Raw genomic sequence first — 128,568 nt, forward strand, 5'->3', positions numbered from 1 at the left:
AAAGTGGCCTAAGTTCACCCACAAAACAATTTTTATCATGGCCCTGCAGTTATCACCCAGGCATGAGATATCGGGGTCTGTGACAGCATTTACAGCTATCAATTAAACGTCAACGTAAGACGGAGTGGGTGAGGGATCGATGTGTGAGGGATCGATGTAGGCCTCCTTTGATGGGAGCCCTGATAACACATGCAACACCTCTACCTGCATTCATGCTGAGCTACTCTCAGGTGGCACAAATATCAGTTTTGTAGACTACCATTGTCAGAAAAATTTAATGACAGTAATACGGGTAGTTGAGTCCAAGGAAGTGGAGGCCTTGCGGTCTCTGAGGCCTACTGCAAGAGGCAACAGAATGAAGGAGACTAAACCGGGAGTGTTCACATTTCCAAAAATTACTGGCAGACACCACCAAAGTGGCATCAATTTCACCACATTAGAAATATTATAATGGAGACGGACAGTTCTTCCACTACACCTAATCCAGCAGATGGACACCCAACCAGGAGTGTTCACATTTAAACAAATGAGGGCCATACACTACAGAAGTGGCATCAATTTCACCACAGTAGAGATAGTATAATGACTGACAGGTCTTCCACTACGCCCAATCCAGCAGATGGACACCTAATCAGGAGTTTTCACATTTCCAAAAATTATTGGCAGGCACCACCAAAGTCGCATCAATTTCACCACAGAATAGATAGTATTATAGTGACTGACAGGTCTTCCACTACACCCAATCCAGGATATGGACACCTAACCAGGAGTGTTCACATTTAAGCAAATGAGGGCCTTACATCACAGAAGTGTTATCAATTTAACCACAGTAGAAATAGTATAATAGGGACCAACAGGTCTTCCACTGCACCCAATCCAGGAAATGGACACCCAACTAGGAGTGTACACATTTCCAAAAATTATTGGCAGACACAACAAAAGTGGCAACAATTTCACCACAGTATAGATAGTATAATAGGGACCGACAGGTCTTCCACTATGCTCAATCCAGCAGATGAATACCCAACCAGGAGTGTTCACATTTAAACAAATGAGGGCCTAACACCACAGAAGTGTTATTAATTTCACCACAGTAGAAATAGTATAATAGGGACCGACAGGTCTTCCACTATGCCCAATCTAGCAGGTGGACACGCAACCTGGAGTTTTGACGTGCCGGAGGTTGGAAGTCTAGAGCTGCGATACGAACTGTGTGCTTCACTGCTGTCTTGGGGAAAAGCTCTCTTAAGGTTGTGTAAAAGCATGCTTCGATACACCAGAATTCGCGGGTCCCTTTTCAGGATGGGAAGCATGTGGCCAAATTTGGTTTTATAACGTGAATCTAACAGAGTGCCAACCCAGTAGTCAGCAGTATTCCTAATCATAACTGTATGGGGATCATGTTGCAGATAGTGCAGCAAAAAGGCACTCATATGTCGGGCTCTACCATGAGGTCCAAGCCCATGCTGTGTTGGTAGCTGGGAAACAATGAGGCTCGTTTCCTCTGTCCCCTCCTGCCAACCACGAACAAAAGAGAGGCTATGATTGTCCTCTTCTTCTGACAGTTGCTAGGCCATCACCTCTTCCTCCTCCATTTGTTCATCAGACCTTGCACCTTTGATAGCAGTTTGTCTTTTATCACCAATAAATAATACAAAAGTCTCGCACTCAACTTAAATCTTATTGATTGATAGATTTTATTGGTACTAGGGTAGCACTGGAAACGTTTCAGCCCTTATCGAGCTTTCATCAGTCACTACAATGTTTGAAGAAAAAATATACACAAAAAACAGTGTGTAAACAAAAATAAAAACAACCAAATATATGAAACAAAGTATATACAAATTCTCACAAAGTTTTACAATAGCCAAGGAAATATTTAATAAATTCATTAAACGTGTCACGTAGCAGTAAGAACACGCATATAAATTCTCGCTCGATAGAATTTATGGTGGATAGAGGAAACACACATACCGTGCTGTGCCTTAAAATGTGTATCGATTGTATCCTAAATTGGGATGCAGATCGTGCCTGATGCCTAGTATAGCATAAGAAAAGGATTTTATAGCAGTATAGCATGGACTAAAGGTACCTTCACACATAACGATATTGTTAACGATATCGTTGCTTTTTGTGACGCAGCAACGATATCGTTAATAAAATCGTTATGTGTGACAGCGACCAACGATCAGGCCCCTGCTGGGAGATCGTTGGTCGCTGAAGAAAGTCCAGAACTTTATTTCGTCGCTGGACTCCCTGCTGACATCGCTGGATCGGCGTGTGTGACACCGATCCAGCGATGTCTTCACTGGTAACCAGGGTAAATATCGGGTAACTAAGCGCAGGGCCGCGCTTAGTAACCCGATGTTTACCCTGGTTACCATCCAAAAAGTAAAAAAAACAAACAGTACATACTTACCTAACGCTGTCTGTCCTCCAGCGCTGTGCTCTGCACTCCTCCTGTACTGGCTGTGAGCGTCGGTCAGCCGGAAAGCAGAGCGGTGACGTCACCGCTCTGCTTTCCGGCCGCTGTGCTCACAGCCAGTACAGGAGGAGTGCAGAGCACAGCGCTGGAGGACAGACAGCGTTAGGTAAGTATGTACTGTTTGTTTTTTTTACTTTTAGGATGGTAACTAGGGTAAACATCGGGTTACTAAGCGCGGCCCTGCGCTTAGTTACCCGATGTTTACCCTGGTTACCGGCATCGTTGGTCGCTGGAGAGCGGTCTGTGTGACAGCTCTCCAGCGACCAAACAGCGACGCTGCAGCGATCCGGATCGTTGTCGGTATCGCTGCAGCGTCACTTAATGTGAAGGGGCCTTAAGAACAATGAAGCCCTGATAAAAAGAAGTCATACTCACAGTCAAATGACTGCTAAGGGATAAGGTGGTGATTTTGTGTAGTACACAGAAATTAGAGACTAGAAGAGCTGTGAACAAAGGTAGGGGAGAGAAAAGGTTCATAACCATGTATAATGGGGCTGCATACTGTGGTAACATCCTAATGTGTGATTTACCTTGTATAGGTAATGTAAACGGTAGGAGGTAATAACCTCAAGGGCGGCCAGCATAAGAGCAGGGGCTAGAAGGAATATAATAGAAATCAGGGAATAACAAGTCCATATGGATCCACTTAGAAGGGCTGTGTCAGGGTGCGATACGACATACCTGGAGGGAAAACCGCCTGGATGCGTGTGATGTCCTCTGAGACGCGGAGTCCACCGCTAGTCTAGGGTATGTGTGGAGAACCGCGCTTTTTAAACCCAGCACTAACCCAGTGATGGAGCGCCGAGACCGGAAGTGACGTCAGAAGTCCCGGTGAGGGCGGAAGTTAATGGCCGTGCGTTTCACTGTGTGGACATGCGTTCCACCAGTAAAGTGCTATGATGGATATGCCTAGAATCAACATACAAAGCTAACAGGCCGTGCTATCATGAAAAAACATTAGCGGGGATACGTCATAGATGTATGTTTGATATAGGATGATTATAGTGTATTGGGTGGGAGGGATATGAAGAAAGGAGGGGTAATGGGAGGAGAATGGATATAATGATAGGGAGTATAGCAGAGGTAGAAACTATGGGATAAAAGGGCTACGTAGAGGGAATAGGACGTGCATATTATATGATCTATGATACCATAGTGTAGCACAAAGTGTGTGCGTGCTATGCTGTGTCTGATGATCTATATCGATGGACATACAAAGATGAAGCAAGACAGTGGCAGCAGTGTCATTCATACACAGATACGTTTCTGTGGTGAATAGTGGCACAGAGAGTGGTGCTTCAGGTGGTGATTCGTGATGTGCCACTCATCGTTAATATAGACGGCTCTAAAAGACAAAATTCAAAGTCAGTACATAAACCAACAACATTCAAATCCATGATATATAGACATGGCAAGAACTTTATACAGTATCCTCATATAAATGCAGACAGCTCATAATCCCTATTAAGACCTTTGGGTGATAATGTGTCTAAAGTATGGATCCAGTATGCTTCACGTCTCTTAAGCATAAGTGTTCTATCTCCCCCCCTACGTTGTTTAGGGACTTGCTCTAGGACTTGAAATTTCAATTGTGCAATACTATGTTTCAATGCATGAAAATGATGGGGTAATGGTAGTAAACGGTTGTTACAGCGAATGGTGGATTTGTGTTTAGACACTCTGTCCCTAATTGATTGTGACGTCTCCCCTACATACAGCAAGCCACACGGGCATTTTATCACATATATCACGTATGTAGAGTCACATGTGAAATACCCTCTGATTTTAAATTCTTTTCCAGAATGTGGGTGTCTGACTGCATTGCCTTTTTGAACGTTGTTGCACTGGACACAACGTAAACAGGGGAAAGTCTTTTATCACCAGCCCCCCTCGATCGCAGTAATCCACCCTCCATTGACACCCGCCTGTGTGACGATAGTCTGAAAGACAAAGTTATCCCTTCCGCATCCTCCTCTGCTTCCTCCTCTTATTTTGGGACCGCCATCTACTCCTGCAGGCTATTCAAAGTCTGCTCCAGCATATAGATGACCGCAATAATGATGCTGATAATGGCGTCGTCAGCGCTAACCAATTTATTAGCCATTTTGAAACTGTGCAGAAGGTTGCAAAGGTCCTTATTCTGTGCCCACTTTGTAAACATGATATGCGCCAAGTCCGTACTGCATTGGCCCAAGCTATACGACATGACATGCTGCATCAGGGCTTGTTCCTGCTGCCACAGTCACTGCAACATGTGCAGAGTGGAATTCCACTGTGTCCATACATCGCATATCAACCTGTTAATTGGCATAGACAACGACCTCTGTATCGATGCAAGTAGATGATCTGAGGTGTTCGAACTGCTGAAATGAGCAGACAGCTTATGTGCTTTCTGGAGCAGCTCACCCAGGCCAGGATAGTGGTGGAGAAAATGCTGTACCACCAGGTTGAGAACGTGAGGCATGCAAGGCACATGTGTGGGCTTGCCTCACCGTAGGGCCGCCACCAGGTTTGCATTGTTATTGGACATGAACTTCCCTGGATGCAGGTTGAGCAGAGACAGCCATTGATCCAACTCAGCCTGGAGAGCTGTCCACAACTTTTCAGCTGTATGACTGTGATCTCCAAGGCATATCAATTTTAATACTGCCTGATTGCGGTGATCCCTAGTAGCGCAGTATGGAGGTGGTGGGGATTCACTCTGCACTGTTGGAACGCGTGTCTCATTAAAGCAAAGGTTGAGGGTGCACGTGGAGGCCCTAGAGGAAATAGAGGAGGCAGAAGCAGTGGAGAAAGTGTTAAATGTAGAGGTTTGTACTGCAAGCATTGGGGATTCCAAGACCTGCCCCCACAGAGACCAGAGTCATCCAGTGCCCAGGCAGCGAGTTGTAACGTCGTTGGCCATACTTAGGCTGGAGTCACAAACAACGTATAAAAATACGGTCCATTTTTTACAGACCAAATATGCAGAAATGTTCCCTGAACAGTGATCTGTATGTCATCTGTAGGCCAGGTGTGGCAGCGTATTTTACGCATGTAAAATTCCGCATGGCATCCGTATGGAATCCGTTTGGGCGAGATTTTCTCGCCGGCTTGCAAAATGGACATAGAATGGATCCATGGGCTCAAATATTCATGAAAACATATATACAGTCTATATATATATATATATATATATATGTATATATGCGCATATATATATATATATGTGTGTGTGTGTGTCAGTGAGGCACATATATATATTTATATATTTTTTTATTTTTTTTTTATTTTTTTTATTTTCAAATTTTCAAAATACATGAACCAAAAAACTAGGACACATGAATCTGAGACATACTGTTACAGACTGCTGAATAGGATAAATTGTACCAAACAGATGAATCAAACTGAGCATATTGTTCACCGGAGATGTCCATTGCTTTGGGTATTTGCATAAAATTCCGGCGGCGAAGTTAGGTCACAAAGTCCGAGTCATGCAACCCAAAAAAACTCAATAGAAAAAAAAAGAAAAAAAAAACATACAAAAACACAAGAACAGAGAACAACAAAAAACCATAAGAGGGGAGAAGGGGGGGGGGGGGAGGGGGATGGGATATACCGGAGGGGATGAAGTGGTCAAGTAGAACTTCCTGAATAACAATCTTTCGTCTGAGGAGGATGGGTATAAGAAGTCCATAAATCAGCAAGAAATAATCAGGTAGTTTCGACCAACTGGGAAAGAGTGCTAGAGAGAATATCAAATAATACTAATACTAAGACAACCAGGTGAATGAGCAGTGCCCGGGTCCATCACAGTGCAATGTTAATAAACATGGTGAAATCGCGGAAGAACAAGCTTGTGTAGCTAGGAAGAATAGCTAGTGGAAGGCAATGAAGTAGAGTTAGATGACATTTGCCATGGCAACCATGTCCTAAAGAATATATCGTGTGAATGAGAATCCCAGCTGGACAACTCCTCCATCCTACAGATGTCCTGGACTTTTTTGGTCCATTCATCAATATGAGGGGGGGTCGTTTGTCTCCAATGTAAGGAGATCAAGTGTTTGGCTGCGGCTATTAGGAGAGGGAGAAGGTCATGTTTTTTCCGCTTGTATGACTTCGTGGGAAGCGACAGTAGTGCTTCTTGGGGTGTTAGGTTTTGTGTTATTAAGCCAATTTGGCGGAGTCGGTCGAAGACATCTTTCCAGAATTTAGTGATAATTGGGCATGACCAGAATATGTGTGATAACGAGCCCTTTGACCTCATACATCTCCAACAAAGAGGAGAGTCTGAGAGGCCCAGGTTATAGAGCAACTCGGGGGTTCTATACCATCTGGAAAGAACTTTAAAAGCATTCTCCTGTAGCAGGAAACATCTTGAGAACCCATGTGAGTGTCCTAGTACTTGATCTGTTTCCCTATTGGAGAGAGATATGTTCAACTCAGACTCCCAAGAGGATATGTATAAGGGTTTAAATTTAGTATTGGGGGAGATTAAGTTATGGTATAGTTTAGATATTAATTTAGGGGGTGTGGGATTGAGTTTGAGTTCCAACCAAAGCCAGTCTGGGTTGTTTTGGATGTTTGACTTGAGTTTAGGCATAATGTGTTGTACATGGTGTACTTGTATGAAGTCTCGGGGTCGCTTCCTGGCGTCATGAGGCCAACTATTTGTACAGATGATTTGATTAGAAAGTAAGTGAGAAATTGGGAGGTTCGGCAAGGAATCCCAGAGGTCAAATGCATCTATGTATTTTGGTTCAATGAGCCAAGGCACGACCCCCAGAGGCATGTTATCCAAAAAGAGACAATGTGGCCAATTGTTTGGGATCAGCTTCCTCCTAATGGACAGTGTGTTGCTAGTTATTCCTTCTAGGGAATTTTGCGGGTGGACAGCTGAGGTCCAGAGGTATTTTCCAGCCCCACCTCCCAGTAATAAGAGTTCAAGGTTAGGGATTTTTTGGGAAAGTCTAGGTTTGACCAGATACAGTGGGGCAAAAAAGTATTTAGTCAGTCAGCAATAGTGCAAGTTCCACCACTTAAAAAGATGAGAGGCGTCTGTAATTTACATCATAGGTAGACCTCAACTATGGGAGACAAACTGAGAAAAAAAAATCCAGAAAATCACATTGTCTGTTTTTTTAACATTTTATTTGCATATTATGGTGGAAAATAAGTATTTTTGGTCAGAAACAAAATTTCATCTCAATACTTTGTAATATATCCTTTGTTGGCAATGACAGAGGTCAAACGTTTTCTGTAAGTCTTCACAAGGTTGCCACACACTGTTGTTGGTATGTTGGCCCATTCCTCCATGCAGATCTCCTCTAGAGCAGTGATGTTTTTGGCTTTTCGCTTGGCAACACGGACTTTCAACTCCCTCCAAAGGTTTTCTATAGGGTTGAGATCTGGAGACTGGCTAGGCCACTCCAGGACCTTGAAATGCTTCTTACGAAGCCACTCCTTCGTTGCCCTGGCAGTGTGCTTTGGATCATTGTCATGTTGAAAGACCCAGCCACGTTTCATCTTCAATGCCCTTGCTGATGGAAGGAGGTTTGCACTCAAAATCTCACAATACATGGCCCCATTCATTCTTTCATGTACCCGGATCAGTCGTCCTGGCCACTTTGCAGAGAAACAGCCCCAAAGCATGATGTTTCCACCACCATGCTTTACAGTAGGTATGGTGTTTGATGGATGCAACTCAGTATTCTTTTTCCTCCAAACACGACAAGTTGGGTTTCTACCAAACAGTTCCAGTTTGGTTTCATCAGACCATAGGACATTCTCCCAAAACTCCTCTGGATCATCCAAATGCTCTCTAGCAAACTTCAGACGGGCCCGGACATGTACTGGCTTAAGCAGTGGGGCACGTCTGGCACTGCAGGATCTGAGTCCATGGTGGCATAGTGTGTTACTTATGGTAGGCCTTGTTACATTGGTCCCAGCTCTCTGCAGTTCATTCACTAGGTCCCCCCGCGTGGTTCTGGGATTTTTGCTCACCGTTCTTGTGATCATTCTGACCCCACGGGGTGGGATTTTGCGTGGAGCCCCAGATCGAGGGAGATTATCAGTGGTCTTGTATGTCTTCCATTTTCTAATTATTGCTCCCACTGTTGATTTCTTCACTCCAAGCTGGTTGGCTATTGCAGATTCAGTCTTCCCAGCCTGGTGCAGGGCTACAATTTTGTTTCTGGTGTCCTTTGACAGCTCTTTGGTCTTCACCATAGTGGAGTTTGGAGTCAGACTGTTTGAGGGTGTGCACAGGTGTCTTTTTATACTGATAACAAGTTTAAACAGGTGCCATTACTACAGGTAATGAGTGGAGGAAAGAGGAGACTCTTAAAGAAGAAGTTACAGGTCTGTGAGAGCCAGAAATCTTGATTGTTTTTTTCTGACCAAATACTTATTTTCCACCATAATATGCAAAAAAAATGATAAAAAAACAGACAATGTGATTTTCTGGATTTTTTTTTCTCAGTTTGTCTCCCATAGTTGAGGTCTACCTATGATGTAAATTACAGACGCCTCTCATCTTTTTAAGTGGTGGAACTTGCACTATTGCTGACTGACTAAATACTTTTTTGCCCCACTGTATATCCACCTGGCCAAATGGATTGCCCGGTAGTAAGTCTCAAAATGAGGGAGTCCAAGGCCTCCTTTCTTTTTCGGGAGTGAGAGGATTTTGAATGGGAGTCTAGGTCTTTTCCCCCTCCAGACATACCCTTTAACTATTTTATTGATTGAGGTTAAAAAGGTCTTGGGAAGAGATATAGGAATCATGTTCATATGATAGAATATTTTTGGTAGGATGTATGATTTGATTATGTTTATCCTCCCAATCCATGAAATGTATGGTAAGTCATAGGCTTTAAGGAGTGTATGGAGATTGTCCATAAGGGGTTCAAAATTGTGTTTATAAAGGGTAGAGGGGTTTGCAGTAAGAAAGACACCTAGGTATTTCAATTTATCTGTGAGCCATTTGAAGGGGATAGACTTTTTGAGACCCAGGACTACCCCATCTGGCAATGAAACGTTCATGACTTCTGATTTGTGCATATTTACTTTGAAGTTGGAGATGACCCAAAACTCGTCAAGAAGTTTCGAAATAGAGGGGAATGCAGTCTTAGGGTTTGAGATCAAGATCATAAGATCGTCTGCGAAAGCAGCTGTTTTAAATTCTGTGTGTTCCACGGTTAATCCCCTTATTGACTCTTCCTGTCTCATTCTCTGTATTAACGTCTCCATAACTAACACAAAAAGAGTTGGGGAGAGAGGGCAGCCTTGCCTGGTCCCATTTCCTATCCCAAAAGGATCTGAAAGCAGCCCGTTGACTCTAACTCTAGCAGTTGGAGCTGAATACAGAGTCATGATGGCATCAATAAGAGGTTGTGGGAAGTCAAACTTCGGTAGAGTGCATACCATGTAGTGCCAACTGACTCTGTCAAAGGCCTTCTCGGCGTCAGTTGATAAGAGAGCCAACGGGGTTCCGGAGCGTCTCGCATGTGAGATGGCTAAAAGAATTTTTAATGTGTTGTCCTTCCCTTCACGACCTCTGACAAAACCCACCTGGTCAGGGTGTATCAGGGATTCAAGAACACTGTTAATCCTAGATGCAAGGATTTTAGCCCAAAGTTTTAGATCAGAGTTCAGTAAAGATATTGGGCAATAGTTGTTGCATTGGCTACCATCTCTCCCGTCTTTGGGTATAACCGATATGGGTGCTTCGAAGGTCTGTTTGGTTGGGGGATTTCCTGTAAGAAAGGAGTTAAACAGGGAAGTCAGATGTGGGAGGAGTAGGTCCGAAAATTTTTTATAATATGACACTGGGAAGCCGTCTGGACCAGGAGTTTTATTGGTTGCCATATTTTGTAAAGTGTCGCTAATTTCTTGGCTGGTGACTTGAGACAATAGGGTCGCATGGTCTTTGGGTTGAACCTTTGGGAGGGAAAGGGGGGCTAGGAATTCCTGGATCCTGTCTGTCGCCGCCACAGTCTTTCATTGGTTCGGGGGGTTCTAAATTATATAAGGATTGATAGTAGCGTCTGAACGCCTCAGCAATATCTTCGAATCTGTCGACCTTCGTGTTTGGATCCTTGTATACATGCTTTATAAATTTACTGTCCTTCTGTTTTTTGAGAAGGTGGGAGGTTAGCTTGCTATTTTTGTTCCCGTGCATATAGAATCGATGTCTACAATGCATGAAGATCTTAGCAGATTTGACATTAAGCAAGTCCTTTAACCTGACGCGAAGGTCGACTAGTTCCCGTTGGAGATTTTGCGTGCCAGTTTTTTATGGAGACGTTCTGTGATTGCGATTTGATGTAAAAGAGACATCATCTCTTTATCTCTCTGTTTTTTTGTGTGTGCTCCGATTGAAATGAGTTCTCCCCGGAGTACCGCTTTGTGAGCCTCCCATATGTTGGGTGTTAGTGATCCATCTGTAACATTTTCTATAAAATATCGCGAAAGCGCGTATTTTATTTTCTCTAGGTTTTGTGGGTTATCCAATAGGGATTCGTTTAGTCTCCAAGATGTTGCTGGCCAGGTCAAGGTGTCAATAGCAATGTCTATGAAAATCGGTGCGTGGTCTGAGATTGTGAATGAGCCGATGCTGGCAGATTTAATTAGATTTAAGAATCGCGATTGTGTCAAAAGAAGGTCAATGCAATGGTAGGATGAGTGAGGGGGGGAGAAAAAGGTGAAATCTTTAGTGGTAGGATGGATAATACGCCATGGGTCGATGAGATGTAGGGTGGATAGTTTGTTCAGGAGGTTACGCCTTAATTTTTGAGAAACGAAGGACAGACCACTTGAGGAGTCAATCTCGGGATTTAAGTTGATGTTAAAATCCCCTCCTACAATTAATAATCCCTCGGTGAAAAGTTGTAGTACCTCTAGTGTTTTCGTTATCCACTGAACCTGGTGTATATTGGGTGCATAGAGGTTGGCGAATGTGACCAGGGTATTGGCTAAATGCCCCTTAACAAAAATATATCTCCCCTCGTGGTCACTCAGTATATCCTTGGGCGAGAACGGTACACCTTTTTTTAGTGCTATACTAACACCCTTGGACGCAGAAGAGTTGCAGCTATTGAACCACGTTGGATATGGGGAGAAGGAGGTGTTAGGTACCCTACTGTTGTGAATTCTGTGGCTGAATTCACTCCTGTGGTCACAAGTGGTACTGCAGCTTCTGAGCTTCCTCCCTCAGGTGTTCTGGTGAGCTCGTTAACTGCTTCATTACTTAACTCCGCCTGATGCTGCTATCCTTGCTCCTTGTCAATGTTTCAGTGTTGGATCTGAGTTTCTCCTGATTGTTCCTGTGACCTGCTGCTCTGTATAGCTAAGTGCTTTTTGCTTTTTTGTTGCTTTTTTTCTGTCCAGCTTGTCTTTTGTTTTGCTGGAAGCTCTGAGACGCAAAGGGTGTACCGCCGTGCCGTTAGTTCGGCACGGTGGGTTTTTTTGCCCCCTTTGCGTGGTTTTGCTTTAGGGTTTTTTGTAGACTGCAAAGTTCGCTTTACTGTCCTCGCTCTGTCCTAGAATATCGGGCCCCACTTTGCTGAATCTATTTCATCCCTACGTTTTGTCTTTTCATCTTACTCACAGTCATTATATGTGGGGGGCTGCCTTTTCCTTTGGGGAATTTCTCTGGGGCAAGTCAGGCCTATTTTTCTATCTTCAGGCTAGCTAGTTTCTTAGGCTGTGCCGAGTTGCCTAGGTAGTTGTTAGGCGCAATCCACAGCCGCTTTTAGTTGTGTTTAGGATAGGATCAGGTGTGCAGTCTACAGAGTTTCCACGTCTCAGAGCTCGTTCTTGTATTTTTGGGTATTTGTCAGATCACTGTGTGCGCTCTGATCGCTAAGCACACTGTGTTTCTGGATTGCCTTCATAACACCTGTCATTAGCAAACATAACAGTACAAGGAGCCAAACTAATGATTCTCAATAGAGGGAAAGAAAAAGTTCTGACATCATTTTTTTTTTTTCCCTGCTCTGTGTTCACTTTTTTTTTTCCCCCTAGACATTTGGGTGATTCTGGACACAGGTGTGGACATGGATATTCAGGGTCTGTGCTCTTCAATGGATAATCTCGTTATAAATGTACAAAAAATTCAAGATACTATTGATCAGAAATCTATGTTAGAACCAAGAATTCCTATTCCTGATTTGTTTTTTGGAGATAGAACTAAGTTTCTAAGTTTCAAAAATAATTGTAAGCTATTTCTGGCCTTGAAACCTCATTCTTCTGGTAATCCTATTCAACAGGTTTTGATTATTATTTCTTTTTTGCGCGGCGACCCTCAAGACTGGGCATTTTCTCTTGCGCCAGGAGACCCTGCATTGAGTAGTGTCGATGCGTTTTTCCTGGCGCTCGGATTGCTGTACGATGAGCCTAATTCAGTGGATCAGGCTGAGAAAAATTTGCTGGCTTTGTGCCAGGGTCAGGATGATATAGAAGTATATTGTCAGAAATTTAGGAAATGGTCAGTACTCACTCAGTGGAATGAATCTGCACTGGCAGCTTTGTTCAGAAAGGGTCTCTCTGAGGCTCTTAAGGATGTCATGGTGGGATTTCCTATGCCTGCTGGTTTGAATGAGTCTTTGTCTTTGGCCATTCAGATCGGTCGACGCTTGCGCGAGCGTAAATCTGTGCACCATTTGGCGGTACTGCCTGAGGTTAAACCTGAGCCTATGCAGTGCGATAGGACTATGACTAGAGTTGAACAGCAGGAATACAGACGTCTGAATGGTCTGTGTTTCTACTGTGGTGATTCCACTCATGCTATTTCTGATTGTCCTAAGCGCACTAAGCGGTCCGCTAGGTCTGCCGTCATTGGTACTATACAGTCCAAATTCCTTCTGTCCATTACCTTGATATGCTCTTTGTCGTCGTTTTCTGTCATGGCGTTTGTGGATTCGGGCGCTGCCCTGAATCTGATGGATTTGGATTATGCTAAACGTTGTGGGTTTTTCTTGGAGCCTTTGCGGTGTCCTATTCCATTGAGAGGAATTGATGCTACACCTTTGGCCAAGAATAAACCTCAATACTGAGCCCAGCTGACCATGTGCATGGCTCCTGCACATCAGGAAGTTATTCGCTTTCTGGTGTTGCATAATCTGCATGATGTGGTCGTGTTGGGGTTGCCATGGCTACAAACCCATAATCCAGTATTGGATTGGAATTCCATGTCGGTATCCAGCTGGGGTTGTCAGGGGGTACATGGTGATGTTCCATTTTTGTCAATTTCGTCATCCACCCCTTCTGAGGTCCCAGAGTTCTTGTCTGATTATCAGGATGTATTTGAAGAGCCCAAGTCCGATGCTCTACCTCCGCACAGGGATTGTGATTGTGCTATCAATTTGATTCCTGGTAGTAAATTCCCTAAAGGTCGATTATTTAATTTATCCGTGCCCGAACACGCCGCTATGCGCAGTTATGTGAAGGAATCCCTGGAGAAGGGACATATTCGCCCATCGTCATCACCACTGGGAGCAGGGTTCTTCTTTGTAGCCAAGAAGGATGGTTCGCTGAGACCGTGTATTGATTACCGCCTTCTTAATAAGATCACTGTTAAATTTCAGTATCCCTTGCCATTGTTATCTGACTTGTTTGCTCGGATTAAGGGGGCTAGTTGGTTCACTAAGATAGATCTTCGTGGTGCGTATAATCTGGTGAGAATCAGGCAAGGAGATGAATGGAAAACTGCATTCAATACGCCCGAGGGTCATTTTGAGTATCTAGTGATGCCGTTCAGACTTGCCAATGCTCCATCTGTGTTTCAGTCTTTTATGCATGACATCTTCCGTGAGTATCTGGATAAATTCCTGATTGTTTACTTGGATGACATTTTGATCTTCTCAGATGATTGGGAGTCTCATGTGAAGCAGGTCAGAATGGTTTTTCAGGTCCTGCGTGCTAACTCTTTGTTTGTGAAGGGATCAAAGTGTCTCTTCGGTGTGCAGAAAGTTTCATTTTTGGGGTTCATCTTTACCCCTTCTACTATCGAGATGGATCCAGTTAAGGTCCAAGCCATCCAGGATTGGATTCAGCCGACATCTCTGAAAAGTCTGCAAAAGTTCCTGGGCTTTGCTAATTTTTATCGTCGCTTCATCTGTAATTTTTCTAGCATTGCCAAACCATTGACCGATTTGACCAAGAAGGGTGCTGATTTGGTTAATTGGTCTTCTGCTGCTGTGGAAGCTTTTCAGGAGTTGAAGCGTCGTTTTTGTTCTGCCCCTGTGTTGTGTCAGCCAGATGTTTCTCTTCCGTTCCAGGTCAAGGTTGATGCTTCTGAGATTGGAGCAGGGGCGGTTTTGTCACAGAGAGGTTCTGATTGCTCAGTGATGAAACCATGTGCTTTCTTTTCCAGGAAGTTTTCGCCCGCTGAGCGTAATTATGATGTGGGCAATCGAGAGTTGCTGGCCATGAAGTGGGCATTCGAGGAGTGGCGTCATTGGCTTGAAGGAGCTAAGCATCGCGTGGTGGTATTGACTGATCATAAGAACTTGATTTATCTCGAGTCTGCCAAGCGCTTGAATCCTAGACAGGCCCGTTGGTCGTTATTTTTTGCCCGCTTCGACTTTGTGATTTCGTACCTTCCGGGCTCTAAAAATGTGAAGGCGGATGCTCTGTCTAGGAGTTTTGTGCCCGACTCTCCGGGTTTATCTGAGCCAGCGGGTATCCTCAAGGAAGGAGTCATTGTGTCTGCCATCTCCCCTGATTTGCGGCGGGTGCTGCAAAAATTTCAGGCGAATAAACCTGATCGTTGTCCAGCAGAGAAACTGTTCGTCCCTGATAGGTGGACTAATAAACTTATCTCTGAACTTCATTGTTCGGTGTTGGCTGGTCATCCTGGAATCTTTGGTACCAGAGAGTTAGTGGCTAGATCCTTCTGGTGGCCATCTCTGTCACGGGATGTACGTACTTTTGTGCAGTCCTGTGGGATTTGTGCTAGGGCTAAGCCCTGCTGTTCTCGTGCCAGTGGGTTGCTTTTGCCCTTGCCGGTCCCAAAGAGGCCTTGGACACATATTTCGATGGATTTCATTTCTGACCTTCCCGTTTCTCGAAAGATGTCAGTCATTTGGGTGGTCTGTGATCGCTTTTCTAAAATGGTCCATCTGGTGCCCTTGGCTAAATTGCCTTCCTCCTCTGATTTGGTTCCTTTGTTCTTTCAGCATGTGGTTCGGTTGCATGGCATTCCTGAGAATATTGTTTCTGACAGAGGTTCCCAGTTTGTTTCAAGGTTTTGGCGAGCCTTTTGTGGTAGGATGGGCATTGACCTATCCTTTTCCTCGGCTTTCCATCCTCAGACTAATGGCCAGACCGATCGAACCAATCAGACCTTGGAAACATATCTGAGATGTTTTGTTTCTGCAGACCAGGATGATTGGGTGTCCTTTTTGCCGTTGGCTGAGTTCGCCCTTAATAATCGGGCCAGCTCGGCTACCTTGGTTTCTCCATTTTTTTGCAATTCTGGGTTCCATCCTCGTTTCTCTTCAGGACAGGTTGAGTCTTCGGACTGTCCTGGTGTGGATTCTGTGGTGGATAGGTTGCAGCAGATCTGGACTCAGGTAGTGGACAATTTGATCTTGTCCCAGGAGAAAGCTCAACTTTTCGCTAATCGCAGACGCCGTGTGGGTCCCCGACTTCGTGTTGGGGATCTGGTTTGGTTATCTTCTCGTCATATTCCTATGAAGGTTTCCTCTCCTAAATTTAAACCTCGTTTTATTGGTCCGTATAGGATTTCTGAGGTTCTCAATCCTGTGTCTTTTCGTTTGACCCTCCCAGACTCCTTTTCCATACATAATGTATTCCATAGGTCGTTGTTGCGGAGATACGTGGCACCTATGGTTCCATCTGTTGAGCCTCCTGCCCCGGTTTTGGTGGAGGGGGAATTGGAGTATATTGTGGAGAAGATTTTGGATTCTCGTGTTTCTAGACGGAAACTCCAGTATCTGGTTAAATGGAAGGGTTATGCTCAGGAAGATAATTCCTGGGTTTTTGCCTCTGATGTTCATGCTTCCGATCTTGTTCGTGCCTTTCATGCGGCTCATCCTGGTCGGCCTGGGGGCTCTGGTGAGGGTTCGGTGACCCCTCCTCAAGGGGGGGGTACTGTTGTGAATTCTGTGGCTGAATTCACTCCTGTGGTCACAAGTGGTACTGCAGCTTCTGAGCTTCCTCCCTCAGGTGTTCTGGTGAGCTCGTTAACTGCTTCATTACTTAACTCCGCCTGATGCTGCTATCCTTGCTCCTTGTCAATGTTTCAGTGTTGGATCTGAGCTTCTCCTGATTGTTCCTGTGACCTGCTGCTCTGTATAGCTAAGTGCTTTTTGCTTTTTTGTTGCTTTTTTTCTGTCCAGCTTGTCTTTTGTTTTGCTGGAAGCTCTGAGACGCAAAGGGTGTACCGCCGTGCCGTTAGTTCGGCACGGTGGGGTTTTTTTTGCCCCCTTTGCGTGGTTTTGCTTTAGGGTTTTTTGTAGACTGCAAAGTTCGCTTTACTGTCCTCGCTCTGTCCTAGAATATCGGGCCCCACTTTGCTGAATCTATTTCATCCCTACGTTTTGTCTTTTCATCTTACTCACAGTCATTATATGTGGGGGGCTGCCTTTTCCTTTGGGGAATTTCTCTGGGGCAAGTCAGGCCTATTTTTCTATCTTCAGGCTAGCTAGTTTCTTAGGCTGTGCCGAGTTGCCTAGGTAGTTGTTAGGCGCAATCCACAGCCGCTTTTAGTTGTGTTTAGGATAGGATCAGGTGTGCAGTCTACAGAGTTTCCACGTCTCAGAGCTCGTTCTTGTATTTTTGGGTATTTGTCAGATCACTGTGTGCGCTCTGATCGCTAAGCACACTGTGTTTCTGGATTGCCTTCATAACACCTGTCATTAGCAAACATAACACCCTACCACTTTTAAAGTGTGTTTCCTGGAGAAAGGCTACTTGAGTTTTTTGTTTTTTCAGGAGATTGAGAATTTGGTTTCTTTTTGCGGGCGTGTTAAGGCCTTTTACGTTAACGGAGGCAACTGCGATGGACCCGGAGCTCACCTTACTATTCGCACTCATCACGTCCTGAAGAGAAGATTATCCCATCTTGGTACCTGGGAGAAGAGGGGAAAAACGTGAACAACAAAATATATACATTTAAATTCTCGCCCATCGCGGGGGGGGGGGGAAGAGTACCCAAACATAGGCGAAGGGTAGTCCAAGTTGTGATCTGGTCTATAGAAATGAAAAATACATTATAGTGATTTAAAGATAAGAACTTTAGAAAAGCAGAGGTAGTTATCTGAAAAACAAAACAGTCCAAACAACTACTCTATTTTACCAAGTAAAGGGCATGAGGAGGAATAGGGTTTTCATGGTGGGTGTTTCTTAGGATCTTGTTCCTTGACTTTAGGAGAATTGTGTTTCTTCCTTTGCGACCATTCCAAGGGCTTCTTCATTGGAGGCAGGCTCCAGTTGGAGTCAATAGGCATCCAGGAGGGTATATTTATTGGTGAAATGTCCAAAGTTTCCCAGGCCTTTTGAAGGTCCTCTGGGGTACGGATCGTAATTTGACGACTAGCGATGTTCACTGCAAGGCCAAATGGGAAAAGCCATTTATATGTCAAGTTCTTGGCCTTCAGGGCGGCAAGGAGGGGTTTGAGGATTCGTCTTTTTGTTAAAGTGGAAGGGGCTAAGTCCTGGAAAAGCTGTATTTGCGAGTTTTCATGTAGAATTTTGTCTTGTTCTCTAGCGCTTGCTCTCTTGCGGCTGTATCTACAAAGCTAAGAAGTCCACAGATAATATCTCTGGGTGGTTCCTCAGGCTTTGGTTTAGGCCTTAGAGCACGATGGACCCTTTCAATTATAACTTTGGAGGCTTTCTCTGGTCCTAAAAGATTAGTGAAAATTTCTTTAGTTACCTTGTCTAGCGCCTCTCGGGCGAAGGATTCCGGGACTCCTCTAATCCGAATATTCTTCCTCCTGCTCCTGTTTTCTTGGTCTTCAACGGCTAGCAGTGTTGCGTTCAGATGTTGTTGCTGCTTAAGAGCTTGTTCATTCAGGCAGGTGACAGCCTCTGCCATGTCGACATTTGCGGACTCAAGGGACTCGACTCTGTGGCCTAGATGCTGAAGGTCAGAGCGCATAACTGAGACTTCCTCTATGAGTGGCTTCATGTTTTGGGCCATCAATTTTCTCATGAAGGCTCTAAAGATAGGGGCAATGTCTCCTGTAGTGGAATCGCTGTCAGAGTCTGCCTCACTGGGGTCTGATTCATCTATGTTTTCGGATGAGATCGCTTTTTTGAGGGATCGTCTAGTAGGGGTTTGAGAAACATCTTTTTTTTTTTCAGATATGAGTCAAGAGCACCATGAGCACCTTTTTTCTGGTCGTCTGCCATGGTTTTAATTGCTGATTTTTCACACTCTTTCTGTGATTTAACCATTTTGAGGATGCTTGTTAACGTGAAGTGCTGCGATCACAACCTGGACGTGAAGGAAGAAACCTATTTACATATTGTAATGGATTTGAAGCATATTTTCAGAGTGGGCCCTAAGAGAAAAAACTAAATAAAATTGTAAAAAGGAACAATAAGAAACTTAATAAAAATAAAGTAAAAATATGGTTGAAGTAGCAGTTCCTATAAGTCCCCAGAAGATGGCAGTGGGGAGCTGTGACTTTTTCTTATTAGCACTCTGTCTGTTGATAAGTAAGATGTAGCAAATAGGGTTGAGCGACCTTTACTTTTATAGGATCGGGTCGGGTTTCACGAAACCCGACTTTTTCAAAAGTCGGGTCGAGTGAAATCGGCCGATCCTATAAAAAAGTTGGGGTCGGCCGAAACCCGAAACCCAATGCAGTGCATTGGGTTTCCATGGTTCCCAGGGTCTGAAGGAGCGGAAACTCTCCTTCAGGCCCTGCGATCCATAGTTTAGTGTAAAATAAAGAATTAAAATAAAAAATATCGCAATACTTACCCTCTGACGCGCCCTGGTACTAAACGGGAACCTTCCTCCTTCGAATCAGTGCTTCCAGGACCTTGCGGTGACGTCGCGGCTTGTGATTGGTCGCACGGCCGCCCATGTGACCGCTCGCGCGACCAATCACAAGCCGCGACGTTACCGCGACGTCACCACAAGGTCCTGGAAGCGCTGATTCGAAGGAGGAAGGTTCCCGGTTAGTACCAGGGCGCATCAGAGGGTAAGTATTGCGATATTTTTTATTTTAATTCTTTATTTTACACTTAAATCTGAATTCCGATACCAATTCCCGATATCTTAAACATATCGGGAATCGGTATCGGAATTCCGATTCCAGATTCAAAAGATCACCGACTTCATGGCCGACCCCACACAGGGGTCGGGTCGGGTTTCATGAAACCCGACCTTGCCAAAAGTCGGCGACTTTTGAAAATTTTCGACCCGTTTCGCTCAACCCTAGTAGCAAAGTTGTAAAGAAATTTGTGTTTTATGAACATAAAGAAGTTGTCATCCAGATGATTTAAAAGTGTGAGAGCTGGAGATATTTTGTGCCACAGTGCAGGGGAGGGAAGGGGCAGGAGGGAGCCCCAGCGCAGAGGACAGCGTTTTCTCAGACCGTCCTGACACTGATCATCAGCTGGGGTTAATACCACCTCCAGTTGCTTCAATAGTCTCCGGTGTTCAAAGGAGCTTTGTGGGTGAAGTGGAATTACAATCAATGTGGGCGCACTGCCCTGCTGTTAGTCTCTGGTGTTTAAGGCAGGCTTTCACCCCCCTACCTTCCAGTAGTAATGGGCCTCTTCACCGCAACTGACACTTCTCCAATATGGCGCTGGCGTGAAGATTCCCGCGCTTCTCTAAGGGCACCCACTCCGGTAAGTACCGCCGGGACAGAGGAACCTCAGACCGCCGGCTACACTGTGCTCTCTCCTCTCACGTCCCCGCGTCCAGGAGTCGGGGTCGAGAGCCAACAGGGGGCCCAGGCACAGAACCCGCAGGCTTCCAGGCACAGCCCGCGGCAACAGGAGGCAGGTGAGCGCGATCGCGGGGGTCGGCAGCAACACCCAGCAGAGCTACTCTCGTGGGACAAACTTCTCAGGTGCAGGCTGGAGTCCAGTGCGGCCTCGCGTCTCCTCCTCGATTGATCCACTCTGCCCGACTATAGCGGAGCCGCGTTGGTCCAGCGGCTGGGGGGGAGGAGCGACGGGGCCGTGGGGCACTCTTCTCTCTCAGTCCTCCTACCTTCTCCCGGTAACACAATCCGGACCCGGCGTCTCCGGTCTGTATTCCAGACGCTCAGCTGTGCGTAGGCTCCAGACACAGGGGGAGGTGGAGAGACTCTCACCGCAGAGAGACGGCCAGTTCACCGCGTCGGGAGCACCGCTCGACCCGCACACAGTGGGAGGTGGTTCACCCAGCAGGTCTCAGGCCCGCATGTAGGCCTCGGGGCCTAATCCCGAAATACAGTCACTTTGCTGAACCAAAGGGGCCCAAAAGTCTCCCCGGTCGTTGAGAAACTGAACCGGGTTTAAAAAACAGCAGATGGGCTGTGGATGAGTGTGGATTAAGCACGAATAAGAACGGCCAGCAGAGGAGCTTAATGGAAGCACGTCCTGCTCCTTCAGCTGCTGGCCACGCCCCCATATATATTTATATTTAATACAGAGCTAGATAGCAGAAAAGCCGGTAATTCAATTGCCGGCTTTTGCTATCTCCTTATCAAACCAGACAGGATATGAGACATGGTTTACATACAGTAAACCATTTCATATCCCTTATTTTTTTACATATTGCTCACTAGTAATGTAAGAAGTGTCTCTGTGCAAAATTTGGGAGCTCTAGGTGTTAAATTAAAGGGTTAAATCACGGAAAAAACTGGCGTGGGCTCCCGCTCAATTTTCTCCGCCATAGTGGGAAAGCCAGTGACTGAGGGCAGATATTAATAGCCTAGAGAGGGACCATGGTTATTGCCCCCCCTGGCTAAAAACATCTGCCCCCAGCCACCCCAGAAAAGGCACATCTGTAAGATGCGTCTATTCTGGCACTTAGCCTCTCTCTTCCCACTCCCCTGTAGCGGTGGGATATTGGGTTATAAAGGGTTAATGTCACCTTGCTAAAGTAAGGTGACATTAAGCCTGGTTAATAATGGAGAATTGTCAATAATACACCTATCCATTATTTATCCAATAGTAATAAAGAGTTAAAAAAACACACATTATGAGTAAAATGTTTTAATGAAATAAAGACACATGGGGTTTTAACATCTTTATTGTACGCTCAATCCAAATGATGACTCTTGTTTTCTGAAAAAAAGGGAAAATAAAAAAACAACAATATCCCATACCTGTCCGCCGTACAGTCATGTCCCACGATGTAAATCCATCTGAAAGGGTTAAATGATTTTACAACCAGGAGCCTGCTAATGCAGCCACTGGCTGTAAAAACTGGGGAATGAATGGAATGCAGGGGAACGTAGCTTTGTAGACTTGCGGTGATGTGACCCCTGGTGGCATAAACTCATATGAACTCTAGCATGGGAATTTTTAGGAATATTTTCCCACACTAGAGTTCATATGAGTTTATGCCACCAGGGGGCGCATCACTGCAAGTCTACGAAGCTACATTCCATTTATTCCAAAGTTTTTACAGCCAGGGGCAGCTGCATTAGCAGGCTCCTGGTTGTAAAATTATTTAACCCTTTCAGATGGATTTACATCATGGGACATGACTGTATGGCAGACAGGTATGGGATATTCATAATGTGTATTTTTTAACCCTTTATTACCATTGGATTAATAATGGATAGGTGTCTTATTGACATCTCTCAATTATTAACCAGGCTTAATGTCACCTTACATTAGCAAGGTGAAAAAAACCCTTTATTACCCCATATCCCACAGCTGCTCGAGAGTGTGAAGAGAGAGGCTAAGTGCCAGAATAGGCGCATCTTACAGATGTGCCTTTTCTGGGGTGGCTGGGGCAGATGTTTTTAGCCGGGGGGGCCAATAACCATGGTCCCTCTCTAGGCTATTAATATCTGCCCTCAGTCACTGGCTTTCCCACTCTGGCGGAGAAAATTGCGCAGGAGCCCACAACAGTTTTTTCCGTGATTTAACCCTTTATTTTAACACCTAGAGCTCCCATATTTTGCACACAGACACTTCTTACATTATTAGTGAGGAATATGTACAAAAAATAAGGGATATGAAATGGGTTACTGTATGTAAACCATGTCTCATATCCTGTCTGGTTTGATAAGGAGATAGCAAAAGCCGGCAATTGAATTACCGGCTTTTCTGCTATCTAGCTCTGTATTAAATATATATATGTGTGTGTGTCACTGACATATATATATATATATATATATATATATGCATATATACATATATATATATATATACAGTTAGGTCCATATATATTTGGACAGAGACAACATTTTTTTAATTTTGGTTACAGACATTACCACAATGAATTTTAAACAAAACAAATCAGATGCAGTTGAAGTTCAGACTTTCAGCTTTCATTTGAGGGTATCCACATTAAAATTCGATGAAGGGTTTAGAAGTTTCAGCTCCTTAACATGTGCCACCCTGTTTTTAAATGGACCAAAAGTAATTGGACAATTGACTCCAAGGCTATTTCATGGACAGGTGTGGGCAATCCCTTCGTTATGTCATTCTCAATTAAGCAGATAAAAGGCCTGGAGTTGATTTGAGGTGTGGTGCTTGCATTTGGAAGGTTTTGCTGTGAAGTAAACATGCGGTCAAAGGAGCTCTCCATGCAGGTGAAACAAGCCATCCTTAAGCTGTGAAAACAGAAAAAACCCATCCGAGAAATTGCTACAATATTAGGAGTGGCAAAATCTACAATTTGGTACATCCTGAGAAAGAAAGAAAGCACTGGTGAACTCATCAATGCAAAAAGACCTGGGCGCCCACGGAAGACAACAGTGGTGGATGATCACAGAATAATCTCCATGGTGAAGAGAAACCCCTTCACAACAGCCGACCAAGTGAACAACACTCTCCAGGAGGTCGGCGTATCAATATCCAAATCTATCATAAAGAGAAGACTGCATGAAAGTAAATACAGAGGGTTCACTGCACGGTGCAAGCCACTCATAAGCATCAAGAATAAAAAGGCTAGACTGGACTTTGCTAAAAAACATCTAAAAAAGCCAGCACAGTTCTGGAAGAACATTCTTTGGACAGATGAAACCAAGATCAACCTCTACTAGAATGATGAAAAGAGAAAAGCATGGTGAAGGCGTGGTACAGCTCATGATCCAAAGCATAGCACATCATCTGTAAAACACGGCGGAGGCAGTGTGATGGCTTGGGCATGCATGGCTGCCAGTGGCACTGGGTCACTAGTGTTTATTGATGATGTGACACAGGACAGAAGCAGCCAAATGAATTCTGAGGTATTCAGAGCCATACTGTGTGCTCAGATCCAGCCAAATGCAGCCAAACTGATTGGTCGTCGTTTCATACTACAGACGGACAATGACCCAAAACATAAAGTCAAAGCAACCCAGGAGTTTATTAAAGCAAAGAAGTGGAATATTCTTCATTGGCCAAGTCAGTCACCTGATCTCAACCCAATTGAGCAGCATTTCACTTGTTAAAGACTAAACTTCAGACAGAAAGGCCACAAACAAACAGCAACTGAAAACCACCGCAGTGAAGGCCTGGCCGAGCATCAAAAAGGAGGAAACACAGCGTCTGGTGATGTCCATGAGTTCAAGACTTCAGGCAGTCATTGCCAACAAAAGGTTTTCAACCAAGTACTAAAAATTAACATTTTATTTAAAATTATTGAATCTGTCCAATTACTTTTGATCCCTTTAAAAACAGGGTGGCACATGTTAAGGAGCTGAAACTCCTAAACACTTCATCCAATTTTAATGTGGATACCCTCAAATGAAAGCTGAAAGTCTAAACTTCAACTGCATCTGAATGGTTTTGTTTAAAATTCATTGTGGTAATGTCTATAACCAAAATTAGAAAAATTTTGTCTCTGTCCAAATATATATGGACCTAACTGTATATATATACATATATACTGTATATACCTATTCTATGTGGAGACATTTATTTTAGCTATTCTATTCTAACCTGTCAGTGTGATTTTACTGTACACCGTACTGAATTACCGGCTTTTCTATAGAACACCCGGCGTATTTCTCACAAGTCACATGCATGGTCCGTGTGTAATCTGTATTTTTCTCACCCCATATACTTTCATTGGCAGATTTTTTGCGCAATACGCAGACAAATGCAGCATGCTGTGATTTTCTCAGCCCGTAAAATACGGCCGAGAAATATACGGCAGATAGGAGCTGCCCCATAGAGAAAAATTGGTCCGTGTGCAATGCGTAGTTTTTGCACCTCTCATACGTCTGTATTCCTCTCTAGTGTGACCTTAGCCTATCTCGTCCAAGTGTCTGTGGTGAAATGCACACTGGCAGACAGATTTAGTCAAGGAATGGGTGATGTCTGCGACATGCTGGTGAAGCGCAGGCACAGCTTTCTTAGAAACGTAATGGCAACTGGGCAATTGGTACAGCTTTCGGAAACCGTCTGTATTTATCAGGCAGAAAGGCAGAATTTCTGTGGCCAAAAGATTGGAGATGGTGGAATTAAACCTCTTAGCTTTGTCATGCGTAGGAGGAAACAATCTTTTACATGACCACAACTGCGGAACCGTGGGCTGGCTGCAGTGCTGAGAGAGTATGGTGATCCGGACAAACTGGTGGACCATGAGAGAGGTGCAGGCAGAGATATTACGGTGGATTGAGAAACTTGTGGTATGTTCGTTCTCTGAGATCAATCAAAAACAGCAGGCATGTCCGCTTCCGCTACAGCTGACGAGGGGCTCTCAGTCAGCATGACTGGAGCGGGTAAAGAACCTGACGTTCTGTGGTCGAAGACCTGCATCTCAATAGTTGGCACGGTAACAGAGGAGGAGGAAGAAGCAGCAGATGCGATTGATGGGGCAGCTGATAGTTGTAAAGGTCTGCTTTTCAGCCTTTTTGCACAGTGGGATTCCCACAGTAAAGCATGTTGATTGTGTGATGCCCACCAGGGCCGTGGGGTACTCGGACACGGGTCAGACAGTTCTTTGGGGAAATCATGGGGCCGTGACCCAACTCCGTGGCCCTGAGCATGCAATAGTTAACTGGTTCATGCAGCTTTACATGAACATCTGAGCCTTACACTATGGCTGATCCGACTAACTAAAGTAATTGTTACCATCTACCTCTCGTGTCTCCCCTTTTCCTCATAGTTTGTAAGCTTGCGAGCAGGGCCCTCATTCCTCTTGGTATCTATTTTGAACTGTGATTTCTGTTATGCTGTAATGTCTATTGTCTGTACAAGTCCCCTCTATAATTTGTAAAGCGCTGCGGAATATGTTTGCGCTATATAAATAAAATTATTATTATTATTATTATTATTAAAATGATGCAAGGGGGAAAAGTTTATAGGGGAATTGATTTGTGACGCCACTCGTGGTATTTGGCCAGGGATGGCCGACGCTGCAGTTCAGATCCGCTGGGGCTGATGGTGATGCAGCAAGGATGGTACAGCTCCCCACGTATAGAGTGGGGCCCCAGGGCAGAAATGTGGTAAATTTGATGATGGTGATGGTTGCAGTACTGGGCAGGTGATGCAGTAAATAATTCTGAGGACACAACAGGGTGCAGTCTTCACACTTTTACTCACAGTCTGTTGGTTACAATCACCAGCCGGGTGCTGTGTCCTCCGGGTCAGTGTTCCAGCCAGCTCTCGTGTAATTTGGTTGCACTTTCCCAGGACCCCCTTCTTGTGTACCTTTCCAGGTCGTCTCATTGCACTGGCCCTTGTCTTCCTGCCCTACACTTTACATACAGTGTCCCAAGCCAGCAGCCTCAGGTCCTGATGGGCGATGTCCTCCTGGTGCCCTTGACCCTACGTGGCTACCTTTTTAGCAAATATGTGTAGGTTTGGCTGTGGCACATACAGATACCACAGCCTTCAGTTGCTATCTGGGTCCTACATTCTCTCCACTAGACTGGGGCAAGACCCCTACTGACCTGGTCCCTCCACCCGACAACGGTCGGTGTGGATTCGGGCACCACGGGTGGATTCTTCACTTTCCTGGTCTCTAGGACCCCTTTTCCATGGAGCTGCTCTCAGACTCCTCTGTACTCCTCTCTTTCACTAACTAACTGCCTTCCAGATTTTTCCTGACTCCTCCTCCCGTTTCCATGACAACACATCACTCCCAACTGTCAATCTACCTACAGGTCTCCTGCCTCCACCCACACCCTCTACCTATTTCCCCCTCTAGCCTGAGATGGGGCCCTCTCTCAATAGGGTCCGCCCAGATCCCCTGACCTGGAGTGGTGTGGTGTTGGATGCTAGTGTGTGGGTACCTGGTAGTTCCCCCTCATTATCTGAGAGTGGGGTACCACACCACTGGCTGAGATGTAGTACCTCTGTGGCGACTGGACCCTCAGGGGCACCACAATTGCACATGTGAAGGTTCATACATGTAGTAGTCAAGTTATTGCACTTTTTACCTCAACTCAGTTTCTTTTGCAAAATTTGCAGATTGTGTGAGTTGGCTCCGCCTTTGCAGAGTCAAAAAGGCCCACTCTAGGCAACCCCTGCCACCCCTGCGAGCTTTAGACCCGCAGATGCTGCTGATCACAGCCATAGTTGTGCATTGCTCGTCATGGCTGCATCACTACGGGTCTGTGACGTATGGTGCAAAATAACCTCCTCGTCTTCCTCCTCAGATGACCTATTCAGCTGTGTGCCTCTACGTTCACTCTAACTGGGATCTAACACCTCATCAGCATCATCCTATGTGTTATCACATCCCTCGCCCTCGGAGTCACCCTCCTCCTCTTCCTGCCTTGCCAGCACAGTACAGTCCATGTGAGCCTCAGATATCTGATTCTCATCAGGATCACCTCCCCAGGGGTTAACATCTAATGATGAGGGTCAGGATACTGTTCGGACCCAACTTCATCCTGCCCCAGATCCAAGCTAAAAAAATGTTGTACATCATTGCAGATTTCCTCATCTTGACTCTCTGAAACTATTGAGTACACTTCTGATGATCATGGACAGAATGTGTGAACAGCTCTTCAGACCCACCATCTGTGGTTCCGTACAGTCAGTTGTATGGTTAGAGAGACACGGGGGGAAGTAAGGGGAATTTGGGTGCCACCTCTGTGGACTGTATTGCATGTGATTTTGAGGTGAAGGAAGAGGAGGAGAGGCCACTTGAAGCTGTGCTTGCCTTCCACTCAAGCACATGCTCTTTCTGGGTCTCATCAACAAGGCGTACCGATGTGCGTCTCCCAAAGAAAGGTAGTGAAGTGGCCCATCCAGTAACATAACTTGTCAGTTGGTTCACTAGTGGTTTCACAAACATTACCACTTTTTCCCAATCATGTTGCTCTGATAGTGTGGTAGGAGCACAGTATTAGCAACAAAAAATTAGATTTTAAACTCTGCACTGCTGAATTTCAGTGACAGTAAATTCCAAGGTGAAATATGGTGTGCTTTATTGTATTAGTCACGAAAGAAAGAATTGTTTGAGTGTGGATGAGGCCTGTATGACAAAGAATATATGCTACAAACAATTTGAAAGTCAGATGTCCCCTACTGTATGACATTAGGAACACAAAAATGTTTTGTGACCTCTGGATCAGGCCTCCATAATACACTAGATTCTACAAACTATGTGAAAGTCAGGTCTCCTACTGTATGACACTAGTAACAGAAGATTTTTTTGGACTCTGGATCAGGCCCAGTGGCGTATCTAAGGGGGGCAGCCAGGGCATGTGCCCTGGGCGCAGCTGGCAGGGGGCTCAGTCGGGCCGGCTAATGCCGCGGTCCATGGTGTCTCCCCTGGCAGCTGCAGTCTGCCACCCCCCAGACTGGGAGTCAGCTGTTCTCTGTGCTGACTGTCAAGCTGACAGCCGGCCCAGAGAAGCTGCAGGGCTCCCAGTATTCAATTGTACTCATATCTTATACAGACACAAGTACAATTGAAGATCTGACTGCAGGGTAGCATCTAGATTAGAGTTGATTTCTTGAGGGGGAGGAGTGATTCCTTGAGATCATGATGTCACCGGAAGGGGCAGTGGCTCCTTCATGGCAATGGAGAACCAATAGCAGGAAGCTGCATTTTTGAGGCTGCTGGTGGAGAAGAGAAGCGGGAAATGAGGAGCCATGCGGAGAGAGGAGCTGCACCATGGACCCTTGTACGAGGGAATGAGGAGGCAGGACTCAGTTTGAGGCTCTCAGGATGTAATTTGGAAAGGGGGTGATGTTATTTGAGTGGGGCTGCATAGGGAAGATGATGATGATGATGATGAGACGCTGTGTGGGGAATGGGGGGATGATGAGATGCTGTGTGGGGAATAGGGGATGATGAGGAGCTGTGTGGGCAATGGGGGATGATGAGAAGCTGTGTGGGGAATGGGGGATGATGAGATGCTGTGTGGGGAATGGGCGGATGATGAAGAGCTGTGTGGGGAATAGGGGGATGATGAGCTGTGTGGGGAATGAGGGATGATGAAACACTGTGTGGGGAATGGTGGGATGATGAGATGCTGTGTGGGGAATAGGGGATGATGAGGAGCTGTGTGGGGAATAAGGGGATGATGAGGAGCTGTGTTGAGAATGAGGGGATGATGAGACGCTGTGTGGTGAATGAGAGGAATGATGAGGCGCTGTGTGGGAATAGGGGAATGATGAGGGGCTGTGTGGGGAATGGGGGAATGATGAGGAGCTGTGTGGATTCCCCACAGTGGGATGATGAGACACTGTGTGGGAAATGGGGGATGATGAGGAGCTGTATGGGGAATGGGGGAATGATGAGACGCTGTGTGGGGAATGAAGGGAATGATGAGACGCTGTGTGGGGAATGAGGGGAATGATGAGGAGATGTGTGGGAAATAAGGGGATGATGAGGGGCTGTGTGGGGAATGGAGGGAATGATGAAGAGCTGTGTGGGGAATATGGGATAATGAGATGCTCTGTGAGGAATAGGGGATGATGAGGGGCTGTGTGGGGAATGGGGGGATGATGAGACGCTGTGTGGAGAATGGGGGGATGATGAGATGCTGTGTGGGGAATGGGGGATGATGAGATGCTGTGTGGGGAATGAGGAGAATGATGAGACGCTGTGTGGGGAATAGGGGGATGATGAGGAGCTGTGTGGGGAATGAGGAGAATGATGAGGGGCTGTGTGGAAAATAGGGCAATGATGAAGGGCTGTGTTGGGACTGAGGGGAATGATGAGACGCTGTGTGGGGAATAGGAGAATAATGAGGGGCTGTGTGGGGAATGAGGGGAATGATGAGATGCTGTGTGGGGAATAGGGGGATGATGAGGGGCTGTGTGGGGAATGAGGGGTATGATGAGACGCTGTGTGGGGAATAGGGGGATGATGAGGAGCTGTGTGGGGAATGAGGGGATTTATTGTATGGGGAGAATTGGAGTGGGGAGATTTAATGTGTGGGGGAGATTTGAGGACACAAAATGAAGAGCAAAGGGGGAGATGGGGCATATATAAGGAAACAGTATGAGGGAATGAAGGCATGTATGAGGAAACATGTATGAGGGTGATGGTATGTGTGCAGACACAATATGGGGAGTCAGGTGAGCAGGCAGTATAGAAAGTGAGGGGGTAAATATATTAGGAGACAGTATGGTGAACAGGAGGGATGTGAGAGGAGACAGTATGAGGAGGGAGGGGAATAGTGCATGGAGACAGTATGGGGGGAGAAAAGTGGGAACAGAATAGAAACTGAGTAGTGGGTTTGTAGCATGGGGGACAGTGTAAGGGCACAGCCAGGAGGGGACAGTATACCAGGAAGGCGGAGTGTGATGAGAGAGCACAGTATAAATACTGGGCCCTATAGGGGGGACACAGTATGAGAGGACAGTGTGAAGAGGGGGCCGGTATGAAAAGGAGAGGTCAGTGTGAAGAGCATGTACCATAAGAGGGACAGTGTGGGGGTCATATTTTGTGCAGACAATAATAGTGAGGGTTAACCAAGAAATATTTTGGCCTAATAGAAGGCACTTCCAATTATACTACTCCTACAAACACAACGGAAGTAAATGCCATAGTAGAAAATTAAAATGTCTTTTTATTAAACATATACGTACAATACAAAGGTAAAAAGGGATGCAATACAAAATAGCTGCTAACACAGTGCATTGCACTCCAAAACACTAAGAAGTACCCATTCAAAAATTATATGCAATCATAAAGTTTATTCAGCCCTCTCAAATTATCAGTTAAATGTAGAACATTAATACACCCCAGTGTATAGCTCCAGGGCTGGGTAGAACAGTAATACATAATACACATTAATTAGTAAGATAGTTCAATCAAGCCAAGAAACAAAACACAGGCCTGCCCTAAATCCATACAGGGCAATAATACTGCACACTAATCAATGATAATTAGATTGAAGACATGTTGTTATATAAAAGTGAAAAGTCTATAGTCCTCAAGTTGGTAGCACAATGCCCTACAAATAGTGTTTAAACTATATAATATAGAAATACAAGATTCATAAATTCAGAGTAAAGTTCCAAGTTACAAAAGATGTAATAATAAGCAAGGGCCAGCAGTTAGTGCAATTCATGAAACAAAGATAAAATGCCAAGTGACAGAAGTATAGCAAATAGCCGATATTAGCAGTTAATGCACAGTGCTGATGTAGATGTAGATAAAGGAAGGCTGGAAAAGGAGGCAATGCATGACCTGTGAGAGCAGCACAGACCCCGACGTGCGTTTCACGTTCAGCTTCTTCGTTGGGGGAATGTAATATGAGTGGGAGATAGAAACAGGTCCTTATATATACCTTAAAAATCAGTGGTGGTCTGTAACTGGACGTGACGTCCACATAGACCGGCGTCTCACGTCACCTGTCCACATCCCCCTCCGACACGTCAAAGAGGGAGGCGGCACACGCGACGAACAGGATGCATCGCCATGGAGACACACAGACCAGCGATTCGGGAAGCGCACACCGCTGAAGGGAGGAAGGAAAGAGGCTTGGCCGTAAGTAACCTAATAAGTCCGCAAAGAGGCAGAATAAGGAATTCATATATGTGAACTAGATATTAAATGCCCCAATTATAGCGCAAATACATTAATTTAAGAGAGGTGCAAAATTAGTGATATACTGTAGATAAAGAGGGGGAAAAATACATGTGAGCAAAAAAAATAAATATATAAGCTCACTGCTGTGAAAAAGGAAAAAGTGAACTAAGTCGTAAATAACCTAATAGACCTGCAAATTGCAGAATAAAACACTTAATATAAGTGAAATAAATATAATATATATATTATTATTATTATTATTATTATTATTATTATTTATTATTATAGCGCCATTTATTCCATGGCGCTTTACATGTGAGGAGGGGTATGCATAATAAAACAAGTACAATAATCTTTAACAATACAAGTCACAACTGGTACAGGAGGAGAGAGGACCCTGCCCGCGAGGGCTCACAATCTACAAGGGATGGGTGAGGATACAGTAGGTGAGGGTAGAGCTGGCTGTGCAGCGGTTTGGTCAATCGGTGGTTACTGCAGGTTGTAGGCTTGTCGGAAGAGGTGGGTCTTCAGGTTCTTTTTGAAGGTTTCGATGGTAGGCGAGAGTCTGATATGTTGTGGTAGAGCATTCCAGAGTAGGGGGGATGCACGAGAGAAATCTTGTATGCGATTGTGGGAAGAGGAGATAATAGGGGAGTAGAGAAGGAGATCTTGTGAGGATCGGAGGTTGCGTGCAGGAAAGTACCGGGAGACGAGGTCGCAGATGTATGGAGGAGACAGGTTGTGGATGGCTTTGTATGTCATGGTTAGGTTTTTGTACTGGAGTCTCTGGGTAATGGGGAGCCAGTGCAGGGATTGACAGAGGGGAGAGGCCGGGGAATAGCGGGGGGACAGGTGGATTAGTCGGGCAGCAGAGTTTAGAATAGATTGGAGGGGTGCAAGAGTGTTAGAGGGGAGGCCACAGAGCAGGAGGTATATATATATATATATATATGCCTAATTCAAGTAGCAAAGCATCCCAGAGAGAATTAGTGAATCAATGATAAGAGGAAAGAGATATCCAGCATTCATTATACATAAAGAAAGAAAAGAAAAAAAAAAAGAACGAGGTGATATAGTGTAACTTAAACCTCATATGTACCCAATCAGCTGGGTCAATTTGTCAAAAATGAGAAAAGGATGTGTAGAAAATAAAAAAAATATATTAATACACAATTAAAATACATATATACAAGTCAGTGTAAATAAAGTGCAGTGCTTAATTTCTTCTGTTCCAAGTAGATGGAATCCTCTTTGACACTCCTGATTAATCCCAGGACGTCGTTCACAATCTCTTCAAGGAACGGATCACCACAGACTGAGAAAAGCCAGCCAAACCGCTTCTCAACGATTCCCATAAGCCAACCATACTCAATGGTAAGTATAGCAGAAATGTATATGAATAAACAGCAGTAAACTGAAAAAGAAACTGAGACAAATGACAAATATTAGAATATGGAATAAAAACAATTAAAAATAACTAAGGACAAACACACATAAAACAATTGAGAAAAATTAAAATAGTTAAATTGTTTAGAGAAAATGAGCAAAACTTAGGATCTCATTAAGCCCATGTGGATGAACAGAGTTTACTTTAGAGATCCATCTTGCCTCTAGTTGAGCTAGAATCTTACGCCAGTTGCCACCCCTCTGATCTATATAGACCTTATCGATGCCAGTCCCCTTTAGGAGTTGTGCGTTACACTCATGATTTAACCTAAAGTGTCTAGGTATAGGTTTTAAAGATGAGACATCCTCAACATCAATTGAATTTACAATGTCTCTGTAGTGTCCCCTTACACGTATCTTTAAAGGTCTTGACATTAGGCCTATGTATATCTTTTTACAGGGACAAGTGGCATAGTAGACCACACCATCGCTGTTACACGTAATGTGTTGGGTGATTGTGTAAGTATGATTACCATCACTGTACAAGAAATCGCTGGCTCGAGACATATTAGGGCAGGCTATACAGTCATTGCAGGGAAAAAATCCCCATTTAGGGCCTTTGCATCCAAAGGCTTTCTCCGGGGTTTGTCCCGAGTGGTAGCTGTGGACCAGTATATCTCTCAGATTTTTTGCTCTTCTGTATGTAATCGAAGGCTGATAATTAAGATATTTAGACAGTGTTTTGTCAATTTTCAACATTGGCCAGTATTTCTCCAGCGCTTGTCTCATAGCCAAACATTTATCACTGTATGTAGAAATAAACCTCACCGTTTGATCTAATGGGGGTTTTACTTTGGTTTGTAATAAATCTTCTCTCTTTGCCTGGATTGCCTTCTTCAGTCCTCTCTTAATGCTGCGTTTGGAATAGCCTCTGTTCCCAAACCTTACAAACAGAGCATCAGCTTGTTCATTGAAAGATTCTTCACAGGAGCATATCCTTTTAATTCTCAGAAACTGTCCTGCTGGTATACTATTTATTAATTGCCTAGGATGTGCTGATGATGCATGCAGTAAGGAGTTCACGGCTGTATCCTTCCGGAATACATTCGTCTCAATACGGTCAGTGACTCCTTTTAACACCATGACGTCCAAAAATTCCAGATTGCTTTGACTGTACTTGCACGTACGTTTTACATTTATCCTGTTGTTATTTAGGATTCCCAGGAATGATAGAAGGTCCTGTTCCGTGCCCTGCCAAATCAGAAAAATATCATCAATAAACTGTACCCAGAACAGGACCTTCTCAATAAAATAGATCTCTCCCATAGACCTAAAAATAAATTAGCGTATGAAGGGGCAAAGGATGCCCCCATCGCCGTACCCTGGTTTTGCAAGTAGATGGTTTCTTTAAAAATAAAAAAATTATTTGTCAACGCAAATTCAAGGAGAGTAATCAAAAAATGGACAAATTCTGTATTATAATAAATCATGGATAGAAATGTCTTAACTGTTTGAATCCCATCTTTGTGTTGGATGGAGGTGTACAGTGACTCTACGTCAAAAGTTACAAGCCACATGTCACCCTCCATTGGTATGCCTTTAATTTTTGCTAGAAAGTCTCCAGTGTCTCTAATGTAGGATGTAGGATGGCAAAGTATGTACCAAAGGTTTAAGATGGAATTCAAGGTACTTACCAACTACTTCACAGAGACTGCCATTGCCTGACACAATTGGGCGCCCAGGTGGGTTATTCAGATTCTTGTGAATTTTGGGCAGAAAGTAAATGCATGCCATCTTTGGATAGATTGGTGTTATATTGTCTCTAGTTTGTTTCGTGATGATTCCACTCATAAATGCTTCTTCAAGGATTTCCTGCAAATCACCCAGAAATTTAGAAGTTGGATTAAAGGAAAGTCTCTTATAATGAACTGAATCCCTCAGTTGTCTCAGCGCTTCTTTTTCATATAGTCCAACAGGCCACACTACCACATTTCCCCCTTTGTCCGCTGGTTTTATTATTTTTTCCCTCAACTCTCTTTGTTCTTTAAGAGCCTTCCTTTGACACCAGGAGAGATTATCATTATTCTTCTTTGGTGATATTTTACGAAATTCATTCGTTACCATTTTTACAAAAAGCTCAATATTGGGGTAAAGATTCATAGGGGGAAATTTTGGGGGGGGTTGGAGGTACAAATTTACTCATACTTACTGCCGGTTCCTGTTCATTACTCAATTCTTCAAGAGTGGAAATAGCTTTTAATTCCCTCTCTGTCCAAGCTTCTCCCAAATTTGGTTTTTCATGTAGTTTCTTGAGGACCAGTTTCCGTGCAAATAAGTTTAAGTCCTTTAATGCTGAGAAGAAATCAAACGAAGCAGTAGGTCAGAAACTTAGGCCTTGGCTCAGTACTTCCACCTGTGTTTCTGTTAGTTTTATATCAGATAAATTGATCACCTGTAGCCTGGATGTCGATGAGTCATCCCTTCGTTTCTCCTTCCTTTTATAGTTGTACTTGGCACTTTACTCTGAATTTATGAATCTTGTATTTCTATATTATATAGTTTAAACACTATTTGTAGGGCATTGTGCTACCAACTTGAGTTCTATAGACTTTTCACTTTTATATGACAACATGTCTTCAATCTAATTATCATTGATTAGTGTGCAGTATTATTGCCCTGTATGGATTTAGGGCAGGCTTGTGTTTTGTTTCTTGGCTTGGGTGAATTATCTTACTAATTAATGTGTATTATTTATTACTGTTCTACCCAGCCCTGGAGCTATACACTGGGGTGTATTAATGTTCTACACTTAACTGATAATTTGAGAGGGCTGAAAAAACTTTATGATTGCATATAATTATTGAATGGGTATTTCTTAGTGTTTTGGAGTGCAATACACTGTGTTAGCAGCTATTTTGTATTGTATCCCTTTTTACCTTTGTATGGTACGTATATGTTTAATAAAAAGACATTTTAATTTAATAATAGTGAGGGGCAATTTTTTATTCAGGAGCATTATAATGACACTTGTATCTTTAAGGACATCATGTGGAGACTTTCTGCAAAAGAGCGGAGAAGATGGAGGTCTGCAGAGACGGCTGTGGATGAGAAAACTCATCATGGGGTCTGGACAAGATGAAGAAAAGAAGGAGATCGGCTCCAGAGACGACGTCATCTATAAGGTACCTGGATATACAGTAAATGTTATTTGTGATACTAACTAATTATCATGTTTTTATTTAGGCTAGGAGCATTAAAGGGAATGTCCAGGTTTGTGATGAGTCTGCAGTCATTCTATGTGACTGCAGACTTCTAAATTCTCACAGTGCACCCTGCATGGACCTCAGTAATGGCCCTAAAAAAGTGCTGGAAGGTAAATTTAACAGCCACAGTGGACACTAGCTAGTTACACTAACTGACTGATATAGAACCGCCTAGCTAAATAGCTAACATCTTGCTGCTAGCAGTGCGAGCATCAAGAGCAGCCTCACTGTGTTGTTACCATTAGTGTTGAGCATTCTGATACCGCAAGTATCGGGTATCGGCCGATATTTGCGGTATCTGAATTCCGATACCCGATACTTGCGGTATCGGAATGCTCAACACTAGTGATGAAGTCATAGCAAAGGAGTGGATACCAGGAGGATTTCTGCCCTACACAGGCTGCCTCCTTCTGAGGCGCAGGATCCCGGTAGCTGGAACACTGAGGGAGCAACAGTCCTTTATGCCTTGCCCCAGAGACCGCCAGGACAGTTAATTTCACGTTACACCCTACACCCAGGAGACAAGGTGGCACCGCTTAGAGGCTGGGGCATGATAGAGTCCCTGTAAAACGCCTCAAGCCACCGGTAATACGGGTTTGTCCTATCCATCTGGGGGACAGAGAGAGAGACATAACACCAATAGCATCTACAACATCTGTGAGGACCTTATGAGAGGCTTAGCAGTAATGTACTACAACACTACAGCGGTAGAGGAAGGCTACTGATTTCTACCTGGATAATGGAACTCTGGACTTGCTTCCAAACCAGCTGGACTCTGCCTGCTCTGTGATCTGGTGACCTGGACTGTGGATGCTGAAACCTTCAGTAAAAGGTAAAGAGACTGCAACCTTGTGTCCTCGTTCTTCACTGCGCCTCTCACCATCCACCATCTACACAGTGGGAAGCCCTTGGGATACACTTCACCTGTGGGAAGGTATACCATCTAGCTGCCATAACATCACCCCAGCGGACTCCTAAAAGCAGCGTCTGTCACTCTGACCAAATACCACAGGTGGTGTCATGAACATATCCCTTTAAAGACCTTTCTCTTTTACACGGACGTCCCAAGGGCCATGGACCGGGTCAGCCACCGTGACATCCCCCTTGAGAACCGAAGGACCCGGTACCAAGTACCCCGCTGTCCTTGGGGGCGCTCCACATTCAGCCAACAATGCTAACCCTAGCCCCAACCCTAACCCTAACCCAACTCTAACAATAGTTCTAGCCCAAACCCTAACCCTAGTCCAAATCCTAACCCTAGCCCCAACCCTAACCCTAGCTCTAGCCCCAAACCAAACCCTAGCCCAACCCTAATCCTAGCCCAACCCTAATCCTAAACCTAACCCTAATGGAAAAATGGAAATACTTTTTTTTATTTTATTATTTTTAGCTAACTAAGGGGGTGATAAAAGGGGGTTTGATTTGCTATATTTTAATTTTGATCACTGTGATAGGGTCTATCACAGTGATCAAAATGAACTAATATGAAAAGTTTCCTATTATTGCCGGGTGCCGGCCTGCAGACCTCGGCGGGCGCATTGCGAGTGCGCCCACCATTTTCTTCCCGGAAGAAAATGCTGGCAGCCGGGGTACAGGACTGAGGGATGCAGGAAGGTCCAGGGACACTGGAGGTACCATGGGGCCTCGGGGGACCCCATTTCTCTCTCCTCCTATGTGCTAGATCATATCAGAGGAGAGAGAAATTAAATGGGAAATCTGTGTTTTTTGCGCTGTTGACGTTATTCTGTGAATAACGGTGATCGCAACACTGGGGTCGGTAAAAACTGACCCAAATCATGTTCTCCCCTGGTAGCTGAGACCCCGGGGAATTTCCGTCGCTGGGGGGCACTATAACCTTATTTCTCAGTGCCGTTAAAAAGCGGCGCTGAAGAATAAGTACCCTTAACTGCCGCCATTAAAAAGCATATGCGCGGTCGTTAAGGGGTTAAATAAAATTAATAAATGCACATTATACATTGTATCATGCTACAGTGCAATAGTATATTCAGTATGTAGAATAGAGGGCAGGTCACTGAAGGATCAGTGACCTGTCATAAGCCCATAGGGATAAATATCTAAGAAGAGCACCACATAAAGCCCCCCACAGCCCCATCCACAGCCCCGCCCACAGTCAATCAGTATAATGGCACCAAACTGACAGGGTCTGTAGGTTACTGAGCAAAATCTTGCTGACAAATTCACTTTAACCACTTTTTTGGTCAAAATGTCCCCAAATGATAATTTAATCTCATCACTGTTGAGCTTGTAGAGATCAGCTGCAATCCGTGATGGAAGGCAGAAAAAGGTTTTCAATTTCAAGATTCAATTGAAAAAAAAAAATTTACTATCCAAAACATGCATGAACTTGATTGGTCCTCCTGAATGAACTATAGCTAATACTGTAGGTGAGGAAGAACCATCTACTAATATTGGGCTTATTCTGCAGGTGATGTCCTACATGGCAAAACCAGGCACATTTTTTCGATGATGTTCCCTTTCTTCAATGTAGACCAATGTTGGAGTCGCAACTTCTAGGCTCCCAGAGATGTATTTGTCAGACATCTCTAAAACTGGAAAATCTTTTCAATCTTAGGTCCAAAAATTCAGTTTAGCTGATTATATTGGTAATTTATTAAAACCTTTAATGCACTAAATCTAATACATAAAGAGCATAAGAGATGTAAAGTTCATCCTGCTATAACTGCAAATAGATTAATTTGTGTCCCCAAACGTTAGTATGTGAACTTTACACCTTGGCGCTGGTACAGTTGTAGAACAGATAAGATAAAAAAAAAATTGCAAATCATATTCCTTTATCCCACTGGACACATCACGTTATAACACACCTTGGCCAACATTCATTTGGATGAAATATATAATGCTATGCATGTAAAAACAAGATTGTGCAACCTAAGCCAAGATTTTCTGACGAAGGTAAATGGCAATGGGCCAATCAGTTTATTATAGGTTATTTGTGCCCTAGTAAAGATTAACACATGTAGGAAAAATAAGCCCAAGTGCATAAATATAAGGACAGCAGCACAATCAGAACAAACTCTTACCAGTACTTCGTTATGGCTTTTGTTGCCTACTTTTTGGCTAGAGCCGATGTGTTGGTATACTTTTCAATTTTTATTGCACTATTCATCTATTGGATAAATGGAATTAAGAAGAGCACAGCAAAGATGCCCCCTGGACCTATGCCTCTGCCGGTCATTGGAAATCTCCACATACTGGACCTGAACAGGCCCTACGAATCTCTGATGCAGGTAGGATACTGCACTTACTGTATGGTCAAGGAGGGTGCAACATTATTTAGCTGGAGGCAAAGGAATTGGGGTGGGGGTGATCTCTGAATAAGACTGGTGTAAATGGATTCATGGTGGGCATTAACTAAGTTAGTGCCTCGTTCCTTTATTGAAACATTAGAAGAAGAAAAAATGGATGAATTAAAATACCATAGCATTTACTGTATGACCAATTGTAACTCCAATACCATTTACAAGGGCATTTATAATTTCATTTGTAAACTTTGGCCAATGTTATATTATGGGGTTGATTGTCTCTCCTGGTGCTATAACAGTTTCCAACATCCTGGGAGCATTTCTACCAAATATTACAATGGATTTAGAGATTTATGTCCTTTGAAGCACATGAGCATTAGTAAAGTTGGGCATTGCTGTTTGGACTTTCTTTGAGATTAACAGTTGATCACCATGGATCAGAAAAAACAAATCTGCTCTACTAAATTGATCACTGCACCGGATTATTTTTGGTGATCATTCTCTTTAATAATATTCGTTGATAGGATCACAATTTTGTTGGGTTCTTTTCCACGGCAGTTTACAAAAAAAACATTTTTATCAGTTCCTAGAAGCTGTGGGAAATATAATTTGTATAGATGGCGGAGGTCTTCATTGGTTGCAGGTCCCTGCCTTCTGCACAGGTGGTATGTCTTCTGCTACTGGCAGGGAATTAACGTTCAGCATTCTGAGTGGTTATATGTTATTAGAGGCTATGCAAGGTATATTTTAATGGTTAATACATGAAAAAGGGCAAAATATGTGAACATACGAAAATATTGAAGAACTAAACTTTTATGCATTTTTTATATTTTGCAGGCACTATTCATGCCTCTAGATTGGTGGGTGGTTACAGAAATGAAGCCCTCAAAAATCACTAAAAATTTGCAGAGAAGTGTGCAGAGAGGGAAGCAGGAATGGAAAGCTCTCGTCTGAGTGAACACACAGAACGGAGTACTGTGCCTCCCGTACTGCACACTTCTCTGCCGTATTTTGAGCGATTGGTGAGGGTCTTGGGAGTCAGGATCCGGACTCCCACCATAAAGTGTCTGCAAAATATAAAGAAATGCATAAAGATTATGTTACTCTTTAAACAGTTGATTGTCAGGATTCCTGTTTATAGTTATTATGACCCCAACTGAGTTCCAAAGAAATTGTTCTAAGCTCAAAAGTCAATGAATGAGTTAATTAATTAATCATAAACTGCTAAACTGAGTTTCATCAGATGCGCTTTTGAAATCTCCTCAATGAAGTGTGGTTTGGCCCTTATCAAAGAATAAATACGGTATGTAAGTCAGCCAGCAGTTGTGGGCGTCTTTGTCCTTTAGCACGACTCCCGGGACGGTGCATTTAAGGACATTGCAGGGTAAACTTACAAATTACTCAGTATGAGGCCGGCCAGTGTAGCACTTACAGTTCCTGAGTGCAGGAGCTAAATGGATAAAACACAATACGGCTATTGAGAGTGCTTTGTTTGACCTATCCTGTCTTGTTCACTTGGCACAATATTGGATATTTAAACCACAAACCAAAGGTTATATTTTAATGGAAGTGGGGAATTCTTTTGATTAGTCAGACCTTGTAAAGTAATGGGAATACATATTTTATTCAAGCATCTTCCTCTAGATACACACACTGTCTGTTTGCTTAGTTCTCCTAATGCAGGCCACAATTTTTTCACCACTGTCCCAAGTCATAGACCAGTGGTCCCCAACTCCAGGCCTCGAGGGCTGCCAACAGTTCAGGTTTTCAGGATTTCCTTAGTATTGCACAGGGGTTGGAATAATCACCTGTGCAGATGATCACATTACTACCAATGCAATACTAAAGAAATCCTGAAAACCTGCACTGTTGGCGGCCCTCGAGGCCTGGAGTTGGGGACCCCTGTCATAGACTCCCAGTTCAGGTGACAACTCACCTCCTGCCACAGCTCCTCAAACTGTCTTAGGCTACAGTACCATTTAGTGTTCAGGACAGGAATTGAGGCGCTAAACTTGGTGGTTACACTTTGAAATTGAGGCAGAGAGCTTAGTGGTTGTAGAGTAACAGGAAAGTTCTTTTTCACTCTAACATCAGATCACTTACAATCACAGGCAGACTACTCTGGGGTTCCAGGCAACTATTACAGCATGCCTTGCACTATCTTACCTATGCAGGGTGGGTGCAACTGCTTCTAGAGACACACACTGTCTCTTTGGTCACAACTCACATCCAGCCACAGTTCCTCTCACTGTCTCTAACTATAGTACCACTTAGCGTCCAGGCCAAGACTCCTCTTATTGTCCCAGTATCTGTGTGACCATTTCAAGGCAGGCAGATTGATGCAGAAAATCTCTCAAGGTCACTAGTGATGAGCGAATATACTCGTTGCTCAGGTTTTCCAGAGCACGCTCGGGTCATCTCCGAGTATTTATGACTGTTCGATGATTTAGTTTTCCTTGCCTCAGCTGGATGATTTACGGCTGTTAGCGAGCCTGAGTACATGTGGGGGTTGCCTGGTTGCTAGGGAATCCCCACCTGTAATCAAGCTGTCTAGTAGCCGCAAATCATCTAGCTGCGGCAAGGAAAACTAAATCTCCGAGCAGTCATAAATACTTGGAGACCACCCGAGCGTGCTCTGGAAAACCCGAGCAACAAGTATACTCGCTCATCACTAAAGGTCACCACTGAGCTTCTATGTCCAGGTTCCTTCTTTAGTTCAGGGCATCACTCCAGTTAGCTTAGATCCTTCATATACTAGCTGTCTCCAACTCTCTCCTGTCAGGCTTATTTTTCAGCTGTTCCTATCAGGCCTTTAGGCCTCTTGTTCTCTGAGTTTAGTGTTAAGGCAACATACTGTACCTTGATCATGTGAAGATTTTTGCATATTTCCCCAGCTTCATGGTCTCAATAACAGCTATGTCTTGTTGGAAATTAATCTTTATTTGCTCTGTTTGAGTGACATTGTGGTTTGAGAATACAATTTTTGTCTTTAAAGAAAAACTATTCAAATTAATGTTTTATATGACTAAAAAATATGATATTTTGCAGCTTTCTGAGAAGTATGGGGAAATATTTACTTTACATTTTGGACCCCAAAAAATGGTGATACTTGCTGGATATAAGATTGTGAAAGAAGCACTTGTTACGCGAGCTGATGATTTTGGAGAACGGTCGATTGCTCCAGTCTTCAAAGCTGCCTTCAAAGGACATGGTATTTATATATTCATTTTGCTCTTTTCTTTGATTTCATCTTCCTTCTGTATTTTTTTTTTATTTAATTACTCATTTACTTCATCATTTTCTTCATTTTTTATCTTATGTTCACCTTATATCCTTCCTGGCTTAATTTCCAGTTCCTTCATAATCATTATCATTATAATAACCATCATCTTAATTATTCTTCCTTCTCCTTTTTCATCTCCATCTTTACCTTTATCATCTTTATTCTACTTTTCTTCTTCTTCTTCCTCATCCATCGTCTTCTTCAACTTTCTTCTCCAACTTTATTATTATTTTCTTAATTCTTTCTTTCTTACTTTCCTGTTTTTTTTCCTTATTTTTCACTATTTCTTTTTGTCCTCGCTTTTTCCATCTTTTCTCCAACCATCATCTTTTTCTTTTCTGTTTCTTCTCTTCTTCTTTTCTCTTACTTTTGCATCATTTTTTCTTTTCTTCTTTCTTGTTATTAGTAGAATTATGAGTGATTGCATGCCCTTTGGGCGCGCGCTGTGATTACAGACCACACAATGGGGTGTAACCACGCAGCAGATTGACCTCTCAATGGGGTGTACCCACGCACCAGACTGGCGTATGTGCAGACTAATAGCAAGCATAAATACCTGGTGTACCTCTCCTGCCACTCCTACCTTGTGTATGAAAAAGCACTCTAGTTAATACTGTTTGGGTAGAGCTATCCGATAGCGCTATCCATGAACAAAGTGAACGGGTAGAGCTATCCCATAGCCCTATTCCTAAAGGAACTGATCGGGTAGCGCTATCCGATAGCACTACTCATCAATGTTCCTGAGCGTACACTATTTCACATGGTTGTGCGCACTTGGGATCTGCCCCCAAGGCCCTGCCCATGCCGAATGTTTGGTCCGTAGACCGCGGCTAGGAGTTAGTCCCGCTTTTGTGTACAAAATTTCTTGCCTTTTACAATTGTTTAAAAGCTTAATAAAATACTTCTTTGTACACACAGTTGACAATAAACCATTTGTCAACCTTAGGAATAAGTTTACCTTGCTTCTGTGTCTCAAATATTTTGACCCATATTTGTTGGCTTTTCCTTCCCCTAGAGAAAGCCACATATAACTGCCCCTGTGAAAACACTGGGAGGCAAATACATTTCTACAATATCCAAGGACTGTCCCTAAGATTTATGGATGGTCATTGCAAAAGCCAACATGACAGGAAACTGATGTCACCGCATCTGGACTGGCAAGATTTTATCTTTGGAAATCAGGTCAATTCTTGGAATAAGAACTTAAGAACTGTCTGACCCTTTGCTTTTCCATTTAATGCAACGGCATGAATAATGTTTGCTTTTAAGCTTTTCACATAAAGCCTTCTGCCATTACAAAGGCCACGCTTTCTGTTAAGATTACGCAGGAGCATAATTACAGCTCCTGGTTTCAGCTTTAAGGTACCGTCACACATAACGATATCGTTAACGATATCGTTGCTTTTTGTGACGTAGCAACGATATCGTTAACGAAATCGTTATGTGTGACAGCGACCAACGATCAGGCCCCTGCTGGGAGTTCGTTGGTCGCTGGGGAAAGATCAGAACTTTATTTCATCGCTGATCTCCCGCTGACATCGCTGAATCAGCGTGTGTGATGCCGATTCAGCGATGTCTTCACTGGTAACCAGGGTAAACATCGGGTTACTAAGCGCAGGGCCGCGCTTAGTAACCCGATGTTTACCCTGGTTACCATTGTAAATGTAAAAAAAAAACACTTCATACTTACATTCCGGTGTCTGGTCATGTCCCCCGCCTTCAGCTTCTTGCAGTGCACTGACTGGTGAGCGCCGGCCGGCCGTAAAGCACAGCGGTGACGTCCCCACTGTGCTTTACGGCCGGCGCTCAGTCAGTGCGGGAAACTGAAGGCGAGGGACATGACCAGACACCGGGAATGTAAGTATGTAGTGTTTTTTTTTTTACATTTACAATGGCAACCAGGGTAAACATCGGGTTACTAAGCGCGGCCCTGCGCTTAGTATCCTGATGTTTACCATGGTTACCCGGGGACTTCGGGATCATTGGTCGCTGGAGAGCTGTCTGTGTGACAGCTCTCCAGCGACCAAACAGTGACGCTGCAGCGTTGTCTATATCGCTGCAGCATCGCTTAATGTGATGGTACCTTTAGTTCATGAGGAGGCATCCCAGTGGGATTCAAAGAGTTAAGAAACTCTACAGGGTAATCTGTGAGAATCACACACTCCTCTTCCACAATTGTGTCGACGGAGCGATATGTTGAGCGTTCACCTTGAATTTGACTAAGAATTTTGTCATTCAAGGCGTGACCGTCATCATTCAATGATTAAGAATTGCTTTATTTGCAATTGCTTCTACCGTTGCATCGGTAATCTCAATTGAGTGGCCAAAAATAGCTGTAATTAAATCACCCTCTTCAATAAAAGAATTTGGGATTTCAATTGTGTCTTCTGGTAGACCATACACATTTGACAACTCTCCATTGCCAAGTTTCAGTAACCATGAGTTGTACTCAACTTTGTCCTGAGACGTTCTCATATTCTGTTGTAAATGGAACAGTGAAAACTGATTCCAGGATTTTGAATATTTAATGGTGGACTGTACAATTTTGGCACTTTTTCCACTTTCCACTATTGGTAGGGTTTGACGAAAGTCACAACCGACTATAAAAACTTTTCCACCAAATGGTCTTTTTTCCCCCATATGTCTTGGAACATATTATCCACAGCGTTCATATTAAAACAGAGAGTCATTGTTAATTCGTCCCAAATAACAACAGATGACTACCTAAGCTCCTTTGCTTGAAGTGAGGTTGGCTTAAATTTTGACACTGTGGTCTCATTTCTTGCAATTGCAAGGCCAAACTTGGAATGGTAGGTGCTACCGTTTTGTAGTAAAGTAGCTGCCAATTCAGTGGAGGCTACTGAACAAATTGACTTCTTTTCTGCTTGTAGTGTCTTGTGCAAGTAGTTGTACAAAAATGTCTTCCCACTGCCTCCTGGGCCATCAAGAAAAAAACAGTGTGAGCTAGTGTTTTTTGGCTGTCATGCAGCATTGACTGCTTGCATAATTGCATCGAAAGCTGATTTCTGAGCTTCATTAAGCATAGCTTTCAATTGCTCAGCCTCCTGCTTTATTACAGCATATTTCAGTTGGTCCAGTATTTCATCTGGAACATTTACTGGAGTTGGCAATTCGTAGTCAGCACAGGACTTTTTATTGCTTAAGAGCACTTCATTAATATCATGAAGAGCCAGTTGCTCAGCAATTTCTGGAGTATACCGCCTGGTGTAATCCTCCATAAATTCGGTTTTATATTTTTGTCATAATGCCAATGGTTTAGCTGGTTCCCCATCTACACAAATTATAGCAAATAATTTGCAAAGTTGGTATGGCATTTGGAAAGCAATTACAACCATTATTCCATCTTCCCATTGGGAATCGTCATCCAAAAGAGGAAGATCCATGCACGCATTTTTATACGTGTCATGTACCACTCCATTGACAGTCCTTAAGTCAGCATAAGACTTTGCTCCTCTTATGTGAAGTAAAAGGAGTCTTAGGTAATACAGCTCACCATCTGTTAACCCCTTCATGACCGTGGGATTTTTTGTTTTTCCGTGTTCGATTTTCACTCCCCTCCTTCCCAGAGCCATAACTTTTTTATTTTTCCGTCAATTTGGCCATGTGAGTGCTTATTTTTTGCGGGACGAGTTGTACTTTTGAACAACATCATTGGTTTTAGCATGTCGTGTACTAGAAAACGGGAAAAAAATTCCAAGTGCGGTGAAATTGCAAAAAAAGTGCAGTCCCACACTTGTTTTTTGTTTGGCTTTTTTGCTAGGTTCACTAAATGCTAAAACTTTGCTAAAAAAAAAAAAAAAATTGCGCCATTTTCCGATACTCATAGCGTTTCCATTTTTTTGTGATCTGGGGTCGGTTGAGGGCTTATTTTTTGCGTGCCGAGATGACATTTTTAATGATAGCATTTCGGTGCAGATACGTTCTTTTGATCGCCCGTTATTGCATTTTAATGCAATGTCGCGGCGACCAAAAAAACGTAATTCTGGTGTTTCTAATTTTTTTCTTGCTACGCTGTTTAGCGATCAGGTTAAAGCTTTATTTTTATTGATAAATCGGGCGATTCTGAGCGCGGCGATACCAAATATGTGTAGATTTGATTTTTTTTTATTGATTTATTTTGATTGGGGCAAAAGGGGGGTGATTTAAACTTTTATATTTTTTTTATTTTTTTAACATTTTTTTCAACTTTTTTTTTTTTACTTTTGCCATGCTTCAATAGCCTCCATGGGAGGTTAGAAGCAGGCACAACTCGATCGCCTCTGCTACATAGCAGCGATCTGCTGATCGCTGCTATGTAGCAGAAATGCAGGTGTGCTGTGAGCGCCGACCACAGGGTGGTGCTCACAGCCACCGGCGATCAGTAACCATAGAGGTCTTAAGGACCTCTATGGTTACAATGGAGACGCATCGCCGACCCCCGATCATGTGATGGGGGTCAGCGATGATGTCATTTCCGGCCACCCGGCCGGAAGCGGTAGTTAAATGCCGCTGTCTGCGGCATTTTACTAGTTAATAGGTGCGGGCAGATCGCGATTCTGCCCGCGCCTATTACGGGCACATGTCAGCTGTTCAAAACAGCTGACATGTCCTGGCTTTGGTGCGGGCTCACCGCGGAGCCCTGCATCAAAGCAGGGGATCTGACCTTGGACGTACTATCCCGTCCAGGGTCAGAAAGGGGTTAAAGAGAATGTATACCTTCGGGCAATTGTTTTCCCAATTTGAGCCCATCGTTTTTTCCATCCTTGTGGTACAGCTTTTCTATCCCAGACATAGTGTTCAGGGATTTCATTGTACAAATACTGACGGGTGGAAGCGTAACTCTGTTTAGCTCAAAATAAGCCTGCAGAGTAGAGGCTTTTGAGTCTGAAATAACCATATCCACATTATCATATTCGAAAAAAAACACTTGCTGCATGTATTCAAAGTGAAAAGCAAGCCTTTAAATGGTATGTGAAGCATCATGCATTTTATTTTTTCTGATTCTCCACATGCACTCAGTGGCGTTTATATACAGAGAATCTAGGTACATGGCTGGTTCATTCCAGTTTAATGTGTTAAACTTAATATAGGCACAGTCATGTCCTTTGTATACATATTTAAAAAGATATTTAACACTTTTTATTGAAGCACATCTCAACATTGATATGGCAAGTGTACTTGAGTAACAAGTAGGGATTTTTAGGGAACTACCCATCTATTGTCGATTTCTCGTGTTCCTCGTCTGGTTTTCCCAGTATTGCATAGACGGTACTGTGGGTAACAATAAACAGTGGGGTTTGTCTCTGTATTAAATTCATTTGGGAATTATTTTGCGCATTGACCATCTGTCATGCATATAGCGCCAGGTTGATCTTTGCCACAAGGGCCATGAATCATGTGCTTCATCACTGCCTCATGCAGTTTTGGATTTGCTGTCTCATTTGGGATTTCAGCACCAATTCGTCAATTATTTCTTTGTCCCTCAGTTTATCTTTCTTTCCCCGAGGATTAAGAGCATGTGAGCGTGTGGTAGTCCACGCTTTTGAAATTCTATTACATGCACATAGGCAACTACATGGCCAAAAATGTGTTTTTTCAAAATGTCGTTAAGCACGGCTTGGAGTTTGTTTTTAAATACTCGTGCAACCAAATCTGGTCTGAACTCTGGCCTTTGCCATGGTTCTAAGTTTTCAGTAATTTCTTTCCACTTTGGGTTACAGGTCATTGTAACAAAAAGATCTGGCTTTCCGAATTTTCGGACAATTGCCATGGTATCTTGGTAATTTTGCTGTATAGCTCTTGGGCTTTCAATGAAAGTGGAAGGTAAAATTACTGGTGCCCCAGCTTTTAGCCCTTGGTGTAACGCAGCATTATGGATGTGATCCATAACACCGGTATAACTGTCGACGCATAATGCATTTCGATTTTGTTTTATATATTCGATCCTGTCAGAGTCAATTTTGACGTAACTATCAACGATAAATTGTTGCGTTAACTTCCCAGCATTTAAAAGGGGATTGAACTCGTCACGAATGGCAAGCCTGTATGCATAGTACTGCAACAGGGTGATTTTTTCTTGCCGATCTTGATCCACTGGTATGGCTGGTAGATGAATGTCATCAATTCCTTGATGTTGCACACTTAGGGCAATTGGAGTTGTCAAATTTATTGTCCATCCACTATCCCCATATGGGAATAGAAGTGGATATGTCATTGCATCACACTTTCTGTGAAGAAAGCTGATTTGAACAGTTTAGTTTTCACTTTTGAGGTGAAATCTGATGTCCCTATTAAATGGGGGTTCACCCAGGGCCGGCTCCAGGTTTTTGAGGGCCCCGGGCGAACGAGTCTCAGTGGGCCCCCCCCAACCCCCCTTTTAACACATTTATACCTCGTATCACACAGCAGAGATCTATCACACAGCAGAGACCTAACAAACAGCAGAGACCTATCACACAGCAGAGATCTATCACACAGTGGAGATCACACAGCACAATCACACTCACTATGTTGCGATGTAGCAGTGGCGTACCGTTTGATCCCCGTCGTGGCCATTGTTGCTTTGATAACAGCCTTAGGCCGGGGTCACACTTCTGTATTTTCTCAGCAGTGTGATCTAATTTTCTTGGCTGACAAGAAGATGAGAAAAAATGTCTCCAGCATCTCCATTCTGCAGTCAGATGTCACCCGAGTGCAGTCTGATTTTTTTTCCATGGACTACTTGCATGGCCGCGTCACGTGCGATCAGAATATCTGATACAATGATTCCGCGGCGCCATAGAATAAGATTGGTCCGGGCGCGATGCAATGTTGTATCAGAAAATACGTTCGTTGGCACCTGCGGCTGCCCTGAAGGTCTCTGTTTTATGGGTCAGATGCAAATGATGGAAAAACAGGATGGAGCCATTGTACTGCTGGAAAAGAGCCTGCACCATAAGTGGAAAGCAAAGTGGAGCATTCAGCAGCACCCAAAGGTGCCCCAGCCTGGGAGTGCAAGCCAGATACAAAGCCCTTACAAAAGGTTCAACGGTAGACAGAATACATAAAGTATAAGGCAGCCAACTTAAATCTGGACAGTAGATTTCATAGGATCAGTACATTGCAGCACTAATTAAGCTTAATGCATAGTAGTAGATATAAATGCAATGTAAGACTTTACTCACTAAAGCATATTTCAGCTGTATAAGATCTCTAATTGCTTAGCATGCAAATACATATGGTATGTCAATGAAGTCAGTTAAATAAAGTGCATTGTGCTGGTATTTAGAGAGTCATTAAAGGCTACAGCACTACTTGAAAAGCTTAGTGTATAGAGGTAAGTATATATGCCATAAAAAACTTCACTTGTTAATGCAGATTTCAGCTGTATGGAATCTTCAATTGCTAAATATGCAAATATAAATGTATCTAAATCTCATGTATATATACACATACATTACATACAGGGCAAAGGGGTGCTGGGAACGGGTGGGCAATCAGGGCATCTGCTCCTAGCTTTGGGGTGAGGCATCAACAAGGCACTGTGCAGCTGAGATATGTAGTCGAATCGATACATGATGAGGGCAGTACTTCTTACATGATTGAACACTTACACTTTGTCCCAGTTGGTGGGAAGCCTGAGGTCTGGAAGATTCCCTCGTCCTCTTCTCCTCCTGCTTGGCGCTGCGGCTGCCGGTCCGGATCTGTCCTAGTCTCCTCCTGGCTGTGCTGGATCATCTGGAGGATGGTGGACCGTGGACGCAGCCTCAGCCTGGACGTCCAAGTTCAACTCCGAACCGCAGCTCTCTATCTCTCTCCTCTCCGCCCGCCGACCAGATGTAAGGAGGAGAGATGACCCAGACCCAGCCAGCGTCGCGACCCGGAACCGGAAGTGTCTTCTCTCTTCTCTATCCAATGGTGAGGCCAGGGCCGGGCGGCGGTGACGTATTGCAGCTGCTATTGAAATGGCCTCAGTGACTCACTCAGTCCTCAGAGACACAGCAGCTGACTGTGCCCCGCCCGGCGGCCGGCCCCCTGCAGCCAAGGCGAAGGCGCCGCCGGGGGACGTGGTCGGGATCATGTAGTGACTCACTGTCACTGAGTGACGCGCGCTGGCGTCTGACCGACGAGTGTGTTGTACATACCAAATTGGCCCCCCCGTCTTGCCAGGGCCCCGGCATTTGCCCGGGTGCGCCGGGTGCTGACGCCGGCCCTGGGTTCACCCATTGCATTTTGATAAATTATAGCTACTTCATTGCACCTTGGTGCATTGTAGCGCCTCTGGTCATCATTGTAGTCATTTATAATTGATGTTATTTCAAGTGCATCATGATTTTCTAATTCAGCAATCCTCTCTTCCTCTATTTCAAAATCCCTCATCATTGTGAAGGCTCTTGCGAGTGGGTAAATTGCTTTCATTTTCTCTCCAAGAGATGATAGCAGTGCTGGGAGGCACTTTTCATTTGCTTGACTTCTTGTACTTAATGGTTCTTCACTGTCCAAGATATAAATCTGGGCAAACTTGGGAGTACTACCCACATCGGGACGCAATAGGGCAGTTTTGTGGTAAATTTGTCCATGAATTTGAAAACAATATGGACCATGCCCAGGAGGTGGGCTACTTGTGCTCCCATTGATGCCAAAAACAATCGAGCTATTGTATTGCCTTATATTAGCCATAAAGTTATTGGAGTGCTGATGCTCTCCTTTCATCAACTTGACTGATTGATCATCCATACGAATGGGATGTAATTGGACGCACCCTCTCTTGCAGCAGGAAGGGAATGTTTTGTCATCTTTGAAATTTTTAGATTGGCAGAACTGATATCGAAATGTCAGCTCACCAGCATAGTGCTCTTCAATACCTGTCTCATCAATTTGATTGAGAAGTCCTCTAGTGGCAAATGTAACTTGCTATCGTCGAGTGGCTCTTGCATTTTGGATCCATATTCTATCTTGTTCTCTTTTTTTGTGGAATATTTGTATCACTTTGTGCATTGCGTGTTGCTCGTTGTCATGCAGCAATAGATGCTCTACGTGATTCAGTTACTTCATTAATTTCTCTTGCTCTGGCCGCCCTCTCTCAGACTGCATCAGCAGTTCTTCGACAATTTAGTTCGTCTTCTGTTTCATTAAGATGCAGGTTACGCATCCGTATGCGATTCGCTTCTCTACATGCAGCAGTGAGCTCAATTTGATCTATCTTTGCAATGTTGCCTCACACTGTTGCCTCAGTGTTGCCTGAGTGTTGCCTCACAATGTTTCCTCACAGTGTTGCCTCACAGGCTAACGTTCAAAAAAGGCTTATGCCTTAACTCATCACCAGGGAGAGCTCCTCTCCTTAGGTATCCATGGTTACGCCCACGCAGTTAGCTGCTAGTGATAGTAACTATGGATACCTAAGTTACTGTCCAGCTGTGGATGACTCAGTGTGCACAGACACACGGACACGTCCAGATTAGGTTTGTGGATTATTGTGTATGACAACCTCAGTTGTCAATTTACATGCATTTTCTTATTTGTTGGTTTTATTTATAAATTCAATTTTTGAATCACAGAATTCAACTTGATTAATTAATACTTGCAAAGTTTTTCAGATTTAACTACCGTATTTTGCGGATTATAAGACGCACCCCAAATTTTGAGGAAAAAAATAGGAAAAAAAACATTTTTTTTTAATAAAATGGTGGTGCTTCTTGTAATCCATGCATCTTATTACTTACCGGGGGTGCTGACTGTGGTGAAGCTGGATCCCAGAGTTTCTGCTGGAGGAGGCAAGAGTGGAGTGTTGTTTCAGACCGCAGGCTGGGATGAGGGGGTGTTCGGATGTGTGCTGCGGGTGTTCGGCGCTGATGGTGGTCGGCACTGTGGGGATTCTGCCAACATGTTGTGAAAGCCCAGAGCAGCAGTAGTTTCATGGTTTCCTATGCGGTAGACTCCAGGAAAATGGCTGCCGGGGTAGCACTGAGATCTCATCTCCCGAGATCTTGGTGCCGAGATCTCCATTTGTGCATGTGGCGCCCCTGGCAGCCATTTTCCAAGAGTCCACCGCATAGAAAACCATGAAACTGCAGGGGCTGTGCGCTTTCACAAGATGTCGGCAGAGGCCCCGCAGTGCCGAACACCTGCAGCGGCATGCCGCACATCTGAACACCCCCTCATCCCAGCCAGCGGCTTTCAGCAACGCTCCACACATGCCTCCTCCAGCAGCAACCCTGGGACCCCGCTCCACCGCAGCCGGTAAGGTATGTCTGCATTATAAGAAGCACCCCCATTTTCCCAAAAAATTTTTGGGAAAAAAGTGCATTTTATAATCCTAAAAATACGTTATATTTTAGGTATAATATTTTCCAATGGAGAACAATGGAAATCCCTGAGGAGATTCACGCTATCAACACTTCGAGACTTTGGAATGGGGAAGAAAAGTGTGGAAGCCAGAATTCAAGATGAATTAATGCCCCTTATAGAAAGTTTTAAATCACACAATGGTAAGATATATCATTCACATTTCTCTCATAGCTTTTATATACTCTAACTTCTTGTATATCAGTTTCTACAACAAGGGCTACAAAATTTATTTATTTTACTAATTTAATTAGTTAATTCTGAGTCGCCCGCCAGGGCTGTGGGGTACTCAGTACCGGGTCCGTTACCTAAAGGTATGTGTCACGGCAGCAGCATCCCGGTTTGTGGCCCTGGGGTTGTGGAAATAAGGAATGTTCGTGATGCCACCTGTGGTATTTGGTCAGGGATGACCAACGCTGCTTAAAGGGTGTCTTACCGAGTCACAAATGAAGAGGCGTTACGCCTTACTTACGGAGCGCTCACTAATATACTAATTAGGCATAGACAAGAGTCTTTTTCGGTAAAACAAGATTATAAAATTTATTAATTATGATAAAAAAAGATTTATATTGACCTTTGGCACAAGATTAGTTCAAAAGTTCTGACATGCAATGATCAACATCTTTATTATACAACTATATATATATATAGAGAGAGAGAGAGAGAGAGAGAGAGATAGTAAGCATCAATACATTACTGGATATTGAAGCATCACTTCTCCTGACGGGGGACCTCGACAGGGGGAGGAAAAATTCCGGCGTGCATCACAGACCAAAGTGCGTCCACTTGAAGAGTCTGGAAATGTCCCTACCCCCACCGAGGTGCTGTCCTGTTTTATACACTTAAAACTGGATCTAGTTTGATCATGCGTACTGGCATTTTTCTTATATAACTTATTATTGTACAAATCACGAGTTGTTATTGTGCAAATTCCATGCTTATCTTGTAATTCGCTCTGAGAATATTTTTTCTCATACTGCAAGCACGCTGCGCGTGCGTACTTAGTTGCTTATGCCACATCTCCTCATGCAATACGAATAGGTCACTCAGAAGGCACTTCCCCGCTTAAATTTTGTCTTTGTTTTACTCAGTTTATGGCAATAGATACATGAGATCACTATCTACACATACATTCAGACATTCTTGTCTCATTTGTATCACAAAGGGGTCCTCTGAGGTGATGTTATGGCAGCCAGATGGTATAACTTCCCACAGGTGAAGTAGGTCCCCGGGGCTCCCGGTGAATAGATGGAAGATGGTAAGTGGTGCAGTAATGAACGAAGGACACAGTTGTGCAGTCTTTTTACCTGGTTTACTGATTGTAGCAGGTAGCCACAGTCCAGGTCACCAGATCACAGGTACAGGCAGGTTCCAGCCAGTTTGGAAGCGAGCTCAGAGTCCAGCTTTATCAGGTGGAGTTAAAAGCCTTCCGTCTAGCGCTGTGTTGTTATAGTCCCTTACTGCCTATGGCTTTGTAGCAAGGTCCTCTCAGTTATCTCTGTTCTTTAATGTAGTGGGATACAAACCTGTATGACAGGTGACTCAAGCCTTTTTACAGGGTATCTATCATGACCCGGGCTCTATGTGTCACTGTGTCTCCTGGGTGTTAGGACGAACAGGCGTTATATAATCCAGCTGTCCCACCGGTTTCTGCTAGGTGGCTTAGAGTCCCACAAAAGCCTCGGTCTTCTGGCTACCGGTGTCTGCGCTTTGCCAGGGAAACAGTCTGCTTGCTGCTGTCCTCCCCCTGGTGTCCTCACATTTGCTTCACTCTCCGGCACGTTAGCTAAAAGCTGTTCTTCCTTCTGTATCTCGCTATCTAGGATCTACAGCACTTCAGGCTGTACGGCCCCTCACCCGTCCTTCTGCCTCAGACTGCTCCAGTCTGCTGTCTGGCACCAAGTGACTAAATCTTCCCAACTGCCTAGCAACTGCCTAGCAACTAACTCCTCCTCCCGACCAGAGAGAGCAGCTCCCCTGAAGTTGGGTGTAGAGCTCCCCCTTCTGGACTGAAGTCAAAATGGTGTTGTATGTGCTGATTACCTGTCAAAAAGGAATCCTCCATCACTTCCAAGCGTGATATCATTCTCCTCATGAGGAAAGCAATGCCACTGTGACAACCAGGACCCTGGGGCGTCACACTTCCACAGCGTTTTACAAACATTATTGGCACTGTCCCCATTGTGGCTCACAATCTAGAATCCCTATCAGTATGTCTTTGGAGTGAGGGAGGAAACCAGAGTACCCGGAGGAAACCCACACAAATACGGGGAGAACATACAAACTCCTTGCAAATGTTGTCCTTGGAGGGATTTGAACCCAGGACCCCAGTCCTGCAAGTACGCCACAAAGAGTGAAGTTTTTGCTCTATATTTGCATCACATTTTTCTGCACATAAAAACATCTGCAGCATTTAAACATATCATTAGGATTTCAATTGTTAATCTGGCTGTGGGTTTGCTTCAATCACTTGATAGTTTCATCGATCTACAGTCATTACTGAAGGTAGTTTTACATTGGGGTTACAAATGACCTTTTCGAGTCATTTTTTATGTTTTTTAGTTTTTTTTTTATTGATAATTTATTCTATTCTTTAATTTTTTGTTATTCTTCTAGGCAAACCATTCAATCCTCACATGTTGATAAACAGTGCAGTTTCCAACGTAATCTGCTCTATTATCTTTGGAAAAAGGTTTGAGTATGATGACCCAACGTTTGAAAAATTAATCAAAATGCTAGATGAAAATTCCAAACTGGTCGGTGCACCCGAAGTGCTGGTAAGAAAACCTTCAGATCTTATGTCTAACCTTTTTAGTGAATTCTCAGAAGATTAGTTTCATGTTAACCTTTAGAACTAATTGTAGTGCAATCAAGAGCTCGTTGGGTGAGAACTCATCTCTTGGTCATCCAATTCCCTCCAGTTGCTTAATTAATAAAATAAAAGGGCCCTATATAATGGATGATGATGTACAAACTTTGTTCCCTAAATGAGTCCTTACAATTTATGTACAATATCCGATTAGTATTCTGCTTCTCCTCTCTCTAATTCAATAGTTTACTGTACTGGAGTAAAACAGTCCTTCTCCCAAATACAGTGGGTATAAAATGAACATAATAGGGAATTTAGGAGAACTGACTGCTCTGCCCTAGGGTGTCGAGGTAATACTGATTGCAGTGTTCTATAGATTTATTACCATCTACACTACTCACAAACATTTAGGGATATTTGGCTTTTGAGTGAAATTTCAGGGTGATCCTAAAATGCACTCTTTTCAGGTGAACTTAATGTGACAGTCTCTAAACTGTTTGTTCTCTAACAAGGATCTTACTGACAAAATTCACAAAACAGGTGTTTGATCCATGAATTGCCCAAGAAATTTTGAGGTTCAATCAAAATTAGTATTTAAACAGTTTTCCTCATCATGCTGTTCACATTTTGACATCATGAGACCAAGAAGACACCTAACAATTGATCAACAGTACTTTGCCATTGTGAGGCTGCAAACAGGATGTTCTCAGAAGGAAGTGGCTACAGAGCTTAAAGTGTCACAGAGTGTCTTCAACAGGTTGCAAAAGAGATACAGAGAGACTGGAAGAGTCACAGAAAGGCAGAGAAGTGGTCGTCCTTTGGCCACAACTGGATGATGTATGCCACACAACTCCAGGCATATTTAAGGGAGGTGAGAGGCACCCAAGTGTCCCATCAGACCATTCAAAACCATTTACATCAACATAATCTGTGTGCTTGATGACCTGCAAGGGTACCTGATCACACCACCAGACACAGGCGTTATCGTCTTGAGTAAGCCATGGAGCATCTACGCTGGATGAGAGACCAGTGGGTGTCATTACTGTTCACTGATAAAACTCGACTCATGCTGAGCCGAAATTATGGCCGCCAACAACGTTGGGAGATGTCAAGAAGAATGCTATGCATCAGCCAATGTTGTCACCAGACAAGCCTTTGGTGATGGTAGTGTTACAGTGTGGGCACGTGTGCCTAATCAATACAGAAATGCCCTACACTTTGTGAATAGTACCGTTACAAGCCCCTATTACTTGAATAACTTAATTTTTCCATTCATTGTACCTCTGAATGAACGACACAGGCCTAATTTAATCTTCATGGACAACCATGTTCCAGTTCATCAAGGTCGCATCATTAGGAAACGGCTGCTGGAGACTGAGATACCTCAAAATGAGTGGCCTGCACTTTCTCCAGACCTGAATCCCATAGAAAACCTATAGGATCAGCTATGTCATTATTTAGTGGCTCGTAACTGTGTACCCCAGAACCTCAATGACCTGAGGGCTGCCCTTCAAGAAGAGTGGGATGGCATTCTTTAGCAGACAATAACTCGATTTGTGAACAACATGAGACATTGTTGTCAAGCTGTAATTAATGCTCAAAGCCGCCTGACAAATTATTGAGACGTTAACATTTTTTTTTGGGGGGGTGTATACTTACTACTGTTGTTGGCTTTTGTGTCAGAAAATTGTTTGAAATGAGGACATGACTAGTGTTGAGCATTCCGATACCGCAAGTATCGGGTATCGGCCGATATTTGCGGTATCGGAATTCCGATACTGAGTTCTGATATTTTTGCGATATCGGGAATCGGTATTGGGATGAAGATTGATGTGTAAAATAAAGAATAAAAATTAAAAATATTGATATACTTACCCTCGGACGCACCCTGGTTGTAACCGCTGCAACCGCCATGCTTCTGTTCCTAAGAATGAGCGCGTGAAGGACCTTCGATGACTTCGCAGCTTGTGATTGGTCACATGAGCGGTCACATGAGCGGTCATGCGACCAATCACAAGCCGCGACGTCATCGAAGGTCCTTTACGCGCTTATTCTTAGGAAGGGAATCATGGCGGTTGCAGCGGTTACAACCAGGGCGCGTCCGAGGGTAAGTATATCAATATTTTTTATTTTTATTCTTTATTTTACACATGAATATGGATCCCAGGGCCTGAAGGAGAGTTTCCTCTCCTTCAGACCCTGGGAACCATAGAGGATACCTTCCGATATTTGTGTCACATTGACTTGTACTGGTATCGGATATCGGTATCGGCGATATCCGATATTTTTCGGATATCGGCCGAAACCATCCGATACCGATACTTTCAAATATCGGACGGTATCACTCAACACTAGACATGACCATTGCAAGCTTCTACTTAACCCCTTTCCGACATCGGGCGTAATTGTACACCGATGTCAGACTCCCTCACTTTGATGTGGGTGGTGTAAGATTGCTCTCACTAAGTGTATTGGGGGACACTCGCTTGGCACGGGATTAACGTAGTCAGACACAATTTTTCCAAACAAACAGTCCATACGGTTTATTAAATTGTCATAAACCGGGTTATGCACAGTCCATATTATACATTCCATAGAACACAATAGACACCAACTGGTGATATTAACTTGCAGCTTTATATTGCACACTTCATATACGGCTTGAACTCACGGACACTAAACATGCTGGACCTCTCACTTCGTCCAGTTACCATGGGTGTCCATACGCCGTACAGTTCACCAATGTCCCAAGTCACATACAGCGCATATGACACTGGGTCGCGGTCTCTAAACACGCCGAACCTCACTCCGTTCAGTCACCATGGGAGACCACACAGTTCATAGAGCATTACAAGCACCAACAGTCTGTATAGGTACCTGATGGGAGCTCCTGCTCCACCTGCTGACTCCCTGTCAGTCCACTCCTCCGGGAAAGCTGCCTCACAGGGATCACAAACTTGCCTGGGCGGCATATCTTAGTCAGACCAGACCCACCGAAGGACAGTAGCTTCCCCACATGAACCGCACATGTGACCTGTCCAGGTGCTATGCAGGACCTCGTCCAACACCCCAGGCCACCCGCAAGTCCAAAGCCCCACCATGTGCTCTTCAGAACTCCTACTCCCAGGAAATCCAACACACCAGGCTCACCAGGTCCAAAGCCCCACCATGTGCTATTCAGGACTCCTACTCCCAGGAAATCCAACACAGGTGGTTCAGTGTGCTGTTCAGGGATCCGGTCCTACTCCCAGGACCTCCCAACACACAGGCTCTCCAGGACCTTCCACTGGACCCACACCCTGGTCACATAATATATCCTTAACCATTCCCCTGGGTGGGAGTGTGGATGTGTGGCTAGTTTGTCCTGCCCATCTCACACAATTAGCCTAGTATGTCTCCCTTACATCTACACCATACATATACACTCTTGAGGGACTACAGGACCCTGAACAACAACATTGCATCAGACTTACTACGCAGACTCCCTCTGCGACACATATCGGCCATTCACAACACAGCCAGTCACTGTTTCACCACAATTATCACAATAGATATGTCTCCATGCACATACCAAGAAGCACTCACAGCGCCCTCTAGCTGTCACAGGGGTCACTGCATCACAGTGGTGAGCCTACATCTCTCTTATCACATGTCAGCTGTTTTGAACAGCTTACATGTGGTCGGGACAGCCGCAAGTGGGACAGCCACAGGTGGATCGCAATGGCTAACAACCCGTTAAATGCTGCTGTCAAACTCTGACAGCGGCATTTAACATGTGCTTCCGGCAATCGTGACGGAAATCCGCTCGTCAGTGACACCCACCCATACGCCCATAGCAAGTGAGGTATTCTGCTACATACAGGTGATCTGATCATCGCCTGCATGTAGCAGTACTGATCGGGTTATGGCAGCTTCTAGTCTCCTATGGAGACTATTGAAGCATGCCAAAAGTGAAAAAAAGATGTTTTTAAAAATAAAAAAAAATTTCAGATCACCCCCTTTTCACCCCATTCGAAACAATAAAAAAAATCAAACATACACATATTTGGTATCGCCGGGTTCAGAATAGCCTGATCTATCAATAATAAATAGGGATTTCCCTGATCGTTAAAAGGCGTAGCCAGAAAAAAGTAAAAACGCCAGAATTACGTCTTTTTGGTCGCTGCAACATTGCATTGAAATGCAATAACGGGCGGTCAAAAGAATGTATCTGCACCAATGTTGGATTGTTAAAAAACGTAAGCTGGGCACACAAAAAACAAGCCCTCCCCCAACCCCAGATCACGGAAAATGGAGACGCTACAGGTATCAGAAAATGGCGCAATTTTTTTTTAACATAGTTTGGCATTTTTTATCACCACTGAGATAAAACGTTAGATTTACATACGAATCTAGAGATGTTTGGGGTGTATGTACTCATAATGACCTGAAGAATTAAAATAGCAAGTCAGATTTAGCATTCATTGAACCTAGCAAAAAAGCAAAACAAAAAACATGTGTGGGATTGACCTTTTTTTGCAATGTCACCGCACTTGGAATTTTTTTTCCCATTTTTGAGTACACGACATGGTAAAAGCAATGGTGTTGTTCAAATATACAACTTGTCCCACAAAAAAACAAGCCCTCACATGGCCATTTTAACCAAAAAATAAAAAAGTTATGGCTCTGGGGAGAAGGGGAGCAAAAAAATGAAAATGCAAACTCCAAAATTCCTCTAGTCGCTAAGGGGGTAGAGGTGGTTTCCCATGAACAAAGTACTTCTTAATCATTAGATCTTGGAATAATAATAATTTTTGCAATTGGATGTGTTAAATAAAATGTTCCTGTGCTGAGATAATCTTATAAATGTGCCCCTGCTGTGTACTGTGTAATGGCTGTGTCTGACCATACAGGAACATTGTCTGATCATACTACAGCTCCTGGGCAGGGGAGGAAGCAAAAGAGAGGATACAGTCACTGTAGTGTGAACTTTTACGGTTTCCATATATTTCACCTGAAGGGCAAATATCCCTAACTTTCTGTGAATAGTGTACACTCTTCTTTATATAATGAATATGAGGTATCGTCTCATAGCTGTTCTTCATATTTCATGTCAATGAATCTTTTTAGTATTCTTAGTGATATATATGCTACAGAGCACCTTATATTGCACAGATACGTTACTAGGTAGGAATGTAGAGGTTTTAATCAGTTAAAGGAAATGCATATGTAATCAGCTTTGTATAGAGGTGTTATCGGTCATTATAATCCTGCCTCTGATGATATGGAGTCTGCTGCAAACTGTTCCTGAAAGCACAGGAAGTACACATCTAAAAAAGCCCCAGTGGCCAGTGTGAAAATTGCAAGATTACTATTTTTTTTTTTAAATAAAGATCATAACCCCTTTCTGACATCAGACGTACTATCCCGTCGAGGTGACCTGGGCCCGTATGACCATCGACAGGATAGTACGTCATATGCGATCAGCCACACTCACCTGGGAGTGCAGCCGATCACAGTCGGGTGTCAGCTGATTATCACAGCTGACATCCAGCACTATGTGCCAAGAGCGGTGACGGACCGCTGTTGCCAATTTACCCCCTGGAACACTGCGATCAAACAAGACTGCAGCATTCCGGTGGCATAGTGAAGCATTGCGCAGGGAGGAGGCTCCCTGCGTGCTTCCTTGAGACCCTCAGAACAACGCGATATGATTGCTTTGTTTCGAGGGTCTCCTCCTGTCTCCTCCCTGCAGGCCCCCGGATCCAAGATGGCTGCGGGGTCCTTCCGGGTCCTGCAGGGAGGTGGCTTCTCAGTGCCTGCTGAGAGCAGGTATCGGCAAGCCTCCTGCAGTGCCTGTCAAATCACTGATCTGACACAGTGCACTGCAAAGTGTCAGATCAGCGATCTGGCATGATATAGTGATGTTCCACTCTGGGACAAAGTAAAAAAGATTTAATAAAAAAGATATTATACTGTGTAAAATTATATTTTTTTAAAGATTCCTAAATAAACAAAAAAATAAATAAATATTGTTCCAATAAATACTATACATTTCTTTATGCAAATAAAAAACAGCAATAAAAGTACATATATTTGGTATCCCCACGACTGTAACGACCTAACCTATAAAACTGTCCCACTAGTCAACCCCTTCAGTGAAAACCGTAAAAAAAACAAAGCAAAAAACAACGCTTTATCATCATACCGCCGAACAAAAAGTGGAATAACACGCAATCAAAAAGACAGATATAAATAAACATGGTACTGCTGAAAACATCATCTTGTCCCATAAAAAACGAGCCACCATACAGCATCATCAGCAAAAAAATAAAAAAGTTATAGCACTCAGAAAAAAGTGATGCAAAAGCTTATTTTTTATATAAAATAGTTTTTGTTGTACAAAAGCGCCAAAGCATAAAAAATGATATAAATGAGGTATCGCTGTAATCGTACTGACCCGAAGAATAAAACTGCCTTATAAATTTTACCACACGCGGAACGGTATAAACGCCCCACCCAAAAGAAATTCACGAATTTCTGGTTTTTGTTCATTCAGCCTTCCAAATGTCGTAACAAAAGCGATCAAAAAATGTCATGTGCACAAAAATGGTACCAATAAAAATGTCAACTCGTCCCACAAACAACAAGACCTCACTTGACTCTGTGGGCCAAAATATGGAAAAATTATAGCTCAAAAAATGTGGTGATGCAAAAACTATTTTTTGCAATAAAAAGCGTCTTTTAGTGTGTGACAGCTGCCAATCATAAAAACCCGATATAATAACCCGCTATAAATAGTAAATCAAACCCCTCTTCATCACCCCCTTAGTTAGGGGAAAATAATAAAATAAAAAAATGTATTTATTTCTGTTTTCCCATTAGGGTTAGGGTTGGGGCAAAAATTAGGGTTGGGGCTAAAGTAAGGGTTAGGATTGGGGCTAAAGTTAGGGTTGGGGCTAGAGTCGGGCTTAGGGTTTGGATTACGTTTACGGCTGAGATTAGGGTTAGGAGTGTGTCAGGTTTTGGGGTGTGGTTAGAGTTATGGTTGGGATTAGGGTTAAGGGTGTGTTGGGTTAGGGGTGTGGTTAGGGTTGGGATTAGGGTTAGGGGTGTTGGGGTTAGGGGTGTGTTGGGGTTAGGGTTGTGGTTAGGGTTGGGATTAGGGTTAGGGATGTGTTCAGGTTAGGGGTGTGGTTATGGTTAGGGTTGGGATTAGGGTCAGTGGTGTGTTGGGGTTTGGGGTTGAAGTTAGACTTGGGGGATTTCCACTGTTTAGGCACATCACGGTCTCTCCAAGTGTGACATGGTGTCCAATTTCAATTCCAGCCAATTGTGCATTGATAAAGTAAAACAGTGCTCCTTCCCTTCCGTGCTCTCCCGTGCGCCCAAACAGTGGTTTACCCCCACATATGGGGTATCAGCGTACTCAGGACAAATTGGAAAACAACTTTTACAGTCCAATTTCTCTTGTTACCCTTGGGAAAATAAAAATTTGGGGGCTAAAAAATCATTTTTGTGGGAAAAAAAGATTTTTTATTATTACGGCACTGCGTTATAAACTTTAGTGAAACACTTGGGGGTTCAAAGTTTTCACAACACATGTAGATAAGTTCCTTTGGGGGGTCTAGCTTCCAATATGCAGTCACTTGTGGGGGTTTCTACTGTTTAAGTATATCAGGGACTCTGCAAACACAACGAAACGCCCTCAGACCATTCCATCAAAGTCTGCATTCCAAATCGGCACTCCTTCCCTTCCGAGCTCTGCCATGCACCCAAACGGTGGTTCCCCCCACATATGGGGTATCAGCATACTCAGCACAAATTGCACAACAATTTTTGGGGTCCAACTTCTCCTGTTACCCTTAGAAAAAAAAATTGGGGGCAAAAAGATCATTTTTGTGAAAAAAATATGATTTTTTTATTTTTACTGCTCTACATTATAAACTTCGGTGAAGCACTTGGGGGTTCAAAGTGCTCACCACACATCTAGATAAGTTCCTTAGGGGGTCTACATTCCAAAATGGTGTCATTTGTGGGGGTTTCCACTGTTTAGGCACATCAGGGGCTCTCCAAATGTGACATGGGGTTCGATTTCAATTCCAGCCAATTTTGCACTGAAAAGTCAAATGGCGCTACTTCCCTTCCAAACTCTGCCATGCCCCCAAACAGTGATTTACCCCCACATACCCCCACGTACTCAGGACAAATTGTACAACAACTTTTGTGGTTTCAATTTCTCGTGTTACCCTTGGTAAAATAAAACAAATGGGATCTAAATAAATTTTATGTGAAAAAAAGTTAAATGTTAATTTTTTAAAAAATTCCAAAAATTCCTGTGAAGCACCTGAAGAGTTAATAAACTTGTTGAATGTGGTTTTGAGCACCTTAAGGGGTGCAGTTTTTAGAATGGTGTCACTTTTGGGTATTTTCTATCACATAGACCCCTCAAAGTGACTTCAAATGTAATGTGGTCCCTTAAAAAAAATGGTGTTGTAAAAATGAGAAATTGCTGGTCAACTTTTAACCCTTACAACTCCCTAACAAAAACAAATTTTGGTTCCAAAATTGTGCTGATGTAAAGTAGACATGTGGGAAATGTTACTTATTAAGTATTTTGTGTGACATATCGCTGTGATTTAATTGCATAAAAATTCAAAGTTGGAAAATTGCAAAATTTTCAAAATTTTCGCCAAATTTCCGTTTTTTTCACAAATAAACTCAGGTAATATCAAAGAAATTTTTTGCCACTACCATGAAGTACAATATGTCACAAGAAAACATTGTCAGAATCACCGGGATCCATTGAAGCGTTCCAGAGTTATAACCTCATAAAGGGACAGTGGTCAGAATTGAAAAAAATTGACCCGGTCATTAACGTGCAAACCACCCTCGGGGGTAAAGGGGTTAACAGTAAAAAGAAAAAAAATACAGTATATGTAAACCTGGTCATTTTCCGATGATAGCTTCCCTATAAGTGAACTACTTTTATTTGAAAAACTAGACACAGTTAAAGCATTACACCTTCATGAAAATAGAGATCCTTTTTCTAATCCTAGGTAATACCTATATTTAATTGATTGATGTTTTTTGTTTTTTTATTTGCTTGGCTTTTTTTGCAGATAGAACACATACCTATCATAGTATATGGCCTTTTCACATACACAAATTCATGTCCGATTTTGATCCATTTTGCGCATTAAACTCATCCATTTCACTCAGTTTGTTCAGAGTCTGTTTTTCACTGACTGCTGCTAGCAGAAGCTGAGGAAACCTCAATCCGTTTTTTTATCATATGAGAAATATGGATGACACCCATGAATGGTAAAAAAACATTCACATGGACCAAAAATGGATACAAATTGGAACCACTACATTGATAAAAGTTGTGCAGAAAAAAAACTGAAGGGGCCTAAGTCAGAGAACACACTTGGCCGGATTCTAACGTAGGCTCCTATCGATGTAATGTGGAGCGCCACTGACTGGCCGAGCTGCTCCCAATATACACCATTATTGTTCTGGTCTGTACTTTTTGCTACAAGAAAATCTAAAGAGGAATTGTTGATTTCCACAGCTGTATAATTATTATCCCTTCCTCGGATCACTCCTTGGCCTACATAAGAAAGTAATACAGAACAATCAAGATGTGAGGAATTTTATTTCCCAGTGTTCGACAAATCGACGATTGGATTTAGATGCAAATGACGTCACAGGATACATCGATGCATTTCTTCTGAAGCAGGAACAGGTGCGTTAATGGTGCATATGCTACCTTAATTTTCCTTTATGTGCTCAAAAGGGCTGTGATATCAATTATTCTGGGAACATCTGAGGATTTTACTATATACTTGGTTGGTTTTAGGTGACGTGTGACCCTGTAGTTGAAAGTAAAAGTGAGACAGCAAATGCTGAACTATTATACCAACAACACAATCATATTCAGAAATAATCACGAAGAAATTAATAATATAATAATAATAATAATTTTTATTTATATAGCGCCAACATATTCCGCAGCGCTTTACAAATTATAGAGGGGACTTGTACAGACAATAGACATTACAGCATAACAGAAATACAGTTCAAAACAGATACCAGGAGGAATGAGGGCCCTGCTCGCAAGCTTACAGACTATGAGGAAAAGGGGAGACACGAGAGGTGGATGGTAACAATTGCTTTTGTTATTCGGACCAGCTATAGTGTAAGGCTCAGGTGTGCATGTAAAGCTGCATGAACCAGTTAACTGCCTAAGTATGTAGCAGTGTAGACACAGAGGGCTATTAACTGCATAAAGTGAATGAGAACATGATGCGAGGGACCTGGTTTTTTTTTATTTTTTTTATATAAATAGGCCACACAGGGATCGTTAGGTTAATGCATTGAGGCGGTAGGCCAGTCTGAACAAGTGAGTTTTTAGGGTACGCTTAAAACTGTGGGGATTGGGGATTAATCGTATTAACCTAGGTAGTGCATTCCAAAGAATCGGCGCAGCACGTGTAAAGTCTTGGAGACGGGAGTGGGAGGTTCTGATTATTGAGGATGCTAACCTGAGGTCATTAGCGGAGCGGAGGGCACGGGTAGGGTGGTAGACTGAGACCAGAGAGGAGATGTATGGTGGTGCAGAGCCATGGAGAGCTTTGTGGATGAGGGTAGTAGTTTTGTACTGGATTCTGGAGTGGATGGGTAGCCAGTGTAATGACTGGCACAAGGTAGAGGCATCGGTGTATCGGTTGGTGAGGAATATGATCCTGGCAGCAGCATTCAGGACAGATTGGAGCGGGGACAGTTTGGTAAGAGGGAGGCCGATTAGTAGAGAGTTACAATAGTCCAGACAAGAATGAATAAGTGAAACAGTAAGAGTTTTTGCAGAGTCGAAAGTAAGAAAAGGGCGAATTCTAGAAATGTTTTTGAGATGCAGATAAGAAGAGCGAGCCAGTGATCGGATGTGGGGGGTGAATGAAAGCTCGGAATCAAGTATGACCCCAAGGCAGCGGGCATGTTGATTTGGAGTAATGGTGGAACCGCACACGGAGATGGCAATGTCAGGCAAAGGTAGGTTAGTAGAGGGAGAGAACACGAGGAGTTCAGTTTTTGACAGGTTTAGTTTCAGATAGAGGGAGGACATGATGTTAGAGACAGCAGTAAGACAATCACTGGTGTTTTCTAAAAAGGTCGGCGTGACAACAGGAGAAGAGGTGTATAATTGGGTGTCGTCAGCATAGAGATGGTACTGGAAACCAAATCTACTGATTGTTTGTCCAATAGGGGCAGTATACAACGAGAAGAGGAGGGGGCCTAGGACTGATCCTTGAGGAACCCCAACAGTAAGGGGAAGGTGAGAGGAGGAGGAACCAGCAAAACATACAGTGAAGGATCGGTCAGAGAGATAGGAGGAGAACCAGGAGAGAACGGTGTCCTTGAGGCCGATGGAGCGGAGCATAGTGAGGAGGAGCTGGTGATCCACAGTATCGAATGCTGCAGAGAGATCCAAGAGAATTAGCATGGAGTAGTGACCATTAGATTTAGCTGTTAGTAGGTCATTAGAGACTTTAGTGAGGGCAGTTTCAGTAGAGTGTAAAGAGCGGAAGCCAGATTGAAGAGGGTCGAGAAGAGAGTTATCTGAGAGATAGCGGGTAAGACGGGAGTGGACCAGGCGTTCGAGGAGTTTAGAGATGAAGGGAAGATTAGAGACAGGTCTATAATTAGCGGCACAGTTTTGATCGAGGGATGGTTTTTTAAGTAATGGATGTATGATGGCATGCTTAAATGAGGAGGGAAAAATACCGGAAGTGAGGGAAAGGTTGAATATTTTTGTTAGGTAAGAGGTGACAGCCGGGGAAAGGGACTGGAAGAGATGTGACGGAATGGGGTCACTGGTGCAAGTGGTCGGGCGAGAAGATGCAAGGAGCCTGCTTACTTCTTCTTCTGTAACTGCTTCAAAGTCAGAGAGTGAACTAGATGCAGTGGGGGAGGGAGGACAGTGCATGGTATGAAGAGATTGGGAGATGATTTCCTGTCGAATGTGGTCAATTTTTTCTTTGAAGTAATTGGCCAGATCGTCAGCATGGAGATCCGTGGTTGGAGTCTACATAGCCAATAAGATTAGATCAAAGTTTATTTTACAAAAATCAACCCCAATACATATCAGATTACCATACATATACAATGGTACAATATATGGGTTTAAAGAATCAATAGATGATTAGATCCACAGGTGTGAAAACTGAGGCCGAAGAAAGGTCAGGACAATCAAAGAGAAGCGGAGAACTGAAAGTGCACTGATACACCCACTGGTGTGTTTGCAAACCTAATTTGCATATACCATATATACTCGAATATAAGCTGAGGTTTCCAACCTATTTTTAGGCTGAAAGTGCTCCTCTCAGCTTATACTCGAGTCATTGTCCCAGGGGTCGGCGGGGGAGGGGGAGTGGCAGGAATGGTGGCTGTCACATCATACTCACCCCCACCTGATGCGTCTCTGCATGTCACTGCTTCTCAGATGGTTTCTGGTGCCTGCAGCTCTTCCTGGGTTCAGCAGTCACGTGGTATCGCTCATTAAAGTAATGAATATGGACGCACCTCCACTCTCTATTCATTACTTTAATGAGCGGTACCATGTGACCGCTGAACACAGGAACAAGCCACCAGCGCATCTCGGAGACCATCGGAGAAGCAGGGACATGCAGAGACGCATCAGGTGGGGGTGAGTATGATGGGGAGGGTGAACTATACGATATTCACCTGTCCCCGTTCCACCACTGCCCTGAGTCTTCCGCGTCCTCTGGCTGTGACTTTCAGGTCAGAGGGTGCGATGACATGTTTACTGTGCACCCTCTGCCTGAACTGTCACTGTAGAGAGCCAGAAGACACAGCGGCGGTGGAATGGGGACAGGTGAATATCGCTAGTTATGGGGGCCTGAGCCAGCGGCGACTCCGACACCTGTACCCCATAGTGCGCCAATGTCCCCGCCTGCTCAGGACACTGGCACTCGGCGCCCAGCGATGAGAGATGAGGATGTAATTTTTTTTTTCAATCGCAGCAGCATATGGGGCATATTATTCTATGGAGCATCTTATGGGGCCATCAACCTTTATGGAGCAGCATATGGGGCATATTATGCTATGGAGCATATTATGGGGCCATCAACCTTTATGGAGCAGCATATGGGGCATATTATGCTATGAAGCATCTTATGGGGCCATCAACCATTATGGAGCATTATAAGGCGCATATTATTTTATGGGGCCATCATTAACTTTTTTGCAGCATTATATGGGGCATATTTTTGTATGCAGCATCTGATGGGACCCATCATGAACTGTATGGAGCATTATATGGGGCTCCTGATTCAATATCGATATTAAAAAACACTTAACCTACTGATGTCTGAATCAGTTTTACTTTTATTGCCATCTATTTTTATTTTTGAAATTTACCAGTAGCTGCTGCATTTCCCACCCTAGGCTTATACTCGAGTCAATTAGTTTTCCCAGTTTTTGTGACAAAATTAGGGGTCTCAGCTTATACTCGGATCGGCTTATACTCGAGTATATATGGTAATTAAAACATGAATTTTGGCAAAACAGGGCACCAGATAATAACAGAGTAGGTAAAGTTGGAAATGTGTTTCCTTGCCCTGTCCTCCAATGCTTCAGGTATTAAAGTCATATTCTTAGTGAAACGTTCACATTAATTTTAATTTTATGAATGACTGGATGCCTGTGATTATACCATACACAATAATAGAAACATCCAGCAAACAGTTAATCTGGATGGTAACTTGTACGTTTAAAAATTATGTGTAAATCAGTAACTTTAGTTACTCAGTATTTGTTGTTTATGTCGTATTTGCAGTTTTTATTTTTTATCTCTGATCTATTATGCTAGAGCCATAATTTATGACTACTGCCAAGGAGAGTCTAAAATCCAGCACCAACCTTGAAAGGAACATGGCGCTACTTTGTCATTCCCCTTTCTTGGCTCTGGTAGCTCTTTGGTTTTGATTGACCTCAAAGGATCAGCAGAGTCCATGTTGGGGTGAAATTAGGTCACAGTCACCTGCTGCTGAACTGCTTTGCTGACAGCCCTTTTAACAGCTCCCACAATCTATTCTCCTAATGAGTCATCTCTTCTTTAAAAACCCAGGTAAAATGACACGGTCTTTGCCCTTCCCTTTTTGTGGACTCCTCCTCTGCAGGGTCCTAGAACTGACTGACTTTTCTACAGTTTCTGCTATGTCACCTTTTTCCTCCGTTTCAAAGGGGGACTAAGTCACTACAGACTGGGCACTGGCTGCTACCTTCAGCTGCAACTGTGCTACCAAAATTGTGATGACTATACATTTTTATTGAGTAAGGCACAGGATCTACAAGATATATCAAATCAGGCGTTCTTTGAATATAAAGCAATTCACATAATGGTTACAGCCTCTTTATGAGGCTGCAATCTTGGTAGCTACACACAGTATTGAGGCACAGAGGTTGTTGGTTACATATCCCCTGATCAATGTTTATGCAGGAGCATGTTGATATATCTTCTGTTTTGATGCACTTATTTGTCAAATATTGCCTGATTTAATAACATCACAAGTTTCCTGTGACGCTGAATCACTTCTCACTTCCAAGCCACGTAACAGGATAATCAAGGAGTCCGAAGTCAAAACCCAGGAAGGTACATCATAAACAGAAGTAAAAGACAGAACAAGGTCCAAGGTCAGGCTACGAAAGATCTACAAACAGAACTCAAGGCACAGAGAGACAAATCACACTTAGCTGAATGTACGTCTGGCAGGGGTCTAGGAGTAACAGCCCAGTTAGACAGCCTGGCCATCCCCTTCGATAATGAACACCTGGAGACAGCCAGCGCCTCCCAGTCTCAGATTGGATGGTCAAGCTGTCAAACAGCACAAAAACAGCTCAGCACGCCCCTATACCAGACAGGATAATCGAGTTGTCAATCAAAGTACTGACAGGTGATAACAAGGGGAATATTTGTGTTATGTAATTTTAGGAAACAACAAAAGCTCAGACATATTTTACTGAAGGTAATCTACTTGGTTCTGTCCTGGATCTCTTCGCTGCTGGAACTGAAACTACATCTACAACAGTCCGCTGGGGAATTTTATTGATGACGAAGTATCCGGAGATTCAAAGTAATTCTTGATATATTTTTAAAAGTTATGTAAGACTGTAGGTGAATAACTACAGTCTCAAAAGACCACCAAATCACATCTTTCTGAAGGCTAAGCACTTTACCCAGATTTTCTGTTATTTCTTCACTTTTGTATCATATTTCATATCTACTATATAATTGTCTAAGGGTCACTTCCGTCTTTCTGTCTGTCCTTCTGTCACGGTTATTCATTCGCTGATTGGTCTCGCCAGCTGCCTGTCATGGCTGCCGCGACCAATCAGCGACGGGCACAGTACGGAAGAAAATGGCCGCTACTTACTCCCCGCAGTCAGTGCCTGTCGCCCGCATACTCCCCTCCGGTCACCGTTCACACAGGGTTTATGCCAGCGGTAGCGGACCGCATTATGCCGCGGGTAACGCACTCCGTTACCGCCTCTATTAACCCTGTGTGTCCCCAACTTTTTACTATTGACGCTGCCTATGCGGCACCAATAGTAAAAAATGTAATGTTAAAAATAATAATAAAAAAAAACCTGCTATACTCACCCTCCGTAGGTTGCTCACGCCGGCCGCCATCTTCCGTTGCAGGTTCCGGTGGCAAAGATGGTATGGGAGCAGGACCTGCCATGACGTCACGGTCATGTGACCGCGACGTCATCACAGGCCCTGCGCGCCTGTGCTAGACAGACCTGCCATGACGTCACGGTCATGTGACCGCGACGTCATCACAGGTCCTGCGCTCATACCAACCCTGGGACCAGAAGCTGCCCTGGACTACAAGGGGCCCTCGGAAAGGTGAGTATATGTTTATTTTTTAATTTTTTTACCTATGACAAACCTGGCTGGGCAATATACTACGTGACTGGCCAATATACTACGTGGCTCTGTGCTGTATACTACTTCACTGTGCAATATACTATGTGGCTCAGTACTGTATACTACGTGACTGGCCAATATACTACGTGGCTCTGTGCTGTATACTACGTCACTGGGCAATATACTACGTGGCTCTGTGCTGTATACTACGTCACTGGGCAATATACTACGTGGCTGCGCAATATACTACGTCACTAGGCAATATACTACGTAACTGGGCATTATACTACGTAACTGGGCAATATACTACGTCACTGGGCAATATACTACGTGGTTGGGCAATATACTACGTGACTGGGCAATATACTACGTCACTGGGCAATATACTACGTGGCTGCGCAATATACTACATCACTGGGCAATATACTACGTGGCTCTGTGCTGTATACTACGTCACTGGGCAATATACTGCGTCACTGGGCAATATACTATGTGGCTGCGCAATACACTACGTCACTAGGCAATATACTACGTAACTGGGCATTATACTACGTAACTGGGCAATATACTATGTCACTGGGCAATACACTACGTGGTTGGGCAATATACTACGTGACTGGGCAATATACTACATCTCTGGGCAATATACTACGTGGTTGGGCAATATACTACGTCACTGGGCAATATACTACGTAGCTGGGCAATATACTATGTGTCTGGCAATATACTACGTCACTGGGCAATATACTACGTGTCTGGGCAATATACTACGTGGCAGGACAATATACTACGTGACTGTGCAATATACTACGTGGCTGGGCAATATACTACATGGCTAGGCAATATACTACGTGGCTGGACAATATACTACGTGACTGGGCAATATACTATATGGCTGGACAATATACTATGTGACTGTGCAATATACTACGTCACTGGGCAATATACTACGTGGCAGGACAATATACTACGTGACTGTGCAATATACTACGTGGCTGGGCAATATACTACATGGCTAGGCAATATACTACGTGGCTGGACAATATACTACGTGACTGGGCAATATACTATATGGCTGGACAATATACTATGTGACTGTGCAATATACTATGTCACTGGGCAATATACTACGTGGTTGGGCAATATACTACGTGACTGGGCAATATACTACGTCACTGGGCAATATACTACGTGGCTGCGCAATATACTACATCACTGGGCAATATACTACGTGGCTCTGTGCTGTATACTACGTCACTGGGCAATATACTGCGTCACTGGGCAATATACTATGTGGCTGGGCAATATACTACGTCACTAGGCAATATACTACGTAACTGGGCATTATACTATGTAACTGGGCAATATACTACGTCACTGGGCAATATACTACGTGGTTGGGCAATATACTACGTGACTGGGCAATATACTACATCTCTGGGCAATATACTACGTGGTTGGGCAATATACTACGTCACTGGGCAATATACTACGTAGCTGGGCAATATACTATGTGTCTGGCAATATACTACGTCACTGGGCAATATACTACGTGTCTGGGCAATATACTACGTGGCAGGACAATATACTACGTGACTGTGCAATATACTACGTGGCTGGGCAATATACTACAAGGCTAGGCAATATACTACGTGGCTGGACAATATACTACGTGACTGGGCAATATACTATATGGCTGGACAATATACTATGTGACTGTGCAATATACTACGTCACTGGGCAATATACTACGTGGTTGGGCAATATACTACGTGACTGGGCAATATACTACGTCACTGGGCAATATACTACGTGTCTGGGCAATATAATGCATCACTGGGCAATATACTACGTGGCTGAACAATATACTATGTGACTGTGCAATATACTACGTGGCTGGGCAATATACTACATGGCTGGGCAATATACTACGTGGCTGGACAATATACTACGTGACTGTGCAATATACTATGTGGCTGGGCAATATACTACGTGGCTGGGCAGTATACTATGTGGCTGGGCAATATACTACGTGGCTGGGCAATATACTACGTGGACATGCATATTCTAGAATACCCGATGCGTTAGCATCGGGCCACCATCTAGTACTGTATAATGGCCGTCTTTTTGATGACCAATCCCTTTAGATGTCAATTTTTAAATGCAATTTTACTATTTGTAAAAACAAATCAATTAAGTTGAATTAATTCTAGTATATATTTTTTGCATGTCTTATATTTTCTAATGTTCTAGCATGATGCTGCCACCCACCCTAGACAGGGACATGTGATTTTTGACAGAGTGTGACATGTTGATTTCAATGAAAATACCTTTTTTAAGATCTTATTAAAATCCACATTTTAGTCTCTTCAAGCTTTAGAACTTTGTTATATGAAGGAGTATACAGGAAATTCTTGATGTAATCTCTAGCAGTCCAAAAGAGAATGAACGGAGCTGCAGTGCCCATGCTTGATCTGCACTCCATTTAAAGATAACCTGTCATGTTCCCAAATGCTATTAACCTGCAGATATAGGGTTAAACTGCAGGTTAATAGTAAAGCTGCCTGGCTACTGCACTGAAAGTTCGGCTATTGGGAGGAAATTAACTTTATTCCTTCATCGGCATCCTCTGGCTTTCAGTCATAGTGGTGCATCTGGTGTGGCTTCAATCACCGGTCAGTACATAGTGAGCGTCAGCTATATCCACGCCCTAGCACTGACCACTGACTTACGGCCCATACAAATCATACCAAAAACCTATAATATATTAATTAAATGCATTAGTATTGTTGTGCAAGTATAAAATGTAATAAAATATGTTTTCTTTTGCTTTATAGAAAAGGTACAGGAGGAAATCAAAACACATATTAAACTTGGACAGCTGCCGACAGTTGAAGATCGGAAGAAAATGCCTTATACTGATGCAGTAATACATGAAATACAAAGGTTTGGAAATATTGTCCCATTGAACCTGTCACACTCAACTCCAACTGATGTGTATTTGCGGGGTTACCTGATTCCAAAAGTGAGTTTTGTAAAAAAAAAAAAAAATGTTGTTATGCTCAAATACTGTAAGTGTTTACCTATTAGTAAAAGGGACCGCTATGGGGTCCACAGTCATCCAAATAATCTAACATTTTTTAAATGTATATGATAAAAAAGATATTTGGTGATTTGTTGTTCACAGGGTACAGAGGTTATTCCACTCCTGACATCAGTTCTCTACGACAAAACTCAATGGAAAACTCCATATGATTTCAATCCTAATCACTTCTTGGATGAAAATGGTAAATTTGTCCGACATGATGCATTTATGGCATTCTCAGCAGGTAAGTAATGAGGAGTATTAAGATGAAAAATGAAATCATCTTACATGTCACTTAATTGACAAAACATTACCTAACAAAATAACTATTTTTTAACAAGGAGCAATATATATGTTTTCTAAATCTCATATTTTTTCCTCCAAAAAAGTAAAAAAAATGTTCTATGGTCTTATTAAGATGCTCAGAATATGTATAAGCAATTTATATATTTTTTGCATTATAGCCTAGAGTAATAATAATAATTTGATTTATTGAACGCCAACATATTCTGCAGCACTTTACAATAAGGCTATGTGCCCACGATCTGGAACTATCAGTGCTTTGAACGCAGCATATGTTTGTGGCGTTTAAAGCGTGTTAGGGCTGGTGGAATGCACCAAATAATATAAAGGGAGATATGAGGTTTGTTCGCAGCCCGGGGTCCACCCTGCAGAGATGGAACCTGCTGCTAAGTAATGGCGGAACAAGATGGCGGATGAACGCTCGCTCACACATGGGTTATACTTCACCCAGTGTGAATGGAAGCAAAAATCTGTTGTTTCATAGAGTCGCAAAAGGAACACTGTGCCCTGTTAGCAGTCACAGGGTGCAGCTGGTAGACGCTGGTGGGATCCCTATGATTCACCCCCACTATACTGGGGATTGGACTCGCTCTGACCATCTGTGGCTTTTGAGCCTGTGCCTGAGGACGCCCTGAGTCAGATGCTGAGTCCAAGAAGGAATTCCCACCCTACACTGACCGGTGGTAAAAATGCGGCCGTGCAGCCTAGATATGGGTGCTGACGGTTTGCTCCATTCACCTAATATCCAAACAACAGCCAAAGGGATGGGGATCATTAAGGAGCTTTCACCAGTCTCAAACACACAGCACACACACACCTAGTCAGGTTTATACTAGCGCATGGCCGAGCGGCCATGCAAACCTTTTATAGCTGTAGCCTTCCTGGACCTTCCTGTTGGTGTAATCGGAGCTGCTACAGGACCTGAGCATGTGACCTCTGTCGTCCAATGAGATATCGTCCCATGGGCATGCTCAGTAGATGAAAAGAAGGACTTTGTCCCTAGAATGTCTGCTCGCCGCTGATCAATGCTGGTTAAAAAGGCTGAACCCGGGAAGACAGCTGTTACCAGACACAAAGTATCAGCTTGAGCAAGATGCTGGGACTGAAGTCTCTGCTGCGCAGACTCCACTGCGGCAGGAGAAGAATGCGAGACCACAGACGACATGGTTCGAGACTCCCCCTGTGCAGCAGCGGGAACTCAACACCTAACAAAGCGCTGCATTCTATTTAACGTAGGTAAATCCACATGTGTTCACTGAACTATGTTGATTTATTGCATTCAATAAATACTATAGATTTTATTTCTGTTGCAGAGACTAGCGTCTCCACAAGAGAAAGTGGTATGCTGGGTTTTTGAAAGACGCATCACATGTCAGGGTGATCCATAGGTGCACAAGCACGCATAGTGAACATGAATCCCATCCACTATGCTTTAACATCTGGTCGCTGCGGGTTTGATGCTCCATAAATGTGCAGAGTCAAACCCGCAGCAATTCCTGATCTTGGGAACATACCCTTAAGCGGTTTCATGTACAGACAATAAAAATAATACAATGCAACACATAGTTCACCTGTTATAGGCTGAGTGAGGGTCCTGCTCCCAAACTTACAATCTATGAAGAAATGGGTAGACACAAAGGTAGAACGTGCTTGATATGTGTGGTCCAGCCATCATTATAATAAATAAGGGTTTTTATATAAAGCTGCATTATCCGGTGGTCAGCCCGTATCTGTCTGGTTGGTTTCACACTGGTTTCACACATTCGTTTTTATGTGCAGCGTTTGTACCGCAAAAAAAGCATGTATTTTTTTTCCTATGTTTAACATTAAAAACGCATGCGTTTTTTTTATACGCGTTTAGTCGCGTTTTTTAACGCATGCGGTTTTTTTTGCTGCATGCGTTCTTTTGCAGAAATGCAACATGTAGTCATTTTCAGAGGCGTTTTTTTAACGCAAAAAAAACGCATGTGTTCGTATGCGTTTTTTGCGGCAAAAAATGCATTGGAGTCAATGGAAACGCATGCGTTTTTAAGCACATGCGTTTGATTGCGTTAAAAACGCATGCGTTTTTATAGAAAAAAAAACAGAAAACACACTGATATGCCACCCACCACCATAAAGGTGATAAAGGGATCCTAACCCTAACCCTAACCCTAACCCTACCCCTAATCCTAACCCTAACCCTAACCCTACCACTAACCCTAACCCTAGGGATCCCAACCCTAACCCTAACCCTAACTTTAGGGATCCTAACCCTAACCCTACCCCTAACCCTAACCCTAGGGATCCTACCCCTAACCCTAACCCTACCCCTAACCCTAACCCTAAGGGTTAGGGTTAGGATCCCTTTAGGGTTAGGGGTAGGGTTAGGGTTAGGGTTAGGGTTAGGATCCCTAGGGTTAGGGGTAGGGTTAGGCTTAGGGTTAGGATCCCTAGGGTTAGGGTTAGGGGTAGGGTTAGGGTTAGGGGTAGGGTTAGGGTTAGTGGTAGGGTTAGGGTTAGGATCCCTTTAGGGTTAGGGTTAGGGTTAGGGTTAGGGTTAGGATCCCTACCCCTAACCCTAACCCTAACCCTAGCTATTTCTGTTTATAGTGGGATTTTTACTTGATTTTGATGATTGGCAGCTGTCACACACTTCTCATCATGCGTTTAAAAAACGCAAACGCATGAAAAACTGCATGTAAACGCGTCAAAACGCCGCGTTTATTTCACCACATCCAAAAACGCATGCGTCTAAAAAACGCAGCGTTTGCACGCGTTTACATGCATTTTTCCACCATACTTTTTTTTTTTTTAAACGCATGCGTTTTAAAACGCAAGTGTGAAACCAGCCTTAGTGAAGTTACTGTGTGCTATTCGGTGCGCAGAGGATGTGGAGATTCAGATGAAAAGGAAAGAGCAGATTCTGATTACCATTTAGATAGAGGGAACAGGGGAGCGTTAGATTAATGAGTTGAGGTGATAGGCCTGTCTAAAAAGATGTGTTTTCAAAGCACGCTTAAAAACATAGGGGCTAGGTATTAGTTAAGATCATCTGGCGGTAGTGCATTCCAGTACACTAGTGCAACACGAGAGAAGTCTTGAAGACTGAGGGCTGAGGTTCAGATTATAGAGGATGTTAGTTTTAGATCAATTGCAGAACACAGGGCATGGGTAGGGTGATAGAAATGAGAAATGAGATTTAGGGTGGTGCAAAACTGTGGAGAGCTTTGTGGGTGAGAGAGATATGTTTGTATTGTATTTTGTGGTGAATGGGCAACCAGTGCAAAGGCTGGCACATCGATGAAGCGGCTAGATAGAAATATAACCCCGGCTGCCGCATTTTGATGGATTGAAGAGTAAAAAGTTTGGCAAGTGGGAGACTGATCAGTAAAGAGTTGCTGTAGTCCAGACAAGAATGAATAGGAGCGACAGTAAATATTTTTGCAGTTTCAAAGGTGAGAAAAAGTTAGATTTTGGAAATGCTTTTAAGATGAAGGTAACATGAGCGAGTGAGTGATTGGATACAGGGAATAAAGGAAAGTTCTGTGTCAAATATAACCTCAACACAGTGAGTACAATTCCCAAAATCATCACTGTGTTTTAGTTCACCTGGGGCAAGATTTCAGTTTGCTTCTCTGGTCCTTTGACAAATTACACTGACCAAGGCCAGTTTCACACGTCAGTGGCTCCGGTACGTGAGGTGACAGTTTCCTCACGTACCGGAGACACTGACTCACATAGACACATTGAAATCAATGTGTCTCTGCACATGTCAGCGTGTTTTCACGGACCGTGTGTCCGTGTGCAAAACACGGAGACATGTCAGTGTTCGTGGGAGCGTACGGATTACACGGACCCATTAATGTCAATGGGTCCGTGTAAAACACGTACCGCACACAGACGCTGTCCGTGTGCAGTCCGTGTGCCGTGCAGGAGACAGCACTACAGTAAGCGCTGTCCCCCCCACGTGGTGCTGAAGCCGCCATTCATATCTTCTCTCCAACAGCGTTCGCTGGAAAGAAGATATGAAAAATCCTTTTTTTTTTCGTGTTTAAAATAAAGATCCCTGTCCCCACCCCACTCCCACCCCCTGTGCACCCGCCCACTGTTAATACAATACTCACCCGGCTCCCTCGCAGCATCCTGTCCTTGCCACAGCTTCTCCTGTATGAGCAGTCACGTGGTGCCGCCGATTACAGTCATGAATATGCAGCTCCACCTCCCATAGGGGTGGAGACGCAAATTCATGACTGTAATGGGCGGCACCACGTGACCGCTCATACAGGAGAAGCTGTGGCAAGGACAGGACGCTGCGAGGGAGCCGGGTGAGTATTGTATTAACAGTGGGCGGGCGCACAGGGGGTGGGAGGGGGGTGGGGACAGGGATCTTTATTTTAAACACGAAAAAAAAAAGGATTTTTCATATCTTCTTTCCAGCGAACGCTGTTGAAGAGAAGATATGAATGGCGGCTTCAGCACCAGATGCAGGGGACAGCGCTTATCTCTAGCGCTGTCTCCTGCACGCTCCGTGTGGTACCCAGTCGGCACACGGGCGGCACACGTGTGCCGCACGTGTGCCACACGGATGGCCTACGTGAGCTCACGGACACATGGACACGGATAACTCCGGTACCGATTTTTTCGGTACCGGAATTATCTGGACGTGTGGGACAGGCCCAAGACAGAGTTGTTTCAATGAGATCCCTCAAGCATGTGGGTATTTAAGAGTTGGAACCATTAGTTAAAAATATAATTATATGCCAGGTACTTAGACTTATGAAGATCAGCATTCACTTCTAAATAGCATAGACATATCTGGTGCAATGCAAGGGAGCAAAGTTGAGCTTCTGATCTCTTTCCTAGAACTTCCCCTCAATCGGCATCTTTGTGGAGGATGGAGTAGTATTGTAATTTTCTATGTAAGTTGGGGCTTGGACTGGATATGAAACATCCTGGAGCAATGAACAAGAACTATTCAATCAAATCAACGATGCTTTCCAGGGGGTTCTATGAAACTTTTGTAATTTTCTGGAGGTCTCCTTTTTTCCAGGAGACTCATAGTCATATAGAGATAATTGGAAAGTATGCATTATATCCAATGTATTTAATTACCACACGTGTTAGAGTCAAAATCAACTTTCAACATGACATTGGTAACTCACTTATCTGATTTCTACAGGAAAAAGAGCTTGTGCTGGGGAGGGCTTGGCCAAGATGGAACTTTTCCTATTTTTCACTGGACTTCTTCAAGCATTTACTTTCTATCCGCCTTCAGGAGTTTCCACAGAAGACCTCAGTCTCAAGCCTGCCATTGGATTCACATTAGTGCCCACACCATACATGACTTGTGCAAAGCCAAACTATTAGTTTGGGGTGAAAAACAGAGACAACACAGAGACTGATGTGTTTTGTTTGATTATATTTTAATATATTTAATTTTCTATTTTTTTTTATCTAATTTTCAAATCTTTTCAGTTGAAAGCTGTGAAGTAAATGATGCAGTAATCTCCAATTATTTCAATCAACTTTTAAAGTAAAGAAATCGTTTTAGTAAACGCTGTTAGGCTATGTGCACACGTTGAGTTACATTTCTGCACCATATCTGCATCTCTTGGCATGAAAAACGCAGCTGGAAAAACGCACGTTTTTGCTGCCTTTTTTGTATGTTTTTGCCCTGTGTTTTTTACTGATTTTAGTGGAGTCAATGGTGTAAACGCAGAATTGACATGCTACAAATTATTTTCTGCACCAAATCTGCAAGTCAAAAATACTCAACGTGTGCATGACAATTCAGGTTTCTCATTTACTTCGCTGACATCAGGTTTTGCCAGAACAAAATGAGGAAAAAAACGCACCAAATCTGTAACGTGTGCACACAGCCAGACTCTTTTGATTAGGGGTATTTTCTGGCACAAATGAACATTTTAATGTGCTGTAACTGTGCATAGTTTATATTTTGCAATATATATTTTTTTTCTTCTGACTTCTTGCGCCTTTTATTTTTGAAACAGAAAATAGAAATTTCAGGACCCCCAAACACATTAGGTTAAAGTCGGATGAACAGCTAATCTGTATAGAGGCCTCCTGACTAGAGATCAGCAAATTTGTTGGAAAACGATCACCAAACATAAAATCGAATACGACACATTCAGATTCTTGATCGGAAACACAAGCAAAATTTTATCGAATCGGTAACATTCACTAAAAAATGTGGGGAAAAAATTTGAGTTGCCACTAAAGTACTTTGAGCACTTCGACTACAATAATGGTGGTGTATGATGAGCGTGGGGCACGTGTTTGATGAGGGGAAGGCGTTGGCAGAGCTCAGAGGAGATGCGTGCTTGTAAACTTTTTTTTTCCAGCTTTATGTGTGCACTTTGCGACTAGCTAATCAGGGCACAGGAAACATCCACAAAGTCCTAACACAACAGCTTGTGTCATTGGCTGCTAAAATCACATATCCCTCACCATATAAAGAGCGGACATCTTGTTTTAGCACCATTTTGACAATGTAATAGTGCAAAGACTGATGCTGGGACTGGATGCTGATAGATTTTAGCTAGCTAGACAGGCGGCTGTTTCTTAGTCAGATAGTTTAGGTAGCTACTGTCCTGTGTGTCTGCAAAATCGACCAGAGTGCTCCATGCGCGAATAGTCCTTTCTAAATTTTATTTTTTCAGTTGCTAAATGTGATACAGCAATGAACATGTCACCTTGTCATTTAGTTGTGTGGTGACATTGTTCTGTGATTTGAGCTGTTGGCCAGGAAATTAAAAAAAGTTTTGCAGTTGCTGCTTTGATTCAGAATGCCATATCTCACCTTGCTATTTAGTGGAGGTGAAATTCAACTGTCTGCATAGATCATGCAAATTCAAAAATAAAACTACAAGCCTGATCCACACAAAAATAAAATGTATTCTGTTACTAATGTCATACCATAGGGTACATCTCATTTTGAAATTGTTTGGAGCATATATTCTTTGTCATACTGGCCTCATCCACACTCAAACAATTCTTTCTTTTGTTACTTGCGCGATACAGTAGAGGAGATCTCAGTTTTAAATTGTTTGGAGCATCTAGTCTATGTTATACAGGCCTCATCTATCAAAAAAATTTCTGTTACTAACGTCATGCCGTAGTGGACACCACATTTTGAAATTGTTTGGAGCATATCTTCTTTGTCATACAAGCCTCATCCACACTCAAACAATTGTTTCTTCTGTTTCTAACATGATACAGCATTGGAGATCTCAGTTTGAAATTGTTTGTAGTGTGTAGTTTATGTTATATAGGCCTCATCCAGAGTTAGGGTTGGGGCTAGGGTTAGGGCTACAGTTAGGGTTGGGGCTAAAGTTAGGGTTAGGGTTGGGGCTAAAGTTAGGGTTGGGAATAGGGTTGGGATTAGGGTTAGGGTGTGTGTCAGGGTTAGGGGTGTGGTTAGGGTTACCATTGAGATTAGGGTTAGGGGTGTGTTTGGATTAGGGTTTCAGTTATAATTGGGGGCTTCCACTGTTTAGGCACATCAGGGGCTCTCCAAACGCGACATGGCGTCCGATCTCAATTCCAGCCAATTCTGTGTTGAAAAAGCAAAACAGTGCTCCTTCCCTTCTGAGCTCTCCCATGCTCCCAAACGGGAGTTTACCCCAACTTATGGGGTATCAGCATACTTAGGACACATTGGACAACAACTTTTGGGGTCCAATTTCTCCTGTTACCCTTGTGAAAATAAGAACTTGGGGGCTAAAAAATCTTTTTTGTGGAAAAAAATATTTTTTATTTTCACGACTCTGCATTATAAACTTCTGTGAAGCACTTGGGCATTCAAAGTTCTCACCACACATCTAGATAAGTTCCTCGGGGGTCTAGTTTCCAAAATGGGGTCACTTGTGGGGGGATTCTACTGTTTAGGTATATCAGGGGCTCTGCAAACGCAACATAATGCCCGCAGACCATTCTATCAAAGTCTGCATTCCAAAACAGTGCTCCTTCCCTTCCGAGCTCTGCCGTGCGCCCAAACAGTGGTCCCCCCCCCCACATGGGGTACCAGCAAGCTCAGAACAAATTGGACAACAACTTTTGGAGTCCAATTTCTCTTGTTACCCTTGTGAAAATAAAAACTTGGGGACTAAAAAATCTTTTTTGTGGAAAAAATATTTTTTATTTTCACGACTCTGCATTATAAACTTCTGTGAAGCACTTGGGCATTCAAAGTTCTCACCACATATCTAGATAAGTTCCACGGGGGTCTAGTTTCCAAAATTGGGTCACTTGTGGGGGGGTTTTACTGTTTAGGTACATCAGGGGCTCTGCAAACGCAACATAATGCCCGCAGACCATTCTATCAAAGTCTGCATTCCAAATGGAGCTCCTTCCCTTCCGAGCTCTGCCATGCGCCCAAACAGTGGTTCCCCCCCCCCACATATTGGGTATCAGCATACTCGGCACAAATTGGACAACTTTTGGGGTACAATTTCTCCTGTTACCCTTGGGAAAATACAAAACTGGGGGCTAAAAAATAATTCTTGTGGGGAAAAAAAGAGAATTTTTATTTTCACGGCTCTGCGTTATAAACTGTAGTGAAACACTTGGGGGTTCAAAGCTATTACAACACATCTAGATGAGTTCCTTAGGGGGTCTACTTTCCAAAGTGTTGTCACTTGTGGGGGTTTCAATGTTTAGGCACATCAGTGGCTCTCCAAAAACATGGCGTCCCATCACAATTCCAGTCAATTTTGCATTGAAAAGTCAAATGGCGCTCCTTACCTTCTGAGCTCTGCCAAGCACCCAAACAGTTGTTTACCCCCACATATGGGGTAGCAGCGTACTCAGGACAAATTGTACAACAACTTTTGGGTCCAATTTCTTTTCTTACCCTTGCGAAAATAAAAAAATGGGGGCGAAAAGATCATTTTTGTGAAAAAATATGATTTTTTATTTTTACGGCTCTGCATTATAAACTTCTGTGAATCACTTAATGGGTCAAAGTGCTCACCACACACATCTAGATAAGTACCTTAGGGGGTCTACTTTCCAAAATGGTGTCACTTGTGGGGGATTTCAATGTTTAGGCACATCACTGGCTTTCCAAACGCAACATGGCATACCAACTCAATTCCAGTCAATTTTGAATTGAAAATCAAACGGCGCTCCTGCCCTTCCGAGCTCTCCCTTGCGCCTAAACAGTGGTTTACCCCCACATATAGGGTATCAGTGTACTCAGGACAAATTGTACAAAAACTTTTGGGGTCCAATTTCTTCTTTTACCCTTGGGAAAATAAAAAATTGGGGGCGAAAATATCATTTTGGTGAAAAAATATGATTTTTTATTTTTACGGCTCTGCATTATAAACTTCTGTGAATCACTTAATTGGTCAAAGTGCTCACCACAAATCTAGATAAGTTCCTTAGGGGGTCTACTTTCCAAAATGGTGTCACTTGTGGGGGGTTTCAATGTTTAGGCACATCAGTGGCTCTCCAAACGCAACATGGCGTCCCATCTCAATTCCAGTCAATTTTGCATTGAAAAGTCAAATGGCGCTCCTTCGCTTCCGAGCTCTGCCAAGCGCCCAAACAGTGGTTCACCCCCACATATAGGGTATCGGCGTACTCAGGACAAATTGTTCAACAACTTTTGGGGTCCATTTTCTCCTGTTACCCTTGGTAAAATAAAACAAATTGGAGCTGAAGTAAAAAATTTTGTGAAAAAAACTTAAATGTTCATTTTTATTTAAACATTCCAAAAATTCCTATAAAACACCTGAAGGGTTAATAAACTTTTTGAATGTGGTTTTGAGCACCTTGAGGGGTGCAGATTTTAGAATGGTGTCACACTTGGTTATTTTCTATTATATAGACCCCTCAAAATGACTTCAAACGAGATGTGGTCCCTAAACAAAATTGCTGGTCAATTTTAACCCTTATAACTCCTTAAAAAAAAATTTGGTTCCAGAATTGTGCTGATGTAAAGTAGACATGTGGGAAATGTTACTTATTAAGTATTTTGTGTGACATATCTCTGTGATTTAATTGCGTAAAAATTCAAAGTTGGAAAATTGCGAAATTTTCAAATTTTTTGCCAAATTTCTGTTTTTTTCACAAATAAACGCAGTTATTATCAAAGAAATTTTACCACTATCATGGAGTACAATATGTCACGAGAAAACAATGCCAAAATCACCAGGATCCGTTCAAGCGTTCCAGAGTTATAACCTCATAAAGGGACAGTGGTCAGAAATGTAAAAATTACCCTTGGGGGTAAAGGGGTTAAAATTGTTGGGAGCATATTGTCTTTCTCATGCAAGCCTCATCTACACTCAAACAATTATTTCTTCTCTTTCTAACATAATACAGTATTGGAGATCTCATTTTGAAATTGTTTGTAGCGTGTAGTCTATGTTATACAGGCCTCATCCTGACAAAAAAACATTTCCTCTGTTACTAACGTGATACAATAGGGGAGACCTCATTTTGAAATTGTTTGGAGCATATCTTCTTTGTCATACAGGCCTCATCCACCCTCAAACAATTCTTTCTTCTGTTTGTAATGTGATACAGTAGGGGAGTTTTCAGTTTAAAATTGTTTGTAGCATCTAGTCTATGTTATACAGGCTCATCCACACAAAAATATATTCTGTTACTAAGGTCATATAGTAAGGGAGATCTAATTCTGAAATTGTTTTGAGCATATCTTCTTTGTCATACAGGCCTCATCCACATTCAAACAATTCTTTCTTCTGTCACTAATGTGTTATAGCATGAAAAACCTCAGTTTTAAATTGTTTGTAGCTTGCAGCCAATGTTAAACAGGTCTCATTCACATAAAACAATTATTGTGTTACTAAAGTAAAACAGTAGGAGAGATCTCAATTTGAAATTGTTTGGAGCATCTAGTCTATGTTATACAGGTCTCATTCACACAAAAAATTATTCTGTCATACAGTAGGAAGATCTCATTTTCAAATTGTTTGGAGCATGTCTTCTTTGTCATACTTTTTTTGGAAAAAATTTGGTCAATTTTAGGAGCACTATGGCTATAGAACACACAGCAATAGATTGGTGGTAATAAACAAACTTTTTATTGAACCACTATTCGTTTCGGCAGCAGACTGCTGCCTTCCTCAGGTGGATTCCCCATCGTCATACAGAAGGGGAGATCTCATTTTTAAATAGTTTGAAGCATATCTTCTTTGTCATACAGGCCTCATCCACACTCAAACAATTATTTCTTCTATCACTATCGTGTTATATTAGGGGAGATCTCAGTTTGAAATTGTTTGTAGTATGTAGTAGTGTTGAGCGATACCGTCCGATACTTGAAAGTATCGGTATCGGATAGTATCGGCCGATACCCGAAAAATATTGGATATCGCCGATACCGATATCCGATACCAATACAAGTCAATGGGACACCAAGTATCGGAAGGTATCCTGATGGTTCCCAGGGTCTGAAGGAGAGGAAACTCTCCTTCAGGCCCTGGGATCCATATTAATGTGTAAAATAAAGAATTAAAATAAAAAATATTGATATATTCACCTCTCCGGCGGCCCCTGGACATCACGCTGGTAACCGGCAGGCTTCTTTGTTTAAAATGAGCGCGTTTAGGACCTGCGAATGACGTCGCGGCTTCTGATTGGTCGCGTGCCGCTCATGTGACCGCCACGCGACCAATCAGAAGCCGCGACGTCATTCGCAGGTCCTAAATTCCTAGAATTAGGAGTTTAGTGAATGAGAATGACGTTCATTGTAAACAAAGAAGCCTGCCGGTTACCAGCGTGATGTCCAGGGGCCGCCAGAGAGGTGAATATATCAATATTTTTTATTTTAATTCTTTATTTTACACATCCCTATGGATCCGATACCGATACCGATACCACAAAAGTATCGGATCTCGGTATCGGAATTCCGATACCGCAAGTATTGGCCGATACCCGATACTTGCGGTATCGGAATGCTCAACACTAGTATGTAGTCTATGTTAAACAGGCCTCATCCACATAAAAATTCTTTGTTTACTAACGTGATACAGTAGGGGATATATCTGTTAGGAGTCGAGTTCCTGCCTCTGCACAGGGGGAATCTCGGGCCATCTCCGCTGCGGTCTCCCATTCTTCTCCTGCCGCAGTGGAGCCTGCTCAGTGGAGACCTTGATCCCAGCGTCTCGCTCAGTCTGACTCTGTGCTAAGAGTTACTGCTGCATTTCCTGCTTCTGCCATTGAAGTCAGTGCTGGGCAGCGGCGAGCGGACACGTCTGGGGCTAAGTCCTGCTTTTCACATTCTGAGCATGCCCAGAGTAAGATCTCTCAGTGGAGATCGGGGGTCACATGATCAGATACTGCAGCTAAGGTCCTTGTAGGTGCTAGGACTAAATCCTGCTTTGCACTCTGAGCATGCCCACGGCAAGATCTCTCAGTGGAGATCTAAGGTCACATGCTCAGGTACTGCAGCACTCCATTGGTCCTTCTTTGAAAGGTCCTAGACGTGCTGCAGCTATTTAAGGCTCGCATGGCTGCACGACCATGCGCTAGTATCGAATCTAATATGTGCTTTGCGCCAGTGTGGTTATGCATGTATGTGTTCTGGGACCCGGCTGAAATAAGCCCCTAGAATGCTGGCACCTCCGGCGAGGAGATTGTGTGAACGTGATTCGGGGACCTGGCTGAAATAAGCCCCTAGAATACCGGCACCTCCGGTTAGGAGATTGCGTGTGTGCATAACCACTGACTGCTATCAGTTCGGCAGTAAGCTTGTGCTCCTGTGAGTCTAACAGGGCGCAGTGCTTTCCTCTCACGGCTGCTCTGTGAGGTAAAAAAGCAAGTCTATACCGCCAAACAGTGCCACCATTCACTAGCAGCAGGTTCCTCCTGCACGGTGGACCCCGGGCTGCGAATGCACCATTTATAATAAACATCTATTTCTACTCGGTGCGTTCCGCTAGCCCTAACATATATCAGTCTGAAATTGTTTGGAGCATCTAGTCTATGTTTTACAGGCCTCATCTACTCAAAAAAATTCTTCTGTTACTACCATCATACAGTAGGGGAGATTTCATTTTGAAATTGTTTGGAGCATATTTTCTTTGCTATACAGGCCTCATCCACATTCAAACAATTATTTCTTCTGTTTCTAATGTGATATAGTAAGGGAGATCAGAGTTAAAAATTGTTTGTAGCATGTAGTCTATGTTATACAGGCCTCATCCACACAGAAAAAAAGTATTCTGTTACTAACATGATAAAGTAGGGGAGATCTCAGTTTGAAATTGTTTGGAGCATCTAGTCTAGGTTAAATAGTCCTCATCCACACACAAAAAAATATTCTGTTACTAATGTTAAACAGGACAGATCTCATTTTGAAATTGTTTGGAGCATATTTTCTTTGTCATACAGGCCTCATCCACACTTAAACAATTCTTTCTTACAGTGAAGGTATAAATATTTGATCCCTTGCTGATTTTGTAAGTTTGCCGACTGACAAAGACATGAACAGTGTTAGGGTTGGCGGAACGCACCGAATATACATTTATTAGAGGAAATTGGTGTGTTCGCAACCCGGGATTCACCGTGCAGGAAAGCACCTGCAGCTAGATATGGCGGTACTATATAGTGGTATAAACAGACTCTGTTACTTCACAGAGTCTGTTAGCAAATATAAAGCTATGCCCTGTTTGGCTCACAGAGGCACACAGCTACTTAGTAGAGCAGATGGTGGTCATGCAGTCAAATGCAAACATGAAACTCCTCGCCGGAGGTGCCAGCATTAAAGGGGCTTATTTCAGCCGGGTCCCTGAATGCACACACACAAAACTCCTCGCCGGAGGTGCCAGCATTCTAGGGGCTTATTTCAGCTGGGTCCCTGACTGCATACAAAACATGACCACACTGGCGCTGAGCTCATACATAAATTGACACTAGCGCATGGCTGTGCGGTCATTAGAACCCTTTATTGCTGTAGCACCTACAGGACCATCCAAGAAGGACCAATGGAAGGCTGCCACAGAACTTGATCAGGTACAGGGCCTTCCTGGAGGACCAATGGAAGTTGCTGCAGTACCTGAGCATGTGACCCTTGATCTCCACTGAGAGATCTTGCCCTGGGCATGCTCAGTGAGTGCAAAGCAGGACTTAGTCCCAGAAAAGCCTGCTCGCCGCAGACCAGTGCAGGGTACAATAGTAAAGCCTGGAGAGGCAGCAGTAACCCTTTGCATAGTATCAGATTCAGTGAGACGCTGGGACCGACGTCTCTGCTGAGCAGGCTCCACTGCAGCCGATGCAGAATGGGAGACCGCAGCAGACATGGTTCGAGATTTCCCCCGTGCAGCGGCGGGAACTCGACTCTTAACAAACAGTCTATAATTTAAGGGTAGGTTAATTTTAACATTGAGAGATAGAATTTCAAAATAAAATCCAGAAAATCACATTGTATAAATTATATAAATTTATTTGCCTTTTGCAGGGAGAAATAAGTTTTTGATCCCCTACCAACCATTAAGAGTTCTGGCTCCTACAAACCAGTTAGAAGCTCCTAATCAACTTCTTACTTGCATTAACCCCTATCTGACCTCGGACGGGATAGTACGTCCGAGGTCAGATCCCATGCTTTGATGCAGGGCTCCGCGGTGAGCCCGCATCAAAGCCGGGACATGTCAGCTGTTTTGAACAGCTGACATGTGCCCGTAATAGGCGCGGGCAGAATCGCGATCTGCCCGCACCTATTAACTAGTTAAATGCCGCTGTCAAACGCAGACAGCGGCATTTAACTACCGCTTCCGGCCGGGCGGCCGGAAATGACATCATCGCCGACCCCCGTCACATGATCGGGGGTCGGCGATGCGTCAGGATGGTGACCATAGAGGTCCTAGAGACCTCTATTGTTACTGATGACCGGTGGCTGTGAGCACCACCCTGTGGTCGGCGCTCACAGCACACCTCCATTTCTGCTACATAGCAGCGATCAGCAGATTGCTGCTATGTAGCAGAGCCGATCGCGTTGTGCCTGCTTCTAGCCTCCCACGGAGGCTATTGAAGCTTGGCAAAAGTTAAAAAAAAATTAAAAAAAATGTGAAAAACATAAAAAAAATATAAAAGTTTAAATCACCCCCCTTTTGCCCCAATCAAAATAAATCAATAAAAAAAAATCAAATCTACACATATTTGGTATCGCCGCGCTCAGAATCGCCCGATCTATCAATTTAAAAAAAGCATTAACCTGATCGCTAAACGGCGTAGCGAGAAAAAAATTTGAAACGCCAGAATTACGTTTTTTAGGTCGCCGCGACATTGCATTAAAATGCAATAATGGGTGATCAAAAGAACGTATCTGCACCAAAATGCTATCATTAAAAACGCCAGCTCGGCACGCAAAAAATAAGCCCTCAACCGACCCCAGATCACGAAAAATGGAGACGCTACGAGTATCGGAAAATGGCGGAATTTTTTTTTTTTAGCAAAGTTTGGAATTTTTTTTCACCACTTAGATAAAAAATAACCTAGTCATGTTAGGTGTCTATGAACTCGAACTGACCTGGAGAATCATAATGGCAGGTCAGTTTTAGCATTTAATGAACCTAGCAATAAAGCCAAACAAAAAACAAGTGTGGGATTGCACTTTTTTTGCAATTTCACCGCACTTGGAATTTTTTTCCCGTTTTCTAGTACACGACATGCTAAAACTAATGATGTCATTCAAAAGTACAACTCGTCCCGCAAAAAATAAGCCCTCACATGGCCAAATTGACGGAAAAATAAAAAAGTTATGGCTCTGGGAAGGAGGGGAGTGAAAAACGAACACGGAAAAACGAAAAATCCCAAGGTCATGAAGGGGTTAAAGACAGCTGTCTTACATAGTCACCTTTATAAAAGACTCCTGTCCACAGACTCAAATAATCAGTCAGACCCTAACCTCTACAACATGGGCAAGACAAGAGCTTTCTAAAGATGTCAGGGACATGATCATAGACATGCAAAAAGCTGAAATGGGCTACAAAACCATAAGTAAGACGCTAGGTGAGAAGGAGACAACTGTTGGTGCAAGAGTAAGAAAATCGAAGAAATATAAAATGACCGTCAATCGACATCGATCTGGGGCACATGCAAAATCTCACCTTGTGGGCTATCCATGATTATGAGGAAGGTGAGAGATCAGCCTATAACTCCACGGGGGAATGTGTTAATGATCCAAGGCAACTAATCCTGTTCTCCTGTACAGCAATTTTAAGATCCAAGAAATTCACAGATCTGGTAGAGAAATGTGAAGTTAAAATGATATTCCAGCTGTTCAACTCCTCAACAAAGGTATTCAGTTGTTCCATATTGCCTGTCCAAAGGATGATGAGATCATCGATAAATCGATTCCATTTCATGACATAGGACTGAAATGTTGTAATCCTGCGCACATAAGTATCCTCCCACCACCCCATAAAAAGGTTGACATAGGAGGGTGCGCAGCTAGACCCCATTGCAGTTCCAGAAATTTGTTTGTAAAATACTCAATCAAATACAAAATAGTTTTTTTCAAGAACCAGTTTAAGCAAATCGAGAATAAAGGAGTCATGACCTTTATCTGCAGTGGTACATTTATCCGAAAAATAATAAACTGCTGAAATACCTAGATCATGACTGATATTCATGTATAGGGTCTCAACGTCCAATGTGACTAAAATGGTATCCTCAGGTAGCACCAAACCATCCAATTCTTGTATCAAGTGTGACGAATCACGTATGTAAAAATCCAATGTAAGAACTATTAGCTGGAAAAACAATCCACCAAATAAATACATGGCTTTTCATATATGCACCCGATTCCTGAAACAATATGTCTATCCGGGGGTCATGTCATTGATTTATGTACCTTCGGTGCCATATGGCACTATGGGATGATTTGTAATTAGAAAATCCAATTATTTTTTATTAATGATCCCATGTACAGAGGCCTTAGATAATAATTTATCTAACTGAGAATTAAAAACTATTGTTGGAGCAGAAGGTAAAGCTTGATAATAATATGTATTATTTAATTGTCATCTGGCTTCTGAGAAATTCATGTCCTTTGGCCCCCCCTTTGTCCACCTCCCTTATTTAATTTTTTTTATTTTTTTTGAAAGATTTATGTATTCTTCAATTTAGAGAGGGCTACTTGCTCCTCTCTTGTGAGATTACTCTGCCAATTTTTATCAATCTTTAAATTCTGTATATCTCTACTTGCTTTATCAAAAATATTTGTACAGCTAGGATCAAATTAAATGGGGGAGGATGCTTGTGATGGTAACCTTCCTGTGAATTTTCTCTTTCCTTTTCTGGTTTCATTTTATTCCAAAAGGTCTAATAGATCCCGGAGTACTTGTCTGTCGTTTTCAGGTAAATTGTCTATAAGCGAAGGTTGCTGATATAATTATTTGAACGTTAACCCCTACAGAAAAGATACAAATCTTTCGTTAATTCAAATAAATTTATCACATTGGTTGGTGAGAATGATAAACCCTTAGATAGTAGTGCAAGATCAGTCATTGATAAAGCATATGTTGATAAATTAATAATTCTTAACTCACCCCTATCAGGCCTCTGTCCTTCTACCAGGTTCAGTTCCTCCGTTTCTGGTTCCTGAAGCGTGTCTCCCGTTTGAAACTTGGTGACCATTCCCTGAAGTATCTTGATCTCTTTTTGTGATTTATTGGGTTTTCTTCTCTCCCATCTGTGCTGCTTTCATGATCGTTTGTGTATGTTGAAAAAACATTCCTAGAAACTGGGTCTATTTTCTCTGTATTTCCCTCTCTCCTTTTATCCGATTGTTTAGCATTGCTAGTCTGCTTATTTCCATGATGTGTCCATCTGAAGGCTTTTTGGTTGTCATACTCCGTCTTATTTCTTTGGAACATATGTTTTTTACCTCGAATTATTTCTTTCTCAAAACGGTCAATAGTAATTTTCAGACGTTCCTTAAAGGGGTTTATCTGTTCTTTTCTGTTATAAAGGTCAAGTTTACTCTCCCTGTCTCTAATGTCGTTTTTTACATGGCTTAGAACTAATTGATCATGTTCTATCAACATATCTATAATTATGCATGAACATTTATGTAGACCTTTTTTCCATGTATCTCTAAAGTCACTATCGACCTCCCATGCAGGGAAAATTTGAACCCTCAGTCCTCGAGGTATAAAAATTCAATTTCTTGTACCCTTCTAAACTTTTAATGTTCCATCATGTTTTTGTTAAAGTTTTGTGCAAATTAGTAATCTCCGTGGGTCGCTTCTGAAACCCATCATGACTCGTTGCACCTGACAATACAATGGTACCATTCTGTCCAAAAATGTCCTCAACCTGATCCTGCCAACACGCCTCCCTGGCTTCCAAATCCATAATGGCAATATTACAATAATGCAGATGTGCCACCACTAGAAAGACTGACTTATGAAAAGTCAGCCTCAACAACAGACTTATGAAATATATATGCGGGCGCCATCTATCAAATATGACTTATTGGGATCACCTACTGCATATGTAGAACATGAACCGCAAAGAAAAGAATATGTAGACAACAAAGGATCACCATAAAAATTACAAATTTTATTGAAAAGCAACATACAATTCATTTAAAAACACTTAAAAATCCCAAATGGATGTAACACTGAGAAATTGATCCATAATACAGAGTCGAATACTCATAGACCCCCAAACCAATAATACAAAAATAATAAATTGCCAGCTATAGATCATCAAAAGGAATATTATAAATAGTCCTATAAAAAAATGAGATGTAGTATATACCATATCCAAACACCATGTATACATATACTGATGCCACTGTTATTAAAAGGTATCCATGATTAATAGTAAAGTACAATATAATCCAAACATTAAATGTTTATATCTCCTTAAAGATTTTTCTAAGAAGGATGTACGTAAACATGAATCAATGGTCAGCTCATACATATTTAACCCTATTTCAGTCAGTTGGTCATTCCTTAAGGCAAGCAATCTAGTTATGTGGGTACATGGACCCAAGTGTATCGACACAAGAATGTGTCTTCCTCAAGGTAAGTAGCAGAGAATGTTGCATATCATCCTTATATATTTAATAAATAATCATTAATATCCATGAGAGTCATACCAGCTGTGCGGCAGTCAGGTCAGGTCCGGACCATGTGCTAAATTGGAGTCCTGTCTTTGCCAGTGCGCATGCACGGGAGGTCATTTGCCCGGAAATATCATGAATCAGGGTCGCGTTAACACAGGGAGACAGGGGTAACGTGCGCATGCGCTAGTCAAGGGTTGGTCGGAAGTCAGTGTTCCGACTCACTGTCCTCAATCTCTCCATTAGGAGTATGCGCTATTCGCGATTCCAAATATACCAAAGTAAAAGGTTCCTATTTACACAAAAATACACCAAATATGACGGAGCACCATTTAGAAGGATAATTATTATGTTACAGAGTCTTCAAAGAGGTTAATAATAAAAGGGTAGAGGTATATTGATATGAAGCATCACTTTGCATAAGAATGGAAAAAGTATGAATTTGGGGTATGAGTCTTTTCGCGGGGATTTGATATTGTTTCATAGTGTATCAAAATAGGGTAAATTACCCCCACACAGTTGAAGAGTATACAACTAGACAAAACGTGAACATTTAAAACGTGCCCCAGCACAACCAAGTGACCACAGCTTGTGTATAACACTGAGTAGACCTTTGCTTATAAAGTCACTCATTATAAGATATATATAGATAATACCAATGTAGTGCACTTATACTCAATCAAAAACAGAACAAAATAAAAACATAAAAAATAAACAAAAAGAAAGAAAAAAAATATATTTTTTGTGTGATCAGTCCATATGCAAATATGATAATACAAATGTAGATCCTCCAAGATAATGTTTCTCTTCCAGTAATTTTGAAGTGATTATCCTCTAAGCAGATCAGACTGCCCCCTGAAAGTGTAGACCACTTAACTTTCATCAAAATGAACAAGTCATGGATCTGTAATGACTAGGGTTGAGCGAAACGGATCGAACAAATTCAAAAATCGCCGACTTTTGGCAAAGTCGGGTTTCGTGAAACCCAACCCGATCCTAGTGTGGGATCGTCCATGAGGTTGGCAATCTTCGCGCCAAAGTCACGTTTCGTATGACGCTTTCAGCGCCATTTTTCAGCTAATGAAGGAGGACGCCGCAGAGCATGTCATGGATCTGTAATGGCTATTTGCACCCCAGTCGCAGATTGGGCAGACTAGGCGATGGTGTCTTTTTTAGTGTGCTGCATTCATCTTGCGTTATTGCAAGATAAATGCAGCACAATGTCTTGCTCGAAATTTTCCCCAATGAAGATCTAATCTCATCACTGCTGAACAGCCGCAACCCATGATGGAAGGCAGAAAAAGGTTTTCAATTTCTTTACAGCGCCGCTGCATTGGTCCTCCTGAATGAAAGACAATACAGATATTACTGTAGGCGAGGAGGAAACATCTACTAATACTGGCCTTATATCGTAGGTCATGTCCTACGTGGCAGAATCTGGCACAATTTTTTCGATGAGGTTCCCTTTCTTCAATGTAGACCACTGTTGGAGATGCAACGTCTAGGCTCCCATAGATGTAATGGTCAGACATCTCTAAAACTGGAAAATCTTTTCAATCTTAGGCCCAAATATTCTGTTCAGCTGATTACATTGGGAATTTATTAAAACCTTTAATATACTAAATCTAATGCATAAGACTCCAGCACAATAGATAGAAAGTTAATCCTGCTATTACTGCAAATAAATTCATCCGTGTCCCCAAACGTTAGTATGTGAACTTTACCCCATGGCACTGGTACAGCTGCAAAACAGATAAGATAATAAAAAAGCTGCAAATCATATTCCTTTATCCCACTGGACACATCACTTTATCATACATTTGGCCAACATTTATTTGGATGAAATGTATAATGTTATGTAAGTAAAGACAAGATTGTGCAACCTATGCCAAGATTGTCTGACGAAGGTAACTGGCAATGGACCAATCAGTTTATTATTGGTTATTTGTGCCCTAGTAAATATTAACACATGTAAGAAAAATAAGCCCAAGTGTATAAATATAAGGGCAGCAGCACACTCAGAACTGACTCTTACCAGTACTTCGCTATGGCTTTTATTGCCTACTTTTTGGCTAGAGCCGATGTGTTGGTATACTTTTCAATTTTCATTGCATTATTCATCTATTGGATAAATGGAACTAAGAAGAGCACAGCAAAGATGCCCCCTGGTCCTATGCCTCTGCCGGTCATTGGAAATCTCAACCTGCTGGACCTGGAAAAGCCCCACGAATCTCTGATGCAGGTAGGATACTGTACTTACTGTATAGTCAAGGAGGGTGCAACAGTATTCAGCTGGGGGCAAAGGAATTGGGGGTGGTTGCTGAATGAGACAGGTGTGAAAAGATTCATGGTGGGCAATAAAGGTCTGGAGGTCATATTCTTTACTGCATTACACACAAATCATTGATGTGAATGGTCACTGTGTCACTCTTCATTTCATCTATGGAGGTGAGGGAGAGAGATTGAATACTGTCAAATTTCCCTGGAATAACAGCTGATCCCTTCAACTGGGGCAGGTAGACACTTTATGGTGAAACTATTGTCAAGGGACCATCTAATATAGGGATTGTTCAAATCAAGTACCTCTTTAAGAGTCGTAGACTTGTCATGGTGCTGGAGATATATGCAACCATGTTCTGCTATCATGGATTTCACTGCGTTAATTTATATATAAAACAAGAGGGGATTATAGGGTGAGAAATGGGAAGCGCAGACTTCTGAGTGTAGCAGTTAGTTTCCGATGGTGCATACTCAGTGTGAATCCACTCACCTTTTTGGGTGCATGACATTACACCGGAGGAAGACTCCAAGAAGTCGAAACCGGTTGTATTTTAGTTTGAAATAAAAATCATCCTTGAATCAGAATATCACGTTCCATCATCATCCTTCAGGAGCACAGATTGCTGGGAAAAATATTTACACACTGTGTTAATTTACTAAGTTAGTGCCTCGTTCCTTTATTGAAACATTAGAAGAAGAAAAAATGGATTAATGAAAATACCACAGCATTTACTATATGGCCAATTGTAACTCCAATACCATTTACAAGGGCATTTATCATTTCATTTGTAAACTTGGGCCAATATTATATTATGGGATTTATTGTCTCTCCTGGTGCTATAACAGTTTCCAACATCCTGGGGAGTATTTTTTACCAAATATTTCAATGGATGTGGAGATTTTTGTCCATTGAAGCACATGAGCATTAGTAAAGTTGGGCATTGCTGTTGGACTTTCTGTGAGGTTAAGAGTTGATCACCATGGATCAGAAAAGCCAAATCTGCTCAGTTCAATTGTGGGGTGCGCTGTACTTGGAGAGGCGGTCTTTAAAGGTACATACCATCTTTTAATCCTATATAAAACTTTTGTGTGCGCAGTGAATGTATGCATTGGAGATGTGCTTTTTGCAAATTTCTTTAACTATATTGTCATCATACTTTGATCTTTATATTATATCATAGATACAATGTTTTGCACAATGCACTTTTTTTTAGCATATTTAGTAAATATTTTTGGTGTTCTTTGCACATACATATATTATATTAATACATATATTCTTGGATAGATTATTGTGCACAGCATAGCCCGTTTTCTTCTGATGGCTATAGAAACTTTGTTGTATGATTTTATACTCCAATTTTTATTCCTTTTTTTGTCCACCCTGCTGCTATATATATATATATATATATATATATATATATACATATATATATATATTTTTTTTTTTGTTTGTTTGTTTTTTTTTTCAGTTGTATGATAATACATATGTATTTTTAATCTATTGCTGTATTTGCTTTCCGAGTACAGGCACGTTATATCAGTGCTACTGTTTGCCAAATAACATATAATAAAGGCATTTTTTATTGTATCATCTTAGTATGTTTTGGTTTACTATATATTTATACCATTTTTAATTATATTTCCTTGATATCCAATATTTGGGTTTTTTTTTTTTTGTTCTTCTTAGTGTTCCGAATGGTTTGCCATTCAATTTCTTTAGCAGTCACATTTTCCTTTATCTGATCTTATTGACAACACATTTTCTTGGATTTTATATTCACTTTTATTATTGTCTGGCTGGGAAAAAGGACTGCTATATTTAATTTTTGTCAGTTTCTAGAAGCTGTGGCAAATATAATTTGTATAGATGGTGGAGGTCTTCATTGGTTGCAGGTCCCTGCCTTCTGCACAGGTGGCATGTCTTCTGCTAATGTCAAGGCATTAAAGTTCAGCTTTCTGAGCGGTTATATGTTATTAGAGGCTATGCAAGGTACATTTTAATGGTTAATATATGAGAAAGGGCAAAATATGTGGACATACGAAAATATTGAAGAAGAACTAAACTTTTATGCATTTTATATATTTTGCAGGCACTTTTCGTGCCTGGAGATTGGTGGGTGGTTACAGAAATGAAGCGCTCAAAAGTCACTGAAAAAGTGGCCAAGAAGTGTGCAGAGAGGGAAGCAGGAATGGAAAGCTCTCGTCTGAGTGAGCACACAGAACGGAGTACTGTGCCTCCCGCACTGCACACTTCTCTGCCGTATTTTGAACGATTGGCGGGGGTCTCGGGAGACAGGATCCGGACTCCCACCGTAAAGTGTCTACAAAATATAAAGAAATGCATAAAGATTTTGTAACTCTTTAAATAGTTAATTGTCAGGATTCCTGTTTATAGTTATGACCGCAACTGAGTTCCAAAGAAATTGTTCTAAGCTCAAAAATCAAGGAATGAGTTAATTAATTAATCATAAACTGCTAAACTGAGTTTCATCAGATACGCTTTTGAAATCTCCTCAATGAAGTGTGGTTTGGCCCTTATTAATGAATAAATATGTAAGTCGGCAAGCAGTTGTGGGCGTCTTTGTCCTTAAAGATTAAGGACATTGCAGGGTAAGTGCCAGTGTAGCACTTACAGTTCCTGAGAGCACGAGCTAAATTCATAACACAATACGGCTATTGAGAGTGCTTTGTTTGACCCATCCAGTCCTGTTCACTTGGCAGAATATTGGATATTCAAGCCACAAACCAAAGGTTATATTTTAATGGAAGTGGTGAATTCTTTTGACTAGTCAGACCTTGTAAAGTAATGGGAATACTGTATAAATTTTATTCAAGCATCTTCCTCTAGAGACACACACTGTCTGTTTGCTTAGTTCTCCTAATGCAGGTCACAATTTTTTCACCACTATACCAAGTCATAGACTCCCAGTTCAGGTGACAACTCACCTCCCGCCATATCTCCACAAACTGTCTTAGGTTACAGTACCATTTAGTGTTCAGGACAGGAATTGAGGCGCTAAGCTTGGTGGTTACACTTTGAAATTGAGGCAGAGAGCTTAGTGGTTGTAGAGTAACAGGAAAGTTCTTTTTCACTCTAACATCAGATCACTTACAATCACAGGCGGACTACTCAGGGGTTGCAGGCAACCATTACAGCATGCCTTGCACTATCTTACCTATGCAGGGTGCAAATGCTTCTAGAGACACACATTGTCTCTTTGGTCACAACTCACATCCAGCCACAGTTCCTCTCACTGTCTCTAACTATAGTACCACTTAGCATCCAGGCCAAGACTCCCCACTTGTCTCAGTAGCTGTGGCCATTTCAAGGCAGGCAGACTGATGCAGTCAATCTTCCAAGGTCACCACTGAGCTTCTAAGTCCAGGTTCCATCTTTAGTTCAGGTCATCACTCCAGTTGGCTTAGATCCTTCATACACTACCTGTTTCCAACTCTCTCCGGTCATGCTTCTTTTTTCAGCTGTTCCTATCAGGTCTTTAGGCCTTTTCTTCTCTGAGTTTAAGGCAACATAACTTGATCATGTCAAGATTTTTGCATATTTCCCCAGCTTCATGGTCTCAACAACAACTGTGTCTTGTTGGAAGTTAATCTTTATTTGCTCTGTTTGAGTGACATTGTGGTTTGAAAATACAATTTTTTGTCTTTAAAGTAGTACTATTCAAATTATTGTTTTATATGACAAAAAAATATGATATTTTACAGCTTTCTGAGAAGTATGGCGAAATATTTACTTTACATTTTGGACCCAAAAAAATGGTGATACTTGCTGGATATAAGATTGTGAAAGAAGCACTTGTTACACGAGCTGAGGATTTTGGAGAACGGGCAGTTTCTCCAATCTTCGAAGTTGCCTTCAAAGGACATGGTATTTATAGAACTATAATATTGTGCAGTCTACAAATCGTAAATTCCACAATGGTGACCTGTTAGGGGAGCAGAATATTTTAAAGTCCATTAACTATAGCTGATTCTGCTAATTGAAGATTCACTGCAAACCTCACTAAATGTCATTTATAAGAAAACATTTTTGAATTGAAGAACACTTTAAACACTTATGCCAATTCTTAGAGGTTGCATAATGAAAGGGAAAGTCATAATGGCTAATGTCTATAATTCTGCATTCTTCTTATTCCTACTTTACCGTCATCATCAACAACTTTTTACTTCCCTTTCGCCTATTCATTTATTTTTTAAACTTTTTCTGTGAATTTTATACAAAATACTATACATTAAAATGAAGCTGCTGATATTTATTGAACAAATCCAGGGGAACAAACAATTGAACGTTTATTACCAGTCAAGTGTGAACATGAGCAAGAAAGACACAAAAGAAAAAGGGAAGGCAGGAAAGCGCTCAGGTTATTCCTAGGAAGTAACCAGCAGTCCTGTTTTCAGCTTTTATCTACCTTTTCCTTCATCTCCTTCTACTTCTATACATTATTCTTTTTCCGTTTCCTTCTTCTCATTCATGTTCTTCATCATCATGTTCAGTCTTCTTCCTCTTCCATTTTGTTCTTTTCTTTGATTTCATCTTCCTTTTTTTTTTTTCTTTATTTAATTATTCATCTACTTCATCATTCTCTTCATTTTTTATCTTATGTTCACCTTATCTCCTTCCTGGCTTAATTTAATTTCCTTCATCATCATCATCATCATTATAATAATCATTATCTTAATTATTCTTCTTTTGCGGTTTTCTTCTCCATCCTTACTATTATCAGCTTCATTCCACTTTTCTTCTTTTTCTTCCTCGTCCGTTATCTTCTTCTTCAACTTTCTTTTTCAGCTTTATTATTATTTTCTTAATTCTATCTTTCTTACTTTCCTGTTTTTTTCCTTATTTTTCATTTTTTCTTTTTTGTCCTCACTTTTTCCATCTTTTCTCCAACCATCATCTTTTTCTTTTCTGTTTCTTCTCTTCTTCTTTTCTCTTACTTTTGCATCATTTTTTCTTTTTTTCTTTCTTGTTATTAGTAGAATTATTATTGTGTATAACATCCTCAGTTGTCAATTTACATGCATTTTCTTGTTTGTGGGTTTTATTCATAAATTCAATTTTTAAATCACAGAATTCAACTTCTTCAACTTTTTAAAGAAACTACTTGTTGGACAGTTTAGATGATAAGGCTGCTTTTTATTCAGTATGATTAATTAATACTTGCCAAAGTGTTTCATATTTAACTATCGTATTTTGCGGATTATAAGATACACCGGATTGTAAGAAGCACCCCAAATTTTGAGGAGAAAATATGAATTTTTTTTTTAATAAAAAGGTGGTGCTTCTTATAATCCATGCGTCTTATTGCTTACCGGGGGCGGTGGCAGCGGTGAAGTGGGGTCCCAGGGTCGCTGCTGGAGGAGGCAAGAGGGGGGCATTGTTGCAGGCCGCAGGCTGGGATGAGGGGTGTTCGGATGTGCGGTGCTGCATGCCACTGTGGGTGTTCAGTGCTGCGGGTGTTTGGCACTGCAGGTGTTCAGCACTGCGGGTGTGACATCTTGTGAAAGCCCAGAGCCCCGACAGTTTCATAGTTCCCTATGTGGTAGTCTCCGGGAAAATGTCTGCTGGCGGCGGCACTAAGATCTCATCTCCCGAGATTTTGGTGCAGAGATTTCCATCTGCGCATGCGTTGCCACTGGCAGCCATTTTCCCGCAGTCGACCACATAGGAAATCATGAAATTGCAGGGTCTCCGGGCTTTCACAAAATGTCGGCAGAGCTACCGCAGCTCCGAACACGGCCAGCGCCGAACACCCATGGCAACACTGCACATCTGAACACCCCCTCATCCCAGCTAGCAGCAACGCTCCACTCTTGCCTCCTCCAACCCTGGGACCCTGATCCCCCGCGGCTGGTAGGGTATATCCGCATTATAAGACGAACCCCCATTTTTCCCAAAAATTTGGTGGAAAAAATGCGTCTTATAATCTGAAAAATACGGTATATTTTAGGTCTAATATTTTCCAATGGAGAACAATGGAAATCCCTGAGGAGGTTCACGCTATCAACACTTCGAGACTTTGGAATGGGGAAGAAAAGCGTGGAAGCCAGAATTCAAGATGAATTAATGCCCCTTATAGAAAGTTTTAAATCTCACAATGGTAAGATACATCATTCACATTTATGGCATAGCTTTTATATACTCTAACCTCTTTTCTATCGCTTTCTCCAACCCAGTCTACAGAATGTATTTATTTTATTTATTTTACTCATTTGTGTAGCGCCGTTAATTCCATAGCGCTTTACAAACATTATTGGCACTGTCTCCATTGAGGCTCACAATCTAGAATCCCTATCAGTATGTCTTTGGAATGTGAGAAGAAACCGGAGAACCTGGAGGAAACCCACGCAAACACGGAGAGAACATATAAACTCCTTGCAGATGTTGTCCTTGGTGGGATTTGAACCCAGGACCTCAGCGCTGCAAGTGCTAACCACTGAGCCATTGTCAATTCGCAACACAGTTAAACCACAGTGTTATTCAGACTCAAATTCACATACAGTGGGGCAAAAAAGTATTTAGTCAGTCAGCAATAGTGCAAGTTCCACCACTTAAAAAGATGAGAGGCGTCTGTAATTTACATCATAGGTAGACCTCAACTATGGGAGACAAACTGAGGAAAAAAAAATCCAGAAAATCACATTGTCTGTTTTTTTAACATTGTATTTGCATATTATGGTGGAAAATAAGTATTTGGTCAGAAACAAAATTTCATCTCAATACTTTGTAATATATCCTTTGTTGGCAATGACAGAGGTCAAACGTTTTCTGTAAGTCTTCACAAGGTTGCCACACACTGTTGTTGGTATGTTGGCCCATTCCTCCATGCAGATCTCCTCTAGAGCAGTGATGTTTTTGGCTTTTCGCTTGGCAACACGGACTTTCAACTCCCTCCAAAGGTTTTCTATAGGGTTGAGATCTGGAGACTGGCTAGGCCACTCCAGGACCTTGAAATGCTTCTTACGAAGCCACTCCTTCGTTGCCCTGGCGGTGTGCTTTGGATCATTGTCATGTTGAAAGACCCAGCCACGTTTCATCTTCAATGCCCTTGCTGATGGAAGGAGGTTTGCACTCAAAATCTCACGATACACGGCCCCATTCATTCTTTCATGTACCCTGATCAGTCGTCCTGGCCCCTTTGCAGAGAAACAGCCCCAAAGCATGATGTTTCCACCACCATGCTTTACAGTAGGTATGGTGTTTGATGGATGCAACTCAGTATTCTTTTTCCTCCAAACACAACAAGTTGTGTTTCTACCAAACAGTTCCAGTTTGGTTTCATCAGACCATAGGACATTCTCCCAAAACTCCTCTGGATCATCCAAATGCTCTCTAGCAAGCTTCAGACGGGCCCGGACATGTACTGGCTTAAGCAGTGGGACACGTCTGGCACTGCAGGATCTGAGTCCATGGTGGCGTAGTGTGTTACTTATGGTAGGCCTTGTTACATTGGTCCCAGCTCTCTGCAGTTCATTCACTAGGTCCCCCCTCGTGGTTCTGGGATTTTTGCTCACCGTTCTTGTGATCATTCTGATCCCACGGGGTGGGATTTTACGTGGAGCCCCAGATCGAGGGAGATTATCAGTGGTCTTGTATGTCTTCCATTTTCTAATTATTGCTCCCACTGTTGATTTCTTCACTCCAAGCTGGTTGGCTATTGCAGATTCAGTCTTCCCAGCCTGGTGCAGGGCTACAATTTTGTTTCTGGTGTCCTTTGACAGCTCTTTGGTCTTCACCATAGTGGAGTTTGGAGTCAGACTGTTTGAGGGTGTGCACAGGTGTCTTTTTATACTGATAACAAGTTTAAACAGGTGCCATTACTACAGGTAATGAGTGGAGGAAAGAGTAGACTCTTAAAGAAGAAGTTACAGGTCTGTGAGAGCCAGAAATCTTGATTGTTTGTTTCTGACCAAATACTTTTTTTCCACCATAATATGCAAAAAAAATGATAAAAAAAAACAGACAATGTGATTTTCTGGATTTTTTTTTCTCAGTTTGTCTCCCATAGTTGAGGTCTACCTATGATGTAAATTACAGACGCCTCTCATCTTTTTAAGTGGTGGAACTTGCACTATTGCTGACTGACTAAATACTTTTTTGCCCCACTGTATAGTAGAGGGTAGGTCACAAAGAGTGAAGTTTTTGCTCTATATTTGCATCACTTTTTCTGCACGTGGGTAACATCTGCAGCATCTAAACATATCATTAGGATTTCAATTGTTATTCAGGTTGTGGGTTTGCTTCAAATATCACTTGGTATTTTCAGTGATACTGAAGGTAGTTTTACCTTGGGGTTACAAATGCCCTTTTAGATTGAGTAATTTTTTATGTTCTTTAGTTTTTTTATTGATCATTTATTTTATTGTTTTGATTTTTTTATTCCTCTAGGCAAACCATTCAATAATCACTTGTTGATAAACAGTGCAGTTTCCAACGTAATCTGCTCTATTATCTATGGGAAAAGGTTTGAGTATGATGACCCAACGTTTGAAAAACTAATCAAAATGTTAGATGACAATGCCAAACTGACCGGTACACCCAAAGCGCTGGTAAGAAAACCTTCAGATCCTATGTCTAACCTTTTTAGTGAATTCCCAGAAGAATAGTTTCATGTTAACCTTTAGAACTAATTGTAGCGCAATCAAGAGCTCGTTGGGTGAGAACTCATCACTTGATTCTCACCCAATACCCTCCTGTTGCTTAATTAATAAAATAAAAGTGTCCTGTATAATAGATGATGATGTACAATCTTTGTTCGCTAAATGAGTCCTTACAATTCATGTACGATATCCGATTAGTATTCTGCTTCTCCTCTCTCTAATTCAATAGTTTACTGTACTGGAGCAGAACAGTCCTTCTCAGACGCTACCCAAATATGGTGGGTATAGGATGAACATAATAGAGAATTTAGGGGAACCGACTGCTCTGCCCTATGGGGTCCAGAGAATACTGATTGCGATCTTCTATAGATTTATTACGATCCACCTCTGACTAACAATCGGAGACCTATATGGTTGTCACTCCAGATTGCTATAACATAGTAACATAGTAACATAATTAGTAAGGCCAAAAAAAGACATTTGTCCATCCAGTTCAGCCTATATTTATATGTTTTGGTCTCCCCAAGGCCAATCACCTGTGCCTTTATAGCCTTTTTACTAGGCACTGCTCCTAATAGCCAGATTCCTACTCCACACTGATGAGGGGCAAAAACCCCGAAACAGCTGTCTGTGGATGGATACCATGCTGTTATGATCAGGTGATTCAGAACCACAATGGACCTAGTGGTTAAGAGCACACAAAGTGACCTGATAGTTACTAACATAGGACGAGCTCTGAGACGTGGGAACTCTGCTGACCACAATCCTTAATCCTATCATACCACACTAGAGGTAGCCGTGGATTGCGCCTAACGCTCCCTATGCAACTCGGCACAGCCTGAGAAACTAGCTAGCCCTGAAGATAGAAAAATAAGCCTACCTTGCCTCAGAGAAATTCCCCAAAGGAAAAGGCAGCCCCCCACATATAATGACTGTGAGTTAAGATGAAAATACAAACACAGAGATGAAATAGATTTTAGCAAAGTGAGGCCCGACTTACTGAATAGACCGAGGATATGAAAGATAGCTTTGCGGTCGGCACAAAAACCTACAAACAACCACGCAGAGGGGCAAAAAGACCCTCCGCACCGACTAACGGTACGGAGGTGCTCCCTCTGCGTCTCAGAGCTTCCAGCAAGCAAGAAAAACCAATATAGCAAGCTGGACAGAAAATATAGCAAACAAAAGTAACACAAGCAAAACTTAGCTTATGCAGGGCAGACAGGCCACAAGAATGATCCAGGAGAAAGCAAGACCAATACTGGAACATTGACTGGAGGCCAGGAACAAAGAACTAGGTGGAGTTAAATAGAGCAGCACCTAACGACTTAACCTCGTCACCTGAGGAAGGAAACTCAGAAGCCGCAGCCCCACTCACATCCACCAGAGGAAGCTCATAGACAGAACCAGCCGAAGTACCACTCATGACCACAGGAGGGAGCTTGACCACAGAATTCACAACACCATGCTTGGCATAGGTGGTTTTCCTTCATAGGATGCTGCCCTTCCCGTGGTTGTTCCTTCCCGGGGAAAGGCCTGGCTCTTCACTGCTTGCGTCGAGAAACACGTGATGGTGTCTCCGCAGCTTCTTTACATGCATCTGCATATTTCCCATAAGGGATGGGGGCAGTGTTCTGGAATCACTGCGTTGAGAAACACGTGATGGTGTCTCCGCGGTGTTGGATGTTTTGGTCTCCCCGAGGCCAATTATCTGTGCCTTTACAGCCTATATTTCATCATAATAAATCCCCAGATCTACGTCCTTGTACAGAACCTAATAATTGTATGATACAATATTGTTCTGCTCCAGAAAGACATCCAGGCCTCTCTTGAACCCCTCGACTGAGTTCGCCATCACCACCGCCCGGTAGTTGGCTCTCATAGCAAGTGAGGTATTCTGCTACATACCGGTGATCTGAACATCGCCTGCATGTAGCAGGACCGATTGGGTTATGGCAGCTTCTAGTCTCCTATGGAGACTATTGAAGAATACCAAAAGTGAAAAAAAGATGTTTTTAAAATTATAAAAAAATAAAAGTTCAAATCACCCCGCTTTCGCCCTATTCAAAGCAATAAAAAAAAATCAAACATACACATATTTAGAATGACCGCATTCAGAATAGCCCTATGCTATGGGTATACGAAAATGGCACATTTTATTTTAACAAAGTTTGACATTTTTTCTCACCACTTAGATAAAACTCTAGATATATATCAGAACCTAGACATGTTTGGTGTCTATGTACTTATAATGACCTGGAGAATAATAATAGCAAGTCAGTTTTAGCATTTAGTGAACCTAATAAAAAAACAAAACGAAAAACTAGTGTGGGATTGTACTTTTCGGCAAATTCGCCGCACTTGGAACACAACATGGTAAAACTAATGGTGTTGTTCAAATGTACAACTCGTTGCACAAAATGCAAGTCCTCACATGGCTATTTTAACCAAAAAATAAAAAACTTATGGCTCTGGGAAGAAGGGGAGAAAAAAAATGAAAATGCAATCCCCAAAATACCTCTGGTTCGTTAAGGGGTAAAGGTGGTTTCCCATGAACAAAGTACTTCTTAATCAATAGATCTTGGAATAATAATAATTTTCACAATTGGATGTTTAAAAAAAAATGTTCCTGTGCTGAGATAATCTTACAAATGTGCCCCTGCTGTGTACTGTGTAATGGCTGTGTCTGACCGTACAGGAACAAGGTCTAATCATACCACAGCTACTGAGCAGGGGAAGGAGCAAAAGAGAGGATACAGTCACTGTAGTGTGAACTTTTTACAGTTTTCATATATTTCACCTGAAAGCCAAATATTCCTAACTTTCTGTGAGTTGTGTATACTCTTCTTTATATAATGAATATGAGGTATCGTCTCATAGCTGTTCTTCATATTTCATGTCACTGGATAAAGATCTTTGTATTACTTTTAGTGATATATGCTACAGAGCACCTTATATTACACAGATATGTTACTAGGTAGGAATGTAGAGCTTTTAATCAGTTAGTCTATGTCTCCACTTTCAGGATTCCCTGCTCTTTGGACGCAGCAGACACCCCGCTCCGCCCAAAGCGCCGCCCCCTGTTGTACGCGTGGTGATTCCGCATGTGTTCATTGAAATATGGATGACACACATGAATGGTAGTAATAATAATAATAATCTTTATTTATATAGCGCCAACATATTCCACAGTGCTTTACAGTTTAACAGTTTCAAACACAACAGTCATAAGTAATAACATTAACAATACAATAATTAAAGCAAAATAGTATGACCCTGCTCGTGAGAGCTTACAATCTACAATGGTAAAAAAAAAAATTCACACGGACCAAAAATGGATACAAATTGGAACCACTATACTGATAAAAGTTATGTAGAAAAAAAAACTGAAGGGGCCAAACTCAGAGGTTACACTTGGCCAGATTCTAACCTAGCCTCCTAGTGATGTAGGGTGGAGCGCCACTGACTGGCCGAGCTGCTACCAATATACACCGTTATTGATCTGGTCTGTACTTTTTGCTGCAAGAAAATCTAAAGAGGAATTGTTGATTTCCACAGCTGTATAATTTTTATCCCTTCCTCGGATCACTCCTTGGCCTACATAAGAAAGTAAAGCAGAACAATGAAGATCTGAGGAGTTTTATTTCCCAATGTTCGACGAATCGACGATTGGATTTAGATGCAAATGACGTCACAGGATACATCGATGCATATCTTCTGAAGCAGGAACAGGTGCGTTAATGGTGCATATGTTACCTTAATTTTCACTTATGAGATCAAAAGGATGTGATATCAATTATTCTGAGAACATCTGAGGGTTTTACTATCTACTTCGTCACGGTTGGTTTTAGGCGACGTGTGACCAAGTGGCCAAAAGTAAAAGTGAGATGGTAAATGCTGAACTATTTATACCAACAACACAATCATATTCAGTCAGTACAGAAGGTCTTGTGCTGAGATTAGAAGCACCGATCTCTGGGGCACTGGTAGGGTTGTTCAGGAGGAAGAACACAATACTAAACTACAGCTTTTTTGGACTTTAAGATGTACCAAAGGTTTAGGCAACATAAGTTCTACCAATCAAAACTGTCTTGGAAGTATTAAAAAGTGTGTGTGAGGTCAATGTCCCAATTCATAATGCGCTACAGGGTAGAATAGGGAGGCAATAGATCTATTGCAGAGAGTGAAGGACCTTCGATGATGTCGCGGTCAGGTGAGCGGTCAGGTGAGCGGTCAGGTGAGCGGTGACCGCGACGTCATCGAAGGTCCTTCACTCACTGCATTCTTAGGGACGGAGACAGACGCTCGCAGCGGTGGCATCCAGGGTCCTTCGGAGGGGTGAGTATATCCATATTGTTTATTTTTATTCTTTATTTTTTACATGAATATGGATCCCAGGGCCTGAAGGAGAGTTTCCTCTCCTTCAGACCCTGGGAACCATCCAGGATACCTTCCGATATTTGTGTCCCATTGACTTGCATTGGTATCGGGTATCGGTGTCGGCAAGATCCGATACTTTTTGGATATCGGCCGATACCATCTGATACCGATACCTTTGAATATCGGAAGGTATCGCTCAACACTACTAATGAGTCATCGCTTCTTTAAAAACCCAGGTAAAATTACCTGATCTTTGCCCTTCCCTTTTGGGTTGACCTCATGGATTCTTCCTCTGCAGGGTAATAGAACTGACTGACTTTTCTACAGTTTATGCTATGTCACCTTTTTCCTCTGTTTCAAATGAGGCTGCAATCTTGGTAGCTACATACAGTATTGAGGCACAGAGCTTGTTGGTTACATATCCTCTGACCAATGCTTATGCAGGAGCATGCTGATGTATCTTCCATACTGATGCACTTAGTTGTTAAACATTGCATGATTGAATGTCATCACAAGTTTCCTGTGACGCTGAGTCACTTCTCTCTTCCAAGCCATGATACAGGGTAATCAAGGAATCCAAGGTCAAAACCCAGAAAGGTACATCATAAACAGAAGTAAAAGACAGAACAAGGTCCGAGGTCAGGCAACGAAAGATCTACAAGCAGAACTCAAGTCACAGAGAGACAAATCACACTGAGCTGAATGTACGTCTGGCAGCGGTCTAGGAGTAACAGCCCAGTTAGATAGACTGGCCATCCCCTTTTGATAATGAACACCTGGAGACAGCCAACACCTCCCAGTCTCAGACTGGACAGTCAAGCTGTCAAACAGCACACAAACAGCTCAGCACGCCCCTGTACCAGACTGGATGATTGAGTTGTAAATCAAAGTACTGACAGGTGATAACAAGGGGAATATTCGTGTTATGTCATTTTAGGAAACAACGAAAGCTCACACATATTTTAATGAAGTTAATCTACTTGGTTCCGTCCTGGATCTCTTCGGTGCTGGAACTGAAACTACATCTACAACAATCCGCTGGGGAATTTTATTGATGATGAAGTATCCGGAAATTCAAAGTAATTCTTGATATATTTTTAAAAGTTATATAAGACTGTAGGTGAACAACTACACTCTCCAAAGACCACCAAATCACCTTTTTCTGAAGGCTACCACTTTACCCAGATTTTCTGTTATCTATTCACTTTTGTATCATATTCCATATACCTGTACAATGAACATCTTTTTGATGACCTCCCCTATAGAAGTCAAATTGTAAATGCAATTTTGCTATAATTGTATATGCAAATTAACAATTAAGTTGAGGTAATTCTAGTATATATTTTTTGCATTTATTGCATGTTTTATATTTTCTAATGCTTTAGAATAATGCTGCCACCCACCCTAGACAGAGGGGACATGCGATTTTTGGTGGAGTGTGACATTTAGATTTCTCCTAAAATACCTTTTTTCATAGCCAATAAAAATCCACATTTTTGTTTCTTCAAGCTTTAGAACTTTGCTACGTGAACTAGTATACCGTGAATTCTTGATGTAATCTCTAGCAGTCCAATAGAGAATGATTGGAGGGACAGTGCCCATGCTTGATTTCCACTCCATTTAAAGATAACCTCTCATGTTCCCAATCCCTATTAACCAGCAGATATAGGATTAATCTTCAGGTTAATACCATTCCAAAGCTGCCCGGCCGCTGCACTGAAAGCTCGGCTACTGAGAGGAAATTAACATTACTCCTCTCAGCATCCTCTGGCTTTCAGTCATAGTGGTGCAGCTGGCGCGGCTTCAGTCACCGGTCAGTACATAGTGAGTGTCACACCCTGGCACTGACTTACTGTTCATACAAATCATCACAAAAATCTATAATATATTAAATGCATTGGTATTGTTGTGCAAGTACAAAATGTAATAAAATATGTTTTCTTTTGCTTTATAGGAAAGGTACAGGAGGAAATTAAAACACATATTAAACCTGGACAGCTGCCGACAGTTGAAGATCGGAAGAAAATGCCTTATACTGATGCAGTAATACATGAAACACAAAGGATTGGCAATATTCTTCCATTGAACGTGTCACACTCAACTCCAACTGATGTGTATTTGCGAGGTTACCTGATCCCAAAAGTGAGTTTTGTAAAAAAAAATGTTGTTATGCTCAAATACTGTATGCACTTACCTATTTGTAAAAGGGACTGCTATGGGGTCCACAGCCATCCAAATAATCTTATATTTTTAAATGTATATAATAAAAATATATATTTTGTGATTTATTGCTCACAGGGTACAGAGGTTATTCCATTCCTGACATCAGTTCTCTATGACAAAACTCAATGGAAAACTCCCTATGATTTCAATCCTAATCACTTCTTGGATGAAAATGGGAAATTTGTCCGACATGATGCATTTATGCCATTCTCAGCAGGTAAGTAATGAGGAGCATTAAGATGAAAAATCAAATCATTTTACATGTCACTGAACTGACAAAACACTACCTAACAAAATGACAATTTTTTAACAAGAAATAATTTATATGTTTTCTAAATCTCATATTGTTTCCTCCAAAAAGTAAAAAATGTACTATGGTCTTATTAAGACGCTCAGAATATGCATGAGCACTTTATAATTTTTTTGCATTATAGGCTAGAGCAATAATAATACTATTGATTTCATTTCTGTTCCAGAGACTAGCGTCTCCGCAAGAGAAAGTGACCTGCTGGGTTTTGAAAGACGGGTCACATGTCAGTGTTCACGGGTGATCCGCAGGTGCACAAACATGCATATTGAACATGGGATTTCTAGAAATCCCATCCACTATGCTTTAACATCTGGTCACTGAGGGTTTGATGCTCCATAAATGTGGAGAGGCAAACTGCTCCCAAGCTTACAATCTATAAAGAAATGGGGGGACACAATAGGTAGAATGTGCTTGTTATGTACAACCCAGCCATCATTATAATAAATAAGGGTTTTTATATAAAGCTGCATTATCCAGTGGTCAGGGTGGATCTGTCTATGTGAAGCTGCTGTTTGCTCTTCAGTGCACAGAGGATGTGGAGACAGATGAATAGGAAGGAGAAGATTATGATTAACATTTAGAAGGAGGGAACAGGGGAGAGTTAGATTAGTGAGTTGAGGTGATAGGCCTGTCTAAAGAGATGTGTTTTTAAAGCACGCTTAAAAACATGAGGGTTAGGTATTAGCCGGATCATCTGGCGGTAGTGCATTCCAGAAAACTGGCACAGCACGAGAGAAGTTTTGAAGACTGAGGTCGAAGGTTCGGATTATAGAGGATACTAGTTTTAGATCAGGTGCAGAATGGAGAGCACTGGTAGGGTGATAGAAATGAGATATAGGGTGGTGCAAAACTGTGGCGAGCTTTGTGGGTGAGAGAGATAAGTTTATATTGTATTTTGTAGTGAATGGGCAACCAGTGCAATGGCTGGCACATCGGTGAAGCGGCTGGATAGAAATATAACCCTGGCTGCCGCATTTAGATGGATTGAAGAGTAGAAAGTTTGGTAAGAGGGAGATCAGTAAAGAGTTGCTGTAGTCCAGACGAGAATAAATAAGAGCGACAGTAAGTGTTTTTGCAGTTTCAAAAGTGAGAAAAGGTTAGATTTTGGAAATGCTTTTAAGATGAAGGTAACATGAGCGAGTGATTGGATACAGGGAATAAAGGAAAGTTCTGTGTCAAATATAACCTCAACACAGTGAGTACATGTCCCAAAGTCTTCACTGTGTTTTCCTTCACCTGGGGCAAGAATTCAGTTTGCTTCTCTGGTCTTTTGACAAAATACACTGACCAAGACAGAGTTGTTTCAATGAGATCCCCCAACTATGTGTGCATTGAAGAGTTGGAACCTTTAGTTAAAATATAATTATATGCCAGGTACTTAGACTTATGAAGATCAGCATTCATTTCTTAATAGCATAGACATATCTGGAGCAATGCAAGGGAGCAAAGTTGAACTTCTCATCTCTTTCCTACAGTAGAACTGCCCCCTCAATTGGCATCCTTGTGGAGGATGGAGTAATATTGTACTTTTCTATGTAAGCTGGGGCTTGGACTGGATACAAAACATACTGGAGCAACGAACAAAAACCATTCAGTCAACGATGCATTCCAGGGGGTTCTAGGAAACTTTTGTAACTTTCTGTAGGTCTCCTTTTTTTCCATGAGACTCATAGTCATTTAGAGACAGTTGGAAAGTATGCATTATATCCAATTTATTTAATTACTACACGTGTTAGAGTCAAAATCTACTTTCAATATGACATTGGTAACTCACTTATCCAATTTCTACAGGAAAAAGAGCTTGTGCTGGGGAGGCCTTGGCCAAGATGGAACTTTTCCTATTTTTCACTGGACTTCTTCAAGCATTTACTTTCTATCCGCCTCCAGGAGTTTCCAGAGAAGACCTCAGTCTCAAGCCTGGCATTGGATTCACATTAGCGCCCACACTATACATGACCTGTGCAAAGCCAAACTATTAGTTTGGGGTGAAAAACAGAGAAAACACAGAGACTGATGTTTATTGTTTGATTATATTTTAATATATTTAATTTTCTATTTTTTTTTATATAATTTTCAAATCTTTTCATTTGAAAGCTGTGGAGTAAATGAAGCAGTAATCTCCAATTATTTTAATCGACTTTTAAACTAAAGAAATCTTTTTCAGTTTTAGTAAGCGCTGCTAGGCTATGTGCACACGTTGAGTTAAATTTCTGCACCATGTCTGCATCTCTTGGCAGAAAAAAATGCAGGTGCAAAAACGCACGTATTTGCTGCTTTTTGGGTACCTTTTTGACCTGCGTTTTTAGTGAAGTCAATGGTGAAAAACTCACATAGAATTGACATGCTACAGATTATTTTCTGCACCAAATCTGCAAGTCAAAAATACTCGTGTGCATGACACTTCAAGTTTTTCATTCACTTTGCTGGCATCAGGTTTTGCCAGAAATTTACACAGAAAAAAATGAGGAAAAACTCACCAAATCTGCGACGTATGCACACAGCCAGACTCCTTTGATTAGGGGTATTTTCTGGCACAAATAAAAATTTTAATGTGCTGTAACTGTGCAAATTTTTTATTTTGCAATATATTTTTTGTTTTCTCCTGACTTCTTGTGCCTTTTATGTCTGAAACAGAAAATAGAACGGACAAACATTGGACAAGTCCGGACAAACATCTAATCTGTCTATAGGCCTCCTGACTAGACATGAGCGAATTTGTTGGAAAAAGATCACCAAATATAAAATAGACAAGAATATGGCACATTCGGATTCTTGATCGTAAACACAAGAAACATTTTAAAAATTGGTAACATTCGGTAAAAAGTGCGGGAAAAAAATTTGAGTTGCCACTAAAGTATTTTGCGCACTTTGGCTACAATAATGGTAGTGTATGATGAGCGTGAGGCACGTGTTTGATGAGGGGAAGGCGTTGGCAGAGCTCAGAGGAGCGGCGTTGCTTCTAAACTTTTTTTTCCCTAACTTTATGTGTTAACATTGCGACGAGCCAATCAGGGTACAGGAAACATCCACAAAGTCTTAACACAATAGCTTGTGTCATTGGCTGCTTGAATCACATGTTCCTCTCCATATAAAGAGGGGACATCTTGTTTTAGCACCATTTTTACAAAGGGCTGGGATATATGTCTCGGCCACTGTTCGATATGAGTCTGGGTTTATGTGCAGTCACCATTTTTACAATGTAATAGTGCAGAGACTGATGCTGGGACTGGTTGAGAAATAGATTTTAGTTAGTTAGATAGATGGCTGTTTGTAAGTCAAATAGTTTAGTTAGCTTGTGTCCTGTGTGGCTGTGAAATTGACCTTCCAGCAGATTTTTTTTGTGCCATTACTGAGGTCCACAGACAAAGATAGTAGGGCACATTTTATGAAAGTGTGTTGTGCACTGATTCTATTGTACTCCATGCACGAATAGTCCTTTCTGAATTTTATTTTTTCAGTTGCTAAATGTGATACAGCAATGCACATGTCACCTTGTCATTTACTTGTGTGGTGACATTGTTCTGTGATTTGAGCTATTGGCCAGGAAAATAAGATTTTTTTGGGCAATTGCTACCATGATTCAGCATGCCATATCTCACCTTGTTATGTAGTGGAGGTGAAATTCAACTGTCTGCATAGCTCATGCAATTTAGTAAACAAAACTACAAGCCTCATCTACACAAAACTAAAATTTATTCTGTTACTAATGTCATACTGTAGGGTACATCTCACTATGAAACTGTTTAAAGCTATGTTATACAGGCCTCATTCACAGAAAAAACATTTTTTATTTGGTTACTAATGTCATATAGTAGGGTAGATCTAATTTTGAAATTGTTTGGAGCATATCTTCTTTGTCATACAGGCCTCATCCACACTCAAACAATTGTTTCTTCTGTTACTAATGTGATACAGTAGAGGATATCTCAGTGTGAAATTGTTTGTAGCCTGCAGGCTATGGTATACAGGCCTCATCCACACACAAAAAAATTCTTCTGTTACTAGCGTGATACAGTAGGGGAGATCTCAGTTTGAAATTGTTTGGAGCATATCTTCTTTATCATACAAGCCTCATCCACACTCAAACAATTATTTCTTCTCTTTCTAGCGTGATACAGTATTAGAGATCTCACTTTGAAATTGTTTGTAGCATGTAGTCTGTTTTACAGGCCTCATCCAGGCAAAAAAATAACATTTCTTCTGTTACTAACATGATACAGTAGGGGAGATCTCAGTTTGAAATTGCTTGGAGCATCTAGTCTATGCTATACAGGCCTCATCCACACACAAAAAAGCTCTTCTGTTTCTAACGTCATACAGTAGAGGAGATCTCATTTTGAAATTGTTTGGAGCATATTTTCTTTGTAAAATATATCTGATCCACACTCAAACAATTCCGTCTTTTGTTTCTAACATAATACAGTAGGGGAGATCTCAGTTTAAAATTGTTTGTAGCATGTTGTCTATGTTATACAGGCCTCATACACACACACAAAATTCTTCTGTTACTAATGTGTCACAGCATTTTGTAAGGTCCACAGTTCATTTTTGCCGCCGAATCCCAATGGAATAACTGTCATAGCAGGTAAAGCCGCTGTAAGGTGAATATAATACAGGAGTTGAGGGAGCTCTATGATCAATGTCAGTAAATTGGATTCTACCAGACACCAAAAGCATTACAATTTAATTCTGAATACTGTGTATGCAAGCAAGTGCCTGTACTGTGGTCAGTCTGTCAGGCCTGGAACCCATGCCATGAACATGTACAAGCCTCATTTTGCTTGGAAACTGCCTCCTCAAAGGAAAGAGACCAGAGTGCCATTGATCAATGTGCACAAGCCTACACACTTCTTCTGGAAACAACCCAACCAGACAGAATGTATCTTTTGCATGGTTTTGATCAACAAAGGAGTAATTACAGGATATATCCCAAAGAGTGTTGAGGTCTGTTAAGTATTACTCAGGTAAAAGGCAGTGCTACAGAGCTCAGGTAAAGGCTTTAGTGTGGGATTGACCATGTTTCAATATGTGTATGGCTGCCTAAATAGGCCTGTAGAGTCTATTAACTAGTCTCTTAGACGTACTTAAAATGTACCGTATTTTCCGGCGTATAAGACGACTGGGCGTATAAGACGACCCCCCAACTTTTCCAGTTAAAATATAAAATCTTCTTAAAAGTCGGGGGTGGTCTTATACGCTGTATGTCGTCTTATAGGGCCGGTGACTAATGTGCCTTTTTTGGGGGGGAGTGGTCCCGATGACGGAGGGGGCGTCTCACAGGAAAGTGTGAGTGGAGTATGCCCCATTACCTCACATTGTAGCTGCAGCCAGCGTCAGCGTGGGGTGCTGGGGAGCAGCGGCGGTTGCTCCTCTTTGTGCCGCGTGGGTGCTGTGGGGCGGCGGTTCCTCTTGGTACAGCGTCGGGGCTCTGTGCTGTGGGGCGGCAGCGGCGGCGTATCTTCCCGCAGAGTCAGTCGGGGCTCCTCCTGCATCTCCTGAAAGCCCCGAGGCGCCGGCAGCTCCATTGCTGCGATGCGGTGGCCTCCGGGATAATGGCCGCTGGGGGCGGCGCATGCTCAGATTCAGATCTCGTCCCGAGATCTCGGGAGACGCCCGCTCCGTCATCGGGACCACTCCCCACCCACCCCCCCACCCACCATATACACCCGGCGTACAAGACGATTCCCGGCGTATAAGACGACCCCCGACTTTTAAGAAGATTTTCAGGGGTTAAAAAGTCATCTTATACGCCGGAAAATACGGTACATAAACTGGCTAATACCCTACCACCATTTTTTGTAAGAACCCAAATTTAGAAAATGTAAGGGAAGCGACAATTTAATAAAGAGACAGATGTCTCATTTAGGAGCCTGGAAAAGACAGCAATGGTCTTTGTCCAGCACCGGACAATGTAAATTGCTAACTAATATATATGCCCTATCTAAGTAACAATTTGTGAAGAGACACATATGCAGACAAGGGGCAACTGAACACTGCGCTGAGACAATGAACTGGACGAGGTTGCTGACTGTTGTGTCTGGGCAACTGCGGGTTGCAGACAGGAGGCATCAGCGGCTCCTTCCTGGACCACAGATTAGGTAGGGCGTAACACAGGGGAAGGACCATTTGTTTCACCATCAGACACAGGTTTTGTACTCAGGTATTCCGACCACCTACTGGAGTGCTGTGTATATGAGCATTATATGGCATGTGCTAACAGAGGTATTGTGTCAAATTTCCCTTTATAAAGGGATGTGTGGGTAAGATTTTCAAATTAGCAGCATATATATAGAGCATGTTTCATTACTCATATTATTATTCTGTGTAAGGCTGAAACCTGAAGAATTGTGTGGAGCATATTAATGCACTGATGTTCCAAACTGTCCAAGTGCAGACCCAAAAATTAACATCAGGCTACCAGACACACGTTTAAAGAGACCGTGAGAAGGGACCATGAGAAGGGCAACACAATAAAAAATATAATAATAGAATATATAGAGATTGAGAGTAGAAATTTGACCTTTGCACAATATTCAAAGGTTTCCAATAATTACCCCAAGGGGTCTGTATCACACACACTGAAAGAGGCCGTGATGGGGACCTCACAATACATTTAGCAGTTATTACAAGAGGTAGAGACAGGGAGTACAAGATTCACCATTGCACAATGTGCAAAGTTTTCCAAAAATTGCCCAAGGAGTCTGTATCATACATGATGATAGACACCATGGGGACATCACAATACACTTTGCAGATATGACAAGAGGTAGAGATTGAAAGTAGAAATTTGACCATTGCACAATGTACAAAAGTTTCCAAAAAATTACCCCAAGGGGTCTGTATCATGTACACTGAAAGAGGCCGTGATGGGGACCTCACAACACAATTAGCAGTTATTACAAGGGGTAGAGATTGAGAGTAGAAATTTGACCAGTGCAAAATGTACAAAGGTTTCCAAAAATTACCCTAAGGGGTCTGTATCACACACAGTGAAAGAGGCACGATGGGGACCTCACAATACAATTAGCAGTTATTACAAGGGGTAGAGATTGAGAGTATAAATGTTACCAATCCACAAAGTACAAAGGGGTCTGTGTCATACACGCTGGTAGACACCATGATGGGGACCTCACAATACATTTAGCAGTTATTACAAGAGGTAGAGATAGGGAGTACAAGTTTCACCATTGCACAATGTGCAAAGGTTTAAAAAAATTACCCAAGGGGTCTCAATTCGACCAGCTGAAAGATGCTGTGATGGAGACATCACAATACAATTAGCAGTTATTACAAGAGGTAGAGATTGAGTGTAGAAATGTTACCAGTGCACAATGTACAAAAGTTTCCAAAAATTACCCCAAGGAGTCTGTATCATACATGCTGATAGACACCATATTAAGGACCTCACAATACAGTTAACAGTTATTACAGGAGGTAGAGACAGGGAGTTCAAGTTTCACCATTGCACAATGTGCAAAGGTTTAAAAACAATTACCCTAAGGGTCTCTATCAGACCATCTGAAAGACGCCATGATGGGGTCATCACAATACACTTTGCAGTTATTATTACAAGAGGTAGAGATAGGGATTACAAGTTTCACCATTGCACAATGTGTAAAGTTTTCAAAAAAGAACAAAACATTACACACATGGGGTATACATAGATGAACACTAAGTACTTGTTGCAGAAGCAGGAGAAGGAGGAGATGATTTCCTGAACAAAATGGGTTTGGATGGTAAGGGATGGACATGAAGACAAGTTCCAAAGAAAACCTTTTGGGCTTCATTTACATTATGCTGCTGTCATCCATAGCATCTGGACATGAACTCTGTCATGTGTGGCAGACTACAAAGAGTCAAACATTCAGTGTCCTCACCAGGAAGAACACTAACTATCCTCTCCTCCTCACGATGCATAGCCTCCTCCTCCTCTTCAGGCCATCCATGCTGGACAGGCATGAAGCTAGGGTTCCTCCTGTTCCTCCTCATCCTCCTCCTCCCACTGTTCCTCGTCATCACCCAATGTGGCCTGAGGATATTGTGTGAGGCTGGGCTGTGTGTTATCAGCCACTATAAAATCTTGCTCCATAGCCACCTACTCAGCATTCAAAGCTTCCTCTTTCAGATTCTGCAGCGAATGTTTTAATAGAGAAAGCAGCAGGATGGTTAAGCTGATAATAGCATCATAAGCATTCACCATCTTGGTGAAGTACTCAAAGTTTTGAAGAATCTCACAAATGTATTCGATACACACTCTCTCAACCGTTGTTATGTATGGGGGTTGAGTGTTACTTGATGGGCATTGAGAAGTTGGAATTCTGACACTTCGCTCTGCTGCTCACTAAGCTTTGCCAACATATGAAAAGTCAAATTCCAGCATGTGGGTGGGTCACTAATCAGTCGGTGACAAGGCAAATTAAAGCGTTGCTGCAGCAAAGTTAAACCGGCAAAAGCCTGAGATGACTTTTGGAAATGTGCGCTGACACGGCATACCTTAGCAAGGAGGTACGGCAAGTCAAGGTATGTTTTTAAAAACTGCTGTACAACCAAATTCAGCACGTGGGCCATGCATGGAACGTGTACCAGCTTGCCGAGCTTTAAAGTCGCCACCAACTTACGACCATTATCGTACACAACCAGATCTGTTTGGAGGCTCAGCAGGGAGAGCCACTGATTGGTCTGTTCTTTAATCCATTTCAAGAGCTTGGCTGTGTTGTGAGCTTTATCCCCCAAACAGATGAGCTTCAGCAGAGCATGCTGTTGCTTCACCATGGCAGTGCTACAGACATCCCAGCTGGGGAGTGATGGGAAGGCTAGTTCTGCTGAGGATGAGGAGGAGGAGAGACAGGAACTGGAATACAAAGAGACAGAAATCCTGATGGAAGTTGGGTCCACTATTCTTCGTGTGGGTAAGATGTGTGATGTCCCAGCCTCTGACTCTGTCCCAGACTCCACCAGGTTTACCCAGTGTGATGTCAGGGAAATGTATCGTCCCTGTCCACAAGATCTTGTCCACATGTCTGTGGTTAGGCAGACCTTCCCTGTGACTGTGTTGGCCAGAGTACGGCTGAAATTGGGTAACACGTGCTTACTAGTGATGAGCAAGTATGCTCGTTACTTGAGATTTCCTGGCATGCTCGGGTGTTCTCCGAGTATTTTGGGTATACTTGGAGATATAGTTTGTGTTGCCGAAGTTGCATGATTTGTGGCTGCTAGACAGCCTAAATATATGTGAGGATTGGCTGTTTGTTAGGAAATCCCCACATGTATTCAGGCTGTGTAGCAGCTGCAAATCATTCAGCTGCAGCGACACAAACTAAATCTCTGAGTATGCCTAAGATACTCGGAGAACACCTGAGCATGCTCGGAAATCTCGAGTATCGAGCATACTCGCTCATCAATAGTGCTTACATTACTCGGGGATGGCATATTGGGAAAAATAGTGATGGCTGGGAATTGGGTACCATGGGGCTGCCACCGCCAAAAGGTCACGGAAAGACTAAGTTCCCACAAGTCAAAATGGCAACATTTCCAGTGTTATCAATCTGACAATGTGGGTGTTTAGCATTTGAACCTGTGGATGGGTGGGTGGATATTTATGCTTTCTGGTTAACGGCTTGGGCAGGGGCAACTTAACGCTGTGCTGGGACAACAAACTGGACATGATTGCTGATTGTTGTGCGTGTGAAACTGCAGGTTGTGGGCAGGAGGCATCACCCCCTGCTTCATGGTCAGCAGACTGGGAAAGTCATAACACAGGGGAAGGGGCAGTGGTTTCACCCTCAGACATAGATTTTGTACCCAGGTGTTCCTCCCACCTATCAGGGTGCTTGGCTGTCATGTGCTTTTGCATGCTGGTTATGCTCAGATTGGCAGTTTTCTTGCATCTTCTTAGCTTGGTTTGGCAGTTGCTGCAAATGCAGCTGTTTTGTCAGAAGGAATTTCTGAAAAAAACTGCCATACAGGGGAACAACGCACCCTTGGGCTGTTATCTAGCCGAGTGGGGTGGCTCTGTGGAACAGTTGGCCGAGTTCTCCCTCTGGTCAAACCACTACCTCTTCTTGCTTGTTTTTGTGCTACGGATCCATCCCTCTCTGCACTGCTGTGCTTGCTAGGCATCCCACCATGCCAGGTTGGATCAGTGGCCTCATCATCGGCCACATTGTCTTCCAATTTCTGAAACTGATCCTCCTGAGTTGAGATTTGAGGCTGACCTGATGGCAGCTGTGCATCATGATTATCCTCCATCTCTTCAGACATGAATTAACATTCCCCAATGTGGCTTTCTCCTGGCCTTGGGTGCTCAAATGTTTGGTCATCACTGCACTCCATCTCATGACCCTCTTTAATGGTGCACGTTGAGAGGCCTGACAAATTACAAGAGAAAGTAAACAGTTCCTCAGAGTGGCCAGTGTTGGGGTCTTATGTCTCCTGGGACTCTTGATGGTGGGAGGAAGGAGGACCAGGTTGAGAACTCAAAGCCTCAGCCTCTTGGCTACTGAAACTTGATCATGTGGAAGACTGCATGGTGCTGCTTGTCAACACACTGGAGCCTTTTTCTGCCATCCAACTCACAACATACTCGCACTTGACTGGGTTCTTTAGTGGTGTAGTGCACTGACCAAATTTTGACAGGAAGCTAGAATGAGATACAGTCACCTTCGGATCTGTCACATGGTCTTGGCGGGTACCACCACATCCATATCCCTTAACGTCACCCTTTCTCATGTTGAATGCATTATGCTTATGAAAAAAAATACTGGATTTAATTTTCACAAGTGCCCCTACAAAGGTCTTATGTACAATACACTATATCTAGCAATGTGTGGCTATTTTTTCCAGATCTCAGCATTATCATGCATGGCAACTATGATGAGCGAGTATACTCGTTGTTCGTGTTTACCCGAGCATGCTCGGGTGATCTTCTAGTATTTGGATGTGCTCAGAGATTTCATTTTCGTCACTTCAGCTGTACGATTTATGGCTGCTAGACAGGAGAATGCATGTTTGTTAGGGAATTCCCACATGTATTCAGGCTGTCCAACAGCCGTAAATCATGCAGCTGAGGTGACGAAAATGAAATCTCTGAGCCCTAGCAAATACTCAGAGATCACCTGAGCATGCTTGGAGAGACCCGAGCAACAAAGCTATTCGCTCATCACTAATGGCAATAGCAGACTGATGTAAATTACAGGTAAATAGTTACATTTGCGTATCCATGCAAGCTTTGCTTCAGTAGCACAACTGCTAGATAAAGATACATACTTTATTAAATGAATAGAAAATTATGATTTTTTTATAGATTACCTTTCTGACACACTGCAGCAGCGGAGTAATGAAAATTATTCCCACTGCTAAATTATCACGTTTGATTATCTCTACCTGGATTGCGCCAGTCGCACAACTGCTAGATAAAGATACGCTTTTTATTAATCCAATAGAAAATTATGATTTTTTAAAGATTGCCTTGCTGACACACTGCAGCAGCGGAGTAATGAAAATTATTGCCACGTCTGTACTGCGTATCTGCATCAACACATCCAGGCTGGGACAGTGGCAGAGGAATTGCTGTGCCATCAGGTTGAATATGCGAGCTATGCAAGGCACGTGTGTGAGGTTGCCTTGGCTTAGGGCCGCCACCAGGTTAGCATCATTATCGCACCAAGCCTTCCCTAGCTCCAGGTTGAGTGGAGAAAGCCATTGCTCAAACTCGACACAGATAGCTGTCCACGACTCTTTATCTGTATGACAGTGATCTCCAAGGCATACTAATTTAAACACTGCCTGATTGAGGTGAGCCTTGGCTGCGCAATACAGAAGAGGGGGGGAAGTCTCTGGTCATTGTTGGAACATGTGTCTCATTAAGGCAGAGGTTGAGGGTGCATGTGGAGGCCCTAGAGGAGGTGGAGGAGGCAGAAGCACTGGAGAAAGTGTTAGATGCAGAGGTGTGCCCTGCAAGCCCTGGGGATTCAAAGACTTTGTGTCTAGCGACACCTTTGTGTCTAGTGCTTTAATTCTCCATCCCTTGGTATATACAAGTTTAATATTCCAACCCAAGATGTTTAGTAGTTTAGTTCTCCAACCGCTGTTGTCTATTAGTCTAGTTCTCCATGTTCTTGTGTTTATTTGTTTCGTTCTCCAACCATAGATGTTTAGCAGTTTAGTTCTCCTACTCCTGTAGTCTATTAGTTTAGTTCTCTATGTTCTGGGGTGTATTTGTTTAATTCTCCAACCATAGCTGTTTAGTAGTTTAGTTCTCCAATCCCTGTTGTCTATTAGTTTAGTTCTCCATGTTCTGGCATGTATTTGTTTTGTTTTCCAACAATAGCTGTTTAGTAATTTAGTTCTCCAACCTCTGTTGTCTAGTAGTTTAATTCTCCATATTATGGTGTGTAGTGGTTTAGTTCTCCATCACCAAGCATCCTGCAAGCATTGGCGCCCCCCCACAGCCACCAGAGTCACCCAGTGCCCAGTCAGTGAGATGTAATGCCCCTGTCCATGCTTGCTCATCTAGGTGTCATTGTTGAAATGCACCCTCACAGACATAGAATTTTTCAAGGAACGGGTGATGTTGTTTTCGACATGCTGGTTTAGCACAGGCACCTCTTTCTTAAAGAAGTAATGGTGAGTAGTGTTGAGCGATACCGTCCGATACTTGAAAGTATTTTTAAAAATGAGCGCGTCAATAGCTTGCGGTGACGTCGCGGCTTGTGATTGGTCGCGGCCACGCGACCAATCACAAGCCGCTATGTCTTTCAAAGCCATTAACGCGCTCATTTTTAAAAATGAGCGCGTCAATAGCTTGCGGTGACGTCGCGGCTTGTGATTGGTCGCGGCCACGCGACCAATCACAAGCCGCTATGTCTTTCAAAGCCATTAACGCGCTCATTTTTAAAAATGAGCGCATCAATAGCTTGCGGTGACGTCGCGGCTTGTGATTGGTCGCGGCCACGCGACCAATCACAAGCAGCTATGTCTTTCAAAGCCATTAACGCGCTCATTTTTAAAAATGAGCGCGTCAATAGCTTGCGGTGACGTCGCGGCTTGTGATTGGTCGCGGCCACGCGACCAATCACAAGCCGCTATGTCTTTCAAAGCCATTAACGCGCTCATTTTTAAAAATGAGCGCGTCAATAGCTTGCGGTGACGTCGCGGCTTGTGATTGGTCGCGTGGCGGTCACATGGGCGGCCCGCGACCAATCAGAAGCCGGGACGTGATTCTCAGGTCCTAAAAGCGCTGATTTTGAACAACGAAGCCTGCCGGTTACCCGCGCTGAGTCCAGGGGCCGCCGGAGAGGTAAATATATCAATATTTTTTATTTTAATTCTTTATTTTACAGATCCCTATGTATCCGATACCGATACCCGATACCACAAAAGTATCGGATCTCGGTATCGGAATTCCGATACCGCAAGTATCGGCCGATACCCGATACTTGCGGTATCGGAATGCTCAACACTAATGGTGAGTGGACAACTGTTACTGGGGGACTGCGACGGCCATCAGCTTTCGGAAACCGTCTGTATCCACAAGGTGGAAAGGATGCATTTCCGTGGCCAACAAATTGGACTGTCCATCCAATAATCACAGAGATCACAGGCAGAATCACCCACTGTGATCTTTGTAGGAAAGAACACTGGCTCCTATCATCTAGACAATTAAGTGATTGGGTGACGATCAACTGAGGAGGCTGCAGGCTGTTCACAATAATTCGTTTTCAGAAAAGTAGTAGTGAGCGTACGGCTTATCCACGTCTAGATTAGAACACATGGAATGTTAGGAGTCGAGTTTCCTCTGCTGCACAGGAGGAATCTCGATCCGTGTCTGCTGCGGTCTCCCATTCTGCATCGGCCGCTGTGGGGTCTGCTCAGCGGAGGCGTCGCTCCCAGCGTCTTGCTGGGACTGATTTTGTGCAGAGGGTTACTGCTGCCTTTTCTGGCTCTCCTGTTGTACCCTGCACTGATCTGCGGCGAGCAGGCTTCTCTGGGACTAAGTCCTTATTTTCACACACTGAGCATCCCCAGGGCAAGATCTCCCGTTGGAGATCGAGGGTCACATGCTCAGGTACTGCAGCACATTCCATTGGTCCTCCAGGAAGGTCCTGAAAGGGCAAAACTTCGGTAGCAGCTTCCTGTGCTGCAACTATATAAACTGCGCATGACCGCACGGCCATACGCTAGTATTGTCTTGTAAATATGTGTGTGTGTTGTGAGTGAAAGTCGCTCTTTAAATAACCCTCCCTATTGGATGACTGTTCGCGGAAGGTGTATGTTTGCTATCTAGCGCCCGACTTATCCAACAGCACGTAACACACATTACAGCTACCAGTTGCTGTGTCCGCCAGTACGGCGCCATGCGCTTGCTCTGCGCTTTCCTTACCCAAGCCTGGGTGGTTAGTGGCGTCCGTCAGTGCGGCACCACACGCACTCTTGTGCCTTTATATTATTATTTATGTTCCTCTGACACCCCAGTTGCGGTGTCGAGCGCATGGGGTCTTCTGAACTCAAATCCTCAGTCTCGGGTTTGAGATTAGTGACTCCTTGCTTGCGCTCTATGTGCGGTACCGCGGTCCTGTGACGCAACAGGGTCGCTTCCTTCACACAGGGTGAAGCTAACCCATGTGTGTATTCTTATAGTACCGCCATATAGTCCGTCTTTACTAGCAGCAGGGTTTTTACCTGCACGGTGGACCTCGGACTGCGAACGCACCTAGTTCCATTTCATCTTGTACTTGGTGCGCTCCGCCAGTCCTTAACATAATACTGAAAAAATCAAAGAAACAAAGTCAGACGCACAATCAGCTCCGACACACCTGTGCTCCACCTCCAGATAGCTGAGCGTTGTATTTGCCACCACAGACTTGGGTGCTCGTAGAAAACAGAAAAAGATATCTCCAATAGTGCAATAAACAAGAAAACGAGCACTCACCATCTGTGCAAAAAGTCTGTCCTTTATTGAGGCTTCATGTTAAAAAAGCAGGATACAGCAGGGAGAACCTGAGGTTCCTATGACGACGATCGTTTCGCTCAAGTGAGCTTCTACGGGTCCCATACGGGAGACCCGTAGAAGCTCACTTGAGCGAAACGATCGTCGTCATAGGAACCTCAGGTTCTCCCTGCTGTATCCTGCTTTTTTAACATGAAGCTTAACATAATACTAGCGCCAAGGTCTGGCTAGTAAATGGCGGACATTCAGCAATCTTTGCGGTGTATCCAGCAGCTGGAGGGTAGGTTGGCGGCTCTCGAGAGCTCAACCTCAGCTGTGGATGCTACCGCAGTTGATGTACAGGCTGCTAGCGTGGCTGCAGCAACCTTGTCCACTGCCACCCCTGTTCCGACATTATCTCGCCTCCCGTTGCCAGAAAAATTTTCTGGAGATTGCAAAACTTGTAGGGGATTCGTGAGTCAGTGCTCTATCCATCTCGAGCTCCTGGCTGCACGTTTTCCTACAGAGCGGGCTAAGGTGGGATTTATTGTGTCTCTCTTGTCGGACAGGGCGTTGGAGTGGGCTACGCCGCTGTGGGAGCGAGGTGATCATGTGGTGCAGAGTGCTCCGTTGTTCCTGAGCACTCTGAAAAAGGTCTTTTTAGGACCTCAAGTCACCCATGACACAGCGCTCCAACTACTGGCATTAACTCAGGGTGAGTCCTTGGTCAGCCATTTTTCCGTCCGCTTCCATACATTAGCTTCCGAGCTGGAGTGGTCGGATAAAGCCCTTATTCCCATATTTTAGAGGGGCCTGGCTGATCACGTTAAGGACGCTCTGGCCACTAGGGAGATTCCTTCCACACTGGAGGAATTAATAACCGTCTCTACTCGTATTGATCTCCGTTTTAACGAGCGGAGGTTAGAGCGAGCCCAGTGTAGGCAGAGGTTTCGGCTGGCTCCCACCTTCGCCAAACCTTTGGAATCTCCAGTCCAGGCATCCGAGTCACATGAGGCCTTAGAGGTGACACGAGCGGGATCCAAATCTCAGTCCGCCCGTGCACATAAGGTCTGTCATGTTTGCCAGCAGTCAGGACATCTTGCCTCCAAGGGTCCTCAGCGGTCGGGGAAACGTCAGCGTCTAGTGGCAGTTGGAGGAGGTACACTAGACATGGCGACGTTTGCCTCAAAATTGTCCTTCAAGGGGACAATTACCATAGGCCCATCCACTCTTATGGTCGAGCTATGCGTGGATTCTGGGGCAGAGGGTAACTTTATGTCTTCCACATTTGCCCAGCGTCATGCAATACCCTTGGTGATGCTCGCCAAGCCAATAACCGTTCGAGTGGTAAATGGGTCAACACTACCCTCACAGATTACCCACCAAACATTCCTTTCACGCTTTCTGTGTCTCCATCACATCGGGAGATAATCTCCCTATTAGTCATTCCTGAGGGAATTGATGAGGTCCTGTTGGGGATACCATGGCTTCGCTACCATTCTCCTCATATTGAGTGGTCCTCAGGGAGAATTTTGGGATGGAGTAAATCCTGCGAGGGTAGATGTCAG

At 42.8% G+C, this 128,568-nt stretch overlaps 2 protein-coding genes across 2 annotated transcripts; both read left to right on the forward strand.

Annotated features, from left to right (window-relative positions):
* Positions 1 to 39,204: 39,204 nt before the first annotated feature.
* On the forward strand, positions 39,205 to 81,179 carry LOC138645181 (cytochrome P450 2K1-like). Its single transcript, XM_069734281.1, has 9 exons — positions 39,205 to 39,465; positions 42,529 to 42,691; positions 53,080 to 53,229; positions 55,703 to 55,863; positions 65,449 to 65,622; positions 70,888 to 71,029; positions 74,664 to 74,851; positions 75,014 to 75,155; positions 80,376 to 81,179. Exons 1-9 carry the CDS (start codon positions 39,271 to 39,273, stop codon positions 80,561 to 80,563), a joined length of 1,503 nt encoding a protein of 500 aa, XP_069590382.1. The 5' UTR covers positions 39,205 to 39,270; the 3' UTR covers positions 80,564 to 81,179.
* Positions 81,180 to 96,256: 15,077 nt separating this feature from the next.
* Positions 96,257 to 114,680, forward strand: LOC138645182 (cytochrome P450 2K1-like). The gene is made up of 9 exons (XM_069734282.1): positions 96,257 to 96,504; positions 100,266 to 100,428; positions 102,512 to 102,661; positions 104,950 to 105,110; positions 108,720 to 108,893; positions 110,479 to 110,620; positions 111,496 to 111,683; positions 111,840 to 111,981; positions 113,866 to 114,680. Exons 1-9 carry the CDS (start codon positions 96,310 to 96,312, stop codon positions 114,051 to 114,053), a joined length of 1,503 nt encoding a protein of 500 aa, XP_069590383.1. The 5' UTR covers positions 96,257 to 96,309; the 3' UTR covers positions 114,054 to 114,680.
* The last annotated feature ends 13,888 nt before the right edge of the window (positions 114,681 to 128,568 follow it).

Source organism: Ranitomeya imitator, chromosome 7 (genome assembly GCF_032444005.1).
Source record: "Ranitomeya imitator isolate aRanImi1 chromosome 7, aRanImi1.pri, whole genome shotgun sequence".
Lineage (NCBI taxonomy): Eukaryota > Metazoa > Chordata > Amphibia > Anura > Dendrobatidae > Ranitomeya > Ranitomeya imitator.

Excerpts from the sequence above, each read along its gene's own strand:
- LOC138645181 (XM_069734281.1), top strand. The coding sequence starts at position 39,271 with ATGGCTTTTGTTGCCTACTTTTTGGCTAGAGCCGATGTGTTGGTATAC. Across the intron at positions 53,230-55,702 it reads AAGTTTTAAATCACACAATG|GCAAACCATTCAATCCTCAC; the intron begins GTAAGATATATC and ends TTATTCTTCTAG. Across the intron at positions 74,852-75,013 it reads GGGGTTACCTGATTCCAAAA|GGTACAGAGGTTATTCCACT; the intron begins GTGAGTTTTGTA and ends TGTTGTTCACAG.
- LOC138645182 (XM_069734282.1), top strand. The coding sequence starts at position 96,310 with ATGGCTTTTATTGCCTACTTTTTGGCTAGAGCCGATGTGTTGGTATAC. Across the intron at positions 105,111-108,719 it reads CCGGTACACCCAAAGCGCTG|CTGTATAATTTTTATCCCTT; the intron begins GTAAGAAAACCT and ends TGATTTCCACAG. Across the intron at positions 108,894-110,478 it reads ATCTTCTGAAGCAGGAACAG|GAAACAACGAAAGCTCACAC; the intron begins GTGCGTTAATGG and ends ATGTCATTTTAG.